Raw genomic sequence first — 141,016 nt, 5'->3', positions numbered from 1 at the left:
GTTCCCTCCTTGAGGGTGCAGGTAATGCCCCCTTTGATCCCAGCCACCTCAAGGGCTCCTCACCCAGCCCTGGGCAGGCTCTGCTGCCTTCAGAGCCTCCCCACGGGCTGGGGATGGCACCCAGCCACCCCCTGACAGGCACAAATATGGAAACAGAGTGTTTTGAGGGAAAAAAACCAAAGATTTGCAGCATGAAGAGACAGAAACAAGGACAATGCAGTAACTGGTCAACAGTCGCTTCCCAAAGATGACAACAGGGTAACCCCACATCACTGAACAAAGAATACATTGCTCTCATTACTACAGTGTCTTGCATTTCATTTGCAGCAGTTTTGTCCAAACTTTAATGCATAAATTGCAGCTTTCTTTGGAGTTTCTCATTGACTCACCACACACAAAACACCTACAGCCCTTTGGAGATGGAGAGAAGCTCCAGACTGAGCAAGGCTCATCCATCCTGACTATCAGGGATGCAGGTGAAAGCTGCAGGGAGCACAGTCTTAGTAGAGGGAATAACTGCAGCCTTTCCCAACATCATGTTCCATGTATCCTGCCCAACATACCCTTCTACAAACTCCTTGACTGCTGCAATAAATCTAACCTTGAGCTAGTGCACTTTAAATACTCTGTGGAAAGAGGTTGATGCACATAAAAACCACACAGCTAATACACTGTGAGGTTACTAAATGACTGAATTTGGATGCAAGTAGGAAAATAAAAGCTGTATTTCACCTACAGAGAGAGCCTGGAAACCCCTGTTCCCACAAAGCACATACAGATTTTGAAAATATAGCGAGCTTGTGTTGGGACACAGAGGGGAGATATTTTTAAAATGCCAAAGTCACTGGCATGGCACCAGGAGTTGGTTTAATTTCATTCTCATGCTTGCTCAGAGCCAAAATGAGTCATCTTCCCCATGAAATAGGAATCTGTACACAAGGCTGGCTGTTAATTACCTTTCCTGTCTCCATTAAAGAGGGAAGTGACAACTCCAACCTCTCCCCGGGCGAGCATTGTGTTCTCGCGCCCGCCAACAAATCTGCGGCTGCAGCTCAAGTGGCACTTGAGATATTCACTCCAGCATCTCAACAACACTATAATAACTGATAATTTGACAACAAGAAGCCGTCCTCAGGAAGCTCAAGCCACTTATAGCCCCAGGAGAAACAAAGAGAGGTATTTCTTCACCAGGCCTGCCCACAGAGCAGCTCATTTCAGCTGTGGGCAGCATCAAGCACTCAAAAATTGGGAGCAAACATCTCCAAAATATTGCTGGTTTAGCACATTGACTCCATGGAATGAGGGGGTCTATCCTTCATTTATTTGTGAGCATGAAGTTTTGGGAGTAGCAGGACTCAAAGGAGATGGTGCCTGGCTCAGTGATTGCTCTGAGCATCCCCAGCCCTGGCCAAGTCACTTCTGCATCATCATTGTCACCCCAGGGACCAGGATGGAGGTGACAAAATGTGCCTCCCAAAAGGTAGTCCACCAAAAAATATCACAAGTTCCTTAGATGCCTTTTTACCTTTGCACAGGACACTAACTGGAAGGAATGTAAAGTGTTACAGCAGCTGCCACCAATTAACTGTCAAAAACCTGAATGTGCCATATTCCAAAAATTACAGTGGCAAGATGTGACAAGAAAAAAACTTAGTTCTGCTTGTTCCCTGGGCTTTCACTTAAATGGGAGACTCTAACTGAAGGGCAGAAAAAAAATTTTTCTATGCAAAAGCCTGCTCTTTTTGAAGACCCTTTTGAAGAGCTTCATTTATAAAATGAAATAATATAAGATTTAGAATATAATCATAAGAAAAAAAATAAAAAGGCAACACTGAAATTGCTCCTCATTATGGTTGTAACAAAAATTCACTCCTATTCAAAGGTGAATCAAGATCCGTACACGGCTTCTCTCAGCAAGCCCTTGGGATTCAAATAGATTAATGTACTTGTGCTGAGCTTCCCAGAAGGACAAATCTCACCTTTGTGTGCACTGCAACAGTTAAAGAAACAAATTTTCCAGAAATGAAAACACTGAAAGCCTTCAAATACAGCAGGGGAAAAAAGCCACTTCCATTTCTGTTCATAAACTCAATGGTTTACCCAGAAATAAAACAACCTCCAAACAAAAGCTCAAAGCAACTTGCTAACCCTCCTGAGGTCTCACTGGGCACCTCTAAATTAGATAACACCACTGATGAGTCTTTAATCCTTTGTGTCACTACAGGAGGAGATTGATGTGCTCACAGCAAGGTGTTGGATCATTTGCCTGGACCATGGCACAGGTCATTCTCCTAGCTCAGCCTGAATGCCACCATAATTTATTTCTTTTCTTACACCAGTTGCATCTGACTTATTTACTTATTCACCTGAAGAAGTAAATACAAACACCAGGGTTGATATCTTTATAGCATCCTTCCCTCTGAAGAACCAGGTTCTCACTATATCAGGATACCCACTACTATGATAAACCCTTTTTGTGGTGAATTTATTACTTTGTCACAGCATGTTCTGTATTGAGCAGAACAGCTGCAAGTGAAACCAGTTCATTAGTCATCTACTCTGTGGCTTATGGGGGAAAGCTCTGGAATTACTAAAAGTAAATACACACAAGGAATAGCATTATTTCTCAGAGGTAGAGAAATTTCTGTTACCACACATCTTATCTGAGAAGATAAAGAATACAGGGAAATAATAAAGGAAATTCTTGATCATTAGAGTAATTTCATGAGGGTATCTAAAAATCAAAGCACAAGAGTGAATTTCAGCCTTGCAAGGTTAGTCATAGAAAACTCATCTACATGAAACACACTGCCTGGTTTACTGCTGCCTTTTTTTTTTCCATAAAATAGTTTAAAGCTAGTTATTCATTTCATTGAACTTTTCATGGGCCTGTTCATCACATTTTTACCATCGTGGCAAGTGACTAATGACCTTGAAAAAAATAAAAAGTAGCCATATGAGCATTAGCAGAATAATATATACTCCAGATAAAGGAGGGAATGTTCAGCTTTTGCTCAGTGGGGTATGCAGCTTGTTTGACAAAGAATGATTTAGAGGGAAAGCAACAGGAAATCTCATGATGGTTTTCAGATAAGGAGCAGGCATAAGCAAAGCTGTGACTCAATGCAAGCAGAATCCCAGCCAGCCACCATGGAAATAGAGGTAATTAATTAATATGTGCTTGAGCTCACCAAACCTGTACCCTCTTATTTAATTCCTTGAACTCGGGGCCATCATGAATAACAGATTCAGGTGTGTCTTCTTCCCACAGACTGGGAAGAAATGGGACCACAGTCACAGGATAAACCTAGAGCCTGCTATTTTCCTTGCAGATGAAAGAGGAATTATTCCACAGGGTATAGCTGAAGGTGCAGGACTCAGTGCTACAGGCTCCCAGTGCCTGTGCATGGACACTGGCACAGAACTCTAACTATTTAGCAATTTTTCCCCCTGAAATAAAAAATCCCAGTGTGTGAGGGAGTCATCTCCCAAGCTCTTTAAAAGATTCAGTGCTTCTAATGCCAGTTATTCCATTCCAGGTATTCTTATTCACAAAAAGAACAACATTCCCTCCCTGAAATCTTTGTGGTGGGCAAAGGGGGTTCTAGGAATGGGTTCCTACAAATACATGGGAGCTGTGTGCTGAAAAGGAGGAAAAAAAGGGGAGAAAAAAGCCACAAAAACCTCACTAACAGCAATGGCAGAATGGCCCTATTTTCATTCTGTCAAGCCTCATCTCGACCACGCTTTAAAGCAATTTAAATGTTGCCCAATTTGATTCCCTATGCAGCCCCAGCAGGTGACAGCATGAAAACCTGAGACACCACATGCAGCTCAAAGTGCCCAAGCACTTTCCAGACAGAGAGACCTGGCCAGGAGAACCCAATGGCTGGGTTCAGGGAGGGGGAAACAAACAGAAACAGAAAGAAATAGCATTTTTAAGGATGTCTCTTTTAATCTTGTTTCTATTCACTTCAATATAGGAGCAAGAACAACTTTCTCTTTTAATTTTACAAGATTTCATAGGCAGATTAAAGTTTCTCTGTAGTTATTTCCTCTGCATTTGATCTTGCTTATTTCTTTTAATATCAATGGAGTTAAAAGAGGATGCATGTCATCTATTTTATTTGGTTTAGTTTTTCCCAGTGCAACTTTTTACAAGAGCAATCATCTCAAAGATAAAAGGCAACACTGCAGCTCTGACCTAGGAAAATTTCACATTTACTTAGCAATCCTAGAGGTTATTTCAGTTGCAGACTCCAGTTCCAGCAAAACTCCTGGTTTTTGGTTGCAATCACAAAAATGTCACATGCAAAAGGAGTCTTTCCAGGTAAAAGTGTTCTGATGGGCACACAGGTACCCACTGCACCCTGAAACGCCTTTGGAAAGACAGGACACCATGCTGAGAGGTTGGGCACATATAGATTACTGAGCTGGAAAATTATTTTGGACCCAAAGTCTCTGTACTTCAATTTTATGGGTAATTAAACCTAATGTGTTGTCATTCAGAAAGCAATTAAGCCCAATATCTAGAATGCAGTGTCCCCTTCCAGTGAGTGATGGGGAGGAAGTGACAGCATTCACCGTGCTGATGGATCATTTCTGGGAACCCCCTGGTGACCTTGGGGCCCCTCCTGAAAGGGAAACTGAGCCAAACAGAGAGAATTCCCCTGGGGCCACACCTTGCACTCATTACCAGCTGCACCTCCTGGGAAGTGTGTTGGCTGGCTCAGGGAGAGCCTGGAAAGGAGATTTCCCAAGCAATCAGACTGGATATTGCTCTGCTAAAGAGACAGAAATGGCCAGAGATAAGAGAGATCAGGGATGCAGCAATGATTTCCATTCTTTGAGAATTTCACATCAACTACACTGGGCACATCAGAGATCTTCCCACTTTTTCTGTTGGCAGAAGACACCAATCCAATCAGGCTAAAGGCGCCAAAACCATCAACGGGGGAAACTCAGTCATGGCAAAATCACCTTGGCTGAGAGCCATGCTCAGCACGAGGCTCTGAATTCTTACACAGTACCAAGAGCTCAGCACTCCTGGTGTGGATGGGAGCAGATCCCTGGCTATGCCCACAGCCCCACATGGATGTGAACCAAAGCAGCCCAAACAGGGTGCCCCTGGATCCCCCCCAGATACCCTGCACAGCCCAAGGACACCAGCGCTGCAGGAGCTGTGGTGTCCTCTCCAAGCAGAGGTGATGCTCTGTGCTCCCTGAGCCCCATGAACTGCACAGTGTCACAGACATCTCTTCATGAAAAACCCTTTTTTTTAGGATTTTTCCTCTTGAGAAGCTGACAGGCTTCAAGAACAAAATGTAAACAATGGTTATCTGCTGCTGTGGAATGCAACAGGTGCATCTGTGATTGGCCCATGTGAGATGTTTGTAATTAAAGGCCAATCGCATCCCAGCTAGCTCAGACAGAGAGCCAAGCCACAAACTTGTTATTCTTTTCTATTCTATTTTTAGCTAGCTTTCTGATGAAACTTTTTCTTCTATTCTTTTAGTCTAGTTTTAATGTAATATATATAATAAAATAATAAATCAAGCCTTCTGAAATATGGAGTCAGATCCTCATCTCTTCCCCAATCTGAAAACCCCTATGAGCACTGTCACAGCACAGAACCTGCAGTCCTTGGCCATACAAAGGTCAGCTGTCCCCAAGCTTGGTGAAAGCCCTGAGCTGAGATTTTCAGAAAGAAAAAAAAAAAAAAAAAGGCAGCCTTATATACCCATTAATATCACAACATTTGTTTTAAATTCTATGTTTAAGTATCATTAGGTTTAATAACAATGGTGTGCCGAGACATAATTGTGATCAAAAGGTTCACTCAAGGTTAGAAACAAAGTTGGTTGCAAAGTCACAAAACCAATCTAATCTCCTGCCGTGCAGACCTGTACTTTGGGAGGAAGATAATTGTTACTAAAGCTCACCAGTGGGTAGTCGCCATAAAGAAAAACTTAATAATTTAGAGTGTGTATAATGCCAATTTTTTTTAGTGTAACTACGGAATGGGGAATGAGATTGGTGGGGAAAAACGAAAATAAATTTAGCAAACACTACCTTCACAAATATTGCATCAAACCACGTCTCAGAAATTCTGTTACCGTCATGCTGACCCAGCCAAAACATTGGTCTTTTTGACAGGAAAAGCCAACACCACAGTGGGATTTCTTAAAACATTTTTCTCTTCCTCTGTTATTTTTATACTACTATTTGAATGCACCAGCTTTCTGCTTCTTTCATGACTGAGCAGCTTAGTGATAAACCAGAGTATTACAAATGTTTCCTCCATCTTTGAAAGCAGTGTGTAAGATCATTAGATTTACACGGTTTGCTTTGGCAGTGACATGTTCAGGGGACTGGCTGGTCCCCCACCACAGAGACAGGGTCAGCTCTGAGTAAGCAAGATAGAAGAGCAGCATCAGCACAAACCTATTATCTCTGTTCAATTTTCCCAAAGAGTAACCAAGGCCTCTTCTGCAAGAGAGAATAAATGAAAATATTTGTTGTCTGATAAAAATTACTAAGTTGCTCTAACACATGCCTGTTCTGGCACATTTTCTCACCAATTACAGCACAAGGTAGCTTCAGGGGATGAGCAGAGGAGGACTGGTGGCAGCCTCAACAACACACCCAACAGCCAAGGACCTGACTTGAAGAACAAGAGGGCAAAGCCACAAACCCTGGCATTGCCACTGGAGGATTCAATATTTAGCGTGCAACTCACATTTCCACAAGCAAAACAGGAAAAAAAAAAAAAACAGTCCTGTTCCTCTGCCTGCCTACAAGCTTACCTCCCCTGTTTGAGCTGGCAATGCCACACTGTCCCTACCCCAGCTGTTTTGGGCCAATTGTTTCTGAATAAGAAAAGCAGCACATCCAAAGCAACATCACCCCATCCTGGGCACTTGTAGAAGGTGAACTTGCCTGAAATGCCAGACTTGCAGTCTGTTGTACTGCCTGGCTAATTTTATACCCTGGCCCATCCATGAGGATATGGACAACATATGAGGTCTGTTAATGGCTCAAATTTCTGCATCAGATCCTCCTGAGCTGCTCCACAGGCTGGCACTGATGTGTGACACATCAGGAATTTCCCAATTTGTTGACTGTCACAGGTTTGCTTTCACCTCCCTGGAAAATCAGTCCCAGGAGTTGAAAGCCAGATTTTCACTCTCTACTTCAATGCCTCTGTTCAGCATGTGCAGGTTAATGATGGTGTGTAATAATCAATAAGAAGCTCCTGGCTTTCAGCTGAGGGTGCATTGCTGCCAGGTCAGGACAGGAAGGTGAGCCATGCAATTGCTGCTCGCTGGGGAAGGCTCTCTCGGGGCAAACACAGCCCCTCCCAGCTCCCTTGCTTGTCCTGCTGGTGTCAGTACCACTCTCCTCAGTCTTTGCTGTCAACAGATTGCTGTGCTCTGGAATTAGGAGGCTGACAGTGATGGTTTAATGACATGCAAACAGGCAGCGTTGCTGTGGTTTCCAATAACTGCGTGCCAGCATGAAAGCTGCAACTTCTAAGTGAGAGAGGCAGATCCCAGCAAGATTTATGCTTACAAAACCAGTGTCCACAGGAATCTGAGCCAGGACCAAGCTGGAGCCTGTGGCAGGAGAGCACTGCTTCACCCAGCACAGGTCCGGGGTGCTCATGTGCAGGTTCAGAGGATGCTTTCTGCTCATGCCCTGCCAGCCTCATTTGACCTGCTAACGCCAAAGGCTAAGAATGAAGGAGAAATGCATTTGGTAAAAGAAGGAACCACGCATCAAAATAAAACATTCTCCCAAGCTTCAGAAGACAGCAAAGGAAATTACTTAAAATTTCATTATGCTTTTCTTGGCCATTTCATATCTGCACCTGATAGCAAGTGACATCTATCCACACTGTCAGAATTCTTTCCATCATGCAGAAGGACAGAAGAAATCACTCACTGACACCTTGAGATTGTCAGGACAGAAAGCAAAGGGACATCAAGGGGTTTATCATTGAATGAGCCAAGTACCTAAATCCATTTAACTCATAACTTCTAAACTTCTACGTGACTCAAGCAAGGAAGCAGGAGCACATTGGATAGCAAAACAAAAAACAAACAACTTTCAGGCTTTAGCTCCTCAAGACAGATCATCACTCAGTGCCTACACAATCCATCTCCTCTAGTTTATTTTCACCAGCTGTGCTCTAGAGGTGGCATGAGCACCCAGCAGAGAAACCATCTGAAATGAGCTCCCTGCAAGGACAGACAGGCAGAGCCTGAGCCTCCTTTGCAAGGCTCAGAGATGCACCCAGGAACAATACAAGAGTTTTGCCATGTCACGTTTCTTTAAAATACCACAGAACAACACACCAAAGGAAAACAAGAAAAATAAAAAGGCAGTCTCAATCCTTGGAGGGGAATACAGTCAGATTGACTCCAGGGGAGAAGCAGAGCAAGCAGCAAGACACCTTCCTGATCACTAATTCTGGATTAAACTTCTGCCTGTCATTTGAGGATGTGGCTCTCCAGTCCATCCAAACACAAGCACCAGTTGCTTTAAGACTTAGTGAAGAATTCAGGGGAAATGCTAAATTTGTTAAACAAAAGTAAAAATTAGTAATATGCATAGCAAGAGCTGAAGTGCCCTGAGTAGCAGACACAGGGCCCAGCCCTTGCTCTGTACCTGTCAGGTGAGAGGGGGGCCTGGTGCCTTCATTGACCCAGCAACCAGGATCCTTTCACCCTGGGGAATAACCCAAGCCTTTGCTGCAGCCAGAATGGTCTTATTTGAGTCCCAGGACAGGAGATTACTCAATTTTAGGGTTCATGATTCCAGGCTCAGCTCAGGAGATGCACCACAAGGCGTGTGCAGAGGGATCAGGTACAATGGGCTGGTTAGAGAGGGTTTGACTGTGATAGGACAGATACAAGCCCTGACCTGTTAATGGGGCTAAAGTGATCAAAACAAGGCTCTGTAACCCACACTCCATGGACAGACACCTCTCCAAAGAGTTTGTTGCATCTTGTGTTTCCCCCATCAGCAGAAACCCCTCCTAGCAAAGCTTCCATGTGAGGAAGACTCCTGAAAGATGGAAATGGGTCATCTTCTCTCCCCAACACTCCCATCTTTTCTGCCCTTGGGAACCACTTAAAAGCATTAGGTGACAAATGTTTTGTTCCAAGCACTGCAGAGGCCCCATGGAACTTGTCTTCTGACACCTCTGCTGGTAAACGAGCCAGTGGCACAACAACATGACAAGGGATTTAAAAATTAAGTCTCCCCAGACACTCCCTGGGGGTGCTTTTGCTACAACATGCAGCACTGATGCCACGTTCCTACATTTCCTTGTTTTACAAGAAATGGATTTCTCCTCTCAGTGAAACTTTAATGTGACAACGGCAAGGGGCACCGCAGTAGTGCTGGGATTTTTGTTGGACACCACCATGCACAGGGCTGCCTGTGGTAGGGCACTCCCTGAACTTGCCTTTGCATGACCAATCACTCAGATCAGAAATAAAATCCTTTTGAGAAAGAATAGACAGACTGTGAAGGTTTTGGCTGTGAACTTCTCATGCTAGGAGGGAAAACAAAGTTAGAGGGGGTGAACAAGACAGGCCATTGGAGCAGAATTGGACAGACCATGTTCCAAACAGCTGGTCCCTTCCCTCCCAGGGGTTTGAGACATGGCAAGACTGCTCAGGACATGTAGGAGCCCTTCAGTGACAGCCCAGAGCTCACCTCAGCCTCCACCAGCCACAGCTGAGTTATCAATGGCTGTCTCCTCCCTCCCAGTACCTGCTGCTGTAAATCATAGCCCAGAGCAAGGCTTAAGAGAAAGCATCTAAATCACAAAATAAAACAGGTCAGAGCTGCAATTATGATCAGTGAAGCAGGCATCAGTATGTTGTGCATAATTAAAATGACTGTAGGACTTCTCTATAAATATCAGCCAGAAAAGTGTCTCTTTGTGTGTGGGCACAGAAATGAGATGCAGGAAACAGCGTGCTCTGATGTGACAACATGACCTTGGAACAACTTTGTTGCCTCCACACCACACTAATTACACTGTTGAAATGTCTGATTGTGTCCCTCTTGCCATCAGCAGCAACCAAACCTTTGCAGCAATAAATGGGGAGTGAGTACCAGTTCAATAAAGATGCACAGACACTAATTCTGCTGCCCCTTGAAGTTCTCTGAAGCTGCAGTTCCAAGAGCAGAGGCTCTCATTCTCTCCTTTAAAAGTCTGAACTCAGCTTGGAGATGAAATCTGCTCAAGATGATAAATGGATACCATGCAAAGCTTGTCTTACACACGTCTTTAAATATTTTACTTACTGCTCATCAATCTTGCCCATCTATGCAGCATTCTTAACTACTTTGCAGTGAGAAATCCGAGCCCTCCGGGGAATTTGGGAAGCAAAGTACATTCCCAATCTCCTCAATGCTCTGATGACAGGAAATATGGAAATGTTAAATGGAGAGCAGTGCTAAAGCAGAGAGTTGCTCCAGAGAACTTTGTTATTGCCAGACTGAGCTGTGGGGCAAGGCTGGACCCACGGGTCAGGGGCAAATCCAGATGGTACATTTTGGACCTTGTGGGTCCCAAAATTCCCAATTTCACTGGCAACAACTCAGAACCCACAAATCAAGTCTGAAACTGCACAGGGCAGGCTCCAGAACTGAGCAGGTGAATAACATCACTGGTCATGAGCAGCACAAAAAGACTCTTCCCATTAGCACAGAGAAAAACCAGAAGTTTGGCAAGTGACTACACGTGAGGTATGTTTTTATTCAGAGCTATTTCAAAACACAAATACTTCAATCAATAATCACTCACCTCCCATTCAATAGCCCAGTAATCCCCTTTTGTCCAGCATAATGCCTAGACACAATTTTATTGACCCAGCACTATTCTCCCAGGACACACCATTCTTTGACTGCTAATGACCAGGTGGGTGCATTTCTCCCTGCAGCCAAGTATTTATCAGGCAGAAGGAAAATATGGGATTCATTGATGCATAAAACATTGCAGATAAATAATAATGAAAGACCTATGCATCATTCTTGTCAATGTGCTGAGAAGATTTGCTGAATGCACAGAGGCCAGGGGGAAAGAAAAAAAAAATCAAGAGTCTTCATCTGTGAAAACAAGTATTGAGGCAAAAGCTCACTCAGGGGCTAAAGGGAATCTTCCACCAAGACTAGATTATTAACACTGGAAAATACACAGCCTCATCTTATGTCCAAAAATGTAACGTGCAACATGTAAATGCAACCAATGATCCAAAATAAATGCTCTAAACCATCTCACAACCCAAGGAATGGTTATAGAATGTATATTGAGTTGGGGGAAAATTGATGAGACTTAATAAATTAAATATTTTTTTTATTATTTCACAAGCTGAATGATTAAAAGAGACTGGATAAATTAGTTAATCTACATTATTTTCCATATGAAATAATATGCTGGACAGCAATCAAAAGTCATGAACTGAACAAAATAAAAGCCTGCAATGAAATGAACTGGAACACTGTAAAAAACAGGAAAAATAAGCAAGGAGGAAGCAGCTGTCATTCTCAAATCACTCAAATATAGATCTTCTTTATAAAGAATAATGGTGCATCCAAAATGGTTATTTCCTTAAAATAACCTGTATAAAGTACTAAAGGAGAGGCACATAATACATTGCACTGCTGCAGCTCTGTCAGGTCACCATTCCCTTTTTAAGGTGTTATACTGCTTGAGCTTCTGCTGGGAATTCTCCCTAATAAATTTCCTTTATACGACACTTTCCAGGGCTGACATTTGAGGGATGCTATGGGAAGATTTGGAGAACTTCTGGAATACCATGGAGCCGGCAACCCTCAGCAGGCAGGAGCAGCTGAGGAGAGATCCCACTCACAGATCCATGGTTTTGGGGCAGGACAGGGGTCAGGGAGTCTCAGGAGCCATTGGGACATGAATGAACTCCAAGTTCAGATGCTCTTGAGCTCAGGGAAACCACTCTCGGAGCAGGGCAGTTCTAGCACAATCTGCATGCAGCATCACAACCCCAAGGGGAAAAAAAAAATCACTTTGCAAAACACCAGGCCAAACCCCCCGTGACCCAGTGCTGTGCTGAATAAAGTGGAGAAAACGCTCTGAAATCCCAGCCTTGCACAGCTCATGGAGCAGCCTGGTCCAGCCCAGCAGCACGTTCTGCATTTTATCATTTTACCCATCTCCTGTTGCTCAAACTCAGGGAAAACTGACATCTGTCTGTGAATTCATTCCTCTGGCAGAGCCTGTTAAGTGCCCAGATGCCCTTCTCCATTTCCCTCACTCTTGCAGGAGACAAAATCCATTCAAGGCAAGTAACATAAAGAAAAGCTCATTTCCTTTGAACTTATTTACAAGTTTTACCATTAAACTTGCCCACATTATGCAAGCAGCTTGCAATCTTCCCTAATTCTCTGACTTTAATTATATAATTGAACAACCTAAAAACTCATTTTTTCCAGGAAACATTAAACATTACCATCTTAATGAAATTCTTAATGAAACCGTCCTCCCTGCATGCAAATGACTGGCACTGGATTTGCTTATCACACTGATAGACAAAAGGACAAATGCCCTTCCTTTTGTCAATCAGCAGGAGTGACAGCCCTGCCCAAGGACACTCCTCCTCCATGGATGGATAAGGCTGACAGTCACAAGCAGGACGAAGGCATCATCACAGGGAAGGATGAGGAAGCAGCCAGGAAAGGTCAGCAAGAGGGAAAAAAACAACAAAAGATATAAAGTCAAGGCAAACTTTTTTCCTTAAGCTCAGCCGAGTTCTGAGGTATCAAATTCATAGGCAACCCCTGAGGAGGGGAGAGAATGATGAGGAGGTCTCCATCTTAGAAGGTTAATTAATTACTTTACTATGCTATATTAATCTATATTATATTACATTAAATATAAACTGAATCTGCCCAGCACTCAACTGCTTTGAATCTCGTGACTCTCAGCTGACAGTCCTGGCACACACACACCGAGCTGGCCCTGACAGGCCAAGGAAACAAAACACCATCACTCTGGGTAAGCAATCTCCACATTGCATTCCACTTTGGCACAAACACAGGCACTGCCAATGAGATAAGAATATTCTTAGGAAGAATTGTGCCTTGATTTTCCCTGTGAAATGTGGCGACGCAGAGGGGCTGTGCATCAGCTGAGCTGTGACACACAGGGTGGGAAGAGCTGGAGAGGGGAGTTTGGGGTCTCAGCAGCCATGTACTGTCCATAAGGGAAAAACTGTGGGGCATTTTAGACACTTGAGTGTCATAACCTGTTTCAAGAGACTTGGCTCAGCCTTGCCCATCTCAAACACCCTCCTTGTGTTCCTTTTGTGTCAGGGAGACTCTTGGCTCCAGCTCCATGGCTACAGACATGGTACACTCACCAAAAACCAAGAAACCACCTGGGAAGGAGCCCTGCCAGTGGCATGGCTGTGCTGGGCACTCCTGTCCATGCCCACCATGTCACAGCACAGAGGGATGCTGCTGCATCAAGCAGCAGCTGTGCTGCTGAGACCCAAGATACCTGCAGGGGTGAAACCTCCAGGAAAAGCTGCAAGAGCAGGGGAAAATAGAAACCAGCACTGAACTCCCACTGCCTCTCTCAACAACTTGCCACTCCTTTGTACCAAAGCAGCTGCAGAGTGGAGCATCTGTCCCCCACCAAGGGTGTGGAGGTACCTTTTGGAACCTGGTCCTGTTTTGGTCCCTGCCTGCAGCTGCCCTCCACAGCAGGCTTATGAGGCACTGGCCCAACCATCACAAATGGGATTTACAGGCTGCAGCACTGTTTTCCCAAAGCAGACCCATTCTGCTCCCTTCCAGCCTTTTCTTGCAGGGTATTTTTACACAGCCCAGTTCTTGTGCAGCACCAAGCTCTACCCAGCTGAAGAAATTTTTGTCATGAATATTTCGGGTGCATCCTCTCCTTCACTGTCACTTTGTGACCTCCAGCTCTTGTTTTTGATACTGGTTCAAAGCCACCACAAATGTCTTTCATTTTTATTCCCATGAAAAACATGTGTAGTTCAAAGACACGACCTTGGTGTCTGCTTCTGCAAACAGCACTGGCCTCAGTGCTACACCAAAATCTATGTCACTGAATCAGCTTGCTCCAGCCTCTTCTAAATCTAATTCTCATAGATAAAGAGCAGAATAGTTTTATTCAATAAGCATAATTAGTTCTTTTTTTCTCCTCTCCCCTGCTTCACTGCACTTACAGCATCCTCCCCATTTGGCCTACAGGTACACCTCACCCTGCTGCAGCTCCCAGATTGTCCTGATGATTTATTGACAGGAAAACTCAAGCCCCAGGTGCCTTTCCTGATTTACACTCAGATCTGCAATTATGGGGTAGGTGGTCACAGAAAACTTCAAAATAAACAGAGACAGATGTGATGAGTAATTGAGAGGGAAAGAAGGAAAAAGCAAAGAGGTGTCAGTGTCCTGGCACTGCCCTAACCAGAAGGTCTGGGAGGGAATATTGAAAGAATTAAAGATCCAGCAGAGCTTTGGAGATGGGGATCTGAACATGACCCCTGTGTGGCCTCCACTAAGTGCATTCTGCTGCTCTCAGCTGAATGTCTGACAGTCTTAAAGACATTTGGGCAAAATGGTCTTTTCCATTTCAAGTCTAAAAAATATAAATATTTTTGAGTCGGCTATAAATACCTGACAAGCTAATTGCTTGGTATCATTAGGAGATTAAAGAATTAATTTTACTTGGGTCACGCATCTAATCCAGGTGAATTTCTTATGCTGGTTTGAAGAAAATGGTTAGGGAGCCTTGTTTTGACAAGCTCCCATCACCAGTCTTGATTTCTTAGCTAAAAAAAAAATCTGCCAAGTTCTCCCTACAGTTGCAAATAAATTCTGTTTTCTAGCTCTCTATCCTTCCTTAAAGTACAACAGCCCTGCCAGCACCAGAACATTATCTGTGTCCAGAGCAGAAATGCTTTTTCAAGGTCTGATAGGCAAAGAGGGTCTTGATTCCATGACAGCTCATGATCCTAAACAACAGGAATAACCTAAATCACAATTAACAGTCTTGGTGCTCAAACAGTCCAGCTGAATCCAACTGATATATTTGTCCAGTAGAGTAAGAAAACATCCCCAAAGCACAGGGGACCAAAACATGGCCACTGAGGCCCAAATCAACTCATTAAAAAAAAAAAAATGGGAGCAATTCCATTGGCCTCAGTGGGAATTCAACCCAGTGTACAGCTTATAAAGCACTTTCACCAAATGCCTTTCTTTCAAGGCTCTTTACAGCAGAGGTGCATCATTATTTGCTGTAACCCCAGAACCTTCCCCTGGTCTGGTTTGTTTTTCACTCTGTGATTCATTCCAGTCTCTCAGAGTACTCCCTAGCTGTGCATTTTTGTCCCCGACGTTGTTTTCTGTCCTCAGCATCCCAAGTTCTGTATTCCTCATCAATTATTTATAGAAGGGACTCATCCAGCCCCAGATCCATGCCCAAGCCTTATGGCAGTGCAGCTCCAGCTGTTTGTCTCCCAGGAACTCAATCACCTTTCTGCTTCTTGTTTTTTTATTACCTATATCATGGTAGCATTTGTGATGACAAAAAGCAGCTCAGCGTGCTCAAATCACGCATGCTTGGACATATGAGCCCAAAACCAGAACTCTATCCCATTTGCTACTAAGAATTCTGTCTAACTTGGTTTTCTCTGCCACCTTTTCCCTTTTCTCCCTAATATTCTTCTCCACCTTCCCCTCTTTCCTTTCCTCCCTAATATTCTTCTCCACCTTCCCCTCTTTCCTTTCCTCCCTAATATTCTTCTCCACCTTCCCCTCTTTCCTTTCCTCCCTAATATTCTTCTCCACCTTCCCCTCTTTCCTTTCCTCCCTAATATTCTTCTCCACCTTCCCCTCTTTCCTTTCCTCCCTAATATTCTTCTCCACCTTCCCCTCTTTCCTTTCCTCTCTATTCCGCTCCACCTTTTCCTCTTTCCTTTCCTCTCTATTCCGCTCCACCTTTTCCTCTTTCCTTTCCTCTCTATTCTTCTCCATTTGTAAAAGAAGAAACAATTTTTGCCTTTCCAAGCAGGAATTCTGCAGTGACAGGGTGGGGAAGGGACCCCTCAGCAGTGGGAAGGGGCAGACAGCCAAGTGCCTTGGAGATGCACCAGAAGTGCTGACTCTGCTCCTGATCAACAGGAGCAGCCTCCTGCTCATGCTCCATGGCTCAGCCCAGCAAGGATGCCCTTTCCAAAAGAGGGATATTGATTGCAAGGAGCCATCCCACCACCACCCCCTGGCAGGAGGTCACTACAAAACTTCCCTTCCTCTCACTCACATCCATCTTGTTGACTTTTGTGGGGATTCTGCAGATTACAGCAGAGCAACTGAATTATTCCAGCTAATGAGAACGTAATGTTTCACCAACTTCCACAGTCACTTAAATCTGTCCTTATCCAATTAATTTTGCAAAACAAAAAGTGACTAGGCAAATAAACTCCACAATGTGACAGCCGTAGTTTCATGAGTTACTGTTCAGTCAGCAAACAGACCGAGAGTGTAAGGGGGCCAAAGAGAAAAGCATGAAGAAATTACCCCATTAATTATTTACTTTAAACCAGTGCAAAATTTGAGGGTAAAAAAACCCACAAGTTAATCACTAGCTCTGTAAAAGTGTCACCACTGCCATCCTTTATTGAAAGGCACAGAGGTTTGTGAGTGACAAATGAAACAAAGCTGAGCTACACAGAGCCCATCTCAGAAAAGCAAAATTAAACAACATTAGCAATGACCCATTTCCTCACTCAGCAGGGGCCAGCTGAGCTAATCTGGCACTGGAGGAAACCTGCTGAGGGCTTTCCCACACAGAGATTGCTCTCTGCCAACACTTCCACTAATCCACCTTGCCCCAAAATGGTTGACCATTTCTGTTTAAAGAAATAAGTGGGGATTAAGAGGAAGAAGCCTGAAATCCAACTGTATTGAAATTAAACTGGCAGGGAAGGAGAACTGCTGAGAAAGAGGGATTTGCTCTGGAAAGAGATACAGAGCTGCTGTGGGATGGGGTTTGTGCAGAGGGTGTAGCTGTCACACCTCACTGATGCCCTCACTAGCACAGGGGGGATGTTCATTTCTGGGGGTTTACACTTGGTTTTTTCCTTTTTTAAACACAAAAATGAGTTCTCTGCCTGTTGACCTCCAAGGGAACAAGCTCAAACAACTTCAGCCACGCAGACAGACCTTTCACTTGCGCTGCAGGTAAATGTTTCCACTTAAACTGCAGTGACAGCAATGTTGGGCTCAATGACCTTAAAGGTCTTTTCCAACCTAAACAATTTTATGGTTCTGTGACAGCTGCTTCAAGTGTTTGCTCCCATCTTCTCCCTTTCACTTCCCCCCACCCTTTTACTTACTTTGCCTGTATCTACAGACATTTGCATCCTTCTCTGATACCAGTTTCATTTGCCCACTTTTTCCCCTTAAAAAAGAAAGCAGCCCCATCCACTGATGCCTCCTGGCAGAGATCTCTGACTGCAATCAGAGCAATCCTCATTTATTCCAGCTGAGGATCTGACCCCAGGATTTCCAGTGCTTGAGCTGTAATAGAAGTAGAATCAGACCAGGCCATTACATGCTTGGGAGAAGTCCAAGACACTTTCAGGTGCTGCAGGCAGCAGTGCCAGCAATTTATAAGGATTTTTTTCCCCCCATCTGAATCAAACAGGGATGATCAGTGTGATGGGTAGGGCACACAGAGATCTCATCCAGGCACTCTTTTGATTATCAAGCATGCCAAGATCTGCCACAAGGTTTACTTGCAGGCTGAGAAATCCAGGAACATGCACCAGCCCATTTGACAATTGAAGGCTTACTTACATTACTGGGTATTTTTTTTTTCCAGTCCAAAAAGCAAGAGAGACCCCATAAGTCAGACAGCCTGGTATGATATTGCTGCAAGAGCCATGACCCTCAATATGTGCCACTTCTGGCAAACAGAGCCATCTTCACATCCAAATTGGGGCCATTTAGTTAAATTTGAAAGGAAGCTCAAGCTACACAAAAATCCAATCAAAGCAAACAACTGACACAAGAGATTGGTGACATTTTGCACCCAAGCATCCAAAGAGAAGTGCATTTTCATTCTCCCTTTCTTCCTTCAGACTGAACAATTTTATTGTGGTTTTTCTCTTTCTCCACAGGAAAGACAGCCCAAGATGAGACAAAGGACAGACACCAGACACTACCAGGTCATATCTTGAACCACATTTTCAACAAGAACATGTAGCAGTTACATACAAGACCCTAAAGAGCTGCCTTCCTCAGTACACATGGCCCATTCCACAGATTGTACAAATCTTTGGGGATAATAATTCCCCAAGTGTCCCCCAGTTATGCCTGGATAAGGGACAGGGCACATTCTGCTTAATCTGGAATACTAAAACAGAACTACCAGCTCCTCTCTACCTGACCACTCTCACTAGAAGATACTAGAACATAGAAAAATTACTATTTGCTTAATAAAGTGTTTTACAAGACAAACCAAGAGCACCACAGGGTGACAGCAACACAAAACCCATGCTCATCCCAAGAGCAGCATCAATGTGTGACTGCACACATGGAGCAGCAAAGAGCCTGACCCTGCACACACCAACAGCAGCTCCTCCTTGCAGGAGGAGAGCTCAGCCAAAGCCTGACAAATACAATTAACAGGTGAGGAGAGACACTTCCAAGAACAAACATGTTTATTTGTACAGCTATTTTTACACCAGGATGAGGCATTCTGGCACAACTTGCCATGCCCTCCATGTCTGTCCTCTAGCACTCTGCCAGTCTCCCAGCAAGGCCAAGAATAAGAACGTGGCTCTTTTTCTAAGCAATCTCATTTATTTCTTGGTTTGTCTTTCTCTACTAGTATCTTGGGTTAACTAATTGAATTCAAGTGGCTTAATTGAAACATCTTGGGTTAACTAATTGAATTCAAGTTGAGACACATTAAGTGCAGTGCCTGTTTCTGATGCAGCAGGAAAAGGGGGAAAACCCCAAACAGTGAATGTCAGAGCTCTCTGCATTTGCTGGCAGCATTTTTTTTTCACTTTGACATGGATTAGCATCATCAGAACAGTATTATGGAGACTCTTCCAGTTTCTAGCCAAGAACAGGAGAGAAGATATTCCTTTTGTACAACAACATTTCTGTAAATTTTGTTTAGCTTGCGTGGGATACAGTTAATTACAGTAATCTATCAAACTGGCACAAGGTAGTATTCACATACAAAGTTTTTCCTGCAGTCAGAATCCTTAGTTTTATATGAGACTGGTTTGTGCTAATTGAATTTTCACTTGGGTAGATAAAATCTTTAACAACTCTGGAATAACTAAGTGCTCTTTGTTCAATGATGTGGATCAGAATGATTTACAGCACCTTTCACATAATCATGCTAATTTTGCTTTCATATGATTAATTAAAACAATATGTTCTTTCTTTGTAAAATAGAATTAGTGCACCCAAGGAGACAGGTTTTATTGCAAACTTCTTTTTCTGGTAATAAAAGCAATTTTCACACATCACCTTTTTGGCAAAGCTAAATAAACACGCTTAAGTGGGCAAGGAAACTGCAGCTGAGGCCAGATCCCTCTGTGGGGAGGGATTTGCAGATTGCACCAGGGATGGTCCAGCCTCAGAGCATGGACAGCAGGAAGATTTTGGGACCTCCAGGCCAAAGCCCCTTCCCAGTTCCCTGTAGCCCATCTCTGTCTCATCACATCCAGAGCCAAACTCCAGGACACTCCTGGAGCAGCACAGAAACTCAGGGGCTGAAATGGATGTTGTTTGTGGTGGAGCTCTGGATCCAGAGTATCCCTCTGGACCAGGATGATCCAGGCTGAATCTGCCCCATGGGAGGGAGGGAATTACACAGGGCATTTCTCTGTGTGCTGGATGCTTCATACTGACCCTTCCAGTTCTGTTCCTGTGCCTCGGCAGGATTGTTTAGCTCTCCTTGAGGTAATACTGATGAGATACCGCAGATAACGAGAATGGTGCAGTGGATCCCATGGGGGGCTCTGGAGGGGAGGCAAGTGCTCTGGCTGGTGGCAAAAAGTGAAGAGGGAACCTCAAGAGATGCTCTGATGGCACCAGAGGTAATTGTGCAAGCTGATCCATGAGAATGTAGATTCACAACCATCATTACAATTGATAGCAACCATGTGGATGGCTGAACTCCACACGCAGAGCACTCAGTATTTACCTCCAAGGGTTCCCTCCTGCTTATTTCACTTCAAGTCTGGATGAGAAAGATTACTCAACCCAAAGTTTCAAACACATCAAGGTATCACAACTACATGCCTGGGTCTGAGTGTTCTTTACTGCATGAAACACTGAAGGAAATCATATGGTGCTGGGTTTCATAAACCAATTTTTAAAATTCACAATAAGGTTATTTTCATTTGTCAATCCAAGATCTCAAGTCACTTTGCCTGAAGCATCCACATGTACCAGCAAAAAGAAACCACTCAACAGTCAAATGTCACCTTTCAAGTAGTTTACCCACCAACCAAACCATACAGAGAAATCTGCATAGAGGCATAAATACAAGGAGAGTGAAGATCAGTCAAGGTAATCATTTGTGTGACAAAAAAAGAAAAAACACTGGACAGATCAAAATAGAATGGAACCAGCACTTGAATCTAATCCCAATGCTAAAACATGCTGGGCAGAAAACAGAAAACCTTTAGGAAAGCAACTGTGAAAAACTTAGGCAGCAAATAGAGAAATAGAGACAGCTTGTCCTAAACTTGACTGATTTGCAGAGTTCCTTTACCTGCTGATGGGCTGAGTGTAGATGGAGCAAGCACATCCATCGGTGCAAGGTAAAATGAGCACTCCCAAAGAGCTCAGAAAAGGCACCTGTCAGGAAAGCAGAGCAGCTGATACGAACCCTGAAATGGAGATTCTTAACCCCAGTCCTGACTCCTGGAAAAGACTGATGCAGAACAAGCCAGGAAAAAGAAATAAAAGGAAAAGTCTTTGTATCCATGTTTTTCTGTCCCTACCAAAGATTTTCCAAGGGCTATCTGATTAAAGGGCCTTCAATATCTTCACATCTCAGCTTGCTTCCTGCAGCAGGCAGGAATGTGTATGGTTATTGGGAAAATTCCTGCTGCTGCAAACAACTCCTTGTGCACACAGACATCTGCAGGGCAGGGGATGAGCAAAGCAGCAAACTGCATGTGACAGGCCACTTACTGCCCTTCATGGCAATGCTCAGGATGCAGTTTGACTACAGCCCTACCAGGCTCTAATTTAGATGTCATGACTACTTCTCTTCAGTGCCTGGTGCACAAAGAGGAGCCCTGGCTTGTTCCTGGCCTTGACCTCTCCGTGCTCCCTGCAGCTCGTGGGGCACAGCAGCTGTGGCAGCCCAGGGAGCTGCCCTCCAGTGCCACTGTATGTCACAGACACCTTTTATGGAAAATCCTTTCCTTGGGATTTTTCCTCCTGAGAAGCTGAGAGGCCTCAAGAACAAAATGTAAACAATGGTTGTCTGCTGCTGTGGAATGCAACAAGTAGATCTTTGATTGGCCCATGTTGGTTGTTTCTAATTAATGGCCAATCACAGTCAGCTGGCTCAGACAGAAAGCTGAGTCACAAACCTTTATCATTCCTTGCTATTCTATTCTTAGCCAGCCTTCTGATAAAGTCCTTTCTTCTATTCTTTTAGTATAGTTTTAATATAATATATACCATAAGTTAATAAATCAAGCCTTCTGAAACATGGAGTCAGATCCTCATCTCTTCCCTCATCCTCAGACCCCTGTGAACACTGTCACAATTGTACAAAACAAAAATTCCATCTGGAAAAGCAAGGAGAGAACAAACTGATGGGCTGCTCCTGGCTCAGGAGGATGGTCAGTCTGTCCATCCTCTCTCTGCATCCATCAGTCCTGTTGGAGCCTGAGCAGCTGCACTCTGCTGCCATCCCCTCTGGTGATTGGCATTTCCTGCTTCTGGAAAATTAATTTGATGACTGAATTAAAGTAATAATTGTTTCAGTTACAAATATGGTCTCTGAGTGCATTTGACTTCAGGCACATTTCTCTTGGGAGGTGCCAGGGAGATCCAGTTGCATTACTCATGGAATCTGGGCTAATTTAATTACTTTTTGATGGAAAGTGCATGATTTTGCAGACGGTGGCTGTCTGCAGGGTCACACACAGTTGCTGATATCTTTTCACTTTCCTCTGTGATGCAAGAGATGATAAAAGGCCCAATTAATAAAGTCACCTTGAGAAGGAGACCTTCTGTTAATGGGAGAGCCAGAAGTGATTCACCACTTGGGAAAATTCTGGTTTCCTTATTTCCATCCTATCAAACACTCACCCACTCACAATATGCTCTTGAAAACAACTGAAAGCTAAGGGAGTCCATATGTCCACACTTTTCCAAAGGCTTCCAAACCAAGGTAACAATTAGAAGCATATTTATAAATGACATCCTGAATTTGTGCCCTTTCCCTCTGTCACCTCCAGTTCCATGTGCTCCCACTGGACCCTGCCTGTCGCAGACATCTTTTATGGAAAATCCTTTCCTTCAGATTTTTCCTCCTGAGAAGCTGAGAGGCCTCAGGAACAAAATGGAAACAATGGTTATCTGCTGCTGTGGAATGCAACAGGTGCATCTGTGATTGGCCCACATTGGATGTTTGTAATTAATGGCCAGTCAGAGCCCAGCTGGCTCAAACAGAGAGCCAAGCCACAAACCTTTGTTATCATTCTTGTCTATTCTATTCTTAGCTGGCCTTCTGATTAAACCTTTTCTTCTATTATTTTAGTATAATTGTAATGTAATACATATAATAAAATAATAAATCAAGCCTTCTGAAACATGGAGTCAGATCCTCATCTCTTCCCTCATCCTTGGACCCCTGTGAACACCGTCACACCTGCCAGCCCCACACAGGGGTGCTCATCCCACATGAAAAGTTTGGGGACCTGAGTGCTGACAATGCAGAAATGGCACCAGAGAAAATGACAATAAACTGTTATTTCAAAAGTCTCCCATGCTGTTCAGACAATTAAATCCCATTTTCCACTCATCCCCAAGCAAGGGAAGAGTCACAGACCTACACTTCTGTAGGTCTGTAGTGCTTCTTTTGCTGCCACCAACATCCAGAGCAGCCTCAAAGTCATTGCTGGGGTTTCTAGCAAGCTCCAAGGCAAGGCTGCTCCTCTCCACTCTCTGCCTGAAACTCCCCATGGAAAAGGGAAAATATTTTTATTTCTTGCCCTTCATCTTGGCTGCCCAGATCAATTCTCCCTACAACAGGTCCAACCAGTGCTCACTATAAGTACACACAGAACCCAGTCCAGCAAAAGGAGCAGGGCTCTGATTTCAGAGATTGGGATGCCAGCATCAAACAAGCAAAATGAAATTGAGCCAGTCAGCATTTCATGGTGAGTGTCCTGTCAGCAGGCAGGAAAGTGGAGAGTATCAACTCATCCCCACAGCTCACAGGAAATCCTGACAGGCACCTCAGCCTGCAGAGCACAAAACACAATCCTAGAGATGAATCTTGGAATTTGAGATTTACTCTCAAGGGCAAAGTGTTTGAGTTCTGCTGAACCATGCCCAGCTTTAAACAGCATGGAGAATAAGGAGCATCAGCTCAGCTGCTTTCTTCAGAAAAGATGCACAAGAGATCTAGGTCATCATCTGCCAGCAGTGAGCAGGAACCTTACCCAGAGAACATTAGCCAGAGGAGGAGGAAGCTCAGAAGTGAAGGTAGAATAGTTTTGCAAAACATGAGGAGGTAAGAAAAAGCTCTCCGGAGCTATGAATCATCCTACAGATGAAGAAAGTGGTGGATTTTAGTGGTCCTGTGAAATGCTGAGTGGTCTTAGCCCCACTCCTAAAGGTGGATCATTTTCTATCATAACTTTAAAACAATTATTTCCATTTAAATATCTATTCTACAAGGGCCAAACCACAATTTGTAAGGTTTTATCCCTCAAATTCACTCAAAGCAGTGAAGAAAGGAGTAGACAGAAAGTACATGGCACATGTAGAACCATGCCCATGCCTTGGAAACTCAGGTGTCCTCTCCTGAGGCCCTGTGACCTGCCAAGGACTGCACACACATCAGCACAGGGAGTTGAGGATGTTTTCTGTTCTGCAAATCAAAGCAAATTTCCCTGAGAAATTGATCTTTTTCAAACAAAATTTTTTTTGGTATGGGGCAGGTTGGAACTGCAGCTTGGCTTTACAACATGGCTGTGCACTAAGCAGACTTCACTGAAGAAAAAACATTATGGACATAGCCAGGAAAAAATTAAAATGTTATCAGAATTGTTAGGCATTAAAGAGAGAGATTGCCTGGCATGGAAAGTGCTGTGGAGCTGCAGATTTCAGTGTGTGGTGATGACCACAGCCATGAGCAGAGGCACAGACCCTGTTCAAAGGTGAGGGTCCCTTTTCCCAGTGACTCAGGCTCCAGTCTGTTCTCTGCCAGTGACAGCTGTGGTCTGCACCTCTGGAAGGTTGCACCAAGGGCACACCCAGTTTACTCCAGCCTCTGGCTCCTGCTCCTGGAATTTCATCACACAGACCAACACTTTCATATCCTGTAATAGGGACCTCCATCAGGTTCCATTGTTCCTGTGCAGCACCAATTCTCAGCCCCATAATATGCTCCAAAAATATGTACTTTGATCAAAGTCCTAAGGTTTTGATGACAAAAAAAAGGTTTGGCTTTTCTCCCAGCCTGATGCAGACAGGGCAGAGATGCATGCTACACCTATGCAGATGATGGCAAGAGTTTTGTACCTTTAAAAACAAATGAATCAGACATTTCCAGGACCTGCAGTTCTTCAGAAAAACATCAAGCAAGGACTTAAAATTAAAATGGCAGAACCAGCAATGGTTATGTGCACCCAAAACACATCCATAATGGTGAGGGGGGGATCTGCCTTCACCCTCAGGCCTTGGAAAAAACTCATCCAGTCCCTGCAGTTCCCCAAAGTGACAAGGTTTTATTTATCTAAAAGAGATGTATCTGGACTTTGATGAGCTCTTGCTGCTTTTTAATCTATCACTCAGGGAGCTGCTCTGGCAGGGAGCATTTGACACTGAGTGAGAGGCAGCAGTGCCTGGCACAGCCTGCCGTGCCTGTTTTCACAGGGGCTGTGTTTGAGCATCCATCAGGTGTGCTGTGCACACAGCCCAGCCAGACTCTGCTCTTTGGCAACTTTGGCAGACATCACAGCACTGTCTCTCACTCAGAATGAGTGTTTTTTCTTCTCTCACTACACAGATGAAGGAGGAACTCGAGGAGACAGTCATCCTTCCACCTCACACCACTTTTGCACTTCACAGTAACAGCATTGCTGAGCGCTACAAAGCCTCCATCTTTTTCTTGCTCTGAGCGTGGTGGGATGCAGCAGTTTCATTCCACCTTTAATAACACACAAACTGGCATTTAATTTTTAATGCTAGCTTAAAACCCAGGAGGTTGCTGGGCTTTACAGGTGAAATCAATCTCCTCTTGAGTCATTTAGAGAGTTCAGGAGTCCAACACCACTGCTGCCAACTAATCCCTTCCTCCCCCTCTCCAATACCCTTTGAATTTTGCTGGGCTGTAGGCAGGGGTAAGGCCAGGCTCCTGGGGTACTGCAGGGGCCAGAAACCAACAGGAATTAAAGCAGGATATCTGTTGCAGACATCTTTTATGAGAAATCTTTCCCTTGGGATTTTTCCTCCTGAGAAGCTGAGAGGCCTCAGGAACAAAATGTAAGCATTGATTATCTGCTGGAATGCAACAGCTGCATCTGTGATTGGCCCAAATTAATTGTTTCTAATTAATGGCAAATCACTGTCAGCTGGCTCAGACAGTCTGAGCCACAAGCCTTTGTTATCATTCCTTATTATTCTATTCTTAGCTAGCCTTCTGAAGAAATCCTTCCTTCTATTCTTTTAGTATAGTTTTAATACAATATATATATATAATAAAAAAAAATAAATCAAGCCTTCTGAAACATGGAGTCAGATCCTCCTCTCTTCTCTCATCCTCAGACCCCTGTGAATACTGTCACAGATATCCATTCCAGTTACTGAGCCCATTTCCTGGCCAGTGCACTTTAGTGACCCACAACACATCTTGAACAGAGCTTACTGCTGTTCCTTTTCTGGACTCTGCAGCTCTTAGGATGACCTGCAGTCTGGTTTGATCCTACCTGAAAAGGCTGTCTCGTCTAAGGAGAAAAAAATCTAATCTAAAGGAATAGATAAGAACATATTTCTGCAGAGATGAGTCCCTGAGGTTTTAAAGTTTCAAGTTCAGCAGACTTGTGACATGGGTCCATACCACCAGTGGTTTAAAACCTACTGTAGAGAACAGACTGCTTTTTCCACTCTCTGGATTTTCTAAAGGGAAAGATCAAGAGAGTAGAATGGAAGAGGGGAGGGGGGAAAGCCACAAATAGGATCAGTTCCAAGAATATCAACCCTACTTGTCAGCTCTGCAAAATAGCTGTTAATTTATAGAGGAGAAGTGTGCAGGTTCCCTCAGAGCCATATGTCAAAGCTTTCTCACCATGATACCTGGCTTTATTTGGCCTTCATGGTTTGGACCAAAATGGATTTCTCTGGTTCTGGATAAACTGCACAAGGGTGATGAACACTGTGATTTATGGCTGCAAGTGCTTAAAACGCCTCCCACTAAATTTGTGGTGACCTTATCACACTATTAAAGCCTGAAGTAAATAAGTGCACTGAGTAAAGGTTAACAACACCTCCAATAAAACAAACATCAAACAGAGGGGATAGGAGATTCTCAATACCATCACCAGCAAAATCCAGGGAAAGAAATTGCTGGATGTCCTGGCAGCACCAGGGAAGGAGCCAGAGGATGCAGAGATAAGGAATGTGGTTTAACACCTCAGCCCAGCAGCCCACTGAGCACTCAGCTTTGCTGTGACAGGTTCTCACCTCGGGGAGCCCCTGGATCAGGACCATAATGAGCCCAGGCTGGGCAAACAGCAGCACAGGGGCTCCCTCTGTGCACAGAGCCTGCACTGAGCATCAAAGCACACAAACCACCCGAGAGCACACAGCAGCGACTGCTCAAGCAACGGCTCTGCAGCCAGAAGAAAATCCTTTTGAGAAATAAAAACCAAAAAGCTTTTTACTGTGGTCTGAACAGAGTCATCACCAAATTACCTCAGAGTCTTAATCAAGAGCTGAGTATTTTCCCTATAGTAATTGGTTTAGGTTTATTTCCTAAAAGACCATGCCCAGGTCATGCCTTCTATTGTCTCTGACAAAGATTTATTAGTTAAATAAAATTACTATCAGGAAATAGAGGAGCACTTGAAGGTGAACAAATGCAGACACTGACCCATAGAAAAAAAAAACTTTTAAGCCACTGATTTGAACAGATTCTTTACAGGTGTGGAGAGGGAGATAGTCTCATCTCCAGGTGCTTCTTGTTACAAGGATAATGATGAAGTTTTCTGCAACTCAGAGCATCAGAACACACCTGCCCTCATCAGAACTCTAATAAAAACAAAATTTATGGAGGAGAAAACCATTTTTCATTACAGATCCTTAAAAAAGGTGCTTTAAGCCCTCAAGACAAAAGAAGCCATGGGGGAAGAACCAATTTCTTAATGAAAGCTGAAGCAGATTTTTTTCCATTTGGCTTCTGCAGTCAGAAATTGTTTTTTTATTCCAAAATAAATACTTATTTCCCATTTCATGTCAGTGTGAAGTTCTGAAAGTTCCTCTCTGTACATTAAACTGTTTGAATACAACATTTAGTACTCCCAGCCTCATTTTCTCTCTGATACATCAGCAAAGGTGAGTCAGGTCATTGTAATTTCCTTCCTTTTTACTTCAACAGCAGTTGGATCATAAATTCATTATTTTCATAATTGCTCCATTATAATTTAGTGATAGATTCACATTAATTTCAAAAAGTCCTACTATGAGGCATTAACCAAACAAAATAAGAAACAATTAAAAATAAATTTATCTAAACTCCTATTTAGAAGGCATTATCCAAACAAAACAAGTAACACATAGCATGACATTTATCTAATACCCTATTAAAAATTATAACATTGAGACCAAAGAAAGTATTCCACATAAAAGCACACAAGATAATCGACTTTTTCTGCTGTGCTCTTGAAGCAAGAGCTGATAGCCAGAGCTAGAACAGACATGCTGGGCATCCATAGATTCACACCCCCAGCAGCCCACCCAAGACCCCCCCTCTCATCCAGTAATTTCCCTTTAGGTGTTATCATCTCATTGCAGGGGTTCCATACTGTTGTCTCCTATCACAAAAATTTGTTTCATACCTTTTTTGCATTTCTCATGGACATCTCCTCCAAGCACTGACTCTTTCTTCTTCACACAGCAGCCAACTGACTCCAGCTCCCCTCTCAAGGGGCCACCCCACTCTCTTATAGCATCTTCTTCTCATTGCTTACACCTGTGGCCTATTAAAGCCAGGCCTGTTCCCAATCTTTGATAATTAACCCAGCTGCAACCCCTTAGGGGGAAGATTACTTTCTACACCACGTTTATTTTCTCACATTCTATCCCCCTACATTTAGGAATTCAGGGATTTATTACACCAGTAAGAAACTCACTTTTGCCAGGACTCCTTGGGAAGATTCCTCCTGCTGCCTCCAAGTCTCCAGGTTAAGAAATTCCTGCTCTGGAGCTGCAGGGAAGCTCCTTGGGTGGTGTTTGATATCCACAGCCTCACCTGGGCAGCTCCACACCCCCAGAGCCCCCACCAACACCTGTGGGGAGGAGCTCTGAGCACTTAACCACAAATCCTTTTCACCTGGTTTCACCTGGGCCACTCACTCAGGAGAAGAGTATTGCAAGGAGAAAATACTCTTAAAGCCACCTGATGCTGCTCCTGCTTTGTCCAGTGTTCCTGCAGAAAGCAAAGATTATTGTTTGTCCCCTAAGGCTCCCAGATCTTTGTTTCACCACCTACTACCTTAAATCATAAACTGCTTTATTGTCACTTCAAGGAGCAGCACATAGCTGAGCCCTGCCTTGGGCTGCTCTTTCCAATGTCCCTCCATCCTCCATTGGGTTGTAGCCCCTTTTAATTTGAAACCTCCTTTTTTTTTTGGTGTTTTTTTGTTTGTTTGTTTTTTGGTTTGGTTTTGGTTTTAAGGATGTGTTGAGCTGCTCTTGCTGGAGACATGCATTTTCTCAGCAGTAATGGAACAACAAATACATGGTAACCTTAACATGTTTCTGTATGTCTCAATAACTAGGTTGTGTTCAGCATTAAGAACAAATGCTGCTGATCAGATTGCTGTGTGCCATGCCCCACAAGAGGAGCTCACAGCATCATTTCATATGATTAACTTGGTCTCAGTGTCCAGTTTTGCATTTGAGGATGTATGTCCGTGGTCAGAAATATATTAAAGCAAACACTTAACTCCACCCATCAGTTATCTCCTGTCTCAGCCTTCCTGAAATGAGTCATTAGCTGCATTTCATCTCTTCAGTTCCAAAATCCTCAAATTCAGCTGCAGAAATGGAACCCCTTTGATCTTAGATTGCCACTAATTCATAATTGATAACCCAGTCTGGAAGGAAAGGAAAAATTCGTCCCCATTAGTTGTTCCACTTAATATGTTCTGGTGCTTCAATTATGCAAAACCCAACTCTCAGGGCCTGACTGCTTTCCAAAATGTGAGTCAATGGAGGGAAGAGAAAAACCCAGATTGAATTATTCCAGCTGTAAATCTCTGTAATAGCATAGATGTCAAGAGAGCAATACTCAACACTGAACAATTCTGTTTGTTTTCCAAGCTGCTCCTTTGTAGAATTCCCAAGGCATCCATAAATGGCTCCAGAGAGCTCAGTGGAGGACTCAGGACTTGCTTCTCCCTCACTTACATTTTTTTGGCCAGGCCATTAGGCTGTGAGTTGTAATGACCCTTTTTGGCCCAAGGCACCAAAAGCCTTGCAGTAATACATGAGCTGGCGAGTGAGTAAGCGAGGAAGAATAATTAACGCAAGTCATTATGCTCTTCATTTTGTAGAAGAGAAGCTGTCACTTCTTTCTGAAGACCTTTGAATTATAAATGTTCAGAATATGAGCACTGTGAAGAGAACAGCAGCGCAGACATCACTGGGCCAAAGTGTGTTTTTGTACTGGGAGACTGACAGAAGCAGGACTACACAGCAGGGAACCCAGCTGAAAAGGCAGAGATTCCTGCAGCACCTCATGAATAACCAGAAATCAAAGGTAGGGATGTGTCTGTACCTGTGTTCTGTCACCCAGCAGGTTGCTGGGCTTAAAGAAGGATATTTGGGCTTGCATATCTCTCAGACAAAACTGTACAACCACGCAGCAAACTCCTAGGAATCAGGGGAAATTAAAGCCTGCAATTGCACAGGTGCTGCTCAAGATCAGGAGGATCACCTGTTCATTTTGGTTCCATAGTTCTCCAGAATTCATCCACATTAGCAAAAAAACCCCAAAAATATTAGTTTGGTTTTCTACTGGCTTGTGTCAAGTGACTGATAGACCTCATGCTTTAGGAAGATGAGAACTCCAGGCGGGAGCTTTCCTGGAGTAGGGCCAGGATAAAATCTCTTTTCTGGAAAGCATCACAGCTTTTCTTTTTCAGGCACTTACAGAATTTCCCCTCTTCCTGTCACTGATTTTCTATAAACTTCAATCTCTTCCACACTTGTCCCCAAACCTGGTCAGCAGCTCCTGACACTGCTGGGGAGCCTGGGAGATTCTGAGTATGAAGGCAAGAGCTTCTTTCCTGGAATAAACTATGCTAAAGAAAAACACAATTATTTTGCAGCAGAAATTCACATCTGCTCTTTTTTCTTATGCACAGTGAGTTTCCCACAGTGGCAGAGTAAAGTCAAAGGCTTAAGGCAAATGGAGGGAACATCTTCACATTGCATTTATTGCCAGAATGTGTCAAAGCCATCACATAAACCTCCTTGCATTTTCTGGTACATTTTAAGGGCTAAGCTATTAACCTCTTACAAGAATAAATCTATCGAGTTCTCCAGGCTTCCCTTGCTCTGTTATTACTTCCAAGTCTAAATCCTTTTGGTACTTGGAAATTGAGGGGTACACTGTGCCTTTCACAAACAGACAGGTGCCACTTGTCCTCACAGAGCACCCCCTTCTCCCTCTTCCTTTGTCACGTGCTGCAGCACACCTGCTGTTACCCTTGCACTCCTGGTATTCTCATTGCCACCCAAATTTTCCCTTATTTTTCAAAATAAATAAATGCCTCAGCCTCACACAAGTCTGTGAGAGCAAGAAACTCTCAGCTGGCATCCTTGGGCAGTGCAGACCCTTCCCCAGCCCTGTCCTGCAGGGGACAGAGCTCTGGCTTTGCTGGGACACTTTGGGGACCTGGCCAGCAGGACTGGGACCATTGATCCACGACCACTTCTTGTCTCACATTTTGCTTCTTCTGCTGCATGTTTTCCTGTTGTTTTTATTTTTCACAGACACCTGGCAAAAGAAAAACAACCCTGCACCTCACAGACATTTTAATAATTCATATTCAACTTCAGTTGCTGGAAGTTTAATAAACGGGCTCTTATTAGAATACAATCACTTCTTCTTAAAGCGGGCAGTTTTTAGGAATGAAATCACAATAATTACCTGGAAGAATATGTATGAATAACAAACATTCAGTCCTCCTGTTTTCATTGTCTTGTTCATTTCCATGAAACACTTTCCCACTGTTCCCCTTGCCTCTGTTTTAGCAAAGACTTTGCTTTTAATTGGACTGAATATTCAGCTGGGTTCAAACCCAAATTTTTATGTAAAAAAGCTACTCATAGCAACCAGCTCATCCTGGAATCCATTAAAAATAACAAGAGGGATTGCAATGAGATTATTTCAAGAGCTCTCTTGCATTCACAGGAAAACAGATTTATTGCTCTTGCAGAGAAGCTTTCCCAGGCAAGGGAGATGCAGGTGATAACACTGAGTCCTCCTGGTTTTTCCTCTTGTCCACAAAGCAAAACCATGAGGATTTCTGAGCTAATTTCATCCCTGAAAACCAGCTTGCCATGCTCTGAGAGCTTGTTATCAGCACTGCCTGTTCCTGCAGCCTCCCTCCTTCAGCCCTCCCTTGGGATGCACTGCAGGTCCCTGTGAAATTCCACCTGGCACTGAATGGAATCAATGGGGAATTCTGCACAAAACAAAAATTAACCAGGTGCTGCAATAAGAACACCTGCAAGAGCCAGGAAAGCAGCTGAAAAGCTGACTGACACCCTCAGAGCAGGGAAGCCCAGCAGCCTCAGCCTTGTGCTGCAACAGGGGTGAGCACATCCTGACCACCCACCCTTGGCCCAGCCACCCTCTCACGGGGCTCCAGTGAAATTTGGGCTCACAAGTAAATTTGGGCTCACAGCATGTTGCCCTAAGAGCAGAGCACAGTGCCAAATTGCAGCCTGCCACCTCAGCTGCCACCCCTCTGGGAGGATGCAGGCTGTGTTTTCATTCCAGGGGAGGGGATTTTTTATTGCTCTCACTTAAAAAATAGCAATTTTCATAAAAAGCATCTTTCCTGCCCTCCCACTCACAGCAAGAAAATGGAAAGTGATCCAGAGACTTTAGGTTTCTCCTTCTAGCTCCTGACAGGGGAAATTCTCAGGAAGAAAAAGAAACCCTGCTTTAACAAGATAATTAATTGTTTTGGGGGACATGTGTTGTGGGACTCTTGAACGGAAGAGAACATGGGGGTAGGAAAATTTTGACTTTCTCAACAGGGAAAAAAAATAATTCCTTTGTAGATCAGAGACACACACCCTGAGGCTGTGGCTGAATTTTTGAAGGGCAAGTCCTCAACTAAGACTTTTCTCACTGGCTGCCCTGCGGTGACCTCGTGCAGCAGCCCCTGCAGGAGCCTTGAATCTCCATCTGCAAAGGCAGGGGCTTGGATGCACATTGAACTCCAGGGCTACAAACACAGGCCAGTGAAGGAGCAGCATGTTCTCCCGTGTCAGGTAACACATGGCCTTTCATGCTGCTCTTCAAAGCAGAACATCTTCCTTTGGAGCACAGGCAGCTCCAGCTTGGGGTTCTGGGGAAAGGTTTGTGATGGAGGAGCCCTGATTAGAAGCCAAATAAAACAGGGTAAATTTTAGAGGTTTTAAGGACAAGTTTTATTGACTGCCACACACCCCTAAGTGCTGAAAGTCTGCTGATCCCAAAGGTCTGGGCTGCCAAACAAAAGTCACAGGAGCCAAGGAGGTTTTCTTTGAAGTCTTGCTTCCAGTTGCTTACAACTTGCATTCCTCAGATGAAATGAGCTGCAGTTTGGCTCTCTGTAGATAAAGCTCTCACATTTGCACCATACCCAAAGAGCTCCCAGAGCTCAGACATTGCTCTGCACTGTGCAGGTTCCTGCAGGAGTTCATCCCTGTAAAGCACAGTGAAAGGTGAAGGTTAAGGACACTAAGCCCCACAGTTTCCTACAGATCCCACACCTCAACTTCGTTGGGATTTTTTCTCTAAGAGCAAACTAAAATGAATTGAACATTACATCAGTGTGGCTTAGTTTTGTAGCAGATCTTTTGCTGATATAAATTAACAGAGCTCTGACCTATATTCCTAATTCACACTTCTTAGAATGGGGAGTGAAACACAACACAGGAGGAATGCAGTTAACAACAAGGTCAAGGACTCATCTTTCACCTTTATTTTGATAACCCTCATGCCAAAACCAGAAGAGGAAAGAGGCACTTGTTTCATTGTCCTGGAGTTCATTCACTCTGTGTTTTATAAGAGCCTGTAGCTTTGTGTTTTCTGCCAGCCCATTTTCCCTGGTGCACTGGCAGAGAAGCACACTGGGCAAACACAAAAATCCCAAAAATACTGACCATGTTTGGATCTAACCTACTTTGGGAATCTGGGATACAGAGGAAGTTGAACTGGCTACCCAGTTCCAGCTGTGTAAGAGTGCCCTGGCTTCTTTTAAAGTTTATTTATGTACAGATCAAACAAACAGACTTCCAAGCGCTTTCATTTAACTTTGATGCCAAACTTTGATGTCTTCACCATTTACAGTAATCATTTTTATGTGCATTTAATATTTTTTTAGTCCAAAACACTATACATAAAAAGACCAACTTCATTTAAAATATGCAGCATTTTTGCTATTTGAAAACTCTGCATTTTTAATTTGTTTCTTATCAGCAGAGTACTTCTGGGGCAAGGAGAACATCAAGTTTTTAATGCCTTTCAGTTGATTTAAATTAATACTTTATGTTTTTATTCAAAAGAGCTGACTGATAGAAGGGTGCTGACATTTTTTTCACACTCTTTCTCTGGCATGTGTTATATGCAAAGTAATAGTTATTTCTTAAATGTTTGGTGCTTTATTCCATGATGAGTACCCAGAAGATAACATTTCCACACAGTTTAATGCACTTAGATCACTGCTCAAATGCCCAGGCTGGGTAGGAAAGGGTTTCAAGGTTAAGATTTTAAGATTTGTATCTTAATATATCAAACATTTGTTTTAGAGGCAAACACTACCTTTGTGCGCTTGGAAGCCCCATCCCCTCAAAATAACAAAGCAAGGAAGTGTTTCCCTCCTTGGCTCTGTGTCTCTGCTGAGCTCTTTTCCAAAAACATAGAAAGCCACAAAGATAAGAGTGAAACTTTTAATCAAAAGGGGCCTGAATGATTTCTATAGCATTTAATAACCACTTCATCACTGTCTCTGCACAAAAGGACTGTGTTGGATTCCATAGCTGACAGGAGTGGTGAGGCAGAGGACAGTTTTCAATTGGGAAGCTGCACCCCTCTCCTTTTAAAATCAGTGGAGGAGGATTATCTGGAGTTACATTTTCACTGCTGAGTGCTTCCCCTTCCTTTACCCCAGGTAGCTCAGAGGCTGGAGAAATCTGGTACCTGCAGGATGGAGCTCAGACAGGAGTCACTGGGGATGCAAACTCAGACTATCCCTGCTACAGCCACCATAGTCACAGACAGGATCTAGAAATGTCTGGAAAATGGGGAGAATTTAGAGGAGGAACTGTAATCACACAGCCAAGTCCCACACAGCACAGGCTACTGCAGAATCAGCACCATGTTTTTACAGAATGAAAATATTATTGCCATTATCCGTGAGGGCAAAGTACAGGGGAGAAAGTTTTTCTCTCTAGGGTAGATGGAGGAGGAGGAGAGCAGTCATTAGTAAAATAATTGGCTGCCTGCTTTGCACAGTTGCCACAAAATGTTTATGCTGTCAGTGCCATGAGGGTATTGACTTGCCAACGTCACAGTTGTGCCAAGGAACTGTCAACCACAGGGGCTGCTGTTGCTTTTCACCTTGTGGGTATGTGAAGCACCCTTGGGTCACCACCCCCATTGCCCGCTTTCCCAAGAACCGTATCAGAAAGATTTATTATCAGCCTCCTCCTGAAACCTAGGATTTTGGCCCCTGTGATTGCTATCAGGGACAAACATAAAATCTGAAAATATCTCTGAAAAATAAAGATAGGATGCTGTGTGATAAAGGATCTGAATTAAGTTTGTGGAAGTTTTTTTTTTAAGTGAGTAATAAGTTGGAAGCTTCTGTGTCAGAGAACAAAAGACCTGTTGTTTTTCCCTGCTGTAGATAGAAAGAAATGTTAATATCTTACATTCAGGCAAAATGATACTGAGTTAATTCCAGGAGTGTGCTGGAGTGGGGCAGAAATGCCACTTTATTAAAGCAGGTTTTTTTGCTTTTCCACCTCATTTTCCAACTAACGTTAACAAAATACAACTTGAAGAAGAAATGATGCCTTTGTTTTTTATCAAAGCAGACAGATATAAAAAAGAACTCCTAAGATACCCAGAAGTGGTTAACTGAGGACAGGGAATCATTGCAAAAATTCCATCAAGAATTATCAGCAAGAAATCACATTAAAGAAGGGCATGCTCTGGGAAGGAAAGCCATGCACCACATAGTAACTTACTCATACATTACATGTGTAAAGAAAGCTTCTAAGAGCAGCATCCTGAGAGCAGCTGCAGCTCCTGCAAGCCCCTGCTGCTCTGGGCTGGTGAGCACACTCAGCACACAGCAGGGTTCACCTCTCATGGCTCTCTCAGCCCAAAGCCAAACTGCTCCATGAATAAAATCCCTGCATGCTGCTAGAGCAGGACACGAGAACTGAGAGATTATCAAGTGAATAAATCTAGCATGTGATAGATAAAACAAATAGCCATTAAAAATACAAATCTCTCAACACTAGGAAGAGAAATGCATTCCCAGCACAGATTCTGAAAGCCTTCAAAAAGACAGGCATATCCAGCATCAGAACAGATGGAGGAGATGAACAATAATTGCTTTCCAAGCATCCATCCCCACAAAAGCAGTGAGTACAGGCCCCCTAAAGAGACAGATAATAAGAGCAAAAGAAAAATGAAGAGTAGCTCTGAAACACCTCGGACTTGATGAGAACAGCTGGGAATTTCTGCTATGAAGTATGACATACAGAGACAAATGCAGACACTTCTGGCTAGTCAGCCAATAGTTGAGCTGGTATTGCCTTGATCTCAGAAATTTCCACTGACTTTTGGAGGTGAGAGAGGTGTAACTGCACCAGACTTCTGATTCTTGCTCTTGACTCCAGTCAGCCCAAAGTAAATCCAAGTTCCAAACAATTTTGTCCCATCTCTTCACTGACTTTGGAATCCACCTTCCCCTTCTAAGGGAACCTTAGTTCTGGTTGTTTCACACTCAAATTTCTCTAGATACACCTTGGTCTAAAGAATGAAAATTGTCTTGCCACGTTCACCTGTCAAGAGAGAGGGCAGCAGCATGAGCATAATTAAATAATTATTTAGTAATTATTATTAATTATTTAATCAGTCACTTGTGGGGGTTTCTGGGCTGGTGCCAGCTCTCCCTTCAGAGTTTTTGGACAAACACAGTGTGAGGGGAAGAACTCCTGTGCACTCTCCCAAGCTGTTCCATTACACCTGATTTATAGCATGACACTACTTGTTCTAGCCCATAACCTTGAGCTTGTAAAATACACAGGGGAAAATTTACTAACTACTGAGTTCATCTTAATGCACTGTTGGGAATCTTAAGGGGGGAAAAAAGAAAGGAAGGAATTGGGCATCTAGAGGAGCTGGTTTTGAACAGCAATCCTGTACTGGCCCAGTGCAGTGCATCTCACTCTGCTTCCATTTAAATAAAGTTTCAATTTACACAGCCAGCATACAGTAAGGACCCATGTTTATCTGCTCTGAAGGTGATAATCAATAGGAGAGTTGTAGACACATTTCCCAGCTTATTAGCTGCACACATGGATGGAGTTTCCCACAACAGCATGTAAAAATGCCTCTACTCCACTCTTAGCTGGCATCAGTTTGATTAATAACAGAAGACAAAAAACTGGTTTGCAACTTTTCTATTAGGATAGAAAATTGTCACCCACATAGCAGACAAATTCCTAGCAGTAAATGAGTGTAAACAGCACAGCCCTGAGAGCTGGATCATGGGTGCCACAGGTCCTTTAGCACACAGCCCTTGGTGGCTGCACTGCTGTGCAATACACACAGGCACCACCCACACATCCAGAAGTTATTCTGATGCTCTGCCCCACATTTTGTCATTGTTTTCAAGTGTAGACTTTTAGGTTAATTTCCTCATCTAATACTCCTGAGGTGAATGTCTAATTTGCCCAAGAATGTCTAATTTCTCCTTGGCTTGTTCCCTTCAATGGCAGCCTGCCCTCTGTACTAATGTACAACTTCCTTGAGACAAGCAGAGAGTGTTGATGTTACAGAGTAAATACAAAATGAGCTCTGCATTCACTGACTATTCCCAAGAGATATCTTGCTCCTTACTTCAGTCTGAGTACTCAAAAGTCAGTCCTGAAACTTTCTCCTCAAGTCCTTTTTACCATGTAAGGCTCCAGCAAACAGCAACTTGTGTGTTTATTTCTGCCATTACAGTCTCTTACTTTGTTCAGCTTTTAATTATTTTAAATCACATGGCTGAAGTGCTGCTGGATAGATGTCATTCAGCAATAAAGGCTTGTTCTTTGAAGAGTCTGAAGTAGGGCCCTTTTCAGCAGGATTGTAGCTCATATGCTGGGGAATGTCACACTCAGGTTCTGTGGTTCACTGAGGACATTAGGAGTAACCTTATTCCTATTCAAAGCAGAATTGTGTTTGCAAATTACTCTCCAGCATCCCAGCAGTGGATTCTCAGAGGGACTGGCAGGAAGCAATGACTCCTATTGCTCCTCCACTCCAGTGACTGAAGGATTTCCCAAGTGACAGCACAGGAGTGTCACACAGCTCCAGCTTGTGCCAACAGGGAATCACAGGATTTGTACTGCACAACCTTGGTCAAAGCGAGTTCACTGCAGGCACAGCAACACAGCTGAAGCACTGGGCACACCTGTCACCTGTGTCACTGGGCACAGCTGTGTCACTGAACACACCTGTGTCACTGGGCACAGCTGTCACCTGTGTCACTGAACACACCTGTGTCACTGGGCACAGCTGTCACCTGCGCCACTGGGCACACCTGTGTCACTGGGCACACCTGTCACCTGTGTCACTGGGCACAGCTGTGTCACTGAACACACCTGTGTCACTGGGCACAGCTGTGTCACTGAACACACCTGTCAGTGCCCAGGTACCAGCTGAGCCCTAATGCAGCCCAGCTCAGCACAGCAGCTCCCAGCACACACCTGCCCACAACCAGCAGTACCAAACTGTCCTGTCACTGACTCTCACACTCTCATTTATCTTCCATGTTTAAAAAAGGACGAGGATCATTTTATAACTACAATCACGAGCCTTTCTTACTCTACCTCTGATGAACCACTTCATTAGTAACTGCCCAGAAGTCTTAAAAAGGAAAAAAACAACCAACGACACACATCCATAAAGATATCAGGCTGCCTGACTAAAGTACTTCTACCTTCTCACTGGATACTTCAAAATGTTTATGAACAAGCCCAACAGCAGGTTTACAAGTTTCTCCTCAGTTAAATCTCACATTGCTCTCTTCATATTTCCCTGAAGCCTCACACCTTCACATGTACTTGCTCCTTCTGCTGTTTCTGTACCAGCAGCACTAACACCCACCATGCTGAGTTTACAGTGCCCCCAGATGTTACTCATGAAATCAGCACCAAGCAGAGTCCTCACTGCCTCTCCATCCCTTCTGGTGACAGTTCACTTTAAAACATTCTTTTATAATAAATGATCTGCTAAAGGCTTATTGCAGTCAGCATGGAAATTTGTGTCTGAATCTGTACCAAACACCTAACTGAGGTGCAGATGTACTGTAATTACCATGAAAGCACAGTAGAATCAAACCTCTAAAGTTTATAAATATACAATTATATGTAGTACTTGCCAGTATAAAGCTGTGTCACCACAACTTACTGAGCTGGAAAAGGTTCAGTTCCCAGCATTCTGATGGACCTAGCACAGAAACCACTCCAGACATTCTCACCACCTTACCAGGGAAAGGCAGGGACCCAGCCAGCTCCTCACCTCACCCCATCACTCCTGGCACAGACACAGCTGTGGAGCTTCCTTAGCCTGCACCATAAAGATCAGCTCTGGATTATGCATGTATAAGACAGCAGAAAATGCTACCAAGGCACAGAAGAATACTAAAAACATGCCAAAAATGAGTTTTCCCACTTACTGTCTTGAGGAAGAAAACAAGAAGCAACAACCTGGCTTTTTAACTGAAAAATTTTTAAAGCCCAGGTCTGTTTGTTTAAAGGACTTTCAGGGCCACCCGCAAATCATAAAGGAGCTGGAAAATAAATCTTCTCACTTCTCTCTGTGTCTGTGGATTCATAACCACAGTAATGATATCTCTAAGGATACAGCCTTCTCTGGAGGTCCAGAAAGGATCTGAAGCAAAATCTCCAGCATGCAGGAGAAATAGGTACTGGAATAAAATACCTAAAGCCAGGTTTTAGATATTTACATGTGTCTAAGTGTAATATATATGAGTGCTTATTAAACTTGGATTATTTTGCAATTCTTCAGTCTTCTCCCAGATCAGTCATCCCCAAAAAGATTATAAACAATTCAAATCTGCCACAACTTGTAAGAGATTCACTCTGACAGAGGAGTGCAAGGGCAGCTGGCAGAGCCAAGCACAGCTGTTTATCACAGTACAACAGAAACAGTTCTTCAAACACACATCAGGGACTGCAGAGATAGAGAGTTTTATCAGAACACACCTTTCAGGCAAGTTACTAAATCGTGGTTTTACAGCAAGAAATGTGTTTGAAAGAGAACCAGCACTGCAGAGAGCCAGATTGCAAATAGGGTACTGAGCTCTCAATGTGCTTCTAAACATCATGGAACTCTTTCTTTGGTAGCCAAAAGAAATCACTCTGTTCCAGCCTTTGTCAAGACAATAAAAATAATTTGTTTCCTTACAGGAACTTTCCGTTTCCCATCAGCCAATACTGACCAAAGTAAACACATGTAAGAAAAGCTACCATGAGTTGTTGCAGTAAAAAGACTCAAGTAAGGTAAGCAAGCTATTACCCACTCCAATGTTACCAGAATGGAAAAGAAAGGTCCAAATATCAGAAATTTGCATGTACAAGCATCTGCTTATTCTGTTTTGATGTTCATCAATTCTGACTATCTTGATTTGAAAATTTGACTTGAGTGAAATGAGATTCCCCCTATCAATCTCAGTCTTCTTCTCTTCAAAAAAGTAATGATAAAAATGGGATTGTTTTCAGAGAACTGAAAGGCTGATTTGTACATGCAACAAGCCATTCCATATGAAATCCATGGAGTCTTTCACTTTCCTCAATGTTACAAAAGCAATTTGTTTCCAGACAATGCAGAATTATGCATTGAATTAAGCTTTATGCAGAATTAAGCTTTTCTCCATATTTTGCCTGTTACCCACAATGAATTGCCAGAGAGAGCAGCATGAACTCCATGCCTGTATCAGATTATTAATGCCATGGGCAAAATCCAAAAGAGTTTGACCATTCTGGAAGTTTTCACTGCCACCTCCTCTGTGACAAACTAAATATTGCCACCTACTGACTGCCAGAGCCTGAACTTGCAAGGATTTTTTAATTTCCCTCTCCCAGACACAATTCCCAAGACACACAATGAAGGCTGTTACAGCCCAGATAAGCCAAAAATTGATGTCTGATATTCTGAGATAGTATTATTTGCTTTTGTCCACTGTTACTTGTTTTTTTCCAATGTTGTAACTACTTCAAGATGTCAAATTTTAGTTTGAGGTTTGATCTTGCAACATGACTGTCAAGCACAGAGTTTTACACTAAAAGTCTCACCATCCACAGCAGACACCAAGCTTTATAACAGCACCATATGTTTTAGATTTGACAGTTCAGAGTTGAGCTTGAATGCTGTGGTCCAAGAAACTCAGAAAAAGTAACATCTGCTGCTCCAAGATTTTTCCATACCCTTGACTTGACAAATAAGGAAAAACCCATGATTTTTCTCACATCACCCAGCTCCAGCAGCACCAAAGATATAATTAAACCATGCCTTTAATTATTCCTTCACACAATTACATTGCCCAACAAGAGACACCTCTACAGCCACTAAAGTGAGTCACAGTGTGTGAACCAGGGTTCTGTTCCTCAGCTGCTGCACGTATTCCTTTGCTTGGTCAAAGCCAGTCCTTGGTGGCTCTGGGGGAGGAGGAGGACCTTCCACCAGCTTCACAAAGTAGTGGCACCTGCTGATTTTCATCATGCCAAACATGCCCTTGCCGTGGCACCGCAGGCGCTTCACGTAGCGGCCCCTGCCCGTCTGCGACTCCGCTGAGGAAACAGGACAGGGAGAGAGGAGGATTCAGTCAAGCACAAACTGCTGCAGCTGCAATAAAACACCTGTCCTGCCAAGGGATTTTTCATGGCTGCTTCTAGGAAGTTAATTCTACTTGGGATTCTCCCCTCCATCTTTCTTCTGTTACATTTAGCAGATCAGTGCAACAGAGGAACCCGTGAGCTCCATTAACGCTCTTCAGGAGCACCAAAAAGGGGGATTTAGAAAGCAGGCACAACAAGATAAATATGTGCTGAAGGACAAGTCACACTGAGCACTTAGTAGATTATACAGCTCTTCTGGAGGTGGTATTCATTTCACTGCCTTTCAGTAGTTTGTCTCATGAATTGCTGTGAAGTCTTACAGACTTCATTTTCCCTCCTTTCTCCCTTTATTGCATTCATCACAGGTATTTTCATTATCTGCACATCCAGTCCTGCACTACAGCTCAGCCTTCTTGTGGCAGAGGCTTGGAAGGCTCCAAAGAATTCTAATCAAATCTCTCTACAGTCCAGGTGACTTTAAGCTTATGAGGTCAGTTGAGTAAAATTTATTCCCTATGAGACAAAATGGGAATTTTTTCTTTGGGCATCAAAACACCTAAGAGCAAACATTTCTCTAACATTTTCTAGGCTAAAAAGCACTTTAGTTATTACAAGCTTATCCTGCAAATATCTACAGACAATTCTTTTTATTAAGAATTTTACTGTCATTACCCATTTACTTTTATAGTGTGTTTAATGGAAGTTTAACTTTGATTCTGCAAATCAAATTGTACCAGCCACAGAAAAAGCTTTCAGCATCTCTGACTGGCAACATTAAAAACTAGAAACTGTTTGCAGAAATTCCATTCTCAGATAAATAAATCCATGTTAAAAATGCTGCAAACATGTGCTTTTCATGTTTAGGTAAAGTTAAGTTTAGCAGGAACTGTCCTCTATTCACTTCTGGTGATTTCAAGCATCAAAATCTTATTAAATATAACACAGTTTCACAGGGTAGGATAGAGCAGGAGGACATTTTTCTAATGCACTAAATTTAAAAAAATGTACCTATGTGTAAGTTTGATTTGAATTCCACATTGTGCTTTCTTACAGCCATTTCCTGTGCTTCTAACAGAACCTGTAACAAAAGGAAAAGAAATGGAAATACTGAGAATTTAAGCAATCCTATTTCTTATCTCTAGATAACATGAAAGAAATTGCAAGTCTAAGTCAGTTATAAAAAAAGTATTTTATAAAGATAAAAACTTTTAAAAGACAAGCATCTTTTACATAAGAATGTTCCTTGCATAGAATGAAAAAGCCTCAGGACAATTTTATTACATTTTTGGGGAGGAAAGGGAGTGGAAAAGATGTTTTCCACCAGCATTTGTCAGCCTTCCCTCCACAGACCTTTGTGTAATTAGACATCTGATTAGAAATAAATTCCAAGGTGGGCAAAATGAACTTGGTCTACTCAATATTTTCAGCTAATACAGGACATTTCTTTGCTATAATTATACCAGAAGTCAATGCTTCAGCCAAGAAAATGAGCAATTTCAGAATCCAAACTACCACGCTGTATTTAGAGCTTTTGTGCTTTTACAGAACTCAGTCCTCTCCTCAATAATATCCCTCATCTCTCACAGTTTAAGAACTAAAGCACAGCAGATGTAGCAGCCATTAGTGACCAGGATTCTGCACCTTTTACCATGAACTTAACACCAAGCACTGCTGGAGAGGAATGGAATTCCACCCACATAGAATTTATCACCATGCCAGGTTAAAACAGCCAGCAAAAGTGACCCCAACATATTCAAAATTCACAACATTACACAACTGTAACAAAAATAAGTTGTTAGAATGTGCTCCCAACAGGCCAACTTAAAACACAAAATCCCACAGAAGTAGAAACACCTCCAAACTTCTGGTGACAGGTGTTGATTTTAAAGTTTTCTGGAAACCAGAAGTGTTAAAGAATATTGCTATTTACCTCTTTGATCACCTTTGCTCCCTTTTTGTCACTGAATTCCAGCTGAGCAAGAGCCTGATCAATGGACATTCCTTTTATCTGCAATCAAAGTGTTAAAATTAACTTCTGCATTTACAAGTATTTCCTTTCTTTTATTCAGAAGACAATACTTAAATTATACTGCTATTATAAAAACAAAAATATTGTCATTTCCTTATTTACCATTTCTTCACTGTAATACCTTACAGCTAAACCAAACTAAAGCCATTCCCTGTCCAGACCTATGCTCCCCCTCCAGGACTCTGCTATAAAGGTGTTGATTAAACTGTGATTAAATGAGGCTCTTAAGACAAATACAGCAATTAAATTTTGCATTCTCTCAAGTACAGCACAAAGTACTCTTTGCTTACCAGTTTTGCCAGGTACCACATCTTATCTTTGCTGTATTTTATTTCTCTCCGACAGTGATATATTTCCTAGAGGCAAAAAAAAAGTTAAAGGATGAATAATTTTGCTGTGAAAACAGGAATGGAGCATCCATGTCTGCTCCACAATCTATGTTCTTACTAGGAATAAAATAAAAATGTCTCTGCCTACTATGAGAACAGCACATGGCTTTGACATTTGAAACTGAAAGCACTAAAAAAAGATGCTGGCACACAGGAAATTTTAATTTCATCTAATGACAGTTTATAAGCAGAAGTCCCTGAGAAGGATAATCAGAAGGTTTATCACCATCCTTTCCTCTCATTCTCCCCACTTTAGAAGCAAAGATTGACATGCCCATTCAACCTTAAAAATATTACCCTGCTGTCAACTCCACTTACTGGGAGAGCAAATAAACAATATCACCAGAATGAACTTAATTAGCCCTGGAGAAGTGAAGAGGGTTTCAAGTTTGATTGGCACAAAAAGCTCCACAGACCCATTTTACATTACTGCTAACAGGGACCAGCACCAGCTGGTAGAATCTAACATCAATACAAATTTGAAAGAGATGGAACTCTTGATAAACAGGGAAAACACTGATTTAATAAACAAGTCTGTCAATAGCTGCATTTTCACACACACTGCACCAGCCAGCACAGCCCACAGCAGGGATTTCTGTGTGCTGGGCCACAATGTTCACAAAAGCAATCAATAAATGCTCATAGCCCACAAAATACATGCCTTAAAAAACCCATTTCTTTTCAGATGTAAATACTTTTACTTTGCTGAGCAGTGTGTGTAACAGAAGCCACAACACATCAATTCCTAATGAAGGAAAATGATAATGGAATCCAGAATATCAGTTCTTGACAGTAGAATTTCTACCTCCTTGTAGTTCAGAAACTTCTACAAACAGATGATGGGCCCCTTGCAGCTTGAACCACACACTGAGTAAGTGAGCAGCTCCCAGTAACTCGAGGCTCCAATATAATTTAGAGATAGAAAGCATTCCAAGTGATATCAACCTCTACAATACAGCCGAAAACTGAATAAAATCCTAAATAATGAGCAAACAAGCTTTCAGACTAGTGCCTTGTGCAGTCACCCTGTGCAGACAGTGACAGTCTGTTCAGAAATTGCTGCACATTCTCAGGTGAGGACATGCTCAGGTGCATCCTTACAGCCGGTCTGCGAGGCTCTCCAGGCAGCTGGGGAGGGTAAACAATCCTGTTCTTCTTCTCCCACTTCCCAATTTTCTGCAGGAATGTGCTGGTGTGGATGCAGGACAGAGGCAAAAGGCTCCCACATGGCAGCCACCTGCAAGGCAAGAGCACAGCCTGAGCTGCTGAACACAAGAGTGCTTTGTCCCTGCCCAGTTTATCTGGAAAACTGTGAACTTGCTGTCTTGAAAAAGAGAATCAGCACATTTGTACACTCAAAAAACCAAACTATTGAATCCTTTGTAGTTTATGCTGAAAGGGGTTTTTAATTCAGCAAGACTCAAGCTTCTTAAAGCAAACCATGAATGTTGGTATGTGATTCCACATGAAGTGTCCCCAGACTGTCACACAGTCACAGCCACCTCTGTTCTGATGCTCTTGTGGGGTTCAGGACTCACACAAACCATTTGTACCTTTCCCAAGGTACTTTCCATACTTCTTGAACTTTTACCAACAACATATTTAGCAATGAAATTTTCTAATTTTTCAAGCAGCTGAGCATCTCAGAGCATCAGAGGTTTATAAACATGGTGAAATTTGAGAAGAGAGGTGTTCTAAACCAGTCCCAAAACACAATGAAGTCAATCCAAACACCAGACAGCTGATAGCAATAAAATTAATTTTCAGGCAGTTTGCTCAGCTCAGATTCTGAAAAACCAAGCTACATTTTGCCCCCTGCTGCCTGGATAAAGCAGCAGCCACTGGTGACTACAAGAAACAGATGAGTTCAAGACCAAATACTGAGAGTTTTCCTGAGCCTTGAATGTCTTTGTGTGTGTGGCCAACCTGTGCAAAGCATCTTAAAAACAACAGGCAAACAGCCAAAAGGGGATTGTACACCACTGTCCACAATAATATGTGAGCAGAGATTAGCATTACACACACATTTCAATGTCATGGAATATTTTTGCAGGTATTTTCAGGGACAGAGCTGGCAGTTCCAGTGCTCCTACAGCACAGCTATGGGATTCCTCCAGAATGAAGGGAAACTTCAGCAAGTAAGGAAAGCAGCGACTGGGGACAGCACAGATACCATGCTACTGTGACTATCAAAGAAAATATGGATGTCCAAGAGGAAGAAGTGAGGAGAGAGATATCTGCATCGTGGCACAAGCTCTGAATACAGGGGCAGAGAGAGACCTGTGTGTGTCCAGAGCTCCAGGGTGGGTGAGATGGCCAAGCCAGGGGACCCCAGAGTCCAGCCCCAGATGCCCAAGCAGGGCAGTGCCTGTCCCACTGCCTGGGGCACAGGTGACAGGGCCAGACTCACCTCTCTGGCCGTGCCCAGCTGAGGAGACCCCGTGCCCAGGCAGCACCTGAAGGGAAGAGAAAGTGAGGGAGGCATGAACAGAATGGTAAAATCATGGCATGGTTTGGGTTGGAAGGGACATTCAAGACCATGCAGCCCCACCCCTCACCATGGCCAGGACACTAAATTTTTGTACATACTGGAGAAAATGCCATTAACACTTATATGCATGAAATACAGGGTTTGGCTTATACTTCCTTCCTTCTTTCCTTCCACTGTCCCAGGCTGCTCCCAGCCCCGTCCAGCCCAGCCTTGGACACTTCCAGGGATCCAGGTGCAGCCACAGCTTCTCTGGGAAACCCGTGCCTGGGCCTCATCACCCTCACAGGGAAGAATTTTTTCACAATATCTAACCTAAACCCACTCGCTGCCAGTTTGAAGCCATCCCCTTCACCCTGTCACTCCAGGCGCTTATAAACACCCTCACTCCATCACTTCTGGACTCTCCCTTCAGAAACAGCAAGGATACAACTTGGTCACCCCGAGGCCTCTCTTCTCCAGGCGGAACAACCCCAATTCCCCCAGCCTTTCCCCACACGAGAGCTGCTCCATCCCTCCGACCAGCCCGGTGTCCTGTTCTCCAGCGAGCCCCCCCCAAACCCGCGCCGCGTCTCCTCAGCCTCACCCGCGCCCAACGCCCGGCGCGCCGCCATCTTCCCGGCCGCGCTTTGCGGCAGCGCGGCGGGCGGGCGCACGGGCAGGGGCGCGCTTTGCGACGCTTTGCGGCGGCGTGCGCGGCGCTCGGCGGCAACGCCCGGAGCACGTGGGGCGGCGCGGGGGGACCCGGGGCGATGGCGGCGACGGGAACGGGAACGGGAACGGGGACAGGAACCGGGATGGGCGTGCGGGCGCTGCCCGCCTCCCCCAACTGGTACAGCAGCCGCTGCAGCGATGTCAGCAGCGACGGCCGCCTCTTCGGCTTCGCGGCGAGGCACCGCATCTGCCTGCTGGATGTCGCCGCCGCCGCGCCCACGTTTTACGGTACCGGCACTGCCTTCCCTGTGCGGGGGCTGCGGGGAGGCACCGGCACAGCCTTCTCTGATCCCCGCACCGTGCAGGGGATGCGGGGGGCTCGGCGGGCTCCGGGCGGCCGTGGGAGGGCTCGGCAGGTTCTGGGTGGCCGTGACGGTCGCTCGCTGTCGCGACAGGGGAGCTGATCGGGCACACGGACCGGATCTCCGGGTTCGCCTTCTGCCACTGCCCCGGGCACGGCGGGCTCTGCGCCAGCAGCTCGGACGATGGAAGCGTCAAAATCTGGGACAGCGGGACCCTGTCGCCGGTGCTGGAGTACAGCCTGCACCAGGTGGGACACGGGACGGGGACTCGCGGGTGTGTCGGGGCTCACACACAAAGCAGGCGAGGCTGCTCGGCCCAAAAGCGAGTTTCAAACCCGCTGTGGTCAATAATCCTGTTTGGCGCTCCGGGGCGCTCTTTGTGCGCAGCCCGCGGCGCTGTTCATCCCTGTAATTAGCTGCTGCTTCACCCAGCTCGCCTAAAATGATCTCAGCAAATTACTATGCCCCCAGGACAGACTAAGTGTGTATTTAAAAAGTTACTGCGGCTCGGGAGTGCCCATCAGCAGCTCGATCCATCCTCTAAAGCCTGAAAGAATGGAGGCACCCAGGGATAAACCACAGCGCTACTCTCAGATGATTTCCTGCTGTTGCTCTGTGTTTAGGTGGCAGTAAAACAGCTCTAAACCTTTCCCATGCTCTTTCTTCAGAATGCCATCTCAGCACTGCACTGGTCCCCTCTTGTGAAAGATCTTATTGTGACTGGTGATGAGAAAGGTGTCATTGTTTGTTACTGGCACAACAGAAATGACAGCCAGCAGTTCTTCCCAGAGCCAAGGACGGTGTTCTGCCTCTCCTGTTCTCCTCATCATGAAAACCTGGTGGCCATTGGGTAAATGCTCATTATTTAATGGTTTGTTTTCCTTATGTTTTGTTTTCTTTTTCTGCAAGAATTTAATTATGAGGTTTTGCTACATGGTTGAAACATAAATTCTAAGAGATCTTGGTGGCTGTTCTTCTAGTTTTGGAGTAAAACAAATTAGAAATAACATTTAGATTTGATAAACAAAAGCAGAGAAATCTGTAAAAGCGTAATGGTCCAGCCTGGCTTCTCTGTAGTAAGGTGGTAGTGACCCTGGAAAGAGCTTGTAAATCACCTTGGATATTACTCCACAAGCATCCGAGAGTCCCTTCATTAATTTAAATCTCTGCTTTCAGCTACAAGGATGGCATGGTGGTGATAATTGATATCAGCAGGAAGAGAGAAGTCGTGCACCGGCTGAGAGGCCACGAGGATGAAATCCATGGCCTGGCCTGGTGCCCTGTGCCTGGGGAGGAAAGGTTACCTGCTTGGCAGGATGAGCTCCAGGGTAGGTGAACATGATTAACAACTTGTGGAGTAATTTTTAGTTCATGTAAATGTCCTTCTACACTAAATTTTTTACAGAAGGTTTGTAATTAGCTAACCAAGTGATAAATTCAACAAAATCTGATCTGATACAAATCAGTATAATTTTCCGCTCATTTTTTATGAAGCTTTGATTTTTAAAGCCTAATAACATGACTTCAATGGTGTTCAGCAGCTCCTTCAGAAGAAAGCAAGGTTCCAAATGGGGAGGTGACACAGGACACAGCCACAAAGAAAGGTTGTTACCTGGCCTCTGGAAGCAAGGATCAAACCATTCGAATATGGAGCTGCACCAGAGGCAGGAGTAAGTAAGAGATAAACAATAACAAGGTGTGGAATAACTCCTGAACTGCAAATTGCCTTTTGTGCTGAAAGCATGGGGAATGTAATTGAAGCTGCAGATTCACAGGACTTCTCTGTTTGTCTTGGTTTGAAAAGACAGGTGTCCTCTAAGGAAGGGAGGAGCCTCCCTTGAAACAGAAAGTGCAAAGCCCCTCCCTCTGAATTATTATAATTTTGAAATTAAGGGGCTCTCAGGCAAAAATATGGGAGTAGGAATAACAGTTCTTTACTAGGAAAAAAATTAAAATGCAGTAATACCCGACAACACTGCCAGGGTCAGAACATGACCTGACACCCTGTGGGTCAGGGTGGTGGCAGCAGTCCCATTAAATGGTGGCTGCAGCCCCCTTGCAGTGACAGGTGTGGTTCTTTTGGAGCAGTGATCGTGTACAAGGGGGGGCTTTTGTTCTGAAGGTCCAGTGGTGGTGGAGATGGGCCTGAACTTCCTCTGGGAATCCAGTGGGAAAGGCAGGCTGTAGTGTTCCAAACCTCAGATTGTGTCCAGGTAGGAATGCTTGACTCCTCTCTCTGGGCAGAGCATCTCCCAGTGGGATGATGGAATTTTATCAGCCGTGCAGGCACACTCAGTGGCCCATGAGCAGAAGATATTTTCCAGAGGGAGGATTGGTTGTGGAAGAGATAAGGAAAACTGCCCAGTTAACAGAGGATAACTGCCCCACCTCTAACAGATGGTGATAGAATGCACACTCTGCCACATGAGTGCATTTGATGCATGACTGCACAATTCTTGCATTTCCACCCTAAGACACTGAGAATTTGCATGTGTGAGATGCAGTGATGGCTCCTGGTCCTGCAGGTGTGATGACTCTGAAGCTGCCACCCACCAAGAGGAGAGGAGGGGCCGTGGACCCGGCGGTCAAGGAGCGCATCTGGCTGACGGTGCACTGGCCTGCTGGCCACCCCTCAGACATCCTGTCCAGTGCCTTTGGGTGAGTGGGACACCCAGCAGCAGCTGCAGAGCCACTTGTTCCTGCTGAAGAAATGCTGAGTAGAAAAGATCCCCCCTTCTTCCCTCCTGTCCAGTGTTACAGGAGAAAACGGGCTAAGAGTTAGAGTTCAGACTTTGAGAAAGTGACTGTTTGTCCCATAATTTGTCCAACAGTCTGAATATTGACTGATAATAGCACTAATTGTGGTTTTGCCCATCTACTGGGACAAAATGGCAGTTTTCAGATGGAGTTTGGGTGTGTGGATTTTCACAAATGTCTGCAGAATCTATTACTCCTGTATATTTGTCATATAGTCTTTATAGGGCCTGTGTTGTTCTTGTGAAGTGAAGAATTTAAATACATTTCAATTTTGCAGAGGAGAACTGCTCCTTTGGAATTTGACCCAGCCTGGCAAACGCAAGTGGACTCTTCTGGGATCTTCAGAAGGACAGAACCACTCCCGAATTGTGTTCAATCTCAGCTCTGTGAAGCACCAAGACAGAGAGCTCCTTTTTTCTATTTCAATGGACAGAGATGTAAGAACCATTTAAAAATTAGCACAGGAATGCTTCTACAATGCAATTTGACTGAGTGAGACTAACCCTTCTAGGGCCACGGTTTTTCTCTTGAAATTGGTTCATTTTATAAGATCATTTTCTACCATTTGTCGTGAGCATAGGTTGTGTTTGTTTCTGTTAGTTTATAAGCTCAGTCTCTTACCATGGTGGAGTGAATGCTTATTACATTCTAGACTTGAATAGTAAGCATTTAATGAAAGGTGTTTTCCTCTGTATTTCCTTTTAAAAAGCCTGGTTTTCCTTCTTAAAATAATTTAATTGTAGAAACTAATGCATCTATTTTTATAGGTCTTATTTTCAGTCTTTGGTCTTTTACAGGCAGCAGAGTGTCTCCTATATTGAAACTTGGAGAGAAACTTAGTAAAATATATTCATTATGTCCATTCCAGTCTTGCAGCTACTGCAGCCCTGTCTGTGACATGGGATCCATGGGTGCAGATCACATCCTGCCAAGCCTTGCATTTGACCCTTTGATTCTTTATTTCTCTTCTGCTTTGTTTTTCCTTGTCCTGTGAATCACTCTGTATTTAACCGTTCCTTGTCCCTCTAATATTCTTCAGGTGAAATGCTGGGATCTGTCCACTCTGGATTGCAGCTGGACCATGCCCTCCCTTGGGGGGTTTGTCTACAGCCTTGCCTTCTCCCCCGTGGACTCGGGCTGCCTCGCCATCGGGGTCGGGGACAGCATGATCCGAGTCTGGAATACTCTGTCCATCACCAACATCTATGATGTTAAAACCTTCTGGCAAAGCATAAAGTCCAAGGTTACAGCAGTAAGTGTTGGATTCCTTTTTTTCCCCCCTCTTATCCTTTTCACTCCATTTTTTCCAAGTATGTTTTTCACTCTGAAGGTTTGTCCCATCTATAAGGGACATATAAGGGACAAATAAGCTAAAGCCATGTTGTTCATTTTATACTCAATTCTTTCTGTGCACAATACATTTTAGAATCTGGCAGCAAGTTTTTAGACCTATTTACAATCCTATAAGCTTGCATTTACATCTAGTGGAAATAAGCTGAAGTCCAGCTGGCTGTTATGTTACTTTTTCACTTTTATTCTCCTTTCTTGCTTCACCCATGGTTGCCCTGCTCTGCTAGGAAGTTTGACAGACACAAAAAGCCAATACAACCAACATAGGTGTCTTCAGTTGGGGTTTAACCACTGTTGGTCAAAAGCTACTGCCTGGCAAAATAGCTGGCAGCTATTTCTGTTTTGTAATGTAGGCATCAAGTAGGATTTTAATTATTTTACTCCCTTGCATCTTATCCCATCATAACTGGAAGGGGGAAAACCTTTGATACTCAAAGCAGAGTGGTCAAATCAAATGGCTGTGGTTGGAAGGGTGTGTATAAGGTCCTTGTTCATCAGTTTCAGCATTTTCCTTTTGTTTATTATTTAGCAATAAAGTGTTTATAACTTACACATCTTGTGTCTCTTTATATTTTTCTTGCAGTTGTCCTGGCATCCAACTAAGGAAGGCTCCTTGGCTTTTGGAACAGATGATGGAAAAGTTGGCATATTTGACACCTTGTCCAGCAGGTGAAAAAGTAGCTTTCAGATTCATTAGTGTCAGATCTCCTGGTGTGTTACCACTCAGGACTGGTGTGATCTTTCCTGAGGGATGCCTTTGCTGTTAGATGAGTGAGATTAAATTCAAATTAATCAAACAGGTGGATTTTCAGTATATTTTTCATTTGCATCATGTCTGTGAGCTTCTAAGGTGAACTCGCTTTAAGGTAAACTTAAAATGGCATGACCAGAGATCACCTGTGGGAGGACATCAATTACAGGAAGACTTTACCCAGAAAGGCATTTGCAGGGAAGGAGGAGCAGCAGGGAGGGGAAGGTCACCAGGAGAATTATGTTACAATTTTAGTAGTGTCCTAGAGCAGATGTTAAAGAAACGTGGTTAAGCCATGGCTTTTAGAACACCTAGTGTCTCAAGTATGTTGCTTTGATTTTATCTTCTTTTAATTTCCATTTGCTGAAATCTGACTGCCCCTTCTTCCTTATCTCCCTGCCCAGTGCTAAGAACAAGCCACCTCAGATCTCCAGCACCTACCACAAGAAGACAGTGTACACATTAGCCTGGGGTCCTCCCACTCCTCCTCTGATTTCTGGTGAGTCTTCCAGCACCTTGTGACAAAGCAGAATGTCCATGCAGAGCACCCAGATGCCAGGAAGCTGCTATTCCCTCTCTTCCTAGGAGAGGAGCCCATTTGCTTGGAGTCAATCCTTTGGAGCAGCTAAGAATGTGTTCTGTTTGAGGACTTTTAACAGTTTTAACAGCAAGGCTAGAAATTCTGGCAGTTTGTGAATTCTGGTACCTTCAGCAAATAGTTTTGAGTAGTGCCCCACACCTCTGGGTTGGCTTCAGGCTGTTCCAGGCCAGGAGCTTCACAGGCTTCCTGCAGCAATTGCATCAAACCAAATACAGGTTCCAGAGTTTCTGCCATTTGAACTTTAGCCCTTCTTACATAACTTGGATTTTTTTTTATTTTAGGGATCAAAATTTAAAGGGAATTTTATTGGTTTTGGTGCTATGAAGGATCTGTTGGTAGAAATGAGAACTCCTTTTAGAGGGTTGTACTGTGAGAATTTCCTGCTGCTGGACCACAGGCAATTGAAGGATGTATATTGCTTTTTGAAATAATGCTTTGATTTATCGTGGGAGAGATTAGTTCTGTGAAGAAGAACAGAGTGTAATTAGCTCTTTCTCTGTTGGATAGGAGAAGAAAGTGAACAGCCTTCTGTAACTTTATATAGTTGTGCTGGAGAAGGAATTGTTTTTCAGCACAATCCCTGGAAACTTAATGGAGAAGCCATTGACATCAACAAAGTCATCAGAGACACCAATTCAATCAAAGTGAGTATGAATTTGAGGGGTTTTATGGATTCATAGTAATCACGCCAGAGTTTCCATGGCCTTGTAATTCTAAGTTTCTGATTTTGCCTTTTTGATGTATCTGTAACAAAAAACTTGAACCCTTCAGTCTCCAGGGATGAACTTCAGTGACACTGACTCAAACTATGTAGAGTTTATATATTTATGTCTGAAGAGAGTGGTTAGTACTTTTTTTCTCCTGGTGTCAACATGGCACATCTTTTTCTGGCATCAGTTGCTTCATTTTTTACACTGTGATTTACTTGGGAAAGGTAAATGGGGGATAAAATTTGGGTTTAAAACTGTGTGTGGCTAAACAAGTTTTTCATTAAAAACGTTCATGATTTAGGAGGAGGCTGTTTCCATTTATACTGCAGCCAGTGCAGAGTGGCTGGTGATCACTGAGTATCTGCTCAAGTGATCAGTCATTTCTTAGTTGAAAGTATAAAATAAGTGAAGTGGGCTGGATCTTCAGTTCTTTCAAGTCAGCTGGAGTCAGTCCAGGGGTATTGGTTTGTCTCAGCTGGGTTTTGGCTTCTTCCTTGAGTTAAGACACTCTGGGGGTTAAGAGACTAATATTAGAGGCATTGAAATGATCATATTTAGGTATCTGAGTTGTAAATTGTATGTAGCTTTTATCTGAATTCAAATGAATAGGGATAGTGAAATGTAAACTTTGGTTTCTTTTGAAGTGTGAAAGAATTTTCTTGCAGTGTCTAGTCCTTTCCAAGGAGTGTAAGGATATGAAACATCCATGTCCTACTGGAATCCAGACAAAACTTCAAAATATTTCTCAGAACTAAACAACAATAAAAACCAATCATTGGTTCTTGCATCAGTAATTTCAGTCTTAATTGCTCAGATTTATGCCACTGCTACAAAAGCAATGGATACTGTTATGACTTTTCATTTTGCAGACTAATTGCAGCTCTGTCCAGTTGCCAGCTTTGCTCTGTGGAATGTATGTGAGAGAGATTTAAGAGGTTTTGGCAATAATTGTGTCTTCTTTCTGCAGCACAAGCTGCCTGCACGGACAGAGGTCAGCTGGAAACCAGATGGCAAACTCCTGGCTCTTGGCAATGAGGATGGGTATGTCCCACTTGTGGGTTCAGGTGGTGTCTGCTGATCTTGACTTCAGTCGCTGTGATGAAGCAAAAGTATTTTTTGTTGCCCTGGTTTGTCTCTGTTCTTTCACTGCTGATGTGTTTGAATTATGATAATATAGAATTCCCTGCTGTTATTTGTTGTAGCTGCTCTTGGCATGGAGGATCCTCATTATCACATTAAATTCTATTTCAAGGATCCACTCATGGTTGAAATGCACTTTTGCTGATCAATGAAACCAGGGTTTGAGTTGGTTCCAGAAAGCACAAACTCAGTTACTTTATTTCACATGCTCCAATCCTGCTCATGCAAGATAACAAAAATGTTCCCATTTTCACCAACTACTGAAATTCTTACACTGTTGTTCTTACATTTCAGCTCAATTGAAATATTTCAGGCACCAAATTTGAAGTTGCTCTGCACAATCCAGCAGCACCACAAACTGATCAATGCCATTCGTTGGCACCACGAGCACGGGACCCAGCCAGAGCTGAGTTACTTGATAGCTTCAGGCTCCATCAATGCCACCATTTATGTGCATAATCTGAAGAGTGTTGTAGGTAACAGTTTGCAGATTATATTCCAAATCTTGGCATCATTTTTTTTTTGTTTATTTCTGTTTTGTCTTTCTGTCTGTCCTCAATAATTTTTCTTTTTTCTTTCAGAGAACTCTTCAGAAAATCCTTTGACAATAACGGAGCCTTTTCGAACTCTGGCTGGGCACACAGCTAAAATCACAAGTCTTTCTTGGAGTCCCCACCATGAGGGAAGATTGGTGTCTGCTTGCTATGATGGCACTGCACAGGTATTGTCCAAAGCACCTCAGAATTGTATTTCAAACCATCCATTCCACAGCTGATCAAAGAGCAGAACTTGTTCTTGTGAGATAAACTATTGAAGTACTGCAAGTTTACCTTTGCTAACCATCTGGTTCGGGATACCTGATATGCAGATTATGTTGTGATTTGTGAATTGATTTGTAAGTGCTATCATTAAGGTTTTCATATTAGCATTTTTGGATCCTTAGAAAAGAAAGATATTGGGCAGCTATATCAATGCAAACAAAGGAAGCCATGCATTTTCTCTATGTGCATGTTGATGTTTGAAATACCCCTGCAAAATCCCAAAAGACAAGCTCCTACCTGTGCAAATCATGAGAAAATCAGAGTATTAGGTGCAGAAGTGACTTTGAGCGATTGCATTTCTTTCTTGTTGCCCAGGTGTGGGATGTGATGAAGGAGGAGCCACTCTGCAACTACCGAGGGCACCAGGGCCGCCTGCTGAGTGTGCAGTGGTCCCCAGTGGAGCCAGACTGTGTTTATACAGGGGCAGATGATTTCTCTGTTCACAAATGGCACATCTCCAAGCAGGAGCACACAAGGCCTCCTCAGGGTGAGTGTATTCAAATAGAAGATCTTCCCTGAGGTGCTGGGGAAGATCTGAGCTGAGAATTGGGAGTTGTCATGTTGAATTCCAAATCTGCCTCTTCCTCTTCAGGAATAAACTGTATCTCGGTTTAAATTGAGTAATCTTATTTGGAAACTAAATGTTGATCCTGAGATATGGGCAGTTAATACACTATATTTTGCACTTTTTAATTTTGCACCTTTTGCACCTAGGCAAAAAGAGTATAGAATTAGAGAAGAAAAGAAGTATACAGCCAAAAGTCAAAGCCAAGAAGAAGAAAAAGCCTGTAGGCAAGAGTCCAGGCAAGCAGGATGCAAATGATGCCATGAATGGAGATGAGAGCATGAAGGAAATGCTGCTGGAGGAAAATGGAGTGTCAGACCATGAAGGAGAAAAAGAAGGCCAGGAGGCAGAGTTGGCTGATAAAGTCTCTGTGACTGGTAATGATCAAATCCTCTTAGTTCAATGTTTCCCAGACTGTTCAGCCCTCAGAGCATCACCAAGTTTAATTTTCATGCAGATTTTCTCATTGTTTGGTTTTATTGAAATTGTCCACTTGAAGCAAAAAGGCTCTAGAATGCCTTTGATAATTTTCTAGACTAGTCTGGGACTTAACTGTCATTAGATAACAAGATTCTACCTTCATGGACAGAGTTACTGTGTTTGGCTTGAAACAATGTCATTTTTGATCACCATCGATAAATGTTATAATACTGATGTCTCTTTGGTGTCTCTTGACATCTCATTTAGCCTTCTGACAATTGTCTGTTTTCTTGATATTTGCTTTCCCTAAAAAGCTGTTAAATTCTATGGCAAAGCAAAGCTTGGTTTCTGTCTATTTCAAAATTAACGTAACAGAATGTGAATATGTGAATTATTCTGTGTGCATTTCCATTCATTGCTTTTCCTTTTTTTTAAATCACAGTGTCCAGGGATACATCTTCATCTGCATGTGATTATTCTGCACTCAGCTTGCCAAAGCCTTCTGTGACCCAGAAAGCTGCTCCTGTGAAAAAGGATCTACCTAAAGAGAAACCAAGTTAGTATGTTTCAGGGATTTATAACAGTCCTGTACCAAGGCAGAGTTCCCCATTCTAGACTTGTTTGACTGCAGCTTCCCTTCCTAATGTGACACCAAATTATTGTCAGAGAAAGAAAAGGGTGCTTTTGGAATAATTTGAGGGGTTCTGCTGTAAATGCAGCAGCAGTGACTAAAATTGTCTGATTTTTCAGCTCCTGATGCCTCTCTGAAGAAGAGGAAGCCTCGTTCTATTCTGCCCTTCAGCACATTAATGGATCACAGATCAAAAGAAGAATTGCATCAAGACTGCTTGAGGCTGGCTGCATGCCTGAAAACTAAAGGTACCAGTATAAAATTCTAAATACTTAAAGGGTAGGTGCTCTCAAAATCAAGTGTTCAGGGATTTGATTTCAACCACAGCACTTTTTTTTTAAATCCTCACCTTTATCAAAGAGAGTGACTTGGTGTGATATCAAACTTAGATCTGAGTGTTGACCAGCAAATTTATTAAATCTGCTGCACAGGAAAGAAAGTAGAAGACAGAATTATTTGCCAGCACTTGAGTGCTACAGTGACTTGGCACATTCCTGTTCCCAGCTTTGTGTTAAATCCTAAATATTAATTCTTTTTATCTGGTTTAGATAATAATGAAGATGTGTCCCCTGACCTCAAGGATTGCATCCACTTGGGGCTGTTCACCGACAGGGATTCTCTGCACAAGATGATTGATATGGAAGGTAAGTGGCATAAAGAATATGTGCCCTGTAACTGTTATATTCAAGTAGGAAACAAATTGGGGGAAATGCTTTAGTTTTCTTTACTTTGGATTACAGTCTAGGATTAAGAATGAAGCTCTGTGTGAGAAGAATATACATCTTTTTCCCAGATAATGTTTACATCTTTCAGATGTAAACCTGCCTTATCTTGAGTCTGAATGATTTCCCTTTTGCCAAGCTATTTTACTGTGACAGATGATGCTGATGGGAAATGTGTTTGCTTCCAACAGGAAAGCACCACCTGGAGAATGGGCATGCAGAGCTCTTCCAGCAGCTCATGCTGTGGAAAGGAGACATGAAGGGTGTGCTGCAGGCAGCTGCTGAGAGGGGGCAGCTCACAGACCAGCTGGTAGCCATGGCACCCATGGGTAGGTTTGCTCTAGCACCACATGAACTGCTGGCATTGGCTGCCAAGGTCCCCTCATTCTGGTGGTTCTGGACAGAAACTCAGAATTAGTTCTTTGTGATATGATTAGCAGTCCTTACAGCTTGCTGCTGGTTTAAATGTGCTTTGAAGTTACTGTACTGGCAGTGAATGTTAAAGCCTTAGTTTTGCCCTGCTTCATTGACTTGTGTTAGGGTGGTTAAGAAATAAAAACTAACCTGGGGCAGAGAACTACAGATTGGAGAAACCAGTGTTGGTATCACCCAGGAATTCTTCCAGTCATGAAACTGCCTCCAATGGTGTTGCCTTCTCTTTTGCAGTTGGATACCAGGCCTGGGTGTGGACAGTGGAAGCCTTTGCCAAGCAGCTGTGTTTTCAGGAGCAGTATGTGAAGGCTGCCTCCCATCTCCTGTCCATCCACAAAGTCTATGAGGCTATTGAGCTCCTGAAAGTGAACAATTTTTACAGGTTGCTGTGTACTTATGTTTAGCACTTTATCTTGGTTTTTTTTGTGGGGTAGATTGAGCATTTTGGTTCACTCTTTGCACACAGATTGACTTTTCTGTCTGGTTTCCCTTGTGTGCATTAGGGAAGCAATTGTAATGGCCAAGGCCAGGCTGAGACCAGAAGATCCAGTTCTGAAGGAGCTTTATACCAGCTGGGCAGCTCTGCTGGAGAAAGATGGCCATTATTCCATGGCTGCCAAATGGTGAGTGCTGCTGGGGAGAAGAAAGACAGAATTGGTTCCATGCCTCAAACAAAGAAGGTTCTTGGTTTTGTATCAGTTGAAATCTGTTACCTGGTCTGGTTGTCTGAGGTGCTTTCTGAGTCTGATCTCACAAAATTTCCTCTAATGTAGGTGGGAAGAGAAGCTCCAGAGAGCAGTTCAGAGCTGAAAGCCCAAATGCCATGTTATAGTAGAGCCATCTCTTTCCACAGACATTACTGGAAGTTTTTGAAAAATAATCTAGCAAGGCTAATATTAGGTTGTCTACAAAAAGGCTGTGTGAGATTTCCAACTTTTCCACTGGAAACATGCAGTGCAGCAGTTCATCTTGAGTTTCTTGAAGCCTGGTCATTGGGGTATCCTGCTCCAGCTGGAGTGTTTTAACTCTGTGATTACCAAAATTACTAATACTCCTTGAAATATTCTGGCTGGAGCAGTGTCCTCTGCTTGATGCTGATTTCAGTTCTGGCATTTTTGTGGGTATCTCTCTTGTGAAAGGATTTGAATGAAACCCAGAGAAATGCAGTAGGGACAAACAGCTGCATATAACCTTTGTCTCCTGAATCTGTTTAGTTTTATTGCTCATCCAAGCCATGTGTGGCCTGCAGACCATCAGGGATTTCAGTCCTGAATTTAAGGCTGTGTGACTTCCCTTTTGTGGCTTTGCATCAGATAGTTCACCATATGTCTGTAATAAACTTTGATAAGAAAAAGTGATGAGAGCTCTGAGAACCTGTGGAAAATCCAGGGTCATCTTCATTTGTGTATTTATGCTACTGTATTACAATACAATTTTAAAGCTATTTTAGTACCAATCAGCTTGTTTTGCTTTTATCTTTTTCAGTTATTTGGGAGCTTCCTCACCCTATGATGCAGTTAAAGTGTTGTCAAAAAAGGGAGATGTGGCATCTCTTAAAACTGCTGCTGAGCTTGCTCTGATATCTGGGGAGGAGGAGTTGTCAGCAACTTTGTCTTTGAGATGTGCCCAAGACCTTCTGTTATCCAGGAACTGGGTGGGAGCTCAGGAAGTCCTTCAGCAGCACAAAACTTTATTTGTGAGTCTGGTCCTTTCCTTTCCACCTTCTTCGGTGTTGTCTCTCTACAGATTAACATAACTTGGCCCCAGTTCTCATTTCTTCATAGTCCTCAGTTGGTCCTTTGGGCTGGTTTTGCTTCAAAATATTTTTCTGGGAGTATATTGGAATGGCCCTATGGAGTGGTCATGGTGGGGGGGTGTGTAGACTCTGTGCTTGTTGTAATATGGGAGGTTGTAGAGAAAAGTGGGATTCTTTGAAGTGCAATACTGATCATGAAAAGAAAGAAATTAAGTATTTGCTATTTATATTAAAGGAACAAATGAGCCAACTCTTAAGTCCAGCTGCTGGATGCTTAGATTCGAAATGTTTTCGTGGACTGAGAAGCAGGTGGCTGCCTTGGCTTGCTCTGAGGTTTCCTTCTGACTTCCCTTGGGCTCTGTCACCAAGGAGCTGCTCCCAGGCTTGATGTTCTGAAGTCACTCTACCTGCTGTGGTCAGCAAGGGATTGTTTGTATGGTTGCAACAGCTCAGTGCTTTTTATTTTTCCCTCCTTGTTAAAGGGACAGAGACTGGTTTTCTGCCTGAACGAGCTGCTCTGCAGCTGCCTCAGTGAGAGGAATCCCTGTGAGAAAAAGAGCCCTGTGCCCCCCTGTTACCACAGCTGGGAGCTGAACAGAGAGGCCCCATTTTTGGACATGGTGACACAAGTGTGGCAGAATGTGCTGGGCATGGACACCACTGAAAAAGCCACCTGTGCACAGGAGCAGCTTGGCAGGATTGAGCATCCTCCTTCAACCAGCAACACACACCCAAAGCAGGTAAATGGAATTTGATCTGTGCAGGCACAAATCCTTACTTGGGATGGGCAGTAAACCCAGCCACTCTGTGGTGTTGCAGCAGCCATTCCCAGGGAGCTGATATCTGCATTCTGATGGGGGTTTAGTCTGGGAGAGGGATGATCAGCTGCTGGGACAGTTTGTGTAGCCACCAGTTTGTTTCTGTGCAGGGTAAGAACTGACACAGGGTGTTGGGATCAGCACTGAGGTCACTGAGATGTGGTGGATGGGAGTGATTGACAGAGCTGAGTAGTCTCAGCAGTGATTCTGTTAGGGGAGGAAGGGCTGCTTGTTGGCAAATTACTTTGCAAGGTCTGTCCATGGACTGGTGCTCCTGCAGCTCTTCTCTGTGACCACAGTGAGTCACTGCTCCCCCTTCTCATCTGTTTGCTGAGACACAAGTCTGATTTTACAGCTCCAGGTAATGTAGAAATGCTCTACCCCCTGCATGAAGGAGACTGCAAACTGCATTGTCACTAAAATTGCTTTTGGTCAAGTCATGTGCTTCTGGGCTCTCCCACAGTTGTCATAAGCTCACACTTTGCAATAAAACTATTAACTGTGTTCTCTGGTGCTTCCTTTAGGTGCTTTTCCATATCTCCCATGACCTGGCCCTTGCAGCCCTGAGCTGTCACTTGGGTATGTGGGATGAGGCAGTGAAAAGTATTCTTGGGGCTGTGAGCCGCAGCTTTGATGCTGGGAATTTCACTCTGATGCAGGAGATTTGCAGTATCATCCTTCCTGAGGGTGAGTCTCTTCTTGTGTCTCTTCTGGCACTGACAGGGTCTTTCCTGCCAGCACAGCTGTGTCCATTAATGTTCCAAAATAATGTTTGGAAGCAGCAAGACATAGACATGTCTGTGTAAACTTGTGGAATTTGGTTAGTGCAAAGGCCACTGGGCAGTGAAAATTCTTGACTGTGGGAGGAAGCTCCGCTGTGTCACCTGGTGGGAGTGATGTAGGAAACTGAGTTCTTTTCTGTGAGGGACACATTAGAATGCTGTGTGCATTTCACAGCAACACATACTCCAACTTGTTCTCTATTCTTTGTAGGTTATGCAGTGCATTTATGTTGTGGCTTGTGATTATGTGACTCTTGTGTTTTGCAGCTTGAGACCAAGGAAGTTTGCTGTAGCTGATGAGAACAGTTTAGCTAGAACAGAATATTGTGTCATATAACATGCCAAAGATGTTTTTACTTTCATAGTTTGTGCACTGCTCTGCCAGCATCTGAGTAAATCCCTGATTTAGGTTTCCAGGGTTTCCTGGTTCATGTACCAGATCTGCTCATTGTCTTTGGAAAGTTCCATGAACTATTTGTAGTCCTTTTCTCATTATTAGGCTGTGATGACCTGAGAGACAAACTGGACAGCACAAATTCTCAGAGCATGGATGCCTGCAGGAGTCTGGAGGGCTTTGTGGCTTACAGACAGCTCTATAACCTGTGGTGGAACTCACCCAAAGACTCCCTTGGCCTGCAGAAGGTTGTGTTGGGTCCCAGTGAGCAGACAGCTCTTGAGAAGAGCTGTGTTTCAGGTGACCCAACCCCTGAGGAAATGGTTCAGACTGCAGCTGAAATGGGTGAAAACCTCTGCAGTACAACTGAAGTTTCCAAGGGTGAGACACAGAGTGACTCAAGAACTGATTCAGTTGGTGTGGCAGACAGACAGTCAGCACTGAAGGGTTGCCAAGTGCTCCTTTCAGAAGAGATGGCTGCCTTGCAGAACACCCAGAGGGACATAGCTGAGGTGCAGGAGACTTTAGCAGAGATGATCCGCCAGCATCAGCAGCAGAGGAACAATCTCCAGGAAAACACAAATGGCAACAGCCAGGGAAGCAACCTGGAACAGAATTCAGAGACTGAATCAGACAAACCATGCTCTGACAGCAACCAGATGAATTGGTAAGACTCAGCACAGGAATGAGTGTGTTGAAGAGTGTTGCTTTTTTGTGTGTTTGTGCAGGAAATTCCTTGTTTTGCCTAGACTGCCTCTAATCTCCAGCCCATTAGCCAGGAACACTTGAATATAGAGCTCAGAAATCTTGCATTTCCCCTGGGCTGAACCACCACATGCATAAACTCAGTGCAGCTGAAGAGTTTTGTGATGCATGAGGTGTTGTCACAGTGAATAAACAGGACAGCTTGAAAAAGGGAGGATAATGAAAAGGCTGAGCATGATCTAATGTGTTGAACATTGGTTTGGGAGTTTGGCAAGAATGAGGTAGAGCATAAACCACTCAGCCAGTTCTCTCCTGTGCTCCTTGTCCAGGAGGGAGGCTGCACAGTCACCTAACAAAAGAGTTACTCATGACACCTGCTCTTCTCTTGACAGCAAAGATGAAGCAAAGCAACCAGTTACACTCCCTGAGCTCACAAAGCAGCTTCTGAATGCAAAGCAGAAATTAGCTGAATTCCCAGACAATTTAAAGGTAAGTTTTCAGAAGAGCCATTGCAGTTCTGAAAAAAGTCATTCTGTAAAGGCAGCCTTATCACAGAACCCCTTTCATAGAAAAAGGAACAGAGACATCCCTTGTGATCCTGTGGCAGTTCTGAGAGAGAAATGACACATGGCAGCAGGGTGGTGTTGGTGCTTTTCTTTCAAGTACAATTTTCCCCATGCAATTGGAAAGCAAAGCTAAAGCTACTGTGGGGGGGAACTCAGTGAGATATCCTGTATGGATCATGCCATGCATTTTAAGAGTAATCCCTTGCTACTTATGTATGAAAAAATTAATAAACAATGAAATAAAAAATTTAAACTATAAAATTACTTTTATAGATAAAGAACTGTAGAAAGTACACATAACACATTCAAAAACATGTAACCATGGTGATTGGGCAAGAGGGGGCAAACCTGGATAAATGTGAACAGAAAATGCATCTGACTCTTCTGAGAATGCTACAAAGCCTTGTCTTTAGAGAGCTGCCTGATGCTGTTGAAGCACTGTAATATAGACTGTAGACATCACCTCATGGTCCTTTTTTGCAGGTCTTCCCCTTCCCTGATGTGCTGGAGTGCTGCCTGGTGCTCCTTCACCTGGGATCCCAGTGTCCTCCCCAGCTGCAGGAACAGGCTCTGGCTCTCCTGAGGAACCACGGTGGTGCTGCTGTTTACAAAAAGGCTGCCAGGAACTTCTTGACATGACAATGGAGACCAAAGTGCCTCCCTTGAGCTGCCTCCTGCTACTGAACACTAAGGCTGCTCTTTCTTCAAGTGAAGGCTTCTTTTGATGGCTGTGGCTGTTACTGATACAAAATGTCAGGTTTATACACATCCACTTGTGCTCATCCACTGATACTTATTTAAGGAGACTGTTAGAAAACTGAAAAGCAGTAGTGAACTGTTATAACTGATTTTTGTATAGCTTTTTTTTTATTTGTTGGACACTATGCTATTGAAAGCTCTTGCTATTTACATGCAAGAGAAAGTTTTGAGCAGCTGTGTAGTCTTTCAGCAGAGGAGGAAGAGTAGCTGCCCTCAGGAAAATCAATGGTTTCTGTAAGCAAACTGACCCTTAGGCCAGTATTGTTCTTAAAAGCTTTCTGAGTTTATTTTCTCTCCTTTAAATAAAGTCTTCTACCACCATGAATTGGTATTTAATTTGATGTATAGAAATAAGTTCTCTAGAATGGTGCTGTTCTAGAAAGTGCCAAAACCAATCTGGGATTTTTCAGTTTTGAACATGGAGTATTTTGACCAGTCTTACAGCTTACTTAAAGGCTTTGTCTTGTTAGAAAAACTAACTTCTATGAAGAGCACAAGGGTGCAATAAGCCTTAGTGAACACAGCATCTGTCAGTCATTTTCAGAAGCAAGGTTTTAAATGCAGCACAAAAAGTTGATGGGGGGAAGTGTGCATCATGAATTTAGAAAGTTTCAGTACAGTAAAGATAATATTGTTTAAGAATTAAAAGGAGGAGTAATGGATTTTTAGATCAAAAGCTGTTCCAGATTCTTCCAGCCAAAATGCAAACTAGAATTCTGACAGATTTCCTGCCTCAACCTGAGTAAAGCCTCAGAACAACTTCAAGAGCAGCAGGTGAAAGCCAGGGGTTAGACTGAACAAGATCACTGATTAAACACATCTACAGAGGCAGTGTTGCCACCAATTTGAATTTGCTCAATTCCTTACAAAGCACCTGAAAACCAGGCGGGGGAGCCAGTGCTTCACCAAACTGCCTTCCTGCACTTAGAGCAGCAACCGCTGGAGTTTAGATGAGCAGAAAACTTCACACACAAGTTTGTCCTTTTAAGTGACCACTCTGCAGTGCAGGAATACTGCACCAGAGTGAGCAGCAGGGAGAGAACACAGCTCTGCCAGAGCTCTTCAGCTCAGCGCTCCTCAGCTACTGTACAAGAAGCTCCAAAGACATTTCACTAAATGGCAAAGGAAACAAACTTCAGCATCTTCAGGCATGTATCTCCCAAATTCAGATTCCAAAGCCTCAACTGTGGAAATTCTAGTGCTTGATGGAAAATCCAAAACAAAGCCTGGTTTAAAAAAATTTATTTTACAAAAAATAAAAACTAGTCTTTACAAACATTTCAAATACCAGCTCTAAACCTCAACTCTTTAATATTGGATTAAGCTTGTTCAAAATGCCAGACAAAGTCTTAAAAATTTTTAAGTTTGACATGTCCAAAAGGATTTGTTCTTTTAAGAAATGTCATTACAGAGCTGTTAAAAAAATACTATAGAATGTTTTTCAAAGTCAGAATCCCAAGTTCTTCATCCTCTTAACTACTTTTCAGGTGTTTATAATGAAAAAGACCCAGAAACTCAGGAAAAATAATCAGAAACTGTTTTACCTGTTAAGCATATTGTAAAATTAGGGGCTGGAGAAGCAGGGGTGAGAAGAGGAACAAATATTTGTCCATGCTTAGTTGCACAAGATGAATAAAATGTGTAGGTTTAAGTTGAAGAAAACTGAAGTCATAGTATTGGTCCAATCCCCTGTCAAAGGTGAACTTTTGGGCCTCTGAGTGTATTTCCAGAACAGTTCCTTAATACCCGTAAGAACAGAGCTGAGGCTTAGCATGGGTCAAAGCAGTAACAGAGAATTAGAAACTAAGGAGTGCTGATCAAATCAGCTCCATTAATCTCCATCCCCTCTGTTGTTAAAGCAAATCTCTGAATATTTTTAGCTGCAAGGATCATTTTTAATGTTATCTGTTCCCAAACCTCTGCAGTGATCAAAGGGAGCAATTTCCACAGACAGATAAAATAAGCAACACATGAGGTGAAGCTGTCACCCTCACAACATGCAGAAGTTTTAAAATAAGCTTTATAAAACACAAATTGCAATGTCTGTGTCCATTTTCACTGCATTTCCCAACCCTCAGCTCTACCCAATATTCTACAGGTGAATCTTCCTTGCAGATTCTGTACAGTAAAAAGAGGAAAAAACCAGAGGTATACACAGTAGATTCTGTCCTTTGCCCTTGGTATTAAAAATATAGCAAACCACAAATGCTGGCATTAGGAAATCAGTCAACTCTTCTGGGTTTCAAAGGAAAATGCAGCTCTTCAGCAAAACTGCAAGGCTTGGTGCAGCCTGTGTACTGGAGATGCTTTTTGTTTGAGACACTGTTTAGGGAAAATGGTTGAGGACAGCAGCTGCCAAAATAGTAAACATGTTCTGCTGAGGGGCACCGCTCATCACGGCTGCATGTTGTTGATAATGGCCAAAATGCTCATTTTCTCTTGGGCTGAGTCCACATCTTCATTTTGTTTCTGAGCCACTCCTGTGCCAAGGCCATACAGTCGTCCGCAATACTTTGCGTCATCAATTGTATCCTCAAAAAATAACTGCAGATTAAAAAAAAGATAAACAGGTATTGTTTAATTAGGCCTCTAAATCAGAAAACATCCAGTGTTAATTAACAGCTCATTTGCAATCAGCCACCTCCAAGATGGAGTGCACAAATTAAAATAAGCAACGAAAGGGGAGTAAACAGAACAAGTCTGTGCCAAAATCAGCACAGACTTTGACAAACTGTCAGCAATTCCTATTCCTGACAGTTTGAAGTGTGATGGCCACAAGGCTCAAAAATCCCAAACTAAAACAAACATTATACATGTTGACATTTATGGACAGAAAGTGGAGAAGGAAGAACACTGCATTACCTCTTTCATTCTGAAAAATGCCATTCCTGTGAGGAGAGAGTCTGATCCTGCCTGGTGTTGTCGTCCAATTCGCTGCAAATCCAGCTGGTCTGCCACTTCCTGAAGGCCACCCTGCAAAGAGAACAGAAGAGAATTTATTTTGGAACATTTATTTCTTGCCAAAATTGCCACATTTCTCCAAAACACGAGGGCAAACAGGGTATGATGGACCAATGCAGATCCCAGCAGTACCCACACTCCAGCTGGGAGTGAAACACAGAGGGAAATGTGTTCAAGAGTGCACAAATACCTCTCCTCAAATTTAGGTGCCTTTTTTGCCAGCTGCAAATATTTGAGATAACTGTGGGTACATTCATGGGTTACACAAGCTGGGCCTTTCCCTCCCTTTACTCGAGGCTGTGATTCAGTAGATAAATTACTTTCAACCCTCTTACCAGTTAAGCCATGGAATATTTCATGTAAAAGAAATACCACTGCATGGGAAACATAAATATGCTGAATTACAATTAGCCTCTGATAAACAAACCAGAAGGCTGTGGCAATGTCCTCTTTATAATAAACACATTGCTAAGTCTGAAACTGGGGAGGGCAGGATCCAAACTGTGTCTCAGGTGCTTCTCTGTCACTACTTTTATACACATTCCCATTTTAAGACAACATATGCAGCAGTTCTGCCACCTGTATTCCTGTGCATGCAGAGTGTTGGTACTCATCACATGCTTGCTGGGGAGATAAGAGTACCTTGAGGTTTTTGCAGCTCTTCATTAAGTACTTCACATCATAGATAGATGGGAAGAAAAGGTTTAAGATATGGAAAAATTCATGTTCCTCTTCTGGTAACCTGGAGTCTGTCAACAACTTCACCATGTAGCCAAAGTCATAACCACTGAAAACAAAACCACAGAGAAACCAGGTAAGCAGGCAGTACTAAAACCCAAAGTACTGCACCTTGTTTTTGAACAGAATTTTACTTGCTTTGCCTTTCAAGCCTTAACATTTTCTGACATTCATAAAACTCTACATCTCAGCCAGAACTCATCCTGATTTTCTATGTCAATGCAGGACTTTGGAATGCCCCCCAAGTGCCCTCACTAGCCTTTTGTGGAGCAGCTAAGCCATTGGGAAGAATACACACTTCTTCCCAACTCTCTATATTTCTGTAGCTAAGGGCAATACAGAAAAGAAGGAAAGCCTGCAAGTATCTGTTGACATAGAAGGAGGTAGTGCCAAGTCCTTTCATTTGTGATACCGTGCTGGACCAGAGGCTTCCTGATCAAGTTGGTTGAAATGCTACAAGAAAGATATCTTAACCACACAGGTGGAAATTCAGAGCACCACCAACATTGTAAAGAAGAAGAAACAAAATCCTTTACAATGCATTTACTAAGTGCAGAAATCACATTTCAACTTCTTCAAGAGAGGGAGATGGCAACAGCAAAAGGATTCAGAAGCAGTCAGGAAGTCAGACCATGAAGTGTCCTCACTTCTTAAACTTGGCCTTCATATCCTGAAACTTATTTTTAAGAACTGCAGGACTGATAATTTTTCTCCTTAAAATCTGTCAATCTCCATGGAAAATGCAGAGAATTAAGAAGAGATTTAACAGGGTCAGGGAGCATCCTGGACCTGGACCCACCTGTGGAAGGACAGCCATTTCACACTGTCACTGAGGACGACCCCCGACGTCATCAGCAACTCAGCAAAGTGCAGGGTGTCAATCCCTTCCTCTTCATGCTTCTGGAACTGCAGCCCAGAGCTGGCAAGGAGGTCTATGGAATCCTGAGAGTACATGTCTTCCCTGAAGGAAAAAGAAAAAAAACAAGTTTGCACTCAGGGTGCTGCCAAGACAAGCTCATTTTAGAAAAATTCTCCCCACACTATGTCAAGAATTGGATTAACCAGTAGGATACTTCTGGGTTTCAGTTTGTCCCTCTAGAAAATTCAAACTGGCTCAGTTTCAATACCACTGCAGCCTCCTACAGCTGTAACAAGCTGTTCTATGATCATTAACTAGTTAACACTTCCATTGCTTGTGCAAATTCCAAAGATTCCAGCTCCATAACTGACTGTTTTGAACAATGTCCCTTCTGCAAGGTGAAGGGAAACACCACAGATGAGGCCCAGAGGAAAGGGGAGTTCCCCCAAACAGGAAGATGTGCAGCTCTAAAGCACTGACCATCATTCCTGTCTACATCTTTCCTTTTCACTCCACAGCATGTACCACCTTATCAGCACCTCCACCTCCATCTTGGGGAGTAAACAGAATTGCATCACCCTTGACTCAGGAAGCAGGACAAGAATGATGTGCTTGGTGGAGAGATGAGCAAGAACCTGACCTCTTTACTGGTTTGTGTCATTTGAGGGAGAGGAAACAGAGCCAAGTTCTATCAATCAAGTGATCACACAGCACTTCACTCTGATTTCAATACTTATAAGAGGCTCACAAATTTGTGGAGTAAATAGTGCAACTTTTGGGGTCAAGAACTGGATGATCTGCACATAGTCACTACAAATTTTTGTAATGCTTTCCAATGACAGTTTCATAAAAATTGATTGATTTCCTCTACATATGTGCTTTTGCCAGATAAACCCTTTCTTTATTTCCAGACAGCTCTAGTGGTAATTATGCTGAGTTTATCTTTATAATTACAGGGGAAGGGATAATGAAACTTGTTTCAGCTGCAAGCCAGGATATTACAGTATGGAGGAGACAAGAACTGCCACACTCCATTTAACAAGATTCATTCTGAACAGATGTGATGATTACACCAACATGCTTTTAGATCCCAGCTTACACTTAAGCATGGATTTGTAAAGAAGTCTTTTTCTTTTTGATGAGAGCAGCACATCCATTTATTTCTAGCAGAAAGAGATGGAGTTTTACATATATATATATATGAAATTTCAAACATTGGTCCAGAAAAAAATGGCACACAAAATTATGAAGAGAAAGGGTAATAAGGATAGAATTTTAGAATTCTAAATTTTAGAATTTAGACTTTGACCTCTAGATACACTGTTAACTCCTGGCACTTCAAAATAGGTTCCCACATAGTCAGTACGAGAATCTGGATCCTTATTGCTCAGAGGCAGCCAGCAGTGATGAGCACATGGACACTGACATTTGCCAAAGCAGAAGGAACAGGAAATTAATGCCAAGCCCAAAGACTCACGTGAGGTTGAATTTGAAGTTGAACTGCCAGGTGTTAATGCCAGAAGGATACTCCCCCTTCTCATTTGTGAAGGTGAGGCCCAGCTGGATGATCTTCAGCAGGTCGACGTTGCAGCGCAGGAGCTGGTACTGGTAATCGATGGAGCTGCGGAATTCACCGATCGGCCTCACCACCACGCCCGGGAACTCCGTGTCCTGGCACAGAGGGAAAACTCAGCTTCACCAGGGATGCTCTGGGAATCAGGACAGCCCAGACAGTGAAACCCTTCCCCGCTGCTGAGGAACACTCAGTGCCTACATTAACAAAAACTACTGTCACACAAACACACCTCAGCAACAGCAGCCGACTGTTAGATGAAAAATCATCTTTTGGATGAAGAACTTCTTACTCAGGCAGAGACTGTGGGCTGTCTTTGCTGAACACCAAACTGCCACACTGCTTCTACCCTCAGACTGGGGCACTGAGCTTCTCCTGACTACACACAAAATCTTTCCCAACAAACCCAGTGCTGTGCACCTGACACAATCTCTCCCTTGCCCAAGAGGTTTATCTGTCTACTCTTACAGCACAGTCACCCAAACAAACCCTAAGAACACTTTCAGTGAGACTGAAAAGAAGCAAAAAGTTCATTTCTCATTGACAAATGTTAACAAAAAAATTCATATTCACCTTCACAGCTGAATTTGACACCAAAATCCCACACACTCTGCAAAGGCACCTGTCTTTTGCCACATTTTTAATAAGGACTCTTCATAACTTGAGGTTCAGTGCTCCTAAGCAAAGCTGGCAGAACTTACAGCATCAGAGCTAAAACCAGTTCTTTATCTAACACACTGGGGTGCTGCCAAGCAGATCCAGACTTGTAAGAGCAGGAGGAGATTCCTCCCACCTGGGGGAGAGTATGCTCTTCTTAAACAAAGCTTTCTGAGCATATTGTCTTATCTACAGCCAGAATATTTTTCTTCCCTAAGAATCAACATCTGCCCTTATTAGAAAGGAGGCAGCTCAGCTGGCTGGCAGTCACTTGCAGGCCTTTTAACCTCCAGTCCCATGGCATCTTTTATAATCAAAAGGAGAAAAACAATCACAGGATTTAAACCCAATTGTGATTTGTTTCATTTTCCTGTTGCATAAACTAATACACTATGAATAGCTAAATATTAAATAAATTCAGGTTTTTAAGTTGGTTTCCTCCTCCCCTCCTTTCACTCAATCCATACTCAGCAGTGCTTAGATTAAATTCTGGAAAGCTACCAAACAGCTTTTTATTTTTTCACTTCTTCTAGTTCAGTTTGACTGAGGGTGGGGAGAAATCATTTCTCACCCAAGAATCAACTTATCCACAACCCCAAAAAACCTCTTGACTAAGGGAATTAGGTCAAGTATAAAACATTTACCATGGCAATGTAGCTGTAACTCAGGACAATCTCCCGAATTTTCCTCATCTCCTCCTCCAGGTTGTTGGCCCATACTTCACAGATAACCTGGCTGTTCTCTGCAAGGGCTGCTGGCATCTTGCAGGGACCAGAGAAAAGGCAGCTGATGCTGAACTCCAATGACAGTGCAGGATCACAAGCTGTGCAATCTTATCAGTGTGCTGCATTAAAGAGATAAATAAATATGTTTTAAGTAAAGGAAGAGTTACATGTGAAAAATGCTCTGTAGGAGTCAGTCACTTCCATTTTCACCTTCAAATAACCCACTTAAAGTTCACACCTAATTTTCTTGCTTTATCACTTTCTGTAAATATGCTGAATGAAATCTAGAGCATCTTTTCACAATATAATAGCAGATGCACAACCAACAGTCCAGTTATTTATGTAAAGAATCATTATCCCTATATTCCTTTTCCTGGCACAAGCTTTGACACTTGGGGCACAAGATGTACAGGCAGTGAATCCTCATCTGTAAACCTCAACTATTTCACCATCCCTGGAAGTGTTCAGGGCCAGGCTGGATGGAGCTCTGAGCAACCTGGGCTAGTGGAAGGTGTCCCTGCCCACAGCAGGGGGGTGGAATGAGGTGATCTTGAAGGTCCTCTCCAATCCAAACCCCTCTGTGGTTCTGTGATGAAGATAATTGTTTAAACACAATAACAGAATGCTTTAGAGAGAACACTCATGGGCATGAGGTTTATGGGTATGAATATCTAAAGGAGGGTGCCAAGAAGATGGAGCCAGGCTCATCTTGGTGATGCCAGGACAAGAGACAATGGGCAGAAAGTGATGCAAAGGAAGTTTGTCCTGAACACGAAGAACATGAGCAGGGACTGGACACGGGAACAGGCTGCCCAGAGAGGTTTTGGAATCTGCCTCAATGGAGATATTCCAGAACTGTCTGGACTCAATCCTGTGCCACACGCTCTGGGACGGCCCTGCCTGAGCAGGGAGGTTGGACCAGTGACCCACTGTGGTCCCTTCCAACCCATCTGGGATTCTGATGTAACTGGGTCAGGCTGCAGGGGGTGCTCCCCTGGCACAGCGGCAGCAGCGGCACAGCCCGGCCGAGCCCCTTTCCCACAGCAACACCGGCGAACCGCTCCCAGGCGCCTGCAGGAGGGCTCCGCCTCAGCCGGGCCGGGCCTGCGCCGCAGTTACCGGGAGCGCACCGCCACAGCCCGGCCCGGCCCGGGGGCACCTCAGGGCCCCCTCACAGCCGGGGGCGGCCGGACGCGGCTCACCGCAGCCAGGGAGCGGGAGGGCCGCTGTCCGCGCCGCCGCCCCCCGAACCCCAGCGGCAGCCCTGCCCCCTCAGCGCCCATCCCGGTGCCGGTGGCGCTGCCTGCCCGCCCGCCCCGCTCCCCGGTACCTCCCGGCAGCCGCGGCCGGGACGCGCCGCTCTCGCCCCGCGCAGCCGCGATGGCTCCGAGTGGCCCCCGCCGCGAGGGGCGGCGCTTCCGGGTCTCGCGCCGCTTTGCCTCTCGCGAGAGAGAGCGAGACATGGCGGAGCGGGCGGCGCGCGCGGCGGGGCGGGGCCGGGCGGGGGAGGGGGGGCGGGTACGTTACTGCGCGCGGCCGCGCTGCCCGCACTGCGCATGCGCCCAGTCCTAGCCGGCTCGTGTTTCTCCTCCTCCTGGCGCCCCCCACAGTTTAATGGGCTCGCCCGGGCTCCCCCCCGCGCTTCAAATGGCGGGCGAGTCCAAACTCCGCGGAAGGGGGGGAGGAGGGATGAGGGAGCTGGGTGCCTGCGCTCCTTGAGGGAAGCGTCGCCATAACACCCAGCGGGGCTGGGGTGGGCTTCCAGCATGGGGAGCCCCCAGCACCCCCATCCCCTGGGACACGGGCTGCGCCGCGCCCTGGCTGAGCGTCCCCGAAAGAAGCAGCGGCCGCCCCTCCCTCACCAAGGGGAGGTGAGGGAGTCCCCGGGTCGGGGTTGGGCCCGAGCCCCCCCGGGCTCCCAGGCCAGGGTGGGAGCGGCTGAGGGTTCGGTTCCAGGGGGGATTTCCTAAAGCCCAGAGAGCAAACGCTGCTGTCAGCCCCGGCACGCCTTGCTCCTGCGCTATAGTGCGCATCAAGCTCATTAATGGAGCAACATCTGCTTCTCCCTGCAGGGGCTTAGAAGTCATTTAAGTTCCTACTGCACCTGCCGACTTTTAGCCTGGCTTCTCCTGTTCCAGGAATGGAATTTAAGTTACGTTAGCAACAGAAGGTTGTAGCAGGTAAAACAGCTACTGCTTGTGTAACGCGGCTGCCAACACTTGCTGTGCTGGCTGATGCTGATGGCAGATCGGCAATTCATTGGGACAGCTCGTCTGCTAATTAAACTTAGATAGTGTTTCCTTTATTTTACACTGCCATCTTTCTGGACGGGGTTCCATCTGTTGTAAAATACGTATGTGCCTCTATAAATATTTATGTTCTGGTACTGGATTGTCTGCCCACCGTATGGGAGTCTTTCCGTGAATCTCAGCTTCTTGCCCAGCATTTTGATCAAAGTATTTGCAAAAGCAGATATTGGTATCTTTCACACCTCAGACACTGTTCAGTGTCTCAGGTTTAATGTTCATGCCTCAGCAGAAATGTTGCCTTTAGAAAAGAAGAGGGTTTTTCAAGTGTTGCTGTGTTGAATGACCTTGCTGCTGTCAGCATCTTGGTACATTCCCTTTATTGAGCATTATTTTGATTCAGAGTTTATCTTCAGGGATGATAGAGAGTTACTGTTTTGCCTTAGCTCTGCAGTCTGTGGTGTTGTGCAATTTATGCAACATGCAATATGCTACACTGCCAGAAAGCAATCACCTGTGGTCACTTGAGTCTGGGGTTTTGTACAAGCAAATCTGTGTTGTTAGCAGGTAAATTCAGTAGGCTGGATTACAGCACCCTGTAAATATAAGGTGAAATTTTTATTTCCCAAAAGAGTTCAGAGTAATTTTTCTTGCTCATAAACCCAGCACTTGAAGGGATGTTGAATCCAGGGGAAAAAGGAGGATGGATCTCCTCAGGCCACTGTAAATATCTGTGCCTTGGCACTGTAATAAAAATGTGTTGCAGGAAATAATCACCTGTGATAAATTACATTTGTAGTGTGTAAAAATACCTCTGTAAAACAAAAGCTGTTCAAGGATGTTGGCAAGCACTGGTGGGAAGAGCTGGAGACACATTTTGCTTGATGAGATCAGAATTATTTTCAAACATGACATGGCTAATAAGGATTCAGAATAGCTGGAAGAGGCACCCTGCTCTTTAAAGAGTCCCATAATTTCTGTATTTGGAGGTTTCCAAGATTGCCTCCAGCTCCAGCACTCCAATGCAAGTCTTGAAGAGTCCTCACATCTACCCTGAGTGTAGAGCTGCATTATGAGGTGGAATAAAGGTATTTAACTCAACATTTTCACACTGGGCAGCTTGAGCTGCACGTCCAGTTGTGCCTTTTCTTTAGAGCTTACTCACAGCACCACAAGAAATCTTGCTTGTGGGAATCCTGAAAGGTGAATTCATCCTTGTGTTGTTGCACAGGTGCTCCCAAAGCAGCCACTGCAGTGCTAGGAGGTGGCACACGTGCCCAGGTGAGAAATCTGGTTCAGAATGCAGGGAATCAGGCAGGGGGTGATGTGTGCCAAGCTCAGATTCCTCTTCAGGAACTATCAGTATGGCCCTGTCCAGTCCCTGAAAGATAATTCATAGGTTTTCCCCTGGTGTTCCTCTCAAACAGTGAAACAACCAGTGCCTATTTCAAAAACTGTGAGGAGTGAACAAAGTTGTATTGTGAAGTGTCTGATCAAAAATGTTTTTTGCTCTGAAGAATTCAGACTGCTTGCATGGCTCAGCAAAGATTGCAGCAGCATTGGGGTGTCTGTGATGGAGACATCACACAGGGCAGAAGCAGCAGTTTGATCAGTGGCAAGCTGGGCTAGACACAAAATTGCAGCAGAAGATAAATGGCATTTACAACCCTATGAGTAATGTGCTGAGCTGTCCCTATGGGTATGAATATTTCAGAGATCACCCATGCTGGAATTGAGCAGTGGTTCAAAAGGAACACAGGTCTGAAATTCACTCTTATCACTGACTGTTGGCTGTTGGATGAACAGCCCTCCCCCTGCAAGCTCAAATGCAGAGATCAGCTGAGGACATTGTCCTGATGGCACCCCTCTCTTGGGATGCTCATTTCCACTTCCTCCTCTGCACGTGAGTGAATAGTCTGAAGGAATCACATTCCTCTCTGCTGAGCCTGCTCTCTGTGATAAATGCCAATTAGTAACAACAGTTAAGAATTACAACTTCTGTCCCTACCAGGGAATAATTGGAATTAGGCAAGAGAAAGTGAGGATGGAAACACCAACAGTGTTCAATGCTGTTCCTCCTGCAGAGCTCTCTGCAGTTCCAGCTCTGCTGGCATGAGGTGTTACTGAGAAAGAGCATTTGTTGCTTCACCTGTGAAGGGCAAACAAGGCTCACTGTGAGGCAAAGGTGATATTCCCTGTTTTTCCTCCTGTGGGAAAATAAATCTGGAAAGTTATGATAGTAACACCCTCAGTTGCCAGAGCTTAGCTGGTAGCACGGCACAATTTATGGGCTAAGTAACAGATTGGGGCCACATTTGCATAAGAAAGATGGATGCCACTGTAAATGACATCTCTGCAATGCCATAATTACACATTTTATGGTCTGTAAACACCATGGTTAAACACAACTGAGCCCAAGCACATGCTAACCTATGTGTGTCTTCACCTTACCCATGCAAGCCAAGCCTCTTACTGGTTGAGGGCACTGTGTAGCAAGAGTTGGAGTAATTTTTAGACTTGGTACAACAACATGAAAACTGGACTGCTGATTTTTTGCCAAATTCCACAGTAACCCTATTGCTTTTAACAAATACACCTTTGACCCATTCAGTTGCACTGGCAGTAGCTATTTTGTGCTCCAACCATGGGTTAGTGAATTATAAAAACTACTTCTCTTTAGGGTGTTGGTGGCTTTTTTGTTCTCAGGTACAACAATGAAAAAACTTAGAGAGATGCAGAGATGTGTTCCACGTGCTTAACTGAGTAACAGCATGCACATACACACAGGAACACTGCCAGCACTAACAGTGACATGGCACTGCCTTCACATGACTTGTCTGGGAGGGGACAGGAGCTCCTGCTTGGAAACACACCCCCAGTGCCCTTGCCTAAACCCTCATAAAGCTTTGACAGCAGTCATGAAAAGTGAGGAGTTGAACTCTGGGCTCTGAACAGACACAAAGGACCTCTCCTAGGCTACCATCAGCAGGTGGTGAGCAAAGAACAGGCAGCCAGAGTTCAAGGGTGCTTGAAAAGATACGATAGAGACTTTGAGGAAGTCATTAAAAGGCAATGTCGTGTCTGTGTGAAGTCCATTGTCAGCTTTTCTAGGAACAGGGTTTCCCTTAAAACCGTGCAGTGCTTGGTAGGACATCAAACACCACGGCTGGTCCTGTGTCTGTCCTCACAGAGGGGCTGATATGCAGCTGTTCAGGTGACCAGGTAAGTGCTCCTGTGTTCTTTGTTCTCTGTGTTCTGTACTGTCATGGATAGTCGCATTCTTTGTTCTCCCAGGAGCAGCTGTGCACTGTCTGTGCTGTATAAAGGTTGATTTCAGTGAGGTAAGAGCTACACCAGAGGCTTCAGGAGGAAGGCACAAGGAATCCCAGGGAGCTGGGGTGGGTGGGCAGCCCCCATCGCAGCAGATGGAGCTGGTCTGAGCTGTGCCTGCCATGCAGGTCTGGCTGCTGGGAGAAGGATTCAGTGCAGGGAAAGGGCACCTGGGCTGCCTCAGCTTGAGGCTATCTGGGCACCAGAAGTACAAGAGAACAGCAGGCATGGGGCATAAATAATAATTCACATGTTAAAAAATGTAAAAAATACAGCAGGGCTTTTTTCAGATTATACTCAGATTATATTGAGCATTTTAAAATATGACTTAGACCAACTAGCTTTTTTTCAGTACCAGAAGTGGAAAATTCAGTGAAAACAAGATCTGTGACTTAATGAACAGGTTTTGGGCAAATTAAGTTATACATGGAAACAACAATATAAAAAATGTATTAGAATTCTTGTTTGACTAGTGTATGTTTCCCCTTTAATATCAAGACACTGATTGGGAAAGCAATTACTTTTACTCTAGGGTTGAGAATTTATTTTGGATCAAATTTGGTGTTAACTAATTCGAAATAACTGGAAAGGAACTTTTTTTTTTAGGCAGGACTAGTTCTAGCTGATATTTGGAAATAGCTGCAGGCAGCTGAGAGCCTCAGTGGTTGATTTGGGGCTGTACAATATGCCAACATGAGAGCAGTGCCAAGCAGCTGAATGGCTTTTTTGTTTGCTGAAACAGCCATGGTTACATGAATGGGTTTTTAATGTATTTGGTGTATTCTGAATCAGGAGAGACATTATACAATAAAAAAAAAAGAGTAGGTAATGAGATGTTGGGGAAAACCTACTCTATCCAAATTTTTCTGGGTTTAATGTAAATAATGTAGAATTTTATCCTGAAAAGTGGCTTAATGAAGGCAGTGTTTTAAACAGAGGGCAAGCAGATGTGGCAGCTCTGCTTTGAACTAGAAATCTTTGCCCAAGCCAGCCTTCTGTCATAAACTGATTATTTTAAAAAGAGTACTAGAAATGTGATTGCAAATTTAACTCTTTCCTAAATGCACAGAGTATGTGACTCAATCAAGTAATAGCTCCTTCTCCTAAAAACTCAAAACAGAGTCACATTTTCTACAGTGCTCTGCCCTGGAGCTCTTCACATGCAAAGGTGTCAGCAGGTTTGAGTCAGCACTGCTGGATGGAGGAACCTCTGGAGCATCAGCCTTCCAGCTCAGTGAGGTTCCCCTCTCACATCTGCCTCTCCTAATCTAATCTTGTCTGCTCCAAAGTCATCAGAGAGGAATAATCTCTTTAACCACAGAAAACTATGGCCAGCACTATTTACTTTACTGTGCCAGCAGAATAATTGGATATTGCTCTTTTCAGCTCCCTACTGGGTGGTTGTAAAGATAGAAATGTGCACAGCTAAGAGCAAATAATAGGAGTTATAACCAAAAAAAATCCAAGTGGAAAAATCTTACAGTGAAGGTTGTCAAATACTGGAACTGATTTGCCAGAGAAGCTGTGAAATCTCGCTCTGTGCAGACACTCAACTGTTCAAAGCTCTGAACAACCTGTTAAGAAATCTGGAATGGAGCAAAGCCTCAAAGGAATGGATTATTCAAGCCTGACATATTTCAAGCTTTAGTAGTGTTTCCTTGGAGGCAGTGGGCACACCTGCCCTGAGAGGACCTGTGTGACAAGATGGGCATGTAGTGGATGTTGGGTAACAGATGTGATTAGAAGGTCTTTTAAAAATTAAGGTAAGATAATTTAAATTTGGCCTGTGGCATGTTATTTATGCTGCTTTCTTCAGGCTAGCAGGTTATTTTTGGTTGTTTCTTATGGGTATTCTTCATCAGATATATCAGAGTCCAACTGTATTTATCAATAAAGATGTGGTTGGCAGACAATATTGAGAGGAAAAGAAGATCCCTCAGACTGGCTGTGGTAGCTCACACAGTGCAGCAGTGAGGAGCTCTGTGTCTGGGGAAGGACAGGGAGCCCTGGGACACTGCAGGTTCCCCAACACGTTCTCATTTTCAGCAGTAGCACCTTAGGACACCTTTCATGATACCTTTTTGGGCCAAGGGAGATAAAGTGAACTTGGATTTGGTTTCTTTTTAAGACTGCTACCAAAATTCAGCATTTCCCATAGGAGTATATCCAGCCCTAGTGTTGAAATACAGGGTTGGGAGTTGGCCTCGGGGTTTCAAGTTTCAAATCCCTTTTTGCCTTGTTTTTCTTTTTTCCTTCTCAGAACTGTCTAACATCAGTTTCTTCCACTAAAATGTGTGGTATGGTGGGCTGGCTCTTTGTGTCTGTGAGTAAGCAGGAAGGAGGTGTCTAATTTTACTGTCTCATGCCCTTTGACCTGCATACTAATAGGGAATGCAACAGAGCTGGGAACACCTGTGAATAAACACAGTTGTATTTGTAAGAACATACCCAGAAGGCTATAATTTCAAATCTAAACCTCCTGACTAATACAGGATTTCTTTTTGACAGTTTATTCATCCTTTCTGAAACACTGCAAGAAGAGTACTCCCAAGAGGCTTCCCTCCATCATCAAGGTAATAGAATATCATCTTCCTAATGAGTAATTTTCCAACTGTTTGTACCCTAGACAAGAATGTTTGATCCTTCTCTGTGCTTGCCTTTGTACTTTAGGTAACAGTTTGCCTGTGCTTGAATATTCTACTGAGTAGGAAAAGCAAAATGGATTAAGTTCTGCAATCCTCAGTAATCTGGCTGTCATGTTGTTAGAAGTTGTTTGTTATTAAAGACCATGTGAAACCAAGAAAATATTAAGGAATGTTTTGTTAACTTTTGCTAATTATATTTGATGATAAGACTGGGAAATATAAAAACAACTATGCAATAATCCCTAGGACAGCCAGAACACAGCCTGAAATACAGAACCCCTCATGGCCATGGCCAGCAGTGAACTCCCAGCAGCTACTCAGACCTTGGGTTTGATTTATTTTTTAAATTTCTTTTAGCAAAACCATCAACAAATGGTCAAGCAGAGGCAGATGCAGGGAGATTCATTATGAGATGGCCACATGCCCATTTAGGACTTTAACTCTCTAAGTGACCATAGCAGGACTTGAAGCAAAGATGATTTTCTCACTTAAACTGTAACTCAGAGTTTGAGTGAAGGCTGTAGGGCTCTATTGTGTTAGCTCTCTGTGGCCCAAACTCATTTTGTTTTCATCCCTGTTTGTTTAATTGCATGTTGTCATTAAGGAAGAACATATGTCCCATTTCCTTACAGCCTGGGAGGGGCTGGAGTAGCTACTGGGTGCTGCAGTGGATTCCCAGGCCAGATCAAGGGAGGAAGTCCTACCACAACACACCAGTGACACAAGCAAAAGCTTTGGTTTTGGCTGTTCTCCCATTTTCCTTGATATCCTTGCATCCTTAATCTTCTGGGACATTACTAACTCTTCAAGAAATAAAGGCATTTTTCTTCTCAAGAACTCAGTTTTGCTCCATGGCCAACACATGAAGGATGGAGCAGGACAGGACATGGCACACAGAGTAAATATTTTACACTTTTAGCACTGAATTACAAGTAGAGATGATTTGCTGTTTCTGCATCATATTCTGCCACTCTCCAGCTGGCCACAGTTCACTTACTTGGATTACCTTTTATTTCAGATGGAAACCGACCCTGGACATTCCTCCACAGCTGAACTGCAGAAGCAGGTAAAGGCTCCAGCTCATGTTTTAAGGAAGCTCATGCAGGTGCTTTGAAGGCTGAATGTGTTGAATCACCTTCTAAGAGAAGTGACAGACACATCCTCATTCCTAACATTTTTGCATAATTAGGAGCTTATCTCTTATCACTAAAGCAACACTTCCCCAGCATTTTTTCCCTACAGTGGACTGCAGCTACAGCAGCAAGTGGGGAAGGAGCTGTTATCTATGCTCGAGGGGCAAGAGCCCACCACAGTTCCCCAAAACCAGAAGCTGTGCCACCTCACTGGGCCTGGTCCTGCTAAACTCTTATGGCCACTGATGTGCCCCAGTCTCTTTACCTTGCCAGCAGCAACCCTGTTCTGCACTTAAGGACTTTGCCAACTTCTACAAGCACTTTAAGAGCAAGAACTCAAGCAATCCATGAATTAGTTTGGAAACTACTGTGCTGTAGCTGCTGGCATGGGGAGAAACAGGGTATTAAGCACTTGGACTTGATGAACAAGATTTGTTTTCTATGTAATTATAGTGTGTGGGGTTCATGTAATCACTTCATCATATGCAATAAAAACACAGCCTCAAAACAAGACACTTTCTAGCCAAAGGGCTGTTAAAATAGCTGAAGGGCTGAACTTTAGCTCCTCTCTGTCCTGTCTCAAAGCAGGACATGCACAGTGTCTGAGTATTAGGAGTTAAAAGGGATTGAAACTCTTGAGCTAAGGGATGTTAAAGAAACTGAAACCTTATTTGGGCTAATTGGAAATTTTGACACTTGTAAGACAGAATTTTTGTTTGGTATGCTCTTCATTCCAGGAGAAAAAGGATTTACAGGATTTTCCAACAGATTAATGTTAAAAAGCTCAAAGCTTTCTGTAACTTCTACAACATTTTTTTTTCTAAAGAATATGTAAATGATAGTCCAGGGTCTAAAGATTAAGAAAGTCTTACATCAGCATACATGGGGCATAACATGGATGCAACTGGAATTGTGAAAGTGCTGAGAGAGCAGATCTCTGGTCCAGGATCCAGCAGGCACCATCTGATGATGCAGGAGAGGCTTTTGCCAGCCTGGCATTTGCACTTCAGTGCCCCCAGTGATAACAGTGGCAGCTGATTGCACTGCTCTCCTATCAACCCGTAGGGTTCACAGTATCAATCTGTAGGGCAAGAGTCCTGTCAGTTCCTTCCTCCCTAGCTGCTTTTTCAATTTAAAAGAAAAAAGGAGGTGATAGGAGGAAGGGGTTGCTTGCTTGTTTTAGTAGTGAATGTTTCAGTCAAGAAGTTCTGTCCTGGGACAAATAAATATTGCTTATAAGTCCTGGGCCACCTTTAATGTTCTGTAGCTGTTACAGAATCTAAAAGCCATGTAAAGAGGATTCTTTTATATTTCATTACCCTAAACCATCTACATTTGGCATTTCTGAGAGCTGCCTCTCTTGTTTGTCCTCTCTGACAGGAGGTGAGCAGGACTGCACCTATGAATCACACTGTGTTCACTCCAGTCTGATTGTACAACACAACACCACAGTTAAAAAACAGGAAGGACAAAGGAATGAAGAAGACAATAGCTGTTATTATACTATTGCATTGATTTAAAAAAAAAAATTACATTGCAGATAGATATAATTCATATTCACTCACAAAACCCAAATTAATTGCACTCCAGAACGAATTCCAACTTGGACTACTCCAAAAGATAGATCATTAATTATAAATTTGTTGTATATAGACAACTTTGTTTTGAATATTTAAATATTCAAATATATTGAATACTGCTTTTTGAATATACTTATTCCTGTTAACCAGGTCATCTGAGCACAGCAGTTTACTGCTGTGGGGAGAAAACCCTGCATCCTGAGAGGGAGAAAATACTGAGGGAGGGAGGTGAAGGGATGGAACACCATTCCTTATTGCTGGTGTTCCTTTCCCACTGCTCTGAGTTATCCAGAAGCCCCTGGAGCTATAGCCCTCCAGTAGCAGTATGCCAAATGAAGGGAAAAAAAATCAGTGGTCCTTTCTCTGCCTTTGGTTGTTCCAAGGAAATTCCCCATCAGTCATGCACCAGATATCTGTGAGCATGACAGATGGATGATTATACACAATATCCCACAACAGCTTTGTTATTGTGTTCTTCAGAGTGTGTGTGAAGCTAAACAGGCCATCACAGGACTGCCTTCATCATTTCAAATACCAAAAATGCCAGGGCAGGACACAGCAGCACGTGCTCACTCCCTTCTGTTGCTTCTCACAGGGAAAGAAGCTCTCAGATGCCTTGAGGATCAGTGCCTACGTCTTCAGTGCAGGCCTGCTCATGTTCACTGCCCTGATGAATGCTTCTTCTTGGTAAGAGTGTTCAAACAAAGCAGCCTGAGGAGAAACTTTTGTGTGGAAAGGGGGGAAAGTGGATGAATAGATGGGCAACCAAGCACTGTTATTCCCACAGGTTAATGCAGAATATAACATTAGACAATTTCTGGCAAACAGCATGGTTGGAGTTCTACGACTATATGGAAGGAGATGAGTGGACTATCTTCCTTGTTGGTGAGTTTTAACAGTGCTTCTCAGGAGAAATCATCCATGTATTATTGCATATTAAATGGAGACATGGACAAACTTCCCAAACTCATTAATCTTCCCACTGACAAGCACTGCCTTGGAAGGTACCCACAGGTGATTTGGTGCAGCTGTTCTGCTTTTGGATAGGGTCACAGTCAGGGTCCTGTACAGATTAAAAATCTGATCTTTTTGCTGCTACTGAAGTGGCTTCCCTGTGAAGACACTTTGCTCCTGTGAGAACTGAATGACTCAGTAGAACTAATTACTAAAAATATAAGTAAATTTAGTGAATTCTACTCTTGTTGTAGTACTTACAAAACTCTTTCTTTTCTTTTCTGATTAGCAGCTGATGAACAGAACTGGTAGAGACTTTGCAAGGTTCTAGATATCAAGTCAACCTTAGCCTACTTGGATTTAAAAGCAACAGAGGCCTCCCAGCCACCTAGAAAAGCCTTTTCTTAGCTTCAGTTATGTCAGGTTTCAACCTCTGAGACATTTATCTGCTCTAACCTCCTTTCCATTCTTTGATTTTAATTTATGTCAGAATTTACCAATATTCCATTTTAAAGCATCTTTGGGCAGGGGACGCACCCTTGGCACTACTGGGTCCCAGCAAGGTCCTCTGGGTACTGTGCCAGTGTATTTTGTTTCTGATTTAGCCATAGTTTCCAATTCATTCACACATCTCTGCCCTTTCCTCATGCCACAGGGGCTGCATTGGTGCCTGTACTTGCTTTCTGGGGCTTCAATGGAATCCTTCTGGTGGCTGATATAACAGGAAAGCCAACTTTCATTACTCGCTATCGCATTCAGCTGGGCAAGAATGATCCTGTAAGTACTTCTCACTCTCCCTTTCCTGCTGGCTGAACACTTCCTGCACTCTCTCAGGCCAGGAATGGGGAGAAGAACCTGTTATGCTTTTCTCTTACAGCCAGGTAGGATTCCAGGGGGATCAAGTCAAGTCTTGCATACCCACTGTAGGAAGGAAGGCAGATCCTGTTGTGAGGCTACTGATCAGATCTGCATTGACTGCTTGTTAAAGAGCTGATCCCAAAACTAACTGCCTACAAATCTTAAAGCTTTTCATCCTTCCAACTAAAACTGCATTGCTTCTTTCTTAGACTCAAGTCCTGACTTCTCTTTTGCAGGTGGACAGAAAGAAACTGTGGAAAGCCATCTACACAGCGCTGGGTAATCAGTTCTTTGTCTCCTTCCCCATGCTTGTGCCCATGTTCTACATCATGCAATGGTGGGAAAACACCTTCAGCAAGGAATTGCCAACCTTCCAATGGTTTCTTGTGGAGCTAAGCATTTTTACTGTAGTAGAGGAAATTCTCTTCTATTATACACACAGGTGAGCTGAGCACAGGAACAGGTGCTTGATTTTCCTCTATGCCTTTAAGTTTATACTCATACCCTACAACAGCAATAATCCTCATCCCTCTGTTCCACCAATCTTGTATTTATATGGGAAATCTACCCTCACAACATGAGGCCTTGCTGCTGCCAGCAAACAAAAATGGGTAGAATTTTAAAGGTGGAACAGCTTAAAAGCTAAGGAAGAAACAGAACAGGCAGTTTTTCACGAAGCATTCTTTGAAAAGAACAAGACTGACTGTCCTGAAAGATAAAAATCTCAAAGGTCAGTGACTGATCTCTGTTCCCTTGTACAGCACCCACAAATCAGGGCCTGACTTCCAACACTGCAGGATTCCCAAACACTGACACCAAAATTAGAGGACAGAACTAAAGGAAGGAAGACAAAAGAAGCAGAAGCAAGCAGAGTACTCTCAGAAATCTGTAGGTTTCCCTTTAGGACAAATGCACCCAAAAAAAGTAAATGCAGTTTTTTTACCAAAGACCCATGGAACTGAAAATTCTGATTCTTTGACAGTTGCCAGTAGAAAAAGTCAGAACAGTGAAAGCATAAAGTGAGTCTTCCCCTTACAGTACTCCCAGATTTGAATAAATAAGTAATTCAGGGACTTTGATTTATGGGATTTATCTGGCCTGAGTTTATCATAAGCCAGCAGACACATTAATTGAATAAGGACTCAATACAAAGAGAGCAAAAGAAGCAAGGAATCCTACACTCTTATTGCCAGCTGCTCTGAAATCCTTATGTTAGAGGAGACACAAGCAAGTCCCCTGCAGAAATTCTGTGTTCTGTTACTCCTTTTTTGCAGAGCTCAAACCTTGCCTTTCTGTTTCCTCTGCCCAGGCTTGTTCACCACCCAGTGCTGTACAAGCACATCCACAAGAAGCACCACGAGTGGACAGCCCCCATTGGCGTGGTCTCCATCTATGCTCACCCTATAGAGCACATAGTAAGTGGATTTTCACATGGTCACCCTCCAGGTGCTGTGTGCAGTGTGATTTCCAAGGCAAGAGAAGGAAATTTGCCCTTAGAGGCTTCTTCCTTAGGAAGAGGAGGCTGAGCTGCCCTGCCAAGAAGCTTGGCTCTAGGAGGGTTGCAGTAATTGTTTATTCTGGACTCCAGCAGCTTCCAGAGCACAGCTCCAAGGGCCTCCAGTAGATAAGGAATTGACTGGACAGGGCTTCCCATGAGCCCCAAGAGGACTGGGAGCACAGACAGTGCTTTCAGCAAGAGATATGACAGCCTGAGTGATTGTGTGGACTTGGAAATCTGTCAGGATTTTTGTGGTGGTTGCTGGCATCAGTGTTTGCAAGGAGTGTATCCCAACACCCCTGCAGCTGAGACTTCTGAGGAAAACACATCCCACCTTCAAATATTCCACTTAAAAATTCCATCTCCTGTTACCAATAGTCCTGGGCTGCTCTGGGTGTCTCCCCAGCTGACAGTCTTTGGACAGCACAATGATTGAGGAGCCCAGCTGAGCTGTGCTGGTGCCTGCAGCTGGGTCTGGGCAGCCAGAGCCATTTGTGCCAGGGCAGATCACAGTGAAGAGCTACAGCAGGGTTTGTCACATTGCTGGGTGTGTCTGCAGGCCATGCCCTTTCACAGTGAGGTTTCCCAAGGGCAGATTCAGCATTATTCCAAGGTGAAGCTGAAATTCATACCTCAGACTCCAGGGTGATTTACTGGGATCATGCTGTACTCACCCAGGGTTTGGAGTCATGTCTAACTTCTACTGCAGCCTTATAGATTTGGGCTTTGTCAATGGTTTGCAGTAGTAGAACTCTCTTATCCCTATAATTACTTTTTGGATGATTATGTAACTTTAGTAAGGTGTTTGCACAGTTGTTTTTTTTTTTTTCTTTACACTGTTGGCACAAAACAGGCCAGTGTGATGGATCACCAGGTGACAATTCAGCTCCTAGAGGAGAATCTGCTTGTAGTGGACCCATTAATGAGATATTTTCTTCTCATTTCCAGGTCTCCAACACTCTGCCTGTCATGACTGGACCGATGATCATGGGATCTCACATTGTTTCAGTCTCAGCATGGTTCTCCATTGCTCTTATAACAACAAGCATTTCTCACTGTGGCTACCACCTGCCCCTCCTGCCATCTCCAGAGTTCCACGACTTCCACCACCTCAAGTATGTCTGGGCACTGCTCAGTTTTCCATTCTCCTTCCTCTCCACTGGCAGGAAAAGCTCCTTTCTGAGGGTCAAGTGGGTTTGCCTGACTCATGCACCAGCAGTGCAGTTCTCCAGTTTGCTTGAGAGCAGGCTGAGTGCTGCCAGTCTTAGAGCAGTTAAACTGGGATTTCAAGGCATTCCAGCCCTGTTTTCTCTGCAAGGTTCTTCCTAGAAGTTCAGAATACACTTCATGTGATCTAAGGACAGAGCCAGGGCAAGTCACACAGGTAAAATAAGCGAGCCTGCCTGTCTGTCCCTCTGCCATACACTGGGATCAGTAACACTGATCAGATTACACTGTGCCCAGACAATCACCATTAACCCTTCCTGACAGAGATTCTCAGCCTCCTGTGCTGGACAGAGAGTAGCTGCAGCAGACAGCTCAAGGATACACACCCAAGCAGTGGAGAAACATTCCCAGCTCCCTGAGTGCCCTACATTCAGACATGCTGCTCAGAAATGTCTGCCCTGCTGCAGAACCAGCCCGGGGGACAGTTCTGTCACCACATGCCAGGACAGGGATCCCTGCAGAGCCAAGACACTCTGGGTGGAACAGCTGTGCCAACTGGGGCACACCTGCTCCATGGCTCAGGACAGCCAGGTCTGGAGAGCACATGGGGCACAGTGACATGGGTGCCCAATGCTCCCACAGCTCTGAGCTGCCCAGGAGAAACAGATGATGGCACCAAAGAGGAGCTGCACAAGGTTCACCCAGGCTTTGACAGAGCTGCCAGGGAGACTGGTACAGAAATCCCATGGACAGATTATCGGCTCAGAAAGGAATGGAGAGAAAGGGCAAAGTAACCTCAGTAACTTCAGTGATGTTTATCTGTGTTTGGTTCTCAGGTTCAACCAGTGCTACGGAGTGCTGGGAGTGCTGGATTTCCTGCATGGCACAGACAAAATGTTCAGACAGACCAAAGCCTTCGAGAGACACAAAATCCTGCTCAGCCTCACACCACTCTCTGAAAGCATCCCAGACCCACCCAAGAAAGAGGAGTGAACCAGCCCAGCAGCTCTTGGCCAGCCTGGTGATGAGCAGAGTGAGAGACAATGATTTATGCCAAATAGTATTTTAATCAGGAAACAAATTCTTGTCCACACATAACAGATGATGAAGCTGAAGTTAAATATGCTGCTTGGAAACGACTGCACTTTTGCTGACATTGTTTTCTATACAAGACACTTATAAAAAAACCTGCTCTAGAAATCTATTTGTAAAATTTAATTGTTTATCTGTTACTTGCACTGTCCCCTAGTTCCATCTGCCTGTGTATGAGGCAGGTGTGTTCTGGGCCACATGGCTCAGGGTTCCCACTGGTCAGCCCATTGTCCCACAGCCCTACCTGTGGAACCAAAGCCACTTCCTCTGCTCCTCTCCAGTCCCCAACTACACCAGGATGAACCCAGCCCAGTTACCTGAGAGGGCAAGTCAGCAGAACAGAAAACCCAGGCACCACTGTCTTTTGAACTTTTTATTTTTATACATTTTTTTGTATTAAAAAGGAAAAAGCATAATTACCACAAATTACAAAGGACTAAAGCATTACTAGAATAATGAATCACATCAGCCTAGAAAGCAGATACTCTGAATAATATTAATGTTATAATACAAGCTCTCATTCAAGTATTTTACATTTTTCTCTGTTCCTTTTATACGTGATGATGATCCTAGCACATGGGTCAAAGATTATGTACTATCGACAGAGATGGATCATGTACAGCAGGCCGTAGTAACAAGATTTTCCTCCCAGGTGATACATGGTCTGTGATGAGTCATTTTAAGTTTGTCTCTACTATAAATGCAGCTGAAGAAGGTTGCACGCACTCTCTAGTTTTGGGAAACAGAAGGCTGAGGTTGGACACACAGGGTTTGAGAAGGGCCAGCACATGGAACCATCACCCCTTTAGCTCCAGGTGAGTGCAGAAGGCTGCACTCGCTGGGATGCAGCTCAGTGGGTGCCTCTGAGCCACAGATCCAAAGGTTTCCAAGCCCAGTGGGGCCAGGACAGGCTGGGGGGGAAGACAGGGAGCAGGGCTGCACCAGGGAGGCTTGAGGGACCAAGTGGTGCCCAGCATCCCTCCCAGGAGGGGCACCACTGGCACAAGCCACCCTGGCCCAGGGCTGACACCTGGGGAGAGAGCAGGAGGGCAGCGTGGGGAGCTGGAGGGAGCCCAGCTGACACCCAGGGCACCCCCTGCTCCTCTGGAGCTTCCCACCAAGGGGATGTGCTTGTCACAGATACATCGGTCCTATGTTCAAGTGTCTGCAGAAAGTGAAACTGTAAACTACTCCTGGAAACGCTGCCCTCCAGCCACCCGCTCCACACCACCGAGATGAACGTTTGCTTAGAAAAAGAAAAATGAAAGAAACTTTTTTATCTGTTACCTGTATTGGAATCTTTAAAAAAAGTCAGTGAGGCATTTAACATCAAGTGTAACAACTCTCTCAGGAAGAGCCCAGCATCCATTTCAAAACAGTGACAAGTGACATAACCAGCCTCAGAGACAGGAGACAATAAGCATTGCAAACACAGCTTGCTACATTTACAGTTTTCCTTTTTTTTTTTGTCTTTTTTTTTTTTTTTTCCTTTTGATAAAATAACTGGGAAGGCATTAACAGCTAGAAGGCCCCCTCTGCACTGCCACGTGGAACATGGCAGGACACTGAGGTTAAACTCATCAGTTTGTTACAGTACAACAATCAGTCCCCAGCAGGTGCCAAAACTCAGGGACCCCACAGGCTACAGTGACAAGGTGCCATCAGAGGTGCCAGGGGGCAGCAGAAGAGATGGACAGGCAAAACCAGAGCAGCAGCATCATTATTTTTTAATTTTTTTTTTCCCAAATGAGCACGGCAAAGCAACAAAGCCTCCTCAGAAACACACCTTCCACCTCCACTCTGACTCTACACAGCTCTGTACCTGTTACAGCCACCTGCATTCAGACAAGTTGACCTCAGCAAGGAGGAACTCCTGAGGAGGGGCAGGATGAGGAAGGCTCCCCTGACTCAGCCTCCCTCAGCCTTTCCAGAAGCAGCTGGGGCTTCCCCCAGGCTCTGCCAGTGGCTGGACACCAGCACCATGGAGCTCTCATGAGCTGTGGGACAATCAGCACTCACAGGAGCACGTGTGCAACCTCTCAATCCTCTAAAATTCAAGAAAGCAAAATACATGGTGGAGGTGAGGCATTCAAACTAAAAGCAAGGCCTAACTCCCTCCTCTGCAGAAGGGCAAGAGCTCCCTCAAATGCAAACCCCCTCTGGACAGCTGTCCCTTCACCCAGTGGGGACATGAGCCTGGCTGTGGCCACTGTGACCCATCTGGGCACAGACCAGGCACCCGGGGAGCTCCCTGCCCTCTGCCAGCCCCCACGCTGGCATGGAGCAGGAGGGAAGAGTTCTGTGCTCCCTTCCCTGCAGGAGCACAGGGCTGAGCCAGCAGCAGCTGCCTCGGGCTGTCACATCCATCTCTGCTCTGTCCTGCCCTGTCCCATGACAGCAAAACAAGGCACACGGGCACTGGGACCACTGGGATTGCTCTTCTGACCCACCTTCCCCTGGGTGCACACACCAGTGTGACAAGCCACTGACCTGGCAGAGGGGGAAGGGAAAACACTTCCATGCCAAGACTAGATCCTCAGAATCAGAAATTTAAAATCACTTAAAAATCAGTATTTTGGGAAATCCTCTGGGAAATGTCCTACCTCTTCTACAACCCAAGCAATTCCACAGTCTGCTCTACAAGCAACAACTCCATAGCAGCAGCTCATCCCTCCCCATTTCCTATGAATTTGTTGCTGAAATGCAGACAATTGGCTTCAAGAGAGCCACATGCCAATGAAAGGAGCACAGACACAGCAGCAAGGATCACCTGTGGCACATCCAGACCTGCCTCCACTTGCAAACAACCAGCAACACATCTACAATGTCCTCGATCGACTCTCCAGCCTCTTCCTCAAAAATCTGGGACAAACCACCTAGAAATGTAACCTCAGAGATCTGACTCCAGCTCACAAGAGGGGAAATGCAGAGATAACAGTCACGGCCACAGCACTGTACAAGTGTTACTTTTGCCCATCCTGCCCAGTTCTCACCCCACAACCCCAGAGCACTGCTGCCATAACAGAGACCCATGGCCTTGGATGGGCTGCCCTGCTGCACTCAGGCCTGGGAGTGACACCAGCCGCAGGTGACGTGGCAGGGCTGGACAGAGCAGGGCAGGGTCACAGCACCAGGGAACAGCCAAGCAGCAGCTCCCCAGCCTCTCAAACCCAGCTGTGCTTTCAATCCTAGCAGCAGTTCACTCCAGTCAGACCAGCCCAGCTGTCCCCAGGCAGGATCCTGGAGGCAGGGTCAGTTTGGGAAGGGATGGCCTCAGCCAGGGCGCCACAAGCACCCACAGCCACTGCTGATGGACAGCCTGGCCGTGCTTCCCCCTTGCTCCTGCTCTCAGCTCCTGGCTGCTCCCACCCACCCTGCAGCCACACAGGGACAGCCCTGGAGAGAGGATGACTGCTCCCAGCTAAAAGACAGCTCTGGATCAACTGGATCCCTTGGGAAAACTGCTCAGTACCAGCTTGTGACTTTGCAGAAAGGACAACACACCGAGCTGCACCCTTGGAGTGCGGCATCCACACTGCACACAGGAGCACAGCTCTGGAGCTCACAGGGATGGAGCCTGAGCCACAGCCAAGACTGGTATGCCAGGGACCCAGCAGAAGGAGCAGGGTGGCAGCAAGGCAAGCAGGTCTGGCTGGACAGGAACACAACTTTCCAGTGCTAGCCCTGGAGCATCTCCAGAGATAGCACTGGACATCTCCGAGATCTCACACCTGACACACGTCCCTCACAAAGGATCCAGCTCACAGCCAGAGTCCCCCTGGTGCTGGGAAAGGATGAATCAAGTAAATGCCACAGCAGCAGCTCTGCAGTCACCCCCTGCCTCAGCTGGGTAAGGAGCTACACGGTGTCATCTCAGCCCTTGGAAATGCACAGGGGCTGTGCCCTGAGTGGGAGACTCCACGCAGGCGGCTGCCACAACACAACACACAAGGAAACCCAGCTGAGAGCTCTCCTGTGCCAGGGAGGCCCCTGCTCACCCCTGCACAGGTCCCAGCAGCAGCCCTGAGCCAGTGGCTGCTGTGGGACAGCATTCCCAGGGCTGCCTCATTCCCTGGCAGGTACAGAAGCAGCCCTAGCTCACAGCTAAGAGCAGTGCCCCCAGCTGCTGGGACATCTCCCTGCTCACTCCCCAGCCACGCTGGAAGCACAGACAGGAGCAGAGGCACCTCCTGCCCAGGGAGGGCTGGGGCTGTGAGCAAGGCCATGACAGAAGAGTCGCTGTGGTGGGGACAAGGCTGCCACGGTACCAACACAGCGGAGCAGAGTCCTGGATGCGACTGCCCTCAGCCCTGCCCCAGGAGCCTCAGGCCTGGCAGGGAGGCTCCATGGCAGGGAGGCATCCGAGCGAGCTGCGGGGTCAGAGGAAAGGCCGCAGGGAAGATCAGCTCGGCAGCAACGCCGGGAGGAGTCTCTGGGCCTGGGGAGCCAAGAGCCCAGCGCACCCCAGGCTGCAGGAAGCCAACAAGCCTCCCCGCTCCAGCTCCACCATAAGGCAACTTTTTTTTTGTGTGTTTTTGGGGTTTTTTTGTTTGTTTTTTTTTCTTTTTTTTTCTTCAGTAATATTCCAAGGAAGAAAGCAAAGGGAGATGTGTCTTTTTTTTTTTAAGAGTTTTTCTGTTGTTGTTTCAGAGGGGTTTGTGGGTTGTTTTTTTTTTTTTCTTTTATGTCATTTTTTCCAAGGGAAAAGGAAGAGAAAAGCTCCTTCAGCAAAGTCCTGTCTTTGCAAGCGATGGGCATTCCTGGGGCAGCGGGTGCACCGTCCACACAGGCTCGAGTCCAGGTGCCTGCCAGCCTCCCAACCAGCCATCCTCGCAGGAAGGAGTCACAACAAGCCTATCCTCGGCAAAGGTCCTTTGGTTGACTTCCAAATTGTCCGTGACAGAAGGGAGAGGTGGACAGAGGGAGAGCCAGACCCTCGGGAAGGCGAAGACGTTGGGGAGAAGGGAGCAGGAGGACGAGGAGGGCGATGCTCCTGGGGGAGGCGGCGTTGGAGAGGCCCCGGGGGCACCAGCCGGGTCATGGAGGTCAGAGGCTCCGCAGCAGCATCGGCACACGCTGTGGCTTCGGTCCCCCACTGGGGGGAAACCTCGCTCCTCCGAGCTTCCTGAGCGGCTGCTCCGCCGTCCATCCCAGGGGGACACACAGGGGACTCGTTGGGGCCACACAGAGCAGACTTGTTTTGGTAAATCCAGACGAACTTCTAGCAATAATTTAAAACTTGATATATATATATAATAATAAAAAAATCTCCCCTTTCCAACCCAGCCAGAACACATTTTTTTTTGTTTTGAAGAGACACTAAGACATGAGTGTGTGCACAAGAGGAGAGAGAAGGGAAAAAGGTTGGGTCTGCTGGGAGCGGGTCTGGCTCTGGTCAGGGTAGTAATAGCAAAATGGTGTTTTGGATGCAGATCGTCTTTGCTTTCCAGCCACAAGAGAAGAAAATCATGTGCGTTGAAGTTTCTCCCAAGCAGCCTATTCCTGGGAACCCACCTTGCAGCTCCCTTCCTGTCCCACCCCTCATGTCTGCCCCTCTCTGAGCCATTCCCCACCACCCCACCCCACCCCGGCAGGAAGCTGCAGCCTCTACTTCCCCACTGTCTGCGACTCTGCAGCTGATGGGGCAGGGGATTGCTGGCTCAGGTTTTTGGCATCCTCTTGTGCAGGCTGGCTGGGTGAGGCGTGGCCTTGGCTGGATGGGCACTGGCTGACCGTTTTGCTGGAAGACTGGGATGGGTAGCGCTTCCTGCCGTCTCCCCCTGACGTCGTAGGGTATCGCTTGTGTCCACCTTCCTCCCCCATGGGTGGCTGCAAGAGAAGCACCCCAGGATCAGCACAGCCTCCTCCAAATGCAGGTCCTGATCCCTCCTCTGGGATCAGCAAACAGCCTTCCTGCAAGCTTCCAATTGCAGCTTCCCTCTCTTCCTGGCCCACACACACTCACCCTAAGCACTCAGCTTCCCTGTCCCAATTTCCTGCTGCCACATTTGACAGAAAAACTGCCTGACTTCCACAAACTGACCACAGTGGTGACAACTTGCTCTTAGTCACCTGCTTCCCACACAGAGGCACAGTCCCTAAATTTGGGAGCCAAAGCTCCACACCATGCTGGCTCTACTCAAACCATCCAAGCTCCCTTTCCTCTGGGACAGGCTCACCCAGCTCTGTCATCCCACACTCACTGGGTTTGCCATATTCCAATCCCGCAGTTTGTTCCCAGTCTGGCTGCAATGACTGGGAGTGACAGTAGGTGTCACTGCCCCCCCTCCTGCCACCACGTGGGGATCCCCAAAATCCCCCACCCTCAGAGGACAGGGCCCCCAGTGAGGTGCAGCAATTGTGTCTACTCACATCTACTCGGAAGTCCTCGAGGCGCTTGAACTTGCTGAGGTATTCTTGCAGTTTGCTGTTAATGTCCAGATTTTTGGCTTTGGAGTATTTTAAGAAGGCCCAGAACTTTTCCAGCCCATAGAGCTGCCCTGGAGGGAAGAAAAAAACCCAATCCAGATGTCAGCAGGACAAAAACCCAAACAAGACACCTTTCCTCCAGGCTTCCCCACAAACTCTACTGTCCTGCTGGTGGGCACAGCCTAGGCAAGATGGAACACCTGGAGGGAAGCAACCTACATCAGTCCTGGGAGCCCCACCTTGGGATGTCCCCAGGCTCAGCCACTGCAGGGCCTTGAGAAATCCCACAGGAAATGGTGCCTGTACAGGAATGCTCTGGCAGAGCTGCAGCCTCCCACTGCCCTCCTCCAAGCCCCAGCAATCTTCACTATGGTGAACTCAACCCTCTCCTGTGAAATGAGCAACAGGACCAGTCCACAGCGCTATGTGGCTTCCCCAAAGTGATGAGAAGAGGCTCAGGAGGACCACACACCTGAGCTACATCACTGCCAATCCCAGGGGAGCCAAAGGAGGCACCTACCAGCTTCATAATCCTTGATGGTCTCTTCTTGGAAGTCCTTAAATATGTCTGGCCGGAACTTCTTCTCTAGCCCGTAGCTGTAGTATCTGAAAAGGCACTCCAGACCGTACCTGGGAAGGAGCAGCACGTGCAGCTCAGACACTGCTGCACACAACACAGGGCAGCAGCAGCACGAGACTGAGAACAACCCCAGACCCACCTTCAAGCAAGTCAGAGGCACTGCCTTATTTGCCCTGTAGAAGGCCAAACCCTTAGAAAAGGCCACTCTATCCCTCCTCTCTTACCTGTATCCCTCCTTCCCATCCTCCACAGCCAGTTGCTTGAACTCCTCATACATTTTCTTGTTGAAGTGATCTCGGAGGAAGAAGGACCAGAACCGGAAAAGCGTGTTCATCTCCTGGGACTGACCAATGCCCAGTCGTTTCCGCTCTGTTTGGGGAGGAGGGGATGATTACAAAGCCAATCCTCCCCCAGGCAATCAGGGGCTCATGTGCAGGAGGGCCCTGTGGCACTGTGATGACAGCAACCCAGTCCCAATACTGGACACCATGAGCACAGCCCATGCTCGCCAGAAACCTTGGGGACACAGCAGCTGCCAGCAGGGCTGTCCTGTAGGACCCTGTGTCCCTCCCTGCCATGTTCCTGTCCCCAGCAGGGCAGAGCACCTCCTGTCCCTCCCCTCAGTGCAGGGTCCCTACCGTTAAGGCAGCGCCGCCGGTACTTGTGGTAGACGTGTTGTGTGAAGCCGTTCTCCTTGAGCAGCTCGTGGGAGGGATGCTGGAACTTGGGCAGGGACTGCGGGGTGCAGCCATAGCTCCCCACAGCCGGGGTCCCCTCCGAGGGGCTGGAGCTGAGGTGAGAGACTGCTGTCAGCATCCTTCCTTGGCATCACCCAGGAGAGGGGGGTCACACTCCACCCCACCTGTCTGTTGGTCCCACCCACACCTTGTAACTATCCTGGGCTTGGGGCATGAGCCATGGAGCAGTGTACCAGGAAGTGGACAAAGTCTCTAATCAAGTCTGTCTTGCAATTCTCCAAGGCCACAGATTTCCCCCAAGTCTTTCCATGAAGGGCAGGTTTGGATCCCTGGATGCTGCTTTCCCCTTCCTTCCCACACTCCCTCCCTCCCCCATTTCTGCCTCCTCCACGATCCTGCAGCCTGTCCCTGGTACCTGATGGAGGCAGTCCTGGGCCTGTGCTCCCTGGAGTCCATAACCCAGCCCACGTGGCACTCCATGGGAGGGTTCGAACTGTGCCTCGTCTTCCTCTTCCGCGGAGTCTGCAAGACATGGAGCATCACACACGTGCTCCCCTCCTGCTCAGGCCCCAGCTGGGAGCCCCAGCTCCTGCCCCCCAGCCCAGCCTGGTCCCACCTTGGCATCTATCGTCCTGCCCTCCTTCACCACGGGGTAGAAGCGGGGCGTCTGCGTGGGGTCCTTGAGCTGCGGCGTGCGCGGGGTGCGCGGCGTGCGGGCGTTGCGGTAGTTGGGCGATTCTGGGACGGTCGTGGGCAGAGAGCGGGCGATGGTGGAAGGCTCAGGGACTCCGAAGAGCTTGTTGGCCAAAGCGTCTGTAGGTACTGCAGGGAGAGACCCCCACCCTGTGTCAGCCTAGGCTCCAGGAATTGAGGCACTGCCAGCCAGCAGATGGAAGCAGCAGGGGCAGGAACGCAGGGACACGTCCCAGCTCCCCCACACAGGCAGCCTGAAATCCAGATTGGCCACCAAGCCAAAATCCAAGCTGCAGATGCAGAGAGCTCCCCACAAGGTATCTGCTTCCTAGTGGTTAACAGCAGCAACAAATCCCTGTCCCCAAGGACACAGCCCTGGTGTCACACAGGCAAACAAGGTCCAGCAGGCAGCTGCCTTCCAAGGACTCAGAGGGTCCAACAGGAAAGCCAAATCTCAGGAACTACATCTGAGCCTGCCAGATTTTCCTTACTCCACTGGGACACCCTTGCTTTTGGGCTCCTCTTCCAGAGCCCCACAGCATTCAGCTGGGAGCATTAATCTAGGAATGATGCAACTCAATATTCTGTGAACTAGATAATCCACTACACCTGCGACCTCAGTTCCTTCTCCCCAGCTGCTACCCAGCCTCCAAGAACCTCTCAGCATGAGCAGCCTGCACAAATGTGGTCCCATCCATTCATGCCCCATCTCTTACCTTGCTGGAACCTGGGGGGACCAGGAGGGACTTCCTGGTTTGGGTCCACGGGGGGCTCTGGGGTCAGGGTGTCAAACTGCTCCCTGCTGATCATATTCACCTTCTTGAAGTTCTCCACCTCTTGCTGCATTGGAGGAAGAAGATGGTGAAGAAACTACTCACAACCATGGCTCTGCTTGAGCAACAGTCACAACACTGGGCCCCAAGGACAGTCACAGGGCCTCGGTGCCCAGAGGGCACTGGCTGCACAGGGGAGATGCAGCAGACAGAAAACTGGCACTGCACAGGCCACATCTGAGCCACTGATGCTGCCAAGGTTTCAGGGATCCCAGTTAGGTTCACTAACCAGCACCTGCTTCTCTCAGGCTTTTACCAGCCAGGTCAGAGCCAGTGAAGTGAAGCTCAACATGAGCTCAGTGACCATTTTCGGCCAGGACCCCCTGCCACTCTCCTGTGTCCCTAGAGCACCCCTCCCCACATCCTCACAGCCAAACTGGCAGCAAACACCCCAACACACACTGTCCCTGTCATCCCAGAGAGCAGTACTGCTTCACACTTAGAAGCACTGAGCCCAGCTGGCAGCTCTAATAAGTCATCCCACCTCACAGCCATGATTTCTGTCACTGAATGAGTCTGGGCAAGTCCCTGGAAGTGAGAGTCACCAAGCTGGGACCCCAACATTTCAAAACAGCAGATGGGCTTTCTATAAAAAGCCCATGTCTATGCAAACTGACACCAAAACTGAGAAGAGCACAGGCCAAGAGCAGTCCAGCCACCCATGACTCCGTCCCCAACACACATAGTCTCCAACAGGCTGTACCCAAAGCACAGGGCACTAAGGGCAGTGCAGAGACAGCCAGCTCCCCTCACAGACCTGGCACTGCCAGCTGAGATCCTGGCAGACAGCAGAACAATGGGCCCCATGTTCCAGGTCACCTCACCACTGGCACTTTGTTTACCTGGCTGTAGCCTCACGTCTGCTTACAGCTTTGTGTTTATCCCTGGCATGGGCAAACATGATGCTGGGAGCCAAGAATCCCAAACACTGCAGGAGGACTAATCCCAGTTTAGCTGTACCCCACTGCACTGCCCTTTTCACACTGCTGCACACGAGGCTCCCCACAGGCCACACAGATCCCTTCCACCCTCAGACCAGCACTCTCACCTTGATCTGCGAATACTCTGGCTCAAACTGCTCTGTCCACAGGTCCTGCTCGTAGTAGTAGAGCCCATCATTGATGACCTTGGCCAGCTCTGAGCTCATTTTAGCCCTGGAGGTGTGGTTGCCAGTCCTGTCCCCGCCGGGGTGGCGGCGCAGGTACGGGGGGGTCTGGGTCACGATGAGGATCTTGTTCACGTCGCGGTCGTCGATCTCGTAGTCCGAGTCCTCGTCTGACCAGTCGGTGAAGGTGTTCTTGCGCCCGTCCATCTGCTCCATCTCCTCATCAAAGAGGAAGTCGAGTTCCTCAGGCTCATCTTGGTCCTTTTGCTTCTGCTGCTGCGGTGTCTTTGACTCCTCTGGTTTCTGCAGGTCGGGGGTGAGGGTGACACAGGGTAAAGACCCCACGGCGACACAAGACCCAGCTCTCACCCCTTGTTTCTTTATTCCAGCCCATCTGGGGAGAACATTCATTTGCACCACTGAGGAACAGCTCCAAAGGGGCTCAGATGGACACAGGAGAGACTGGGACATCACTCCCAACAGACCCTACTTCACTGAAGCCTGCCCATGTATGATCCAAGCCACCCCAATCACTGGGAGACTCCCAGTCCAACAGCTCACACATCTCTTACCTTGGGCCTGGCTGGGGAAGGTCGGGGTCTCTTCTTCACTTCAATCCATGTCTCTGAATCCAAGTCTGGCAGGCTTGTGGACAGGCCCTTGGGCATTGTCTTCAGGTTGCTGACCTCCTCTGTTTTGGTGGGGACTGGGCTGGCAGGACGTGGGGAGCCTGGAGCAGACTCTGGAGCCAACAAGAGCCACAAACCACTTTAGAGGGAGGGAGGGAACCCAGGGGGTGTAGTTACAAATTACCCAACCATTCTGGCAGCATGGCACAGCCTGCAGGACTAACTGGCACCCAGTGGCCACAGTTAAACAGCACAGTGCCCACAAGTGCTAGAGTGGGAATCTCCAGTTAAAGCTATGATGCCAGGAGTGGCCACAAAGCTTTGCAGGTGACAGCTCCCAGACATACAAAGCCCTAAAGCAGGTGTTCTGCTGCTCTCTGGGAAACCTTCCAGAGAGAGTCTGGAGCCAGATCTTCTGTCAAAACTCTTATGGCAGCACCAAGATCCTTCACATGGGCCCTCAGGCCCAGCCCTGGGCTCCTGCCAGCCCCCATGGGATGAGGTGACAAGAGCATGGGAAGCCCATGAAGGACAGAAGACCCTTCTGCAGCACTTGGGTGACAGCTCCACACCTGCTGCCCAATTTGTGCCCAGTATCTCCTCAACCAACAAAGGCTGGATTCACAAGTGTCCTCTGCTCTGCCCAGCAGCTGTAGACTATTTCCAGGCAAGCAAAGAGACTTTCAGCAGGACTGACTCTCTCTGAATCCCTTCAGCCCTAACAGAGGACAGCCACACTCAGTCTCTCACATTACCCTATACCTGGAGGCAGCAGCATTCTGGGAGTCCAAGGACACCAGCTCCCACCACCAAGCAGAAAGGCAATGGCAGAGCCCTGCCCTGGGAACACTCCTGACTCTCAGGGTCTCAGCCCTGCTGCAGTTCCAGCACTGCATCCCACACCTCCCTCCCCATTCCCCCAGTGCTCACCAGTCTCCTTCTGGAAGCTCTGCCGGGGCACAAACTCAGGGCAATTGATGAACTGTGAGAAGTCTGTCTGTGTGTAGTCTGCCATAGGAGGGCCAGGCAGAGCCCATTTTTCTGGCTGCTCTTTTCTCCTGATCTTCTCATCCACGATTTCAACCACCTTGCTGTCCTTCAGAGCCTGGAACCAAGCAATATTTGCTTAACTTGGGGCCTTGCTTTGGCATATTGAGCCCAAGCCATCCCTCCCTGGAGGACTCACAGGAGGCAGGAGCAAGTCAAGAACAAGAGAAGGCTCCACTTGCACTCATCCACAGTGAACAGGCATTACACAGGGGTGATGAGAAGCAGAACAAGGAGGAAAGGTGACATTTCCTTGCCCTCACCTTGATGATGAGGCTGATGTCAGTGGTGAGTGCCTGCACACGGTGGAAGCTGGCGATCAACGTGATGGGCAGGAACCCCTCCGAGTCCATCTTGCGCCGCAGGAAGAAATCCCGCTCCAGGTTGTCCACACTGAAGTAATATTCTCTGCATGGACAATGTGTCAGTGAGAGGAAGCCCCAAACCACCATTCTCTGGGCACGCCCAAAGAAATAACCCCCACACACCCTGAAGGGAGAAAGCCTGGGGAGCCTAGATGCCAACACCTCAGCAGGGTCAACACATCAGCTCTAATCCTTCCCATGGGATTGGCTGCACAGTCCCCACCACCCAACAAGGACAGGAGATGGTGCTCACATCTGCCTCTTGATGTAGTCCTTGAGCAGCTCCTGGTCCACGCTGTAGAGCTCAGCACTGCTGATGTTGTCGAAGTAGTAGGTGATGTTGCTGGCGTACTTCTGCGTGCGGGAGCCGTCCGAGCCCTCGAATTTCCGGTACCCATACTGGTAGTCAAAGTGCCCTGGGGGACACCAGGGTCAGCACAGAGCCCCTGGGGTCTGCCCTGCCAGATGGGGGTGGACTCCTGCACAAACACTTCCCTCTTCCTGAGGACCCCCTGGAAGCCCACAGTGGAGCACCCACATCCCTCATCCTCCTCCTGCTCTCTGTCTCTGCCACAGAAGGGGGCAGGAACCCTCTTACCCAAGGATAACTGGGCAGCCCAGCTGACACACAAAGGCCCTACACTGAAGCTGCATCAGTGTTAGCACGGACACTGCCCAGTCATATGTCAGGACAGATGCTCTTTCTCACCCAAGCCATGACTCCTGCTTGGCTGTCAAATGGCATAAAGCCTTCACAGACTATCAGCATGCTTCAATTCCTGCTTACAGAGCTATTGCAAGGGGCGGAAAACATGAAAAAGAGCTTAGCTTGAGTAGCAGGAAGACATCTGCTTTTATAAAATTGACTTATTTGCTTTGTTAACAGCAGCTCAACTTACCGGCTGCAATGACCTGCCACAATATTCCCCTGCATCCCTGGAGTGCTCTGCCCTCCCCAGCCCACTTTAGAGCCCCAGATCTCTGAGGCACACAGGCACAGAGCTCTGTGTCACTCTCCCTGCAGTCACAGAGCACACACACACAGTGCTCACCTCCTCTGCCACGGCCCCTGCCCCTGCCCCGGCCGCGGCCCCGGCCCCGGAAGGTTCCTCGCACGGCGCCTCCCTCGCTCTTCACGCTGGACGTCTCATCGTGGTCCTGCCAGCTGCGCTCGTGCTTGTTGTCAGGGTGCCAGCCTGCAGCAGGGGGAGAGGCAGGAGGGGAGTGAGGGCATGACAGCACCTCCCCTCTGAATGCAGGGCAGTTGTGCCCCGTGGCCAGGCCAGGAGGGTCCCCAGTCCCAGCCCCACCTTTGAGCTCGCTGCGGTTGTTGGAGGGGTGCCTGTGCTGCTCGTTCTGCCGGTTGTTCCGAGAGGCTGTTTTGTCCCTGGGCACCTCTGACTTCATGTCTATCTGCAGAGGGACCCACTTGTGTTTGTTGCCTGCAAAAGGACAGGGTTTTGGTGTGACACAGATTCAGAGTGCGGCTGCTTCCTCCCCTGCAGCCCCCACACATGGAGGGGAGAGAGCAGCGGGGCCTTTTGGACAGACCCTGTCCTCTGACACCCCTCCAGGCCTCACTGGATGCAGAACAGCTCTGATGGGGACTCTGAGACACAGAGGGACATGAGTCAGAACTTGCCTGTGGCAATTGTCACAGCACTTGTCCTTCCTCTGCCCCTTTCTGCCTGCCCAGGCTCAGGCCAGACTGAGCCCACGTGTCAACCACAGCTGATGGAACCCACAGTGAGGGGCTGTTCTGCGCCACCATGGAGCACCTGGGAAGGCAGGCTCCTGCCCTGCCTCTGCTTGGGCCCTGCTCCCACCAAAATGACACCTGAAGCCTGCAAACACCTTTTCCCACAGCTGTCCCTGCACTGGGATCATGTCCTGCAGCAAGGACTCCACATAAGGCAGAGGAGGCTTCCACCTGCCTGAGGGCTGGGAAGGGGAAGAGAAACTGAGCCTGGAGGACTCTCCCCACCAGCTCCTGCCTTACCTTTCTTCTTCTGGGCTGACTTCTGGTTGTCGTCATCACCATTCTTCTCCTCCCCAGACTCATCAGATTTGGTTTTCAGGCTCTCTTTGCCATCGCTCCCATCTCCCTTTTCCTGCTCTTTCATGTCTTTCTTGACAGGCAGTTTCCGAAGGGATGGTGCTTTGTGTGGCTGCTGGGGACACAGCAGGGCAGGAAAATGTGAGAGGTGGGAGCAGTGAGGAGCTGGAGGCAGCCCCAGCAGGAACAAGAAGACTTGGCCCTAGGCTGGGTGCATCCCTGTACCTCCCAGAGCTATCCTGCTCCTGGGGAAGGGCTCATGGCTGAGCAGGGCAAGGGCTCATTGAGACACCAAGATGGGCTGACAGGGAGACCCTGTGCTCATGGATGGGTTTGTCCTGTAAAGGACCAAACTGCCCCAGTGACAAAAGGGTGAGTGACCACCTTGCCCTGACACACAGGCAGCAGCTAGCAGAGCAGCACCCAAAACCAGAAAGGTTTCAATGACACCCATGTCCTCAGCAGGGAGGAAAGGCTGAGCCCCTTCAGCACACCAAACCCTTTCATGCATTTTCAGTTCCTCCTGACCTTGGCCCAGTCCCCTCCTGCACAGAGCAGGTCTGGGGGCTGGCCTACCTGCTCCAGCCAGCCCAGGGTTCAGAATGGGCTCCAGGTTCCCAGAATAGCACTGAGGGAGGGAGGCAGCCCTAAAAGGAAATTCCCTGCACACTATTCCTGGCTGCCTCTGCACTGACACTCAGCACCCCAAATGGCCTGGCTCAGCCAGTGCTGCCAGAGGGACAGGGAGGTCTGCAAGGGCCTCATCCTGCCCATCACAATGGTTCTGTGTTCTCACCTGCACACTCTTGTGGGCTATTTCTCCAGGTGTTGGCCAATTTGTGGCATCACCAAAGTCACCAACCTGGCAGCAAAGAGAAAGGTCCTGTTAGTGCACAAAGCTGCAGGTGTTCCCTGCAGCAGGGAAGAATGCTTTCCACCCACCCTGTCCCACAAACAGCTGTCCCCAGGAGGCTGGAGGGGGACACCCACACTGCACATACACAGCCCCTCTCCCCCTCAAAGCAGGAACCCTGAACTAATTCCAAATAGCTGCAGACAAGTTTATGTCCATCAGACATTGAAATGAGGCTGCCACCACTCCTGCAAGCTCCCAGCCTCTCACCAAATGTTCTGCCCCAGCAGCAGCATTTTGCAGCAAGTTGCCCAGGGTTAATTCACTCAATTACAGGCACCATCCCTTGCACAGGGAAAGCACTCAGCTACCAGCATTCTAAATACACCTGATGCAAGTACAGTCCACTGAAGAAGCTCTTCCAGCTGCTGGCAGCCACAGCCAGGCACAGCCCCACAAGTGTTCAACTACAACCACCCTGTGCTGCCAACAAAGCAAGGGCATGGTCCCAGAGTGGCTGAGAAAATTCAAGCAAGTGAAGGAACTTCCTCATTCCAGTCACCCCATGGCCACACAGGGGAACATCAACTACTTCTCTCCTGAATAAATGACCTGCTCACTACCACCATTTCTATCTCTTTCAGCTTTCAGAGGACCTGCAGGACAGAGGAAAGAAGTCAAACAGCTGCCCAGGTACCAAAGGAATCATATTTGGGCACAGAAACTCCTCCTTGCCCTTGTGGGATCGTTATTTCTGAAATAATTTGGAGTCAAAGGAATTTTTTATCCCTCAGGAGATCACATCTTTACATGCAGGTGCCATGTTCCTCTGCCCAGGAGGCAAGTTTCCTGGGAAAACCAATTCCAGTGCCTGTTTCACAGAGAGGAGCACCTTCCATCCCAGGGCCTTCCTCTCTCCAAAATGGAGCAGAGAAGTAAAGTCCTATCAAGCTGCAGATACATCTCTACTGGCTGCTGGGAGCCAACACCAACAGCCCTGTCCCCAGCTGTGCCCCAGAAGAAACTGTCCCTCCATGACCACTGATTCCCTGGAACAAATTGCCCTGGTTCCTCCAGAGGAGTGGCTCTGTCTGACATCAATTTTACTGGCTCTGTGTGTGCCAGGGAGGAACAGACTGCACAAGGAAGGACAGAGCTGCAGACACACCACTGGCACACCCTGCCTACACTGCAGGGCTGGGCACAGGCTGAGCCCACAAGGAATCTGGGGTGTCCTCACAGCAGGGTGAGAGGTTTGCCACATCCAGAACTCCTCCAGGTGCCTCCCTCTTAGAGGTGAGGTGAGAAGGTCTCCCCTGACCTAGCTGGGCAGAAAACCAGTCACAGCAGCATGCAAGATCCCTAAAATGCTGAAGAGGAGATGGAGAACAAGGCCAGCACATCAGGCTCTCCACAAGCAAGCTTGTGAAGGGAGAGCTCTGTCTCCAGACCCTCAAGAGGCTCATGCAGCACAGACAACTGCACCAGAAACTGGGGGCCAGTGAGAGGAGAGCAGGCACAGCCTTACCTTGCTTCCTTTCCTCTGTCTCGGGTTGGCAGCCCTCACCACTTTTGCTGGAGTTGTAAGTTCTGCAAGAGAAGGATAACAGAAGTGTTAAAACACAGCTGAGAGCTGTGAGTGGGAGTGTTGGCTCTGGACAGAAGTGGGTAGGAAGGAAAGCAGCTCCCCCTTGAGCAAAGGAGGGCTAACAGGAAAGGTAAACAGAAAACACAGCCAGCTCCTGACTCGAATCTCAGAACTGCCCCGTTAAGATCAGAGAACTCCTGACCAATCCAGGCGGCCCAGAGATGGACTTTTAACCCCAAGCTGCTGCAGGATGGCAGCCCCTGCCTTAGCTCTGCCCTCCCCAGCCAGGGAGGATGGGGGCAAGGAGCATCCACAGAACAGCAAAACAAACCTGCCCTTGAAAAGCCAATTCCCATCACAGTGCCCTGATGCTCCCCAGAGCGCAGAGCAGGGCTCTGACAGAACTGTGCAGAAGTCTGTGGCTGCTGCATCCTGGTCTGAAGTCAGGCATCCCAGCAGGGACAGCAAGTTCAAGGGAGGAAATGTACAGAGAGAACGAGCCAGTGCCTAAATCCTGCTACAGCTGCAAGCATTTAGGCACTGAAGCACCTCTGGGGTGTTTTAACACATCAGAGTGAGACTGCTGGGTTCACACCACCACAGACCTCACAGCAAGTCAAGATCTCAACCTCACCATGGCCCATCTTGGCTCCAGCTCACACACCACCTCCTTACAAGCACAAACAGGAATTCAGCTTGCTTTGTCCCCGAGCTCTGGCTGCAAGGTCTCTGATCAGGCTCACACAGGGCACACAGAGACCAAGCAGGAGAGCAGCACAGCTCTGCCCAGCACACACCAGAGGGTTTTGTGGGACCTCCTCCAGGACACTGGTGCTCCACAGGGACAGGAGAGCCCACTGGGCCCTGCCCCAAAGGGCAGCCTGTGCCAGGTGCCAGCTCCTGCAGAGAGGATTTCTGCTGACTCACTGGCTTTGTTTAGAAGAAAAGCAGCCCTGGCTGGGGTAGGGTGAGGGTGGGAGGATCAGCACGGCTATCAAGGGATGCCCCGGGAAACACCCTTAGTAGCCTATTCAGCTCTGCTCAAAGCTGCCTTTGATCTCCTTGCAAGGCTGGACAACTTTGCCTGGATGATCAAAACCGGTCCCCTTCTGAGCCTCCACACCAGTGATTCATCCTGGCCTTGCTCAGGGCTGGAGGCTTTGAAGTGTCAATAAGGCAGAGTCAGACATGGCAGGACAGAGCCATGTGCACTCCCCTTCCCCAATTCCTTTCTCTATGGCTCCTGCATGGGGATTTCATGTCCAGAAGAGTCCAAGCTCTCAGCTGGGTCCCTGAACCCTCCCCTTTTCCCCCAGACCTCCCCAACCCACCTGCAGTGCCTCCCTTCACGAGCAGCAGCAGTCCCACGTGTCCCTCATTTATTCCATGTGCACTTCATTGAGAATCCTGGCTCCATGGCACAAAGCTTGCCACAGGGCTTTTAAACTTCCCTGCTGGTGTAGGAAGAGGCACCACTTTCAAAACCGCCCCCAAAATCCTCCATTCAACGCCCACAGATGTCACCAACTAAATATAGCTTCAAAAGGCACCAGGAGCTAGAGCACAAACCCACAGACACAGAGGAGCCCTGCCTGCTCCAACAGCACTGATGGGACTGGCACAGCCTGACCAGGGCTGATCTCTGGGGCTGGGGACAGCAGGGACAGCTCTCAGCCTGCAAGGATCCCAGCCAGGCGCCTGCTCCCACCACAGCACAGCCCCAGGGCTCACAGCAGCAGCATCCAGCCCCTTCCTGCAGCTGCCTCGAGGCCAATAGATGTTCTTGTGCTTTTTTTTGGGAACCAGTCAAAGAGAGGGGCCTCACAAGCAGCACTGAAAGAGGACCAAGGGGCACAGCCTGTGGCAGGGGCAGGTGCCACAGACTCCATCATCTCTGCGGGGGAGGGAGGAGATTGTTTGAAACAAGTTCTGCTGCTTTCCTTATCTGCAAGATATGAACAGGGATCCCTTATCTTGCTGAGGTGCTGAGAAGGCTAATTAGCATTAGCAGAGCACTGGAGAAGACAAAACACAAAGCAAAGGGGTGCAGTCCAGCAGGAGGGGAGGCTGTGGAGCACGGATGGAGCCCCAGCAATTCATGGTGGAGACCAAAGTAGGAGACGAGAGGCTGGGACCGTGCTGGTGGACACGTGGCCAGACACAGCATTTGCTGAGCCAAGACCACAGCAAGCAGAGGCCATGCAAGCCTGGCACCCTCCAGGGCACAGCAACATAACCAAGGGCACCAGCAACACATCTTGTGGTCTTCAGCTGCAAAGACCCCCTGCAGGAAAGCCTCACTGCATCAGCCTGGGGAGTGGAGAGCAAATGAGTGCTGCTCATCCCAGGCAGGAGCTCAGCACAAGCACTGAGGGACACTGGACGCCTCCCTGGTTCACAGGCGAGCCTTTAAAAGCTGCTAACAGATGTCTCAGACCTCTGGGTGTCTCACAACCCTCCCTTTGCATGTGTTTGGTGGCAGTAAGTAATTTCAGTTGCACTAGCAGTGCCTGACCACCTCGTGAAAAACAGGGCCTCTCTGTGTGAGGGCACAGACAAACAGCTGCAGCAGGAGCCAGGGCTCAGTGGAGTGAGGCTGGCAAAGGGACAGCGGGCAGGGAAGCAAGGAGCAGCTCTGCCTCAGCCACAGAGCAGATGCTGGCACAGCCAAGAACAGAACAGCAGCAGGTCTTGAGTTTTGATCTGCTGCCTGCAGCCAGAACCTGATGGTTTGTCCAGCCATGGGGGTGCCCAGCCACGAGGTGATTATCCCTTAGCAACCAAGGGGATGAGGCACAGGTGGGAGCACCCACAGCAGCCCCAGAGTTGCTATCACAGCCAAACCCTTCCTGTGGCTGTGCCACAGCCAGAGCCCTCCCTGGCTTTGCACACTCACTCCCAGATGCACCTGAGTGCTTTCCTGCAGCCCACACCTGCCTGGGGCACAGAGCCCTGGGGTGGGAGGCTCACAGGGGCATCCAGGTGAGCAAATGCCTCTTATCCTTGCACAAGGAGCAGACAGCCAGAGTAACAGCAGATCCACAGCTAAATGTCCCTCCACCCCAACAGGACATTTGACATAGGACCATGGGACCCAACCAAGGAGATACATCTACTAACTGATCTGGGAAAATGAAATCAAACACCCAGCAACTGGTTTTCTGCCTTTCCTTGAATCCAGTGGAATTTATAATGAAATTTTAGAGAAGGTACATGAAGAGAGAATAAATCTGCAGTGCTGGGCAAAGACCTGGCATTACTGGAGAAATACCTGTACCTATAGCAAGAATGCTGTAATGCCTGCTCCAGGTGTGCAATGCAGACAGGGGCTCCAGCAGCTGGGACAGCCTCAGAGGGCAGCCCAGGCTCCCAGCAGGAATGCAGAGCCCTCAGCTCTGGCACACTGTCCCTGACACAGCACGCCCTCCTTCCCCAGCAGCCAGGTCGACAGAAAGGAGCCATCCTGCTCCCTGCTCCACAGCCTGGCACCTTCCAGAAAGTGCTGATAAAGGAGGTTCCAAGCCAAGAGCCCGGACTTTGTGCTGAAGAGGCTGAGGCAGGGGCGCATGCTCTGTGATGCAGCTCCTGATGGAGCTGCAGGAGCCAAACCAGTATCCCCAGTTTCCCCAGAGCCCTGGCAGGAGCTTGAGGGTGCTGTATGACACAGCCACGTGCCCAGCAGTCAACCAGGATCCACTTCACTCTTGTGCCTCCACAGTGCACAGAACACTCTTGGCACATGTGAAGACTGTAAGGCATAACCAACACAACAGGACACCAGCTCTGGCATCGAGGTTTTTAGGTGAGAAAAGCAAGTGCAGCTTGGGCAAGGGTGAGCTGACAAAAATGTTAAAAAATGTTTCTGCGTGGGATTATTTGTTTTCCCAGGAGATAGATAGCTCCTTCAGAGTAATTTTGTGAGGGCAGGAGAGTCCCTCCTGGGGTACTGACACAGAGGAAAGAGGGGGTTAAACAGCACCAACCCTCAAAAAAATTCCTGTAAGACAGACCCAGCAGGCCTGCCAGGACCCCACTGTGGCAGCAAGAATTCCCTTCCTGGCCTAAAAGAATACCTAGGGAGCAGCTCCAAAGGTGCATCCCTACCTTCCCAACATGGGTAACTCAGGCCACCAACCCTGTCCCTGTCCTTGCTCCAGGCCTCAAGGAATCTCTCTCTCAGGGTGACCTGATGTGCTCAGCAGCAGGAGCATGATATGGATTTGGAGACTCTCCTGTGGCACTCATGTACTCAGTGCAGGACTTGCATTCTGAGCCTGCCCCAGCCATCAGAGGACACAGCTGGTGACCTTCATGTCCACCAAGAGCACACAGGGACATGTGCAGGACCAGATGTGTCCTGCAAGCCAACAGCAGTCCCTGCTCCCAGCAGCAGCCTCTCTCTTGCAGGCAGTGATAGAACTCTTTCCTTTTTGAGTCCATCCCAAACAGGACCCCCTGAAGTTACAGGCAGAGAAGCCTTGGGGAACAGGCAAACACTTTATTTATATATTTATAACAGCTCCTTTTGTGGGTGCTGCACCCATTTCTGGATCAGCAAGAGGCTGGGGTGGGCAACACACCCTTGCTGTAAAGTGGCTGGGAAGCACCAGCAGATGGGACGGAACCTCAGCCACCCCAGGGAGACACTGGCAACACCCCAGTGAGCAGAGAGGGGCAGGTACCCCCAGAGACCAATGAGCAGATCCAGCCCTGCCCTGCCTCCCCAGGAGCTGCTCCCTGCACAGCCCCAGCCCTGTGCCAGAGCTGAGATGGGAAACACTTGTCCCTGCAGCTCCACACACGAGCGGAAAAGCCTGGGATTTATAGCACTGGCTGCTTGGCAGGCTCACATTCTGCTGAAGGCATCACAAAGCACACAAAGCCAGAAAGGTCCAGGACAGGCTCAGCCCACAGACTGCACCTCCTCTTGGTTTGCAGTGTTTTACAGCTCTACCTCCCACCAAATCACAGCTGCAGCCAGAGGCACATGAGTGCATGGAGGGGGAAACAAGGGAGCAGTGCATGGAGTTCTACAGCTTTAAAGGAGATGTTAGCACAAGGATATCTTCCAGCACAAATGGGTTGGTGCCTCCATGACAGGGGCTCCCACCTGCTCCTGGGGACTGCAGAGAACCACACAGCTCCCAGAGGCAGTGTCTGGCCTTGCTTACAAAGGTAAGAGGAATATCTGCAACACCTCAGCAACAGCAGGAGTTTCCTGTACATGCAAAAAAAGCTGCAGAAGAATGGCCAAGGTCAGGACCAAGCAGAAGATTGGATCCTTAAGGTGGATGCCTGAGCAGGATTCAGGCTTGTAAAGCTCGTGGGAAGCCTGCTGAGCTGGAGCAGGAGATAAGCTGCAAGTAGCATGGCTCAAAGCCTTCCAAGAAATTTTCCCCAGCTCCACTGTACAGCCCTACTGTAACAGCAAAGGAAGCAAGGAGCTGCCTACACCTCTCTGCAATGTAAGCTCTGCAACTGCTGCAAAGATCACTCTCTAAAAATAACTTCAAAAAGGGCATCTGACAGCTCCATGGAGAGCATGAGAACACTCCCACCTGGGTGTCCTAGGCAGCTCCAGGAGCTCAGGAGTTTGCCCTGGAAAAGTGCAGGGAGGGAGGCTGGGGCACAGGCAGGTGGAGCCAGGACAGCACTGCCACAGGCTGAGTGTGGGCATCTGAGTTATAATCCAGCTCTCTGAGCCCTCACATCCCCCAGCTGATAGTCTGAAAGCCCCGGAAGAGGAGGAGCAGCTCAGGACATGTGCAGAGCCCTTCTCTGCTGAGCACAGATCCTCACAGCGAGCAGGGGCTTCAGCCAGAACACAGCAGAGCTGAGAACAGCGCTGCTCCTTCAAACACACAAAGCTGCTACAAGCTCTACACACATGCATTATCTGCAGGGTCTGACATTTATTTCCAGAGCAAATGAGGGGCAGGAAGGGTCTGGACTTACCAAAAATGCAAGATCATCTTCACTGCAGCCTCTCAGTCCCAGACAGAAATGCTGTAACTTGTGACCAGCTACACTCCAGGAGGAGCGGGTCAGGAAACACCGACAAGCATTTCTAACATTAACATTGTCACTGAGGGCAGCCTGGATGCTTCCTGGCACAGACAGCTACTATTAAAGGTAGAGAATGAACTCCCTCTTAAGGGCGAGTGACATCTTTCCACCGCCTTTTCAAGCAAATCTCTTCCCTGAAGAGGATTTCTAGGAAACTCCTGACACACAATCCATGCTCACAGCCCTGCACATGATCCCCGAGATGCCAGGCACACACAGAATGAGACTGCACATGAACCACCTCCCATCCAGTTACCTACAAAGAAAAGAATTCTCAACTAAGGATTCTCTCCAGGGGGAACCAATGGTTCCTAAAAACCAAGGAGCATGGCACAGGGCACACAGGCAAGGTCACCCAGCTGACCAGACCTCAGAAACTGTCAAAATGAGGAAGCTGGGCTGGCTCAGGCCCCCACAGCTGCTGAGCCACCCTGGTCTCTCTGAGCAGGGCTAAGGCACCCTGCAGAGCTGAGCACCCGTGCCTCACCCAGTACATCTGGTGCAGATATCTCCAGCTGGAACAGCATGTCACCAGCAATTCCCCTGCCAGCATGGAAGGCAGAAAAGCCTTCAAGGACACCTGTGAACACTCTGTGAGGTTAAATGGTTCAGGGACAGAGGCTGGAAAAGCTGCAGGGAAAAGGCTGTGTCAGCGTGAGCCCCTGAGAAAAGGCACAAGTTGATCCAGCTGCTGCTCTGGGCACGAGGCACAGCAAGGACAGCCCAGGGCTAGGACAGGAGGCCACCTGAGGCAAGGCTGCAGCAGCCCAGGGTGTGCAAGTGAGCCAAATCGTGGAGGAGATGGAGAGTCAAGCCCTCCTCCCAGCCAGCTCAGAGACCAGCTGATAGTTCATGACCTAAAAACTAAAATCATGTTAACGTGAACAGGAACTACAGGACAGCAAGGGCAGACACCAGGCAGGACTCACAACTCCTTACAAAACAACAAAAAGAAACCAACCCAACCCACTCACCTTTGGGAACAACTGATTTGCAAATTAAAGAGAGATCCGGAGCAGTTTCCTCTGCTCCCGTTTACCTCTGCTGCACCGCTCTGCCTGTTCTGCCGGGCTCTAATGAAAAGCTAGTTAACAGTTAATTATTACCCATTCAGACACACGATCCCCTACTCCGACTGCCGGCTGGGAGGGATAAGACAGTCACGTGATGCAAAAATCCCGACCTTATGAAAGCACAGGCAACTATATTTAGTTGGAAAAACGATGACCTAGCGAGCCTGCTCCTCCCCGGCCCCCCTTCAGAGGGGCCGACCTGCCACCTCCCAGGATCCTCCCTCCAGGCACCCGGCAAGATCCTCACCCAGCAGGAGCTGGGATACTTAAAACAGGGACACCTGGCACGGGAACAAGCCCTGTGTGCACATCCAGGGTGGAGGGGCCAGGCCAGCACACAGCCCAGCTTGAGGGACCTTCCCTCCTCATCCTCAGTGCTCTGCAGAGGGTCACCCTGTCAGCAGCAAAAGCTGATAAGCACTAAGAGCAACAAACAGGGGCCTAGCCCAAGGTCCTGGACCTTATCTCGAAAGCAGGAGGCACACTGGGAACCTGACCTTTGTGACCAACACAGGAGATGCATTCAGCAGACACGCTCCAGCTGCTGGCTTCTCCATGCCCAGGGCTGGTGATAGGAGTTTACCCCCCCTGGACCAGTCTACCCCTCTCTCCTCAGGGCTGGGTGACCAAAACAGGCACTGGTGTGCTAAGAACACAGTGGGAGCCAAGGCATGCGGAGACATGGCCCTAGAAAATAAGGTGCAACAACAAAATCCAAGAGCATCATCTGCTCCCTCTGAAAGTGGAGGGCTTCACTCTGCAGTGAAAGAGCTTCAAAGCAGAAGAAAACAAAAAAGCCTGAGGAGCAGACATCATTAATCTCTTGACATCAGCAGAAGGGTGCTCTCTGCCTGGATCCTGCTGTGGGCCATGAGACAGCACAGCCAGCAGCGCCTGTGGCACAAGTGAGAGGAGGTCACTGCATCGCTGCTGAATTCCTGCTGACACCACCCCTTTAATGGCTGTCAGCCTCTTCTGCAGCTGCATCTGGGGACTTGGAAGCTGACAAAACCCTTCCTAGGGAGCATCTGGTATGTCTCACTGTAAATATTTAACAACAAAAAGACAGGAATGAGAGCCAAGCGCCTGCAGAGAGACCCTCCAGCTCCAGTTCACACCGTCTACGAGGAGACTGTGCAGCTCCCACTGTGCCAGCAGAGGGGGAGAGAGGTTGTACAAGGCAAAAGTGTGAACTCTGCACAAAATATGCCTCTGGAAAAGCTGTCATCTCAAAGAACAGAATGGGTTTCCAGAAAGGAGACTGTGATGTAATTCAAATAGCATCAATCCGAGTTCCTCCCGCTGTGATTCCTGGACCTTACTGGCTACTCTGGCAGAGGCATCCCTGCAGGACCTGAGTGTCCCCTGAGCAGTGGCCATTTGCTAAGTGACCACTTAACCTTGCCCTCAGCCTGCACAGCTGCAAACCTGCCTCCCTGACTGCACAGAACAAGAGGAGACTGTGCAGCAGCTCAGCTTGTGAGGTCAAGGAACACAAAGGCATCACGGTGCAGAAATCCAGCTCCATCTCTGGGGGCAGGGGACAGTAACAGGGCTTTGGTGGTAGGAGCAGGTGCAGCAAACTTCCCCAGGAATTTAGGGAGGTCACACTTAGGTCTCCCACTAAACAAGGTGTCTCCATAAATGTGCTGAAGAAATCTTAGTCTCATAACCACCTAGATTAAACTCAGCACAGGTATGGGGACTTCCTCCTGCTAGTGAATCCATAGCATTAAACTCATGACAAGGCACTCAAATATCCCTGTGATATTTGAGAGCAAGCAGAAGGGCTTCTTTTTGTGCTACTTCAGGATTACTGCACCTCAGCTGAGCTGATTTCAGGCATGCTTTTCCAAGCAGAAGATACATCATCCTCACTTATGCCCCCCACCTTAAGATGCAGAGACATTCCAATTTTTTCTAAATAACCCTGATATAGCCACTTTCTCCCTGGGTTCACAATCACATGAATCCTGCTCCATAAACCACTCTCTCTAATAAAGTTAATTCCAGTGCTACAGGTGGCTGCCTCCCATGTCAATAAAGAGCATAAAAGAGTACAACACCCTAATCAGACTAAGTCTTCCCAAAGGAATCAGGAATACCCAATTACAAAAGAGTGCAACATAGCAGTTTCCTAATTTAAAAATCCATCTCCCCTCCTTTTATTTCTAAAGGATTAAAAATCACTTCCTTGCAGTGGTAGTATCACCCTCATCTCTTTATGGAAAACTTCACAGCATTTCATTCAAAGAGGCATTTATAAACTCAAGAAAGATATCTCAGACACTGCTGACAGTTGTACAAAATGATCAGGTCAGGGTGCAGCAGATGAAAAAAAGTCATCAGGAGTGGTGAAACCAAGACAGAGCATCACTTGCTGCTCTGCTGAACACCAGCACATCCACAGCTGCACCCTGCAGTCAGCTCTGGTCTCTGGAATTCAACAAGGGCACAGGGCTGTTACAGCTGCTCAAAGAAAAGCAATTAAACCACCCAGAGGCAGCTCCTGGAGAGGTGAGACTAAAAAGGCTGGGATCCTCCACCCTGGAGAGGAGGAGGGCTGGCTGCAGCATGCAGGAGGCCAGGAGGGCACAGGCACAGCACACTGAGCTAGCAGGAGATGCACTTGAAGTGCCAGAAGTATTTCCTTTCAGAGCAGGCAGATCTCACACAGTAGCGAGTTCTGGGAGCTGAACAGCATCAGCTGCCTGGCAGAAGGTTGGTGTTCAGAGTGAAGACATCCACAGACATCCAGCTGCAAATGTGCCCTCCCAGTCCTCCTCAGCAGCAAAGTGGGAATGTGAGAGTGTGTCCCTTGTTCCACCAAGCCCAACCCTGCATCTCTCAGGGGCGTTGAAGTCTCTCAGCTTTCCATCTGAACTCCAGATCACATGGTTTGAAATGGATCCTTCTGAAAAGCACCTACAGCTGCCAAATCCTGGCTGTGGGATGTGGGAGAGGAAAGCACTGAGGCGCTGCTGTGCCAGACAGAAGGAAAGCGAGGCCTCTCTTCAACAAGTGCTTTATTTGCAAACACTGTTAGGTAACTGGGACACCAACACTGCTGTGCTTCCACCTCCATAGTGCTCCACGTGACACAGGGATGATCCAGGCTGAGGATCCAGGCTGAGGGCAGGCTGCCACCAGCACCCCATGCTAACAAGCAGGAACATGCTCTGGGGCACACCACAGCTACTGTGCCTACAAAATGGATGAGTTTTGGCTCAGGCACCCCACCTATGCAATTCCCAACCCTGATACTGCAACTCAGCATCTTCCATCACTCTGCTAAACCATCTCCTTGGGAGGGGACCAACAGACTTCTCACCCAGAGGGGAAACAAGCCATTCAAACACACCTGACTAAAGCTTAAAAAACAGATCCCTGATACAAGTGTGGGAGTTCTGGTGACCAGAGTAAATTAACTCATTCAATAACCTCAGCAATGAAAAGGAGGTGAGGGAGTCAAACCCTCATGAATGCATAACAGCTCTGGTGGCAGGAGCAGTGCCACTCTACCTTTGCCTCTGCCTTCACCCTTCACTGTATTCTGAGATACCACAATCTCCAGATAAGCTTAGTGCAAGGGAAGAAGCAGCATGGCACCAACTTTAAGGCTCTTCTGGAGAAAGCCTGCACAATGTCTGTGCAACTACCATTTAGAGGAATCCTGTTAAAGCTTTAACTTATCTACTAAAAACCAGGCAGAATTGTAAAAAAGGCCCCAAGCTCTGTAGGTAATGTTTTCTGCAACACTGCTGACATGTAACAAACACTTTCTGAAGCACTATCATCTGCTGCAGACACACACTCATGCCCCACCCTGGAGGCAGCTGTGCAAGGTCCCCAACCAGCTGGAGAACAGAGAATGGAGCAGTGCCAAGCAAAGGACATCTCTGAGTTCACAGCACAGGCAGGCAAAACCCCATACCAAAAGAAGACAGATCTTCAGCAAGATGGAGAAAAGCCTCCTACAAACTCAACAGATGGGAATATATCCTTGCTCTTCAAAACCCTGATGTTTCACTCTTACAAGTTAAGAAAATCATGACGGACTTAGAAATGTGGAATCAAAGCCTTAATCCAGGGCATGTAGTTCTACACCAAGGCCTTGGTAGCTGGCTAGAGCTCTGGAAAAACATCCACAACTTCATCCCTCTGTTCAGTTCAGCAAGTTCAATTACAGTGCCTCCAATGTTACACCAGACCACTCCAAACCAGTGAGTGATTTTCCCTGAAATCAGCTTTAAGACACCAGAGCTATTTCCATACTTTCAATGCCTCCACGATCAACAGTGATTTATCCTCACACCATCCATGAACTGGAGAAAAGGGATTCCATGCAAAGCCAAAGATGGACACAGGGACATGCCTGGGGTGACACAAGGCCAAGTCAGGCACTGACTTCCATTCCCAGGGCCTTTGCTATGGCACATCCCCACATGGCACTACAGCTCTGAAACAACAGGCTCGCACTGGCTGATCCTGGTATCACTGGTTAAAACACAAACCTTTCCTTCAGTCCTGGCACTTCCACAACATCAGCCTGGATGAGGAGCTTCTGGCAATTTGGGAAAGGCAGGAATTGAGGTAATCAATGTTTGCTTCTGAAAACGACATTATTTTCCTGATTTGAAACCTCCATCCAGAGCAGCCTCACTCTCCCACCACAAGGCTACCCACACCACTGGGGCCAGGAAGTTTTTTCTTTGCGCTGATGGCAACGCAGTGAGCAACTTGGCTGTCCTTAACAGCAATACTCAACAGCAACACACAGACTACAAGCCACAGGGGAGGTCTGTGTCTTCCCAAAGTACTGCAAATTCAAATATATATCCTCAGGTTCATAGACACATCCACCTGTATACAGGTAACATATAAACAACAACAATCTGAGATACATTTGCATCTTGACACATCAGTGTTTTCAATTATGTGTGATGAGCAAGACCTACAAGTTCCCAAACTCCTTTCACCCTGGACATCCAAATTTGCTATGCTACAATGTATGGGAGGAAAGAACCTTCCAGCTGTTTAGTCATCACTACATGAAAGCATAAAAGATGCCACTGCTATATAGGAATGACCAAATATTAGAGGTTTGTTTAGGAAGTTCTTTTGCTTCGGTTTTTGGGTGGGGCTTTTTTGGGGTTTTGTGGTTTGGTTTTTTTTTGTTTTTTTTTACATGAATGTCCATTGCATATTCCAGACTGTACATGGCATGTACCAGTCTTCTAAGTTTGGTCAGAGCTGACTCTGAAGAAGAGAAGTGCAGGGAAGGCAAGGGAGAAGGAAGTTTGAAGAGCTCCATTTTTATTTAATACATACCAGACTGGCCATCAGCTGGAAATATATCTGTAAAAGAAAAAAGAAAAATAAAAGAGGATCAGTATTGGTTGCAGCTGGAGTGCAAATCATATTTAAAAGGTCTCCTCTCTCCATTTGTTTGCTTTAGCTAAACAGAGGAAGTATTTTCTTAGTATCTCAAGTTAAACATCAATCCAGCTTGGAACCCACCTCAATTCAACCACTTGTTGAGAGAAAGATTTTGAAGGAGTCTGTGTTTACCTGAATGCACTGCTCTCATAAATAACCTTCTGCATTGGCTTCTAGCAGACAGCAGTGAGCAATAAAAAAGGTTCTTGAGATGTACAAAGATCCACACAACGAGCTACTTGGTGGCAGCCCACACTCCCCCTGAGCAGTAACATCAGATGGAAATCTACAGAGAACATCTAACAGGGAGCACAGGTGGAAGCCAAGGCAAAAGCCAAGTGAGCATTCTTCTGGTTGTCCTTGGTTCTGCAGCCACAGCAGCTGTGCCTGGCTCTAACACAGCACCTACACCAGACACACACCCCCATCACCAAATGGACACCCAGGGCCTTGGCACAGCACCCATCACTCCAGGAGAACCCTTCCCTTTCCCAGCTCAGGAGTCTCTGTCAGCAGGCACAGGCCAGATGGAGTCTGGGGGCTCAGACCCAAAAACAGATTATTCAACTCCCCAGCCCCCCAGGCTCTTTCCAGTTAGAGCCACAAGCCCTTCTCTTGGAGGGCCTTAGGTACTGCTGGGAAGATGTTTATTTAAGTAGCTGGAACTTAATTTAAGGAGCACACAGGACAGTGTGTGTGGAAAACCCCTGTTGATAAGGCTTCCCCAGAAGATATGAAAACAGTACTTTTGAGAGAGCGATTCACCATGTTTTCTTCAAGGATCCTGGAAGAGGAGGGGGAAGGAAGGCTGCCAGCAAGGCAAGGTCCTCCTGGGACAGGGGCAGGCCCCTGGCTTCTGCTTATCAGCTACCCAAAACACACATTCAGCTGGAAAGTCACAAGAGTTGCAGCAAGGACTACCCCTCAGGCAGGGCAATGCTCTCTGGCCTGGGCTCAGCTCGTGCAGAAACAGCAAAAACACTGCTCTGCCAAAACAACTTCTATTTCTCTTCCTTTGACTTGCACCATGTTCAAGTTTGCACCATTTTCAGGCAGGGATGCTTTCATCCCATATAGGAACGGGAAGAGCCAAGCAGAGCAAAAATACCCAGAAGTTAAATCAAGACTCTCTCTACCATTATTACACAATTATGGTCTGTGGCCATCTGAAGACATGGTATATCAAGGACTGTTCAGCACATCCAGAACAATCTCCAAGCACCAGTTTCAGTCCTTTGCAAGCTGCATGTTCTACTGCAATCCTCCACCAGCCCAAATGTCCCAAATGCATTTAAACATCTTTTCATTTTTGTATGGTCACTGAGGAGTTCAGGCTTCTACATCAGCAAGCTGAAACACCCGTCACAGAATCATGACATCGTTAAGGTTTGAAAAGAGCTTTAAGATCTCAAACAAGATATAATTTATTTCCCTACTTGGGCTTCTCTGCAAAGGAACAAGGTGGTAACACTGGTATCCCACCTGTTTGGATCAGCTGTACTAGACGTTACCAAAAACCAAAATAAATAACAGCACCACAAGGGCTGATAAAATAAATTCCTTTGTGCCAGCAGGAATTTAGCAAAGCCAGGCTTTGGCAAATGCTCCCCTTGCTGTACCCTGAGGGGTGCAGCTCTCCAGTGCATTCCTGCTGGGCTGTCCCACCAACTCCTCATCAGACACACCACAGCAGAAGCAGCCACTCACAACAGGTCCAGGCTCCAGACACCACAAATGCCACCAAATCAGGCACAGCTGCAGGTGACCCCTCAGCACCATCTCCTATCAGACATGTCACCACCACAACTCCAAACTCACATTCCCCCAAGGTCCCCTCTCAGCTCACTATTCCCCACTGCCCTGTCCTGCTCTAGATGTGCAGCAAGGCTCTCCTGGCTCCTCCTGAGCTCAGCCACAACTCTAGGGCAGCTTTGTCACTACATTTACCAGAAAAGCAGTGACTTGACTCAGTGGCTGAGGTCAGTAGAAAGCAAGGACCACATATGATGGCCAAGGACAGATACAGCTCACAGGCACCTCAAGAGGCTTGCCACGGCAACTCCTCTCAAGGAAAGACACTGGCATCCAGTGCTCAGCCCCCTTGCTGGGGACAGGCTGACCTTGTCCAACTCATCACACCTGTGATTAACACAGATTTGACTCCAAGCTCTCCAGAGCACACTGAGAACACTGCAAGCTGGCTTGCAGGCAGCTTTCCCCTACAGAGCAGTCTGTAGGACTTGCTTTGAAAAATGGGGCTGCTGGGAGGACAGATCTGAGGTAGGGCTGGTCAGGACCAGCAGGCACAATGACCCTTTGGGACACCTTTTTCCCCTGCAAGCACAAGTGACTTAAATTAAAAATTAGCCTGCCAATTAAGGGCAGCACCTCAGGTGCCCAAGAGAAGCCTAAATCAGGCAGTGCTTTTCCCAAGAAAGCCATGGTAGGGCAGCAGGCAGAAACCTATGTGGCCAGCAGGTAAAGCCCTGGGCTGCTCTCCAAGGAGCCCACGTGCTACACTGCAGGGCTGAGGCTGCCTGGCCAGGTCAGCTCCCTCCCCAGCCCTCCCAAGGCTAAAACTCAAACACAAAGAAAGGCACAGGGACAGGCTTTGTGCTCGAAGTCCCAACATAGAAAGGTGAAGCCAGCAAACCAGTCACACCAATTCCTCCCACCACACACACCTGCTGCCTCCCAAGGCACCCTGATGGCCAGGTATCCCAACTCTGGCCAGATGCCGCAGGACAATGCTTCACAGCAGCTGTCCACCATCCTGTCAGCCACCTGCTCAGCAGCAGGCAATCCCTACATGGGACCTCTGCCCACATAACACCCTCCCAGCCATGCCCAGCCTGCCCTCCAGGCAGCCCAGTGGAAAGGAGCAAGAAACAACAGTATGCCAATGGAAATGAGCAGACCCACGAGATTTGAACCCCACAGTCTCGCACTTCCTCCTCCTTCTTGCACACAGACACTTGTTTCTCAGCATGCATCCAAAATCAGAAAGATGTGGTGTCTGAACTAAGGGACCCAGTGACCTGTAGTCACCACAGGAACCACTGATCTCTCCACTGCAGCACCACATACTCCCCAAGCCCCTGACCATTCTCCTCAGCCCTGTACAGAATCCATGCAGCCTACAGTATCTCAATAGAAAAACACATTCTGTGATCTTCCTGTTACCAGCAAAGCAAGGTGGAGGATGGAGTGAGGAGGAGGAGGTCAGGGGTGTGCATGGCAGCTGGCAGGATGCTGGGACAGGCACAGAGCATCCCTTTCAGGACCATCAAGTGAAGATGCAGATGTGATACAGGGCTGCTTGCTCTGAGCACCAATACCCAGAGTTGCTGCACACAGCCCAGGAGATAATATAAATTGAGGGCAATCGTCCTTATTTTAGGTGGTGCTGGGGGTGGATCTCAATTTCAATTTTTGCCTGATGGTATTTTTACACAAAGGAGAAGACCGTATGCTAAAATGGGGCATTTAGAGAGAAAAGCTGATGCATCCACACACAGACCCCCTTCCCCAGGGGCTAGCTGGCTACTGCTGCTATTCAGGTATCTGGGACAGGTCCAAGAAAGTCACCCCATTTATGAGCCCCCATCTCCCCTCTGTTGCTCCCTGAGGAAACACGCACTAACCACGCTCACAGTGCTGAACCCAGACACCCACACAGCAAGCCTGTCTTCTCCCAGCTCAGGAGCTACAGCTGGGAAAGGACCTCCACCACCCAGTGCTGTCCCCAGCCCCCCTTTTCCAGCAGGGACACTGCTTCCTCCCTGCTGGGCCATGAGGCAGCGGCTGAAGAGCAGCTCATTATCCCTGACGCAAGAGAAACGCTGACTCGTTATTACAGCAACCTGCAGCCATAACTGCCGAGGGGCTGTGGCCACAGGCTGAGCGCCAGCAGGAACCAGCTCCCTGCTCACCCCCCACCTCCCATCATTACCCCTCTGCTCTCCCAACAACGGGGAAAAACCACCTCAGAGGGCTTTACGCCACCTCCCAGACACCAAAGTGCACTCACTGACTGTGGAGCACACTGGGTGAGGGCTGTGCACACACAGGTACCAGCACAGGGACCCAGTGGGACACTGTCACATCCACACTGCCACAGGAAGACACCAGCTGATTTGTTCTGGCTTTCGACACGTGAAGTTGTAACCAAATCATCCTCCACGTTTTGCAGACAAAAGACTCAGATGTCAGAAAAAAAAAAAATTACCTCTCCAAGGTCACCGGGGGACTGGCAGCAGGGACGTGACCAGAACTCGATCACAAAGGCTCCCAAGCTGCAGGGCTGCACTGCCTGCCCAGGAGAGGGACTGGGCAGGAAATGCTGGGGGATGACAGGATCAATTGGTATCTCTCCTCCTAACCTGACCTGCTGCCCAGCAGGGACGATCCAGGCAGGAAAAAGGTCCTAATTACACAGTCCGGCACATAGTGCAAAGAGACCAGAGCTGCTGGACTCTCTTCTCTGGCCCTATGCAACATTTCACTTCAAATCTGTCACCTGGCTCCCCCTCAGAGGCCGGGGCAGTGCCTGCACAGGTTCCCAAGACAGTTACAGTACTCTTCAAAGCAACACTCAGCAGAGATGAGGGTGAGGTCTGCTAGGGAAAAGCAGCAAAGCAAGAAACCCTAAACCCAAAGATTAGCATGGCCAATTTGATCCCTCCCAAAATCTTGTTTGCTTCCTGTTCCCCTCCTTTGTTACCTGCTGAGCAGGATTGGGGAGGGTCCACCTCTCAGTCACCCAGATCATTCCAGCCCTCTCCAGCTGCCAGGTCCACACTAACACCTCCCATGCCTCTAAACTTACTGTAAGACATTTACCCCCTCAAAGAGAAGCTGAAGCATGAGACAGATGGATCAATCCTAACATGATGCTGGCTAGGTCCCAAGACCTGCAAAAACCTGTGCAAGAGAAACAAAAACAAAAAAAGCTACCAAAGAGTTTAACCCAAATCACTTCCTCTGCAAAGGGATCCAGACCAGCAGTCTCTGCTAAGGGGTTTTCTGTTCCCTGCCCAGAGAAAAGGTTAGATTTGTCCTCAGGCACCCCCATCACCTACACTGGCTCAAGAGCTGCAGCCAGTGGGAGCTCTGACATGTATTTCCCACAAACCACGTGGAATCAAATGCTTGAAATAGGTTTCCAGTGTATAAACAGCTGTGAGTTTGGAGAAGTTCAGCTGTGGTGCCCCTGCAATCTTCATGTACTTGAAAAGTAATCACAGAGTTTCAGAGGAAAAACTCTGGGGAAAAAAAAAATCACCTATTCCAAAATCAGAGCATTACCTGGGATGAGTCCCTAACTCACTCCACAGCACACACCAAATGAGTACCTCAGTGCTGATGTTCAGTGTCCTCCAGATGGATGGGAGCAGGGCTGGGACCCCAGCTGGACACACAGCCACCAGCAGGAACCAGCACTGTGCCTGGCAAAAACACCTTTCAGAGATCCACACGGATGGAAACAGGGTCCAGGTCTCTTCTCCAAGCACCAGAGATGCCAAGGGGGTTCTGGGGAGCCTGACCAGAAGAATGAGAGCTCTCCAAACAGCCAGTCCTGCAAATCCACCACTCACATATGCACAGGCACACAAGGAATAACTGGAAGGTCACAGGCTGTTGTTTCTCCCATCCGCTTATCAGTGCTTGCACTGGAGAGAGCAAACACTGGGTGTTCTCTCCCATTAACCCCATCCCCTCATCTCCAAAGTGCAGAAGCAAAGTCCCAACATTCCCGATCATGAACTCAACAAGGGGCTTTAGATTACTCTTCCATGGAGCAGCTGGTGTCCCATCTCTCTGCCCCACATCCTTTAATCACCAGTAAGCCTGGAGTGATACCACTGGAGGCTTAGGCCCTCCAGGAGAGCAACCCTACATGATTCTGGACCAAATTATCACAGTCACCCTCCCCAAAGTGCTCTTTAAGCCACTGAATAGGCACTAAAATTTCTGGCACAATCAAGCAAAATACATGTCTCAAAGACTCTTGTTTAAATACAGGAGCCATTCTGGGGTGGCCTGGAAGCCAGCTGGATCCCACACTGTGGAAACTGATTGAGGATGGTGTTTCCCTCTGACAGGGTTGCCACTCTCAGAGCTGCAACACACTTTTCTGCTTGCACATCAAGGACAGACCCAAACTCCAGAGAAGCTTTGCCCAAGGACAGCTCCATCTCCATACAAAGGAGAATCCATTCATGTACCCAGCAATCCAGCATCTCCATGAAAGAGGATCCCACCCCACCTCCTCAAACACATCAGGATCATGGTTAAGCCCCACAACATCACACAGGGATGCCATAAATCCTCATGAAAACCCCAGAAACTGAAAATTGCAAGGCTCTCTCCACCTTTGGGCTGCAGGCAGAGGGCTGAGCAGGGGGCTGTAGGATACACAAGGCAGCACAGCGAAGACAACATAATTAAATCTCTTGACTGAATTACAAATCATTAGACACACAGTCTGAGGTGTTGCCTCCCTCTGGCCCAGGCTATCCTGCTTGGTTTTAATCAAGCACAGCCATTCCAATCACCCTCCAAACTCCATGCTTGCTTGGTTACACTCACTGCTGATAATTGCATCAACTCAGATTTCACCTCCAATTGAAGCTAAGAGGGTTATCTTACTGCAATCTGCCACGTCTCCTCCAAATCATCTTCACAATTGTCCTTACAGGTTTAATTTTGAAATTTAAAACCACGGTTCATTTACACCAAATTCCACTCTGCAGAGTATGCAAATGTCACACTCATCATTCCACAGTTAAAAAAAAAAAAAAAAAAAACAAAAAAAAGACCAAAAAAAAACCCCAAAAATCTCCAAAAAATCAGCAACAGTGAGCTTGTAGAGCTCACCTGAGATTGGGAAACCAAAAGAAAAGTCCCCTTTTTGTTCAGCTCAGTGCAAGATGCTCTGCAGTGGCAGAGGATTTCTGAGCACTCAGAAGATGCAGGAGCTCATAGCTGGTATTCCCCCGAGCTCTCAAGGTTGAGCTGGGAGTTGGGAAGTGAAATTCAATATGATTACAGTGAACTCTCATGCTTTGTCACCTGAGCACATGGTGGAGACACCTCTGTGATTCACTCTTCTCTACTGCTGGGTGGAACCTCGTGCACAAAACAAATCCCATCACTCTTCTGTTTCAGTCACAGTAAAAACCTCCTGATTGCATTTTTTGGGATGTGCTTCTTCATATTTCAGTATCTGCTGCTACAGACACATCATTTCTCAGCATCACACATACTGGTGTCACTCCTTACACTTAATTCTTCATTCTGTTTTTCACTCTACTTTTCCCCTTCACACAGCCTTGCAGCTGCCCTGCCAACATGAGCCCACCTGGAGGTAACACAGCTACAGTAAAGTGCTCCAGTCACTCCTTTAGGTGACTCTTTTTGTGCTGAATGAAGCCAAGAGAATTGCTTATTGTTATTGTGGTTGGCTTTATTTTCAGTAGGCTCGTTCTGTGAGGTCAGGAGAGCTGACACAAACTCTTTACTACTTGGAAGTGTAACCTTTCCAGTTACAGCAAAGGCATAAAAATTGCAGAGGATCCTAAGGGTCCTGCAGGAATAAACTCACTGCTTCTTTAGCAACATATAATAAAAAATAAAGGAAGACATGACCTTGGAGAATCCAAAGAAATTAATTTCCTGTAGTTTAAGTGAAAGCTGGCTTATCAGACATTTGAGTGTTGCTTATTAGCTGTGAGTTCTCACTATTTTATTCTGCCACTAGCTTCATCATCTGCCAATGTGCAAACCAGATAGCTTGGTAGCTAAGACTTGGTAAAACAATCACTCATTCACATCACTGAAGCTACAAGCTTTCAAAAGCAGTCATAAAGAAAAACAAAATAAAAAAGGCTGTGTGATTTAGTGTAGAGGCTGAATACATATCACAAATAATCTGCTTTAAAGAAAGTGCTCAGTATTCAGCAGTATACTCACCTCTGAGTTACCAGGCAGGTAAAACACCAATCTCCCCACACACCTTTTCTCTTACTTTCCCATCCACAAAACTCTACCCTTTCCTCATTTTTGTGGTTTTTCCAATTTCATACTTGTTTCCCCACATATTTAGCCCTGAAAAAACTCACCTCTTCTCTCAGTTTTTTCCAGACTCCTTAAAAGCTACCTTATCCAGCCCTGAAAACTCTGTGTTCTGTCCATGCATTCACACGGAGGGCGAGTCAAAGAAGTCAAATGAGCACCAGGAAAGGAGAAGCACCCAGAGCCCCCTGTGCCGGCTCCCTCCGGCACAGCCGTGCCCTGCAGACTGCAGAGTCACTCTGCAGGAGCTGCACTGGCCGTGCTCAGCTGGAAAAACGTGCTCAGCACTGTGCCCAGGACAGGCTCTGCTGCCTCCCCCGAGCTGTGCCCCTGTATCTGAGCCAGGCAGAGTGAGCACCCCCCGTCCCACCCGCTGGACCCCACCTCGGGCTCACACAGGCCCTTCTGGCCAGCAGGAAGGACACACAGCACGTTTCTGTCCCCTGTCCCAATCGTGCTTTAACTCTGTGCCAAGGACATGTGAGGTTCAGCAGCCCCAGCCAAGCCCCCATTTCTCCTGGTTCCCCCCGGCTGCCACGGTCACCAAGGGATCACTGACAGAGATGAAACGAGTGACACTGAGCAGCACCAGAGATGCTTCTCCTCCATCATCTTCCTCGTGGGGCAGGGATGCCTCTCCTGGGCCCCATCAGCAGCCAGGGCTGCTTTGGGGAGCAATTGGGAGTGGAGAGCAGCACCTGCTAGAGCAGCAGGTTACAGACCTGCTCCCAGCCACTTCAAGGGGTGTCCAGCAGGAAGCAAATGTGCTTCCCCAGGAGCACAGGGCAGGGCACGCTGTGCCCACCAGCACACTGCAATGCTTCTCTAGTTCCTCCACTGTACTCTGGAGGAACCAGAGAAACATCTTCTAGATCAAGAGAGCAAAGGGCATTTGTGTCACCTCGGAGTGCCACCACAATCAGACTGAGCGGCATCACACCAACAACCATCCCTGTTGACCACTTCTAAAGGAAATTAAGGTTTCCACCTGGCCTGCTGTGACAGAGTACCCAAGCCAGCCAGGGCCACCATGGTCACCTCCAACACACCATCAGTCTGCAGCAGAGAACTCTACCAAACCTTACATAGGAACAAAGGACTCTAAACCCACAAAGTAAAAATAAAATCACAACCACTGTAGAGCACTGAACCCAGCTGTGTGTTCCCATACAACCCTGAAACACAGGGAAGTGTCAAGGGAAGCTTCTGCTCCTAAGTCAGCTTTGCTCCAGAAGGACAGTGAAGGTAACTCACTGATAAAGCAGGTATTAGATGAGCCAGTTCCCAGCCCTTCCTCCCTTCTCCTTGCATGGCTCAGCAGAACATCCCCCAGCAGCACACGGAGCTTTAATGCTGCAGGAAGAGCTCTTGATCCTGGCAATACACACAGCGAGTGTCAGACCAAAGCTGGGCCAAATGACCTGCTAAGGATGGCTCCAGCAGCTCATCAGCACCATCAGCCTGGTGCAACCCTGAAACCAGCAGAGCCACAACACATCACACACCAGTTTAATCAGGAAAGGCAATCCACCCACAAAGCCCCCCAGACTTCAGCAGAAATGTGTGCTCTGATAGAGGAAAGTTCAATTAAGAGGATCTTCTGGGAACCTCCAATTACAGGATGAGCCTCCCTTTAGAAACATGTTGACACTTGACCACAGTTTCCACAGCCTTTCCCAAAAACAAAAGTTTATCTTGCACAGCATTAGAATTGCTGTCAGCAAACCTATTTCCACCAAATGCCTTGTGCCAGTTTTTGCTCCACAGCTGTGTGACATTCACGTGCACACCCACTTCTCTGTTTGCCAAGCAATCCAGGCCGACCCTGACCCAAAATTTTCCCCACAAAGAAATCTGGTAATTGATTTATCCAAGGCCAAACTCAGTTGCCATTTGTTCTGGTCATCCATTAGCATTACCTAAATACACAAGTAGCTTTAAGTTCTCCCAGCACTGCATTAACTTCTTTGAAGTCCTTCTTTTCCCTTTCCTCTGACCTCAAGTCATGCAGCTGCATCATTTGATACAAGATATTCAGATGAACCAGTTATTTCAATGCAAGGAGGTAAATCTCCCAATTCAGACCTCACTAACAAGGATCTGGACCTGCAGAATGAGTGGAACCAAAGCCCTGTTTCAAGTGAGAAAAAGAACAAACGCAGAGCTGGCCATGCTAGGGACCACCCAGAGCTTTAGCCAACCCCAGGAGACAACTTCTTGGCCATGAAAGCTCCACCTAGACAGCACTATCACCAAGGGAGAGCTCTGCAGGTATCACCAAGGTTGCATCACCTCCTTCCCCAAGCTCCCTGTGTACACAGCAAGCCAGGGATTTGTCAGAGCCAGCAGTGTGGAGACTCAGGCCCTTGGTAGGAAGTCAGCAAAGGCTTCAATGCTAAGATGACCAAAGGATAAGTAACACATTAAAGACCATAATGCAAATGTGTATCGCGGTTGGGAATGAACAAAGCTCCTCTGACCCAAGGGTAAGAGCACCTGTAATAACTGTAGGGGTTAAAACACTCAGCCTGGTCTAAACAGCAAGCACAGCTTTCTACTAAAATGCCCATACCTTATTTTGCCAAATAAGAACAAACACAGAAATGGTGCTGGAGATTCATTAGTCTCAAGTATGTAAAGAGCAACCTAACTCTATCCAAGTCTGCATTTGGCATTGCCCTGAAGATAATTTCACACTGTTCGAGCACAGTAAAAAGATCTGGTGTCATAATTTGGAAGGGAGAGCAGAGCATTGCAGCCCCAGTGCCCCCATTTCCAGTCCTGCTTTCTGGACTCGATTTGTCTCCCCGTCTAAACAAAGTCCTTCTGCTGCCCCAATATGTGGTGGAAATCTCCATGGCACAACAAGCAATATAAAGTTTAAAAGAAGACCTGTGAGGGTAAGGAGATGGCTGGAGAGAATCCTTCAGCAATGCCTTGGACCTGGAAATCTGGAGCTGGAGGTTGCAGCAGAAGCAGGCACTGAAGCCCAGCAACCAGGGCCCGTGAGTCAGCTCCCAGGAGCTGCGCTGCATTCCCCAGCCCTCTCTGCCCGAAACAAACAGTGCAGAAGAGGGCAAAGGTCCAGCACAAAGCTGAAGGGCAAAGGTATGTGGGGGAGGGAAAACACTAAGCCTCACTTTTTTTTTGAGCAACAAGTTCCAGTTACCCTCATCCTCCCCAACAAGATGGGATGAGTTACTCGAACGTGAGTTGTGGGACTGGAACAAAACAGGAGTTTGGAGAGGAAACTTGGGGAGGTGGTGGAGGCCTCCTGCTGCGATAGCAGCTCTGTTGCAACAGCCAGAAGAGCTCCACAACTGCGTGCCACGACAGAGTGAGAATTGCCCAACAGTCTGGAAATAGGTGTGTGCAGGACTACCAAGCTGGATACCTGAGCAAGCAATGTGTCTACTCTGAACACGAAGAAATGCCAATGGTAAAACAAGCTTCCCATCCATCTTATCTCCTGTACTGGAGGCTGATTTCAAGGAAAGCCCTATGGGGAGTTAGTCAGCAAGGGGTGAGATGCTAATGAACCTCCCCTGCCTTCTCCTCAGCACTGGTAGCCAAGTCAGACTCCACTCGGTCATAAAGCAACACGCGCTCTCAACAACAGTCAGCTCACCCCTGGCGCTTGCTGCTAGCAACTAAGGTGTGCCTTCTGGAAAGTACTGCCTATCCACCCAGCACGTTTGCCAAACAGCATGCAGGAAACTACTCAAGAAATCAAAGCACCTCCTGCATCTCCTCTAGGAAATACACCGCTTTCCCTGGCCAAGCACTTAGAAGGAGAATTTTAAAAGTTAGCCCAGGCAAAGCTGAGCGATTGCAGTGCCAGTCATTAAAACCTGCATGTTCTTACTTCCAAGATGTAAATGGCTTTAAAAATAAAGAAGTGCCAAGTGCCTTGATGCAACATTTCTTGAAATACATCCAGCAGGTTTTCAAAACGGGGTGCTGTTAACACCTGTCCTCACCAAGGCTTGCATCAGCATCAGCCCTGGTGCAGGACACAGCGGAGGAGTACAACATGTTCCAGAAGGTCGAGCTGTTTTGACTGCAAGCCACACTGCTCATCTACAGAAGAACTGAAGAAAACACTTTGAATTTGGTTTATAGCGAGTAGTGCAAAGCTGGTTTTGCCAGAAAACGTTTCCTTCACTACCGCAGACACACATACACTACCATCATGTGTCAGTCAGGCTGCTCGCTGCATTTATTTACTTGATAAGAAGAGAACATGTAATAACGAGGGCATGGTCACACAGACCTTGCTACTAGATCATTAGAGAGTAAAAAGGAGGCATCATTACAGCTCTGCAGCGTCCCTCACAAGCAGTCAGCAGTGTCAAGTACAAGCCCTGCCACATGGGACAGGACCATGTGTACCTCAGGACTCCAAGGATCCCCCATCTCCTCTGACAGAAACTCACACAAATAAAAAGATAACGTGCATCTTGTCAAGAGACCATGAAAATTTTCTGGTGTGCTACTCCAGAAGAGCCTCAGCCTCCTCCACTCAGCATCAGGTGTCTAACTCGACCTAATGGTTGCCCCACTTACTGCCAAGCCATTGTGCCTTCGGGAGGTTAAGAAGCAAGGAGAGGCTTCACTTCAAGAGCCCTCCTTCCTGAAAAAGCAGAAAGCTTTGCTCGAACATCCTATTATATTACAGGCTTCACTGCCAATTTTGAGCATAAAAATGCTGCAGCAGGTAGGCAAGACACAAGCTTCTAAAGGTAAATTGTAATCCATGAAAAAACGACCCTATTCTTCAGTCCCTGTGTCAGGCCCCAAATGGACTCAATTTGCCCAGCTGTGGCATGTCAAACAGTTCAAAACAAGCTGCTGTTTTGACCACCTGGAGGTGGATTTGTTAAGCTCTTCCCTATTCGTATTCCAACATGGACAGCAGAAACTTAAGATCTTGCAGGTGGCTGTTTTCCCTGAGCTCAACACTTTTATAAGCACCAATTCCAACGCAGGCCATTACAGAATGCGTGGACACCTAAGGAGAAGGTCTTGTCCATTAAATCTACTCTATGGGTCTATAATTAATATAATCATTATAACAAAATAAGGGCTTTCAAAGCCTGTAAAACAAGTCATAGAGGAATCCCTTTATCTTTACAGAGCTGTATGCACTACACTCTCTGGTCTCCTCACTACCTCTGGTGGATCAGGGCTGGAAACATTTAGCATCTCCAGCACACAAGCACTGCACTGGGAACACAGCTGGATTATGAGCAAAGGCCTTGTAAGCTCTGCTGAGAAACCAAAGACTTCCAGTAGTGACTTTTCAGAGTCCAGAAGCTCTCAATCCACTTCAAGTGTAGAAAAAGAGTCGCTTTTCTTGGGTGATCCTCCTGGAGGTCACCACACCATGACAACTCACCTCACCAGCTGATTCTTTCACACAAATTCACGCTCCAGATCTTTTTTGGTAAGTGCCTGCCAAAACAAATCCTCCACCCAATGAAATGAAGACACAACATAAGGCTGCAAACTCTACAAGAAGGTACCTGGGTGCAGGGCTGCCAGGCAAGGTCAGCTGCCAGCCTGCCTCTCGTGGGAGCTCAGCAGCCGTGTTTATTTTACACGTTTTCTCTTCTGCTAATGAACACGCAGCAAAGGAAACAATGGCCCAAGAGAGGCGAGCCAGGCAGCAGCACTCGGGGCACTGCTGGAACCAGTCGCTGCTGCCAAGCGTCCCAGAACACACCACCAACAAATTCCATTTTCTAAACACCTTTGGGAATACAGAGACAACTGTGCTGGGCCCAAGGACAATTCTGAGTGTTGCAGCATTACTGCCTTACCCTACAACAGCGTGGACACGCTAATTACACACCCTCACTCTGTCCCTCAAATAATCACCCCAGGAGTTCCAAGGCCCCCCTGCTTGTGCTGGGCAGCTGCCTTGTGGCTGCTGACTCTGACAAAGCACACACCTTTGCAACCGATGAGGCTGGTAATGAATCCGGACACTCCTTACACAGGAGACTCAAACAGGAATACTCAACCTTGCAGTTTTGCATTTTTTGGTATTTTTTTGGTTTGTTTTTTTTTTTTTTTTCCTCGGGATCGTTATCTCAGAAGGCATCACAATAGAGTGCAACCTTCACACAAAGGAGCGATGTGACCAGTTTCGTGTCATAACGCACGAGGCAAATGCAGATAGCAACGCTGTCCTGGATTTCCTTAAGCTTTGCTTATGTCCATGACTACAATGACAAACCACCAAACAATCCGAACACGGACTTCTAGCTGGCAGGATTAACTTGTCCTCTATACTTCCCATTAAGATGACAGCTTTCCAGGTGGAAATTGCATAGCTGTCCATCTCCCAGAGATCAATAACTCTGATGAATCACCATGCTAGGTGGTAACAGTTCTTACAAAACACGGGCACGTACAGTAATTGGGGATCTGATGGCACATCTGGCAGCGCGATTTCAGAACTAACATAGACAGGTAGAAAAAGATTAAGTCCTTCCCAAACAAGACGCTTAGTGAAAACTTCTGTGCTTTTCCCCTACTCCCGATTCACTCGAAGCAGGTACGAGAGGAGCGCAACACCTATCCCGACAGGCGAGGAAATGGTGCTCTGCAGCTTCAGCCTTTGCTGACGACAGCAGCGGGTTACAAGCGCGATTTGGACAGCGCAGCCCCTCCGCTTCCCTTTTCGGGGACCCCCGTTCCCCAGGCGTGCCCCCAGCCCGGGCCAGCGACCGCGCCGGGCAGAGCCGCGCTGGCCTCGGCCCCCGGCCCCGCGGCCGCCATGAGTCGGCAGAGAAAGGCGGCGCGGCCTGCGCGGGGGAGCCGCGGCCGCGCACACGTGGGCAGCGCAGGCCGCGGCCCGGGGAAGGGCCCCCGCGGGGGCGGCGGGGCCGCGCTCCCGGGGGAGCCGCACGCCGGGAACCGACCACGTTGCCGGCGCTGCTGCGGCGGAATGCCGGGAGCGGGAAGGGAGGGGGGGCCGCGTGTCCGCCGCCGGGCCCGCCCGCCGCCGCCGGGCCCCCGGCGCCCTCCGCTCGCCGCCGCATGGCCGGGCCGGGCCGCGCTGCCCTCCCCGCCTCGTGGCCGCGGCCGGCGCCGCCGCTGCCCCCGCTCCCGCCGCGCCCCCCGCCCCGCCGCGGCCCCGCAGGCCGCGGGCGCGGCCCCACGCCGCGTGTGCCGCATGGCGCGGCCGCCCGGGGCGCGGTCGGCGGCGCAGCCGGCCCCCCCCGCCCCGCTCCCAGCGACCCCCGAGCACCCACCGGGAGGCGACTGCCCGTTCACGGCCGGCGCGTTCTTCGTCCAGGGGTTCACCTTGGGCGGCGGGGCCTCGATAAACTCCCGGCGCCCCGCGCCGCCCGCCTCGCCGCCGTCCTCCGCCTCGCCGCCCGCCCTCAGCAGGCTCTCCTTCTCCTGGTTGTTGCTCTCCTCCTTCTGCTGCTTGGCGCTGGGCGGCCTGGGCGCCGCCGGCCCGCCGTCGGGGCCCATGGGCGGCTCGCCCTTCTCCCGGCCACCGTCCTGCGGCGGCTTCAGCACCAGGGCGCGCTCCTCGGCGGGCAGCAGCGGGGCCGTGCCGGGCAGCAGCGCCTCCACCTGCGTCGCCATCTGCGCGCGCCCGAGCCCCGCCGGGAACCCCCCGACCCCGGTGCCGCCGCAATATGGAGCCGCGCGGGGACCACGCGACTGCCGCGGGGGCGCGCACCGCCCGCCCGTGCGCGCCGCCGGCGAGGGGAGGGGCGGTGCGGGGCGCGCCCCCGCGGGGCGGCCGGCGGCGCGCACGGGCCTGATGCAACGCCCGGCTGAGCCGGGGGGGCGGGAACGGGGGGGTTTAAAGGGCACCGGCCCCTTCCCGGCATCCCGGCCTCGGGAGGGGACAGGCCGGCTCGGGCCGGGGATGCCGCTCCCGGCTCGGGGAGCCCGGGAACGAACGCGCCGGTGTAGCCCCGGAGTGCCCGAGCCGGCTGTGACTGAGTCTCCCCGGCCGGCAGGGATTGGGATGTGCTCGGTCACCCACGCCTGGGGATAATGGGATAACGCGGTTGGAAAGTGCAGAAAGGGACTCGGTGTGCGGGTCCTGGGAATCACGGAGCCACAGAAACGCTCAGGTTGGGCCATCTGGTCCCAGCTCTCTGTGTAAACAAGGTTGTCCCAGAGCACATGGCACAGCATTGCATCCAGACGGTTCTTGAATATCTCCGGTGAGGGAGACCCCGCAGCCTCCCTACTCTCTGTTCCAGTGTGTTGTTCTTCCTTATATTCAGGTGGAACTTCCTGTGCATCACTTTTTGCCCGTTGCCTGTGTCCTATTGCTCAACACCACCAAAAGCCCTGCTCCATGTGCTTGGCTCCCCCCTTTAGGTATGTATCCACATTGGTGAGAGACCACCTCTCATCTCCTGTGCCCAGCAAAACCTTTGTTGAGTAGGCTAAAATATTTAATTGATCTCTAGCTGATAGAATGTCACTTGCTCATCATTAATATTCCTGGTATTTGTCCTCACTTCTTGCAGCCAGCAAGACAGCGACTGCAGACCGTGTGTGTATGTGCACATGAATTATACACATTTAAAAGGCAACTAGCATTGCTGATACCATTTAGCACAACCTGCCTAATTCACAACAACCTTTACTTGATGCCTTTTTTTATTCAGTGCAAGCCTGTCCCAGCCTCTTCCCTCATCACAGCGAGCACACCCACCCTGCTTCTGCCGGGAAAGGTTCATCTGGAAGTCCCGGCATGTCCTGCAGCCCCAGGGACACATCTATGCAATCCCTGCAGGAGACCCGTCAGCATGACAAGGCACTGAAGATGTAGCTGCCAGCTGCTGATGCGTGGAGAAGGATGAAAAGCTGATTTCACTGTTGGAAGGAAAGAAGAAAGCGAGAAACAAACATGAGCTCAGCACAACATTTGGAAGGGCAACAGCATCAGGAAAGATCCATAGAGGGAGTCCCAGGCTGTCAGGAATGCTCCACTGAGACCATCTCAGCTCTCTGTGTGCCTCTTGGCTGAGAGAGTACCCTCCTGTGCCACAGCCTCAGGGATCACCAGCACTTATCCCAAATCATTCAAGAATTTGGCCAGTAAAATTCCATAAGGAAGTTTAAATATAACTCCAAAAGGAGGTCTGCTGGCCTGGCTGGCTCTATACTGAGCTGCAATAACCCAAGCCACATCCTGTGCCCAGTCCTGTGCCATGTCAGTCCCTGACATGCTCATGAGTGTGACCTGTGAGCTGCACAGCTCCCAGCCAGTCTCCCACCTTCACCCTCTCCAGGAGCTCCTGGCATGGGGAGCCCAGCTGGGTGAGGAAGGTGGCTGCGGCCAGGGGACCTGCAGGTGTCCCTCACCTGTCCCCCAGGCAGGTGCAGGGTTCCAGCTCGGTCCCTTTGGGGCTCTGCTCTGCTGCCACGTGAGCAGGAACGAGCCCGTGGTGGCCAAGAGCCAAACTGGCTCCAGAGCTGCCAGGCAGGAGGGAGCTGGGCAAGTCTCACCTTCATGCAGTGCCCAGCCAGGCCAAACCCCAGCAGGTTTTCAGAGCTAGAAAATAAATGCACAAGCAAGGGGGGAGAGAGGGAAGTGTCCGTGCAAGCTTCTTGCATCAGCTGTAGGGAACATCACCTTGGCAGGTCAGCTCTCAAACACCCATCCCTCATGGGAATGGAAGCTGGGGTGCAGCACCTCCATGCTGGCCATGTCCAGCAAGCTCCATGTGCTCCACTCCTCCCTTGGTGTCCTCACTTCTGTTGGACCTGTCTTCCCCTGCTCTGTCCAGCATCCAGGACACTTGGATATCCTGCTCCTCCCTCCAGGGGCTTGCTGAGAAGCAGCCAAGGAGTCTCCACATTTCTGCAGCACAATTCACTGGGAAGTAATCCATCTCTTCTTTCCCCAAATTCAACAAAAGCACACGACTGGCATCCCCAATCCTGCTCCTCTGCCTCATCCTCCACCCCAGCTGTGTCCCTGTGCCTGCCCAGACCCCAGCAAGCAGCTCCCTGTGCTGGCCCTGCAGGCTCTGAGGCAGCAGTCTCCAGGGAAACTCCTCTGCTGAGCAGTGATTTGGGCAGGAGCTCCCCACCTCCCCTGCTCCCTGTACAACAGCTTATTTATTTCTCCCCGGCTGAAGCGTGGCTTGCATATTTATCACAGACAGCCGGCTGCTTTGCTGCTGGCCCGGAGCTTTAAAGATGCTTTGATGGTGGCCATTAATGTCTCTGAGCATCTCTGGGTCTTGCTTGGCTGGAATATCCCCAGCTTCATTTCTGCTGGTCTGGCAAGCTCACCTAGGGGCCCAGCCTTCCCTTTGGGAGCAGCTTTAGTTCAGTGGCCTGGAGCAAGGCCTGTGCATGGCGAGGAGCACAAAGCAGCCAATGTGACTGATCTGCTCCTTAACTTCACCATCCTGTTTGGCTGGGAGCTCAGCCCCTTTCTCAGGTTCCACTTGCCTAATTTTGTCCAGCGCTGTGGCCACGAGGTCACGGTTAAAAGTGTTTCCTCCAGTTTCACCTTTGCTCTAGTGTGGTCCTGGATGCTGATCAGTGTCTGCAGCACCCTCCTGATCACACCTCCCTTCCCTGCATCCAGGGGCTGTGCACACCTCCAGGCAGCTCTGATTTGAATGTGCTTCCCAAGGGAATTTCCCCAGCACCTCCAGACCAGTTTGCTTGCTGCCAGTGCTGGTCACGCTGTTCCCTGGTGAGATGCCCAAGCTTTACACGTGGATGACAGAATATTAAGGCTCAGGCATCTTTAACGCTGTGCAAAAGAGGATTTTTCCAGGAAAGTCCAAGCTTCCTATCCTGAGTCATATGCTTTGACTTATTTATGTGGTTGTTATTGCTCTGTGAACCCTGCCAGGCAGAAACATTGTCAGGGACAATGCACACACAAGGTTGGGCTGCCTTTCCTGCAGCAGCCCTGCAATGTTGCCCTCCAGCAAACCCAACTGCCCCGAGGGGTTTCCTGCTCCCGATGGACTTGCAAATGAAGCCTGACCATCCAACTGCTGGTGCCCGCAGGGAAAAGCTTTTCAAAGGACACCCAGAGCTCATTCCTGGAAGAGAAAGATTTGGGTGATATGCTGGGGCAGAACCATTCTCAGGACTCTGTTACAACCCTCAAATTGAAATAGGAATTTTTAATTTCAGAAAACCTGACAGTTTCCCATTGAAAAATACTCAGCTTGCCCTAAAGTTCTTCATCAGGATAATCTGACCCAACCTTTTCAGTCTGGGTGAGATTCTTTCCCACAAAACAGAGGAAGCTCAAATTCCAGTCCCAATTTGCTGTGCCACTGGTGAGTGGGGCTGAGGGCAGGCTGCCAGCAAATCCCTGTGGCCCTGCCATGGCAAGGGCCTCCAGCCAGCAGACACCTGGCACATAGTGGTCATCACAAAGGACACAAGTGCTTTTAAAATTAGACACCCAAACCTTTTATTCTACTACTCAAAATACCCACATTTCAACGTGCTTTAGCTCAGAACCAGAAGAAAGTACCCATTCCTGCAGGTTTCTGCCAGAGAGAACTCCAACATCCCCTTATTTAACCCAGATTTTAGCCTCTCCTTGCCCATGGTTTTAACCCTACAGGGATCATGCACTAGAGCACAATGCACAGCCAGAGCAGCAAGCTCAGCTTCTCCACTTCTGCTGCCAGGCCACAGGGGTGAGAACACACTGAGAGCTCCCAGATAGTCCCATAGGCTTCTCCTATCTGCAGCCATGTGATCCAGAGAGATGGAAGACACTCCCTGCCCTGAGATTAATTCACTTGGACCCTTCCAGCAAAGCATATGAAGGATCAGTGTGAGGAGCGAGCGCGTTCCCACCACTAAATAATTTCCAACCTGAGCAATAAAACAGCAGACACTAACGAGTTCCATTACATCCCCATTAAAAGGTGCTTTCCCTTAGCAGGGCTCCACAGCCCAGGGCTGGGGCTGGCTGGTTTGGCACTGTGCTCTCAGGGCACTCGTGCCATGCATGGGGTAGGAACCAGCTCCCAAATCTGCCAGCCCCTCGCTGCTCCCAGCCATGCTCTGCACACTGGGAATTGGTGCTGCAGATGTATCTTTTTCTGAGAGTGCACCCCTGGTGCTAGGAAGTTAGATTGAAATGTGAGCAAATATCCTGTAATTAAAATCTGAAGCCTGTTATGCAGCTTTGGCGTGTTTTTAATAAGTGGGTTGGAGGGGGGGATATCTAATGATGCATAACTGCTTTTATCATCACAACTTTTCCCTCCAAAAGCCACAGTTCTTGTAGGATTCCCCCAAAGCCAGTAAATAATCTTGACTGCTTGAGAAAAATTCCCCATTTCCTAGTTATTGATGGCATGGGCTTTGGAAAGCAATACCTCCTCTAGAACACAATTTCTCACCTTGTATATTTTGCTGGAGATATATTAACCTGAGGTTTCTTATGTCCTCTAAACCAGGGGGAAATGTTCCATTTCCAGGAGCTTGTGAAAACATGACATGAGGTGACCACTGAATCTGATATTTTCTCTGAAGGATATTTACCCTCCATGCCACCCCTCTGCCATCAGGAATTTCAGCAGAAATATTTCAGACATTTCACTACAAAGAGAAATGAGATATAAGAGCTCTACTATCCTTGTTCAAGATGCCTTAAGCTCCACATGCTTCAGATGAGATGTCCTGCATCCTTCCCAGGTCCCAGCCACCCACAGCAGTGCCAGACTGACTCAGCCCACCCAAGGATTCCTCTGGAGGAACAAAGCATGCTGGCAATGTGCTGTGATTCCCAGGAATTTGTGTTTCCCTGCCATCAGCTCCTTGCACCAGCACTGGCCAGGGTCATACATCTTTCTGCCTTGTGCCTGATGTGCAGGGAGGCACCAGCCAGAGGCTGCTCCACAGAGCTCAATTAATTCAAGCACTGGCAGCTTGTGCAGGTGCCCTAAAAGCTCCCAAAGACTCAAGGTGAGAATCAATAAGATTGATGGGTGGAATTGCTGGGATATTTTCCTCTAAGCACCTAAGGATAATTAACAGCCAAAATGCTTGGAGTCAACCACCAAAGTTATGAAATACTAAATCAGAGGCAGCTCCCAGCAGCTTGGCTGGCTCCCTTTGCAGGTTGTACATTCACAATGAAGCCGTCAGCCAGGCACGGCCACAAATTCTCTCTTTCCTCCTGGGATTCTGCTCATTCCAGTGGCTGGCAGTTATTTAAATATTGTTTTACCCCTTCTGCAGTCAAAGCAAAGCCCTGGGCTTTGCCATTCAAATCCTAGCCTGACCCACAGCACAAGGACATCTCTGCTGGGTGTTTCCCTGGCTGCTGGGATCTGTGTGTTGCACCAGGAGGTACAGACCCAACAGGTGCTGTTCACCTCCTTGGATAGCCAGGAAACTGAGAAATAGAGAGAAGTTGAAATAATTTGGCTCTTTTGTGTGCAAGAGTTCATAATTCTGTGCCCCAAACTTTTGAAGGCACTGGGCATCCTACACCAAAGCTTTCCTTCCCACTTTTGCAGCCACATTGACTCTGGTGCCACGCACAGCAGCCTGGACTCCAACAGGCCTCATGGGGGTACCAGAGGTGGTGGAACCAGGCAGGAACCCTTTCAAGAGCCAATCTGGAATGGTGGGCCTGAGCTGCCTGGCCAGCTGTCCCACACAGAGCTCAGGTTTGCTCCTGTGACCCACAGCAGAGGGTCAGAGCACACAGCCACTGCCTGTCCAGCCAGTCCTGGACCCCAGCCATCATCACACCATGAGTGACCAAGCACCCAGGAGGGTACAGCACATCTCTGTGTCCCAGAGCTGCACTGTGCACATAAGCAAAGGGGCTGGAGCAGGGACAGCTCCATGCCTGACTCTACTTGACCCCTAGGCATGACTGAATGATCCTCCTTTAACCCTGGGATGTGCTGTGTGGGCCTGTTGTGCTCCTGATTCTTCCTCCACTGCACACGTGTCTGCTCCCATCCCTGCTTCCATTGCAGGGAAGTTTCAGTGCTGAACAGGTTTTCCTGCCTTTTCTCCACAAGCTATGACCTGGGGAGGCTCCATCATGCCCAGATGCTCCCCCAGCAGCAGCACTCAGGGTGCATGGAGGGGACCTGGGGAGCATCTCCTCCCCTCCCTTGTGCCCTGCCTCGAGCCAAGCCCTCTGCCTGTGACTCCCACTCAGCCTCACCAGCTCTGTGTTTGCTTTCCCAAATATTTTGCTGGTGCAAAGGAAACAGCCTGCTGAGCTGTGAGCTGAGCCACCTCCACCTCCGAGCTGAAGCCCATGAAGTGAGAGTGATGAGAACTTGGAAGCAGAGCGATGCCAAAGCCTAGAGCAACATGCACCAGTGCTCCTCACCCCCTTGGTGCCACCAAGTCAAGGTGGGGACAGTCCCCAGCCAAGTCAAGGTGGGGACAGTCCCCAGCATGCTGGCATTGCCACTGCACCCACCACAGGCTCCTGATAGCACCCTGTCAGCAGCTGACCAGCGAGTCAGAGGTAAAAGGGCTTCAGCAAAGTGCAGTGCCAGCACCCAGCCGTGGCCAGGCCTGTACAAGCACGGCCCGTGGGACACAGGCAGGGGGATTAAGAGATCTGTGTCAGCAGTGGGCTGTGTACACAAACACAGCAGCTAAAAGGGCTCATGTTCATGCTTTGTCCCCAGGGAGGTCGCTGGGGATGGGAAAGGGTCGTGGAGGGCTGGACATGCAGTGTCTGTGTCAGTCCTGTCAGCCAGGGGAGGAACAGGCTGGGGATGGCAGGGTGAGATTGGCCTCAGACAAGGGGACTGTCCCCCAGCTCCCCTCCCTGCAGAGAGCCGGGCTGGGCATGGCAGATAATGCTGCAGGGAACTCCCTGGCTCTGTGGTGGCCCTCAGGAGGGCTGGGGAACCTCACCTGGTTCTGGAGATGGGAGCAAAGGAAAGGAATTGGGTTTTAAAGGGTTTTAAAAAGTCAGCTCAGAGCTGTTGATGTAGGAAAGAGCCATCAAAG

At 47.2% G+C, this 141,016-nt stretch overlaps 5 protein-coding genes and 1 long non-coding RNA gene across 11 annotated transcripts; 2 read left to right on the top strand and 4 right to left on the bottom strand.

The window, feature by feature from the left end:
- Positions 1-18,442: 18,442 nt before the first annotated feature.
- On the bottom strand, positions 18,443-28,433 carry LOC132080494 (uncharacterized). The gene is made up of 3 exons (XR_009419569.1): positions 28,362-28,433; positions 20,828-20,913; positions 18,443-20,093 (listed from the first exon to the last, which is right to left on the bottom strand). It is a non-coding gene; the product is annotated as an uncharacterized LOC132080494 (long non-coding RNA).
- Positions 28,434-41,550: 13,117 nt separating this feature from the next.
- Positions 41,551-47,414, bottom strand: MRPL22 (mitochondrial ribosomal protein L22). Its single transcript, XM_059483927.1, has 7 exons — positions 47,385-47,414; positions 46,721-46,766; positions 45,412-45,547; positions 44,212-44,277; positions 43,823-43,900; positions 42,901-42,970; positions 41,551-41,844 (listed from the first exon to the last, which is right to left on the bottom strand). The coding sequence occupies exons 1-7, from the start codon at positions 47,410-47,412 to the stop codon at positions 41,633-41,635; spliced, it is 636 nt and encodes a 211-aa protein (XP_059339910.1). The 5' UTR covers positions 47,413-47,414; the 3' UTR covers positions 41,551-41,632.
- A 136-nt stretch (positions 47,415-47,550) lies between these two features.
- On the top strand, positions 47,551-64,819 carry GEMIN5 (gem nuclear organelle associated protein 5). Its single transcript, XM_059483431.1, has 28 exons — positions 47,551-47,740; positions 47,908-48,062; positions 48,483-48,664; positions 48,991-49,142; positions 49,353-49,484; positions 50,340-50,472; positions 50,849-51,008; positions 51,611-51,823; positions 52,505-52,590; positions 53,077-53,171; positions 53,781-53,917; positions 54,951-55,024; positions 55,418-55,599; positions 55,705-55,844; positions 56,260-56,431; positions 56,659-56,886; positions 57,372-57,485; positions 57,680-57,808; positions 58,109-58,204; positions 58,474-58,611; positions 58,949-59,096; positions 59,218-59,337; positions 60,200-60,410; positions 60,953-61,210; positions 61,813-61,975; positions 62,570-63,131; positions 63,562-63,658; positions 64,219-64,819. The coding sequence occupies exons 1-28, from the start codon at positions 47,551-47,553 to the stop codon at positions 64,372-64,374; spliced, it is 4,623 nt and encodes a 1,540-aa protein (XP_059339414.1). The 3' UTR covers positions 64,375-64,819.
- A 901-nt stretch (positions 64,820-65,720) lies between these two features.
- Positions 65,721-73,419, bottom strand: CNOT8 (CCR4-NOT transcription complex subunit 8). The gene is made up of 7 exons (XM_059483932.1): positions 73,338-73,419; positions 71,927-72,126; positions 70,530-70,723; positions 68,993-69,154; positions 68,098-68,242; positions 67,357-67,467; positions 65,721-67,038 (listed from the first exon to the last, which is right to left on the bottom strand). Exons 2-7 carry the CDS (start codon positions 72,041-72,043, stop codon positions 66,889-66,891), a joined length of 879 nt encoding a protein of 292 aa, XP_059339915.1. The 5' UTR covers positions 72,044-72,126; positions 73,338-73,419; the 3' UTR covers positions 65,721-66,888.
- A 294-nt stretch (positions 73,420-73,713) lies between these two features.
- On the top strand, positions 73,714-88,876 carry FAXDC2 (fatty acid hydroxylase domain containing 2). Of its 2 annotated transcripts, none has more exons than XM_059483960.1 (11): positions 73,714-73,878; positions 77,356-77,475; positions 80,092-80,156; positions 81,247-81,294; positions 83,537-83,628; positions 83,729-83,826; positions 84,551-84,672; positions 84,990-85,195; positions 86,063-86,168; positions 87,200-87,366; positions 88,255-88,876. In XM_059483960.1, exons 4-11 carry the CDS (start codon positions 81,247-81,249, stop codon positions 88,409-88,411), a joined length of 996 nt encoding a protein of 331 aa, XP_059339943.1. In that variant the 5' UTR covers positions 73,714-73,878; positions 77,356-77,475; positions 80,092-80,156; the 3' UTR covers positions 88,412-88,876. The 2 variants fall into 2 exon arrangements, with proteins under 2 accessions (XP_059339943.1, XP_059339942.1); XM_059483959.1 differs by having other exon boundaries at positions 73,797-73,878; positions 77,365-77,475.
- Positions 88,869-133,682, bottom strand: LARP1 (La ribonucleoprotein 1, translational regulator). Of its 5 annotated transcripts, none has more exons than XM_059483952.1 (20): positions 133,303-133,682; positions 117,857-117,883; positions 105,327-105,388; positions 103,742-103,807; positions 102,889-103,060; positions 102,200-102,331; positions 101,942-102,085; positions 101,143-101,305; positions 100,788-100,932; positions 100,408-100,582; positions 99,421-99,590; positions 98,792-99,151; positions 97,627-97,750; positions 96,834-97,039; positions 96,633-96,739; positions 96,158-96,309; positions 95,744-95,888; positions 95,460-95,569; positions 94,883-95,010; positions 88,869-94,339 (listed from the first exon to the last, which is right to left on the bottom strand). In XM_059483952.1, exons 1-20 carry the CDS (start codon positions 133,643-133,645, stop codon positions 94,118-94,120), a joined length of 3,153 nt encoding a protein of 1,050 aa, XP_059339935.1. In that variant the 5' UTR covers positions 133,646-133,682; the 3' UTR covers positions 88,869-94,117. The 5 variants fall into 5 exon arrangements, with proteins under 5 accessions (XP_059339935.1, XP_059339936.1, XP_059339940.1 ...); XM_059483953.1 differs by having other exon boundaries at positions 102,889-103,057; XM_059483957.1 differs by lacking the exons at positions 117,857-117,883; positions 133,303-133,682 and adding an exon at positions 112,427-112,513.
- Between the last annotated feature and the right edge of the window lie 7,334 nt (positions 133,683-141,016).

This window comes from Ammospiza nelsoni, chromosome 16, assembly GCF_027579445.1.
Source record: "Ammospiza nelsoni isolate bAmmNel1 chromosome 16, bAmmNel1.pri, whole genome shotgun sequence".
Classification (NCBI taxonomy): domain Eukaryota; kingdom Metazoa; phylum Chordata; class Aves; order Passeriformes; family Passerellidae; genus Ammospiza; species Ammospiza nelsoni.
This window is presented reverse-complemented; position numbering and strand designations above follow the sequence as displayed.

What these genes read in the sequence shown, in the direction of transcription:
- FAXDC2 (XM_059483960.1), top strand. Translation starts at nt 81,247, where the DNA reads ATGGAAACCGACCCTGGACATTCCTCCACAGCTGAACTGCAGAAGCAG. An exon ending in CTCACCCTATAGAGCACATA is followed by an intron (nt 86,169 to 87,199) that starts GTAAGTGGATTT and finishes TCTCATTTCCAG; the next exon opens with GTCTCCAACACTCTGCCTGT. An exon ending in CACGACTTCCACCACCTCAA is followed by an intron (nt 87,367 to 88,254) that starts GTATGTCTGGGC and finishes TTTGGTTCTCAG; the next exon opens with GTTCAACCAGTGCTACGGAG.
- LARP1 (XM_059483952.1), bottom strand. Translation starts at nt 133,645, where the DNA reads ATGGCGACGCAGGTGGAGGCGCTGCTGCCCGGCACGGCCCCGCTGCTG. An exon ending in TCCCCCCAGGTTCCAGCAAG is followed by an intron (nt 97,040 to 97,626) that starts GTAAGAGATGGG and finishes CTCTCCCTGCAG; the next exon opens with TACCTACAGACGCTTTGGCC. An exon ending in CCGGCGGCGCTGCCTTAACG is followed by an intron (nt 95,889 to 96,157) that starts GTAGGGACCCTG and finishes CTCCCCAAACAG; the next exon opens with AGCGGAAACGACTGGGCATT.
- GEMIN5 (XM_059483431.1), top strand. Translation starts at nt 47,551, where the DNA reads ATGGCGGCGACGGGAACGGGAACGGGAACGGGGACAGGAACCGGGATG. An exon ending in TAAAGTCCAAGGTTACAGCA is followed by an intron (nt 51,824 to 52,504) that starts GTAAGTGTTGGA and finishes TTTTTCTTGCAG; the next exon opens with TTGTCCTGGCATCCAACTAA. An exon ending in TGATAAAGTCTCTGTGACTG is followed by an intron (nt 56,887 to 57,371) that starts GTAATGATCAAA and finishes TTTAAATCACAG; the next exon opens with TGTCCAGGGATACATCTTCA.
- MRPL22 (XM_059483927.1), bottom strand. Translation starts at nt 47,412, where the DNA reads ATGGCGGCGCGCCGGGCGTTGGGCGCGG. An exon ending in TGTGGTACCTGGCAAAACTG is followed by an intron (nt 43,901 to 44,211) that starts GTAAGCAAAGAG and finishes CTTTGATTGCAG; the next exon opens with ATAAAAGGAATGTCCATTGA. An exon ending in CAAATCAAACTTACACATAG is followed by an intron (nt 41,845 to 42,900) that starts GTACATTTTTTT and finishes CTGTTTCCTCAG; the next exon opens with CGGAGTCGCAGACGGGCAGG.
- CNOT8 (XM_059483932.1), bottom strand. Translation starts at nt 72,043, where the DNA reads ATGCCAGCAGCCCTTGCAGAGAACAGCCAGGTTATCTGTGAAGTATGG. An exon ending in AAATGGCTGTCCTTCCACAG is followed by an intron (nt 68,243 to 68,992) that starts GTGGGTCCAGGT and finishes TTTTGTTTTCAG; the next exon opens with TGGTTATGACTTTGGCTACA. An exon ending in CATTTTTCAGAATGAAAGAG is followed by an intron (nt 67,039 to 67,356) that starts GTAATGCAGTGT and finishes TTTAATCTGCAG; the next exon opens with TTATTTTTTGAGGATACAAT.